At 38.0% G+C, this 122,682-nt stretch overlaps 2 protein-coding genes across 6 annotated transcripts; one reads left to right on the top strand and one right to left on the bottom strand.

The window, feature by feature from the left end:
* The first annotated feature begins 7,918 nt into the window (after positions 1 to 7,918).
* Positions 7,919 to 86,902, top strand: RICTOR (RPTOR independent companion of MTOR complex 2). Of its 2 annotated transcripts, XM_057433244.1 has the most exons (38): positions 7,919 to 8,068; positions 8,229 to 8,276; positions 27,563 to 27,660; positions 36,315 to 36,379; positions 42,010 to 42,141; positions 43,078 to 43,141; positions 47,054 to 47,180; positions 48,025 to 48,194; positions 48,461 to 48,528; positions 49,787 to 49,854; positions 52,284 to 52,366; positions 53,012 to 53,099; positions 54,044 to 54,134; positions 54,274 to 54,340; positions 54,444 to 54,524; positions 56,140 to 56,240; positions 57,372 to 57,534; positions 57,935 to 58,036; positions 60,016 to 60,062; positions 61,889 to 62,024; positions 62,717 to 62,916; positions 63,904 to 64,030; positions 65,822 to 65,986; positions 66,474 to 66,550; positions 66,660 to 66,738; positions 67,605 to 67,714; positions 70,333 to 70,420; positions 71,473 to 71,565; positions 72,427 to 72,533; positions 73,199 to 73,428; positions 74,166 to 75,195; positions 78,711 to 78,888; positions 80,102 to 80,186; positions 80,935 to 81,168; positions 82,628 to 82,780; positions 83,297 to 83,420; positions 84,429 to 84,567; positions 84,742 to 86,902. In XM_057433244.1, exons 1-38 carry the CDS (start codon positions 8,020 to 8,022, stop codon positions 84,814 to 84,816), a joined length of 5,142 nt encoding a protein of 1,713 aa, XP_057289227.1. In that variant the 5' UTR covers positions 7,919 to 8,019; the 3' UTR covers positions 84,817 to 86,902. The 2 variants fall into 2 exon arrangements, with proteins under 2 accessions (XP_057289227.1, XP_057289228.1); XM_057433245.1 differs by lacking the exons at positions 7,919 to 8,068; positions 8,229 to 8,276; positions 27,563 to 27,660; ... (2 more) ...; positions 43,078 to 43,141; positions 47,054 to 47,180 and having other exon boundaries at positions 48,142 to 48,194; positions 48,471 to 48,528.
* Positions 86,903 to 91,886: 4,984 nt separating this feature from the next.
* Positions 91,887 to 122,402, bottom strand: LOC130611989 (oncostatin-M-specific receptor subunit beta-like). 4 transcript variants are annotated; one of them, XM_057433253.1, is made up of 22 exons: positions 122,278 to 122,402; positions 121,916 to 121,981; positions 120,239 to 120,375; positions 119,471 to 119,602; positions 116,809 to 116,890; positions 116,015 to 116,111; positions 111,498 to 111,661; positions 108,833 to 108,992; positions 107,129 to 107,410; positions 106,412 to 106,499; positions 105,052 to 105,209; positions 102,860 to 102,996; positions 101,605 to 101,770; positions 101,018 to 101,094; positions 100,388 to 100,604; positions 99,618 to 99,800; positions 98,332 to 98,433; positions 97,746 to 97,925; positions 95,849 to 96,013; positions 94,281 to 94,359; positions 93,926 to 93,998; positions 91,887 to 92,924 (listed from the first exon to the last, which is right to left on the bottom strand). In XM_057433253.1, the coding sequence occupies exons 6-22, from the start codon at positions 116,085 to 116,087 to the stop codon at positions 92,523 to 92,525; spliced, it is 2,706 nt and encodes a 901-aa protein (XP_057289236.1). In that variant the 5' UTR covers positions 116,088 to 116,111; positions 116,809 to 116,890; positions 119,471 to 119,602; positions 120,239 to 120,375; positions 121,916 to 121,981; positions 122,278 to 122,402; the 3' UTR covers positions 91,887 to 92,522. The 4 variants fall into 4 exon arrangements, with proteins under 4 accessions (XP_057289236.1, XP_057289237.1, XP_057289235.1 ...); XM_057433254.1 differs by lacking the exon at positions 95,849 to 96,013 and having other exon boundaries at positions 106,412 to 106,541; XM_057433252.1 differs by lacking the exons at positions 121,916 to 121,981; positions 122,278 to 122,402 and having other exon boundaries at positions 106,412 to 106,541; positions 120,239 to 120,392.
* Between the last annotated feature and the right edge of the window lie 280 nt (positions 122,403 to 122,682).

Below are 122,682 nucleotides of genomic sequence, written 5' to 3'. Positions count from 1 at the left end.
TCAAGGCTTTTTATATTGTGGGCCTCATTGAAAATATGGGAAACTATGTTTATTTTCTTTCTTAACACACTGACACATAAATATTACTTAAAGCTTTCACTGTTAGGCAGAAAGTAAGTATGCAAAACATCAACAAAAATGTGAATGAAATGTGAATTAGATGGATAGCAAAGGTTTTAAGAAACATTATACGATTTGCATTACTTCATTAATATTGCCAAATCCTGCAGCTCAAGCATCATGAGACAGACAAAGAAAAGAAAAATCAGCACTGGCTTATTTTCCTGCCTTTTAATTCTTTTTTTGGCCCGATTCCTGATTTTCAAGGTCTTAGCAGGAAAAGCTGCCTGATCCCTCATTTGCGTGTGGGTGCGCATCAGGTGGAAACGTACACAAACCAGAGACACAGAAACCAGGACTCCAGTCCCCTTTTCTTGATGACAGAAGGGACACACGGCCAAGTTCCCTTGCCTTCTCCTGCATCTCAGCTTCTCCCAAGTTCTCCTGCCCTGGACAATGCTGTCAAGCAGTTTCCATCTCATGCTGGTAAGACCAGTTTCTTCTTCTGTATTGATACAAAGACACCCTTATTTTTGCATTTTCATTGCCTCCTTTCACCACCTGAGAAGTTCTCTGTACGCTTTGACTTGCTTTCTCAATTACTTCCTGTTCCCTATAATTATTCCTCTTTTCCTTCATTCTCTGACCATACTGTTCTGCCCTTTGTCTTTCTGCTTCCTTGTTCCTTTCTGTTTTCATCCTTTTAAACTGTTCCCCTACTTTTTCATTCCTGCCCCTGGCTCTTTCATTTTTATCCCGGTTTTAAAAGCTGTTCTGTTTAAATGCTCTTTTTTGTGTGTGTGCAAGATTCCTAACTCTGTGGGTGACACCAGCAGAGGTTTTATGAGTCACCAACCACTGAGAAGACTTAGAATTCTTGTATTTTGTGCTCTACAGTGTTTATCCCATTGCATTTTAAATCAGGCCAAACATACCTTACTTCTGCCCTCAGTATTTTGGGGAGGTTTTTTCAGTACCTAAGTTTGTATGCTATATGTAAATAAATTTAGTTTACTTAAATTTATTGACAGTTTAAATTAATAAAAAATAAATTAAAAAAGAAAAAGAAAAAAGAATGCATTTTCTAGCCCAACCCTTTTCTTTTTCTGCTCCTGTATTCATAGACATTTACTTGTTACCAGCCATCTAAGGGACTGAAGGCTGTTCTAATGATATCCACTGACTGCTGAGCATCTCAGCTATCCAAATATTTCAGTATGGTTACCATGATGTGTAACAGCATTGCTATTAAAATGTTAGCCAGCCCTTGTCAGCCCATGGCCAGGGAAAATATTAAAATTAAATTAAAAAAAAAAAAAAAAAGACCATGAAGACCTATAAAAAAGCAGCTTCTGCTGCCACACAGATTTTGAATTCAATGGTGATATATTATCCTTACATGCAGCTCAAGCACTATTGCTGGAGCTTATTTGGACTGAAACACTTAACATCTGTGGTTTTTAAAGATTTTTTTTCCTCAGGTCTAATTAATATGCCAACCATACCCAAACTCAACACCTGTTGCTTTTCACAGCTTCAGTGGAATTATGCAGCACAGAATGCTGTGAACGATCTTACATGAGCGGGAGCCTGTGTGTAAGGTTGCACTAATTAACAATCTAGTTAGCAATCTGCCTAGTTAATCAGGAGGACTTGCTGCATCACTTGACATTCTCTTATTTTGCAGCTGGTTGTTGTTGCTTTAGTTTGACACTTACTGCTACTCTTCATACTTTTCTGCCATGTGCTGTATGGTCATTTTTCTAATTTCTTCCTTTTCTGGACACTGAAGGAGTATTAACATTCCACCTAGTTGCAATCAATTAATTTTTTTTTTTTTACTAGTTTATAGTTCTAGCTGGATTTAAGTGTATATATTAATGAATTAACTTAGATTATGCTGTTTTATAAAATCAGAGCAATTCCAGAAAAAAAACAAAAACAAAAAAAACCACCTGAGATTAACATTTTATTAGGAATTGTTTTTTTCTTTAGCCAAATCACATTGCTTTTGCAAGTTGTATTACTGATACTTACAAAATTATCTACAGAACTCCTTTTCCATAACAATATATGTACAAATACACATATTGAAAAGGCTGGCACAGGAAAATATTAGGAATATTCCACATCAGCCAGGAGCACAATCACATCCCAGAAAGCAGACCCAGTGGAAGCAACCTCTCTGGGGAGCAAACTGCAAATTACCCCTTACAGAAAAAGCTGATTGGTGAGCATGAGACCAAAAGCAACAAATTAAAAAATCAACACATGGCTCAAAAGTTCAACAAAAATATTCAGCATCCACCTAGACCTCGTGGTTATGCACTAGGGTCCTCTTTGCTTCGTTTATTCTCTGCAATGCAACCCCCCCCCCCCCCCCCATCCCCTTGCTTATACCCAGACACAGCTGAGGCACAATAGCTGCACCCATATTAATCACTTAAAGCAGTGCCAGGAAACAAACATCCCTGGGCATTGAAGACTGATGGTCATTTCTGTCACTCTGGCCAAACCAAATAGTTTTGGCTCAGGACCAGTGTGAGGCTGTACAGAGATGGCCCAGCACATATTTACAGGATCTCCATGCCACCATGTCCTTTCCAAGCAACCCCATGGGCCAGCTGGATTCCCAAGGGAGCAGATGTGTGTAAAATGAGATATCCATGCTTTCACATTGCCCTTGTGTTTCAGAATCACTGTCCTTCCTGATATTCCAAGGTCTGCTAGGCTTTCAATCAAGGTCTGGAAATGTTCATATTTTCTTGGATCCTCTAGCAGGGTCCAGGGCAAAGATACACTGTTCCCAGGAGGCAGTTGATTTTATACACAGGAAGAAGGACCTTTCCTATTTCTGCTCATTGCTGTATTATAAAGACATACAAAATAAACCTCAAGAATGTCTCAGTAAAGGACATCAATTTATGTAGATCAAGCTAGCCAGTAGGGTCACCTTTTCCCCCTAGTTTCCTTTCCTGCATCCTCTGAAGACTTTTTAATCTTTCAGCACAACCCTCTCCCCAGTTGATCCTAGCACTTCCCTTTGCACAATAAAAGCAGACAAAAACTGAGCTGCAGCTGCACCCTCCCACAGACTGCCCTGTATCACTGGCTGGAGATGCAGTGTGCAGGCTCATACTGTTATACACACACCATGCAGCACACGGTGGTCTGAAAATGTGTGTGTTGGGCAGGTCTGCTCTAGTGCCTCTGTTACTTAAGAGTGACCACTGGAAGTACAGAACTCCAAGCAACTTAACTTGATATACTGCACTTTTGTCTAGCTGCTAAAAAATGTGTGATGATCTGTATTTGATTGTCTCAGAATGTAGAACTTCTAAACTAAAAGCCCACTAGCACCTTTCTTGACCTGACCCTGAGCTTCTGCTGAGCCAGACACTTTTACAGCCTGAGATTACTTAACATAAGAAAAACCAGGCCAAGTGATTCTTGCACCATCAAATGGACAAACTAGCATATGGTCATCTTTGATGCAAAAGCCCCCATCCACCCTTGAGCATATAGAAACATTTTAATATGGTTTGGAGATTGTGCCTTTGCAAAACTGTGGATGACACTGGAGATCTGTTGTTACTTGCTCGTACATTGTGCTTTGCAGGTGGGAACAGAAGCATGCCAGCAGCTCATAGAAGCATAGAATCATAGAATAGCTGGGGTTGGAACAGACCTTAAGATCATCTAGTTCCTAACTCCCTGCCCATGGGAGGGAGTCATGTCATCCAAGACTCTGCCAGACTGGCTTTGAACACCACCAGGGATGGAGCATTCACAACTTCCTTGGGCAACCCATTCCAGTGCCTCACCACCCCTACAGTAAAGAACTTCTTCCTTACATCCAATCTAAACTTCCCCTGTTTAAGTTTTAACCCGTTACCCCTTGTCCTGTCACTACAGTCCCTAATGAAGAGGCCCTCACCAGCATTCTTATAAGCCCCCTTCAGATACTGGAAGGCTGCTATGAGGTCTCCACACAGCCTTCTCTTCTCCAGGCTGAACAGCCCCAACTTTCTCAGCCTCTCTTCATACGGGAGGTGCTCCAGTCCCCTGATCATCCTTGTGGCCCTCCTCTGGACTTGTTCCAACAGTTCCATGTCCTTTTTATGTTGAGGACACCAGAACTGCACACAATACTCCAGGTGAGGTCATGCTCCTTTTGATGCAGCCCAGGATACGCTTGGCTTTCTGGGCTGCAAGTGCACAGTCCTGGCTCATGTCAGGTTTCTCATCGACCAACACCCTGAAGTCATTCTCTGCAGGGCTGCTCTGAATTTCTTCTCTACCCAACCTGTAGCTGTGCCTGGCATTGCTCTGACCCAGGTGGAGGACCTTGAACTTGGCATGGTTAAACTTCATAAGGTTGGCATCAGCCCACCTCACAAGCATGTCCAGGTCCCTCTGGATGGCATTCCTGCCCTCCAGCGTATCAATCGAACCACACAGCCTGGTGTCATCAGCAAACTTGCTGAGGGCGACTCAATCCCACTGTCCATGTCACTGACAAAGATGTTGAACAAGACCAGTCCCAACACCGATCCCTGAGGGACACCACTCATTACTGGTCTCCAGCAGGACATTGAGTCACTCACCACAACTCTTTGTGTGCGGCCATGCAGCCAGTTCTTTGTCCACTGAGTGGCCCATCTATCAAGTTGATGTCTCTCCAATTTAAAGACAAGAATATCATGCGGGACAGTGTCAAACCCTTTGCACAGGTCCAGGTAGATGACGTCAACTGTTCTACCCCTGTCCATCAGTTCCATAGCCCCATCAGAAAAGGCCACCAAATTGGTCAGGCAGGATTTCCCCTTAGTGAAGCCATGCTGGCTGTCACCAAACACCTTGTGGTTTTTCATGTGCCTTAGCATGCCTTCCAGGAGAATCTGCTCCAAGATTTTGAGAGGCACAGAGGTGAGACTGACTGGTCTGTAATTCCCTGGGTCATCCATTTTCCCCTTCTTGAAAACTGGGGTTATATTTCCCTTCTTCCAGTTGTCGGGAGCTTCACCTGGCTGCCATGAATTTTCAAATATGATGGACAGTGGCTTAGCAACTTCATTTGCCAGCTCCTTCAGCACCTGCAGATGGAGGAGCTGGGGAATGAAGTTGCTAAGCCGCTACCCATCGTATTTGAAAAAAAATGATGAAAATCATATAAATTCTGCTTTCATACCATATCCCTGGCTTCAGGAGACCTACTTATCTATATAAAGAAGTTATATTCACTTCTTTATAATTATAAACTAAGAAGTAAAATTTTACTAGTCTGATTCCCCATTTGGCCATTAAAACATGTTCTTTAATGTTATTTATTGTAAGTTTATTTATCGCAAGTTTACTTATTGCAATTTAGACACTGAAAACCAAAAATGATGAATCAGAGGCCACCTTATGCTTGATCAATTGCAATTTGTGACACAGATAAGCCATCAGACTAGTGAACAAGTTAGTTTTCTCTTTGGTATTAATTTTCTCCTCTAAAATGACAAAATAGCTCCCCTCCCCCCCAACCTTTTTCTCCTCCTTCATACTCAGGAGCAGCAGTGGCTGATGAAAATGTGTAGAAAATTTGATACCTACGGAATCTTTATAATTTTTTATTTAATCTTTTGTGATTCTTTCCCCACATTCTTGGGGAAACAAAACATGGAAAAAGTTAAAAATAGATCCTGAAATGTCCTCTGCTCTCACAGGGTGAGGACTCCTCATACCAGCAATGACTATGACATTTTCAAGGCTGGATTTTCAAGGCTGGACTCACTTTTCAGCATGATTTCTTTTTTTTTTCTTCCCAGGAGCTCCCTTGTATCTAAGTGGTAGTTATGAGTGGTGTATACTTTGAATTTTTCATTTCATCATAACAAAAACTTAAAATTCTGGAGCCCAGAGAATTAGGGTTAGTAAGGGAAATATTTCTATTATTAAAAGGTGTCTTCAGGAAGAAAGCTGCAAAAGAGTACTCTGGAGCTTAAACCTTACTCCTTTCTTGCTCTCCCTCATTGCAAGATCCTCTGTTTCTTTTAAAGACCATGATGCCTCTTTGCATCTGTAAGGGAAGAATTAAGTGCTGAATGGCATTAGCCCTTAGCATGAGGGCCCAAAGCATTTTATATGCACATTACAAGTTCAGATCCAATGCAGAAATTTAGCAGCGGGGTAACACTTCAGTGGTGCTTCAGAATTTATGTGAAATTAACAAATTCCGGCAGAATTTGTAACAAACAGGATACAATGTTACTACCATAAGCAACAGTTCATCCGACATTTTTCAGGAAGTCAAGGGCTCCCCCGACACAAAATTTTAAAGGACAGCCCTGACGCATATTGATGAAGTTATTCTAGGAAGTTTCATTCACTTTCATCCTGTGTTATGGATAGATGAGATTTTATTGTTTAGACTTCTTAATTTTGGGTAAACCTGGGGTTCCTCAGGATCACTACCTTTATATATAAAATAAAATCAAGAAAGCTGTTGAAAATTGCATTTTAAATATACTTGACATGTTCCTATTAAAACAGGATTCTTGTATTTGCCACAAACTGATACTCCAGAGTTTTTATACTCTGGCTTTGTAAACTATTATTTTAACCTCCTAAATGAGTATTAATGTTTTGGAAGTGCACCAATCCACATAAAAACATTTAGAATTTTTGAGATGAAATTTAAATGTTCATGTCTACCTAATAAACCCAGATCTTCATGAGTAATACGGGACCTGAATTGAAGGATCACGAGAGAGAAGGGAAAACTTAGTGTGGAAAATGACAAGTAGGAAAACAATTACCTGAGCTTGTGAAGCTATTTTTATACAGCTGGCTACTCCTACATTTCAATTTGATTACTGCTTGCTGCTTTTATCCCTGAGAATCTGGAAGTCTGTCTGAAGAACTTGCCTTGTCTACGGCTGTCTGAAGTGTCAGGACATAATGTAGGGTGCTACCTCTTCGTTTAAACTTTTGCCTAAAAAGGACAAGAGCAAGTATATGTAAGCATACCGTTTCCTTTATTGAGACTTCTTTTCGAGTTCTGAGAGTTGTTGTTTTTTTTTTCTTTTGTATATATACACGTTTTATTAGGTAAGTTTAACAAATATCAAGGTAAGAAATAGATCAATGCTTCAGACTGCAGAGAGACCTACTCTGCCGTGAGAAGACATTTCCCTAATTTTAATTACTTCACACGTTAAAAAGCAGAGTGCAAGAAAAAGCCGGTGTACAAAGCTAATGGTCACGCAGCATTCACGTGAATTACCATATCATCACAAGGCAAGTGCAGCTTCGAAAGGGAAAACAAAGCGAGCAAACCTCATATAAACAAAACCAAAGGGCAAAAAGTAATTTCACTTGACAGACCAAACCCTTCTGATGTGGTGACAGCAGTTTCTGTAGGAAGCCGGCTCCCAGCACGGCAAGATCTACAGGACAAGAAGGAGTTCGCCACGTCCTGTGGCGCAGCGGGGAAACCCCCTCAAGACCTCCCTGAGCTCCAGCCTTTCGGGGCCGAGCTGCCAGAGAAACCACGCAGCGAACCGCGGCCGCGGCCCTCGACAGCGCGCGGCTCTGAGGCGGGTGCCCACGGCGCCATCCGGAGCCGCGGGAACCCTAGCACAAACAGGCGGAGCCGCCTGCGACCGCCTCGGTGAGGCGGCGGGGCGGGAGCTCTCACCGGCCCTCCGGTGCTTGAACTCCCACATCGGCGTCAAGAGTGCCGCTATACCCCGGCAGAGGCCGCGGCTCAACCAGCACCGCCGGGCCCAGCCCAGCCCGCTCCGGCCCTGCCTCGCCTCGCCTCAGCGGGCCTTGCGTCGCGGCGGAAGGGAAGGAGGGAGGGCAGGGGAGGGGAGGAGCGGCGAGGGGCTGCCGGCCGTGGCGGCGGCTCCGTGGGTTGCTCCTCGCGAGAGCGGGCGAGGTTTCCGGTGTTGTGACTGCGGGGCCGTAAACATGGCGGTGAGTCTTCGCGCCCGGTCCTTGAGGCACCTCCGCATCCGAGGTAAGGGACCAGAGCAGGCCGCGGCCGCACGCTGTGCCCTGGCCGGCTCTAGCACCGCACTGCTGCCCAGCCGCACCCTTCCTTCTTTTCCTCCCCTTCTCCTGCTCTGGCTCCCTCCTCTCCGTCAGCATAACGCGCTTCTCTCTCCCCGTCCCTGCAGGTCGGAACGACAGCGGCGAGGAGAACGTCTCCCTCGATCTCAGCCGAGGTACGGGCCGGGGGCTGGCGGGGCGCGGAGGTGCCGCCTGCCCCTCCCTGCGCGCCCGCGGCAGAGGGCGGGGGGAGCCGCCGGCGGCGAGCGGCCTGGTGCTGCGGAGCGGCCGCGGAGGCCCGGAGAGCGATGGGGGAAGTGGAGCAGTAGCGGGGTGCCTGTGCCCACCGCCGGTGGGCTGCCCGGCGACCTGTAGTGAGCGGCGCTGCCCGTAGGTGGAAGCCTCTGCTCAGCCCCTGCCGGGCACTGTGGGGCCGTAGCGCTGTCCGTCCCTGGCCGCAGGCGAGCGGAACTCCTGCGTGGGGGCACGGTTCCCCGGCCGCTCCGGGGGTTATTTCTAGAGGGGGCTGTGCTTTGTAGACGGAGCTGTATGTTTACAGCTGCCGTCCCGCAGCCGTCGGCCTCGCTGCCCGGACTCCCTCTGGCCGTGGCACCGCTCGGGTTGGGCGCTGCGGCCCGGGGAAGCACTTCTGCGGTGGGGCTGGACCTGCCCCATACTTTGTCGTAGACCCCTGCCTGTTCTATGCCGGCTGGCCACCGTCTTTGCTGTGAGCCGCTTGCGGTTAGACCAGAGGGCACTTATCTCCCGTTTACTTGTTAAATTGTTCCAAACATCCTCCACTAATCTCAGATGTATGGGGAGGAACAAGGACACAGATAAGAGGAAGGAAGAAACAATAACATCTGCTACACACCAGCTGATTTCGTCTCAGGCAAATAGGAACTCGTTCCCTACCCAAATATGTAGTTCGTCTTGCCGTGCTCAGGGCCAGGATAAGGGTTAGACCGTCTCAAGGAGCTGAATAAAATGCAGAAAACGAACTGGCCCACTGGAATCAATGACCGTACTTAGGGAAGAAGATCTTAGTCTGGGGGAGGGAATAAATTTCATGGTTGTAGTATAACTGTTCTGCTTCAGGAGATCAGGGCTGGAGCTATCCTGAATAGGTCCATTTTATGGGGAAGTAGGCAGGGAAGTGATAGAATCAATGAGACGACTGTGAAATGTAAAGGAAGTACAAATATTAGCAGCATCAGTCAAGTTTTCAGTTTAGTAAGAGGCTGTATCAGCAATTCCACCTCTGCTTCTCTTTTCCCTCAGTATGATTGATCAGTGTTTAGAATTTTTTTTTATTAAACAGTTTTGCCATGGGCTGAAAGCTATCTCTCTGAGTACATATGTTTGCAAGTGTATTTTTGTTCCTGGGAAAAAGTGCTGAGGTTTTTTAAGTTTAAAGAAATGGGCTCTTACGTCTCCTCCCACCCTGTATCCAAATGGAGATGACTGTGTTAGTGAGACAGTGTCTTTAAAATTAAAAGAAGTGAAACTTTAGTCAACAAAATGTGTGACAAAGGCCTTAACAGTCCGATCGCATGACACAGTTATTAGTGTAAGCAGTGTTACCTGTTCATGAAATTTAAAGTATTGGGATTTTAATGAACGGTTTAGTAACTTTTTGATGTTGTGTAGCATGCTGGATTATTTTGGTGTGGAAGAGCAATACACAGAATTTAAATTCTGGAGTGGTAATTTTTACATGTGATCTGTTTGAAAACTTTTACTTGGAATTTGATAGGTGACTATTATGGTATTGATTTTTGCCATGAGGTGTTTTCAGCCACCTACTGATTCCATGAGACAGTAGTAGTAGCAGTGCAGCTACTTCATATGTATCATAGTGTAAAATAGGCTCTCAGGTAAGATGCAAAATAATTTTTTAGTACAATGAAAAAAAAGATGTTTTGCACTGTCACTCTATATAGCCCCTATTTAAAAATGTTGTGGTAGTTGCAAGTGATTAAGAAACTGCTTTATATTTAGTTGTGAACCAGTTATCAAAAAAGTAGGAGGTTTGGATTTTTGTCAGAGAAACCACAGTTGCCTGATCAGTAGTCATATAGCTATCCATGGTAGGTATTAACCTCATTTTAAAGAGAAAGCAAAAGTAAAAGGTTAAAAAGTCTCAGCAGGACATTGACTAACCTAGATCATAACTTGATTTCCACACTGAGCACAATGTTTTTTTTTTTTCCAGCTGTTGCAGTAGTTACATAAGTGATTAGTTTAAATATTTTAAATTGCTAGCCTCATTCTGTACTGATAATACACTGATTTGATTCACTGTGTTGAGTGGATCACATAGTTTTCCACAAGGCTCATGTGTTCTGTAACTTTAAAGAATATTCTAGTGGTTTTTGTTTCCTCAGTCAGCTGAACTTTGTTTTGATTAACATGAAATATCTGATTTGGGCAAAGAAGAAAATCACCATAAACAGTGCCTCAAACATATGGTTCTAGTTATAGTGTCCTCTATTACAAACATGTGAAATTATGTTGGTATTGCCTTGTTTTAAACAGATTGCTATTAGTGATGGCTTGGCAAACATGACTTAGCATTCAAGTTAGACCTTTGCTAGTCCATACCTGTGGACTGTGTACTAACTACACTCTCTCCATGCAAGAGGCCAGTGCTGTTATTAAGTATTTCAGAACTAATAATAGATGTGGGGAGGATGTTAGCCCTGTTTGTGCTGCTTTGGGTCCTACTTCTTCCTGGCTTTTTGTGCAGTAAGGCTGGGGGAATGCTTTGCTTCTTTCTGCTTATCTGCCTTTCTTTGTGTGCTTTTTGTTTGCTCTTTCCTTTGCTGCTGTAGTTTGAGGGTTGCCCCTGTTTTCCCAGGACTCACCATGTTTACCATAGCTTGTATAGTATGGTTTCACTCTTTAGAGCCTTCTTGGTGCCCTACCATTTTAAAAATGGTGCATAATAATGCTTATGAAGTGCATTTTATATGATGGTGCATTGCATGTATATGTGTGTGTGAACTCCTGTGTATAAGACTACACTGGTTAAAGATTATAATGTAAAGTCTATGGTTTGCTGTTCCTCTTAGTTTTGGGGATTTTTTTCTCCTTAGTGTTTTTGGTTGTTGCTGGAGTTTTTTGTTTTGGTGTTTCAGTTTTTGTTGTTGTTGCTGTTTGTTTTGCTTTGTGTTTGTGTTTCGGGTTTGTTTTATGCGTATGTGTGTTTGTTTTTTCCTTTTAACTTTTGGGCCACTCAGTCCAGGCTGTCCTCCATCTTTTAAGAGGATTCTGGTAAATCTGTAATTTTTTCAAAAGAAAATTCTTTTGGGACAGTAATTTTCTAAAGAAAATCTGTTTGCTGAAAGAATGATCGATTGTGGAAAAATTGTCCCCAGCACATGTTCTTCTGTTGGTTACAAATTCCAGTTAATAACTGGGGTTCGAAGTGCTCAGGTTTTGGCCTTGTGTCATATTACCTGCTCAGAATAGAACAGAAAAGGAAAAGGAGGACAGACTCGCCACCCTTGCAACTCCCATTACAGTCATCTGGAAGGAATTAGCAGTGGGATGAGGCAGATTGGTTTAATTAGACTACTGAAATCAACCTCATAACTTCTTAAGGCCAGAAGGGACAATTGGAGTTATTGACTAGGTTAGTGCATTCAGTAGGAATTTTTGCAGTGAGTCTGGTCGTGGTTGTGTATGTAATCACAGTGCAAGTATTACGTGATTTTAGCATAATTCATCTTGGTTCCTGACTGTTCTACAGATATTCCAAACCAAATTACAGAAATGTATATACCTTCCAAAGCTTTAGGCTGTGTAAAAGGCTGTGTAATCCATACATCATTTGCTGCTAAGTTCTTTTCTTGCCTTGGTGCCTGAATCTCCCTATTCTCTTGGGTGAGCATCATCTCTCACTTTGTTCTGATTTTCAGCACTTGTCCTTGGGTGAAGGCCCAAGTAGTTTAGAACTTGCATAGTTGAAGAACCATGTCTCACAGTGCTTTATCTGTAGTTGGGCTCCTTTAAATGTCCTACCTTCAAGAGATTCCAGTTTTCTTGGATTCCTGTAGCTCTGAGCCTGCAGTGGCTGTTAAGAACTTTTCAGAAGCTTTAGAGATGCAAGAGTGCCAAGTGCTGATGGTCAGGTACTGTTCATGTCTTTGTCTTCATTTCCTCCTTTTTGGGGTTAACAATCTTCACTTTCTGGTACTGTACTTTTTAATTAACTGAAATGTACCTGTATCCAACATCAGAATATTATTCATAAACATGCATTATGAGGTAGAGCTTAGATGTAGCAGCTCTTTTCGTACAGCCAGTTCTTTCTACTTCGTAAATGTTGAGTCTTCTAGCTACACCATGAGCCAGATATGAACAAAGTATTTGAGGAAAGTGACTTTTTCTGCCTATGTTCCGCAAGATTGGCTATTGTTCTCTGCAGAGTTACCGTTTTCCTTCTTTACCTCTACTGTCCGTCATTTCCTCCTATCATGTGGGTAAAAGATACAGAAGTTCCATATAATTTGAGATCTGAAATGTTATTATTTTTTGTACTGTGCTTTCATCACTTTAAACCATGTTGTATTTGATTCCATGTGCCCACATGGCAAAATGTAATGCATTGCATGCAGGGCAAACATCTCGGGATGCTATTTGCAGTTTACAGCCCACAAAAATGTCGGGCATTTTTAAGGGTTATTTGCGGGATAGTCAGAGAAGGCTAGATGAATTTAGTTTCCAAATCGAGCTTGAGATTTGACCGTGCTGTTCACAGCTTCCTGCCTCAATATGGAAGAAGCAGGGAGGGACACTGCGCACCTGTCTGGTACTGAGAGCCCAAGAAGTGGGGGAGGGAAAAATCCCCACCCATTTTGGAGTGGACTGCTTGTAGCAAGGCCGTGGGGAACGGGGGCGTAATGGTAACTTCCTTGGTGGCTCAAAGGCAGGTGTTTCATACTAATGGCAAGACTGTTACAGGGAGCCTCTTGTTTTTTTTTATACTCTTGAAGTATATGTTCTGGCTTGAAAAGGAGAAGGAGCGGGGCTCCAGCGCACTGTCAAAACATTACCTTAAAAATACCCAAATAAACAAAATGTGTGGGTACCTTTCACCCTGGCTTTGCAGTATGCCATCACTGTGATAAGTAACCGTAGCAGGATACTTGTGTTAGATCCACACAGAAAAATAGCTAGTTTTTTGCTCCCTCATTTGTGAATCTGTAACAAAAGCTGTAATAGGAGCAAGAAGGTAATAGCTTTTTTTTTTTTTTTTTTTTTTTTTTTGAGATATAGAAGAGCAGCTTGAAAAACAGCTGGAGAGAGATATTACTTGTCTTGCTGTCTGAGAAGTGTTCTTCTGCATTATTCTTGTATATTGTTTTGTTCATATGTGGACGCTAAAAAGGAACTGATCGGTAATGTTGGCCTGCCAACTTTTTGGGTAATGTGTTACCTTTTGGTAGGTTAGAGAGGTACAGGTGCAGAGTTTATATACTCTGCAAAATGAGGCGTGCACTTAGCTTTCCTGTTTGTACTTGCCCTTTAGTTGACTATTGTTTTGGTGACTAGAGTGCACTGACCTGGTTAGATTAATGATTCTTGTGTACCTTTGGCTTTGCTTCCTAAAGCATTACAGTTTTAAGACTTCAGAGCTAGTAAGAAGGTGTGTGCTTAGAATATTTTCACTTTTTATTTCTTGATAATAGGAACAATGTTTTTAATGAAGAGCAAACTTAACAAAAGGCAACTTGAAAAAACTTCTAACTTGCTTACCTAGTGTTAAGGTATCTCTAGGATCTGGGCACTGCCATGTCTTTCAAGATCTGCATTCGTATCAATCTGTAAAGTTTTCATGTGCAGCATATCTAGATTTGTTTTTGTGGGTGGCTTCTTTATTTTTTTTTTTTTTGCTTCTGTGGTTCAGAGAGCTCAACAAATGTCAGCCCTCATTCTGGAGGACAGGGAATAAAATGACTGTCCTAATATCTTGTGGTTCCTATTTATGTTTGACAAAATTGTTCTGCCATTGGGATCGGTATAAATATCTTCCTAGGTGTTTAAACTATGCTGTGGTTCCACAGCATTATAGTATTCTGCTTCCTACCCTCTCCCCCACGCCCCACAGAGTCATTTGAGTCTTACTAATTTTAGAAACTGTTGAAGTACCAATATCTCTAGTTCCTGCCTTCTTGATATGAGTGTTTTAGTCTTTGTCATAAATGTTCCTAATTTTTCTTTCTTCCTTCCCTCCCTTCCCTTCCCTTCCACCCCCCCACCCCCCTTCCTTTTTGAGATTAACGCTATGCTTAGTTTCAGGATTTTTTTTTTTTTTGTCAGAGCCTATCCAGTGTAGATGCTGTGTAAAGAAACACACCCCTCATCATAATCACAGTAAATAAGGAAGCTATGTCAACGATGGCCTTCCCAGAAAGAAATACATCACTTATTTGCTCAATCTCATGAGTTTCATGCACACTTTACCGATTACCTGTCAATCTCATAAGTTTGCCCCTAATAACAGAGAAGAGATGCACAACATCAGGTGGAGTTTTCCAACTGAGGAAGAAAGTGAAATAGTTATAATGAAAAACTGCTGTTTTGCAACTGTTTATATCCATCCAGACCCAAATACTGCAGAAAAGAAAAATGCCACAGGGTGGCTTGAGGATTGGTGATGAAATGATGACTGACTAGTTTGGTGGAATGTACTGAAAAATGAGGTAAATTTTTTAATCTTAAATGCTAATTGAGATTCCTGCTTGAGACCTTCTTATTTTGAAATAATAAATGACACGAGTCATCTACTTTAAAACCAGCTAGCTTCTTACAACTAAGACATAAGCATGTGACTTGAGGCTGTGATAGCTACACAAAAGGTTAGATAAAATAAAGAGGTTTGCTTTTCATTGGAGCTGTTTTTAACTGCAGGCAGGTAGGCAGATGCTTATACCATAGTGCAGATGAATTTGCGCACTGAGCAGTACTCTTGTGATTACTTCTGATGCAGAAGGGAAGGTGCCATAACACTGCTACACAAGTGCTGGCTGATATTTGACAAATTGTTTTATTGGTTATATTTTATTCTAGTTTTTAAATCTGCAGCTTCAATGTATTTGTGCATAGTGGAGATTTTTTTTTTTTTTTCATTTGCTAACCACCTGTTACTGTGATGGAGAATTTGGATAGAATGAATCAAGAAAAGAGCAGGAGTTAGTAAAACCTCAGAGCCTGATCAGTGAAGATCACCAAATCTTTACATCTTGTGAAGAGAAGGAATGCTGGCAAAGGTAAATAAGAGAGAAAATGGATTTTTCTTTTTTTTTAAAGGCAAATAAAAAGCAACCAAACAACAAAACCAGACAGCCCCCCTCCAAAAATCCAACAAAACCAAAAACCACCGAAACAATAAAACCAACCTCAAAGAACAAAAAGCCCTACTTAAGAGTTGTATTTTCTTAGTTGTGAGACTGAATTTTACTGTTAGCACATACCTCAAAGCTCTGTAGGACTCATATTCTTCTTTATATTCATCAATGTAGCAAGCTCAACAGTGGCATGAATAGGTTTGGGTAACTAAATTTTATGAGGAAATCTCTTCTCCCAAATTCTACCTGAACAGCGATATCCTTGGAATGAACATTGTTCATTAATTAATTAGTCTGAGCGATAGATTCTGTTCCTAAATTCACTGGTTTTGTTCCTCACTATCTAGACTTGACTAAGCTCATTTTAGTCCAGGTGCTACTTACGCTTTGGTTTTGGTGACATCTGACCTTTTATTCAGGTAGCTGCTCCTGTAGTAGTTCATAAAGCTGCTTTTACTGCATTTATTTTAGTTACTATGTAGAAGTTAAATACATTCCATTGTTTGTAATGTAAAATGAAAAGCACAAAAGTTTTTAATTCCCTTTTAATTGGAGAGATGGATAGTTAAATTCATGCTGTTTATCAGTGGTACTTTGAATAACCTTGTGAGTCTCAGACAAAAAGGATGGCAAAACAGTAAAAATGAGCTAGGATAGCTACTCACCCGTATTTGAAATGGCTGCTGTTGTTTAGTGTGGTTAAAATGAGAGGTACATTTCTATACACCATCTACATAAATTTCACAACAAATAAACTACAGCTGTTGATTTAAGACTACAAGAATGATTAGTCAGAGATCCTTATACATAGAAGTAAGGTATTTAAAGCAAAACAATATGGGCTTGATTTGTGGAAAAAATATAAAAGTAACAGAATAATTTCATTCGTTGCTTCATGTAAAATATGTAGTAAACAATACAGGGATTTTGCCTGTTTTTTTTTCAGCTGTAAAAGATGGATTTTCAGCTGGGGTTTTTTCAGTGTAAAAGATGGATTTTCTGCTTGAAGTGTACACAGGCTACACAAAAATACATATATTAAAGAACTACTTCATACAGATAGATTACTGTCAAGAACAGCTGTTGCCTGAAAGTTACTTTTTTGAAAAAAAAAAGATCTATAATATTTTTCCTTTATTACCTTCTGAGCATCAGTGAAGTCAGAATTCAGCTTTAGTAACCTCATATCTAGAGAATTTAGGATGTTCTCATGTCCTCTGTGCAAACCGTGTGTGATTCTCATGGGTAGACTTACTGAGTTTTTTTTGGTTTTGTTTTTTTTTTAATGACATATAAAGAAATGGAAAAAAGTTACTGTTTCCATAAATGGGGTGTTTCCGTCTCAGTTTTTTAGTTTAGCTTGCTACTGCAGTAGGATAGATTTTTCCAAGTTGAAATTGACTAACAAATTGTCATATGTGTGTAAAGAACTGCACTTGTATGTTGTTGTGAAATTCATGAATATGGTGCTTCCTGTCCCTTCTCTGAAAATTACTTTTCCAGGAGAAAAAGTCGAGCAGTCACAGCAATGAGGAGGTGAGACCTGTCCTATCTCTGGTACAAAGGGCTGGAGTTCCCAAACATCATCAGTCTGTGCACTATTCTAAAATATTCTGGTTATAGCATTTTAAGGAGGGTAGTTGTCATATCACACATTTGTCACAGTTTAAAGTTTTCCTGCTGCAGTTAGTGCTGTTTGTGAATTACGTGCAATTTCTAGTTGCATACCTTTATTAATGTTTGAGCATGTTACTATTTTGCTCCTTCCATGTCTTGCTAGATTTGCCCTCATGTCTTCATTGGCAAACCGAGTGATCGTACAGCCACTGGTGTTGCTAGGCTTTTCTTTTTTTTCCTTAAATGACACCCTGTGTAACAGGGTATTTCTGGGGACAGTGGCTGCCTCCTGACAGCTTGGAGTTTATCTGTAAGGGCCATTTAACTGGACAACATTATGGGTTTGGATTCTTGAACAAATTAAAATGATGCAGAGAAGAATCTGAATGTTAATTACGAATATTCTAGAAGGAACAGCTGTACTGCTTCAGCCTTGTGTTCTGTCTCTGAAGTAGTTGATAATTGATGCAGAGGAGAGAGTACAACAGCAGGGCAAGGAAACACGTAGTCACACTGCTATGGAGTGTTCCCTGGCCTCCAGCATTTTGTGCCTCTGTTTGTGTTCATTTTGTTGTCTCATTTCCTTCTCGTTCCTTTTGAACCTCGAAACTTTTGAAAGTTTTAGAGAAAGTTCTAGAGTTTGTAACTGCATATTCTGGAATAATTTGTGTTTCTGTTTAATGCAAAGTGATAATGAGAGAAATTTTATTAGGAGAGTATAATCCCCACTTGGTTTTAGTCATCATGTATATAAAGACTGTATGTACCAAGAATGATTGGTAAGATTCTTGGCATTAACATCATGTCTTCCTGAGAGTTGAGTACCTAGTGTAAATGTTAAGGGAGGACTAAATCAAACATTTGTTCTCTATGAATAGGCAAGTTACTTAAAGAACAGGGCTTTTTAAACCTGCCTTGGTACCTGACTTTAATACTGTTTTTATTACTGGTCTTTGGGGAAATTCATGCAGGTCAGTAGTTTGTGTACTGCTATAAAGCAGTGAAAGAATAGTTTATCAAAACATACATGTAATTATTTTTTAAATCGGCATTGTAGCTATTCTTTGGAATGGTCCTTCAGTTTTCTCTGTGTTCAAAATCTAAAGTTATTTTAGGTTTAGCAATGCCAAATAATTTGTGGTCAATCTTCAGCTTTGTTCTCTGCTTCTGTTGAAGTAAATACTGTAGCTTTAGATGCTAGAAAAACTGTTAACATTTCAACTATAAAATCTGTTTTTCAGAAGTTTTAGCAGTAAAGCAATATTGTCTACAAATTTGGCATATAGGATCACACTCTGGGAGTTACAAGCATAATTCCAAGTGTGGGGATGTTGGGATGGCTCTTCTACACATGTAATCTCAGGCTCTTGGTTAGAAATAACCCTGTAATTTGGAAAGTGGTCCATATTTGAATTGCTGTCTTTGCTTCAGGATGACTGCAACACCGGAATGAGCATTTGCTGTCATCTTTATCCATACTTAAGAACATGAACAAAATTATCTTTTAATTTATAATACTCTATGTACATCTGCAAAAGAGAAATATATACAGTTACAATAGGCATTCAAACTTTCCTGTTTACTGAGAGAAGGTTATATACATGCATGTCTACATGTACAGAGCTAAGTAGGAAGCACTAGACTCCTAAATGTAATTGTAGTAGAAGACTTTCTTCTTACCTGAGGTTCTAGTGATTGCTGATCCTACTTTGGATATGCTGTCTTTTGCACTGCTTATCAGTCATTAGACATTTTTTCTTTTTTTTTTAATAATGTGAAGGTCAATTTCCACCTGACTGATAGAGGAAGAACAGTTCTTTGCTTTCTTTGCTGACTGCCATGAAAAAGACAGTGTGCTTTTTTCTGCATTACTGAGCCACTTTAATCTAGCCACAGCTTTTTTAAGTAGCAAGAATGAAAATAATCCGAGTTCTTAAGCTTTTGTTTTCTTTCTGTTTTCATGAACCTGAACAACTTCTTTGTTATTGTATTCAAAATAAAGTGCTTTTTGTATCATTTACCCATGGAAGCTATAGGAATCAAATAGATCTCTAGGTGCATTCTGCAGAAATCACTGGGTTTGGTCACCTGTACTTTTCAAGGGGATGCTCTCAGTTTTTAAGATTCGTTATACATTGTGAGGTTTTCTTAAATCTAAAATTTATGAGAATTATTTCACAAAACATAAGCATCACACTATACCAATGCACAGTATTTTTCACCTTACTGATTTAGGTGTGATAAAAGCATTTTAACCGTGATCGTAGGGGATGTCTGGCTTAGTATTCAGTACATATTTCAATATAATAGTAACTATCTAAACTTGATACAGACAACTGTTTGTTGTATGTTTTTACCTTATATGTCTAGACTGAAGGTGTATCTCCATTTATATTACTGGGGTTTTGAAAATCAGGTTGAATGTAAATTGTTCACTAATTTTTTTTCGATCTAGCACAGTGGAGCTGGTGCATCAATATAAATAATTCAGGAGTCATGTCTGTTGTGCAGTTTGCTTTTTGTTGCTTTCTCTTCTCCCATTGTTCTCAGAACTTGGTTGTTTCTCTGTGCAGTTTCCACGTTTTGAATTAGTTGTAAATTAAGAATACTTCATGTTATATTAAATAATTGTCCTGATTATTTTTTTAAGCAAGTTGATGATGGCAGGATGTGCCTCCTCATTGGTATTTGATTTCATTATTAAAGGTAAAAAGTGTCTTAGCAGATTGATTACCTGTCATCTAGGCTTAGATAGACACCTTTAACTAACTGATACCTAATATTTCATTACTTTTATTAACTGATAACTCATTGCTGTTTCAGTAGGAATGGAGGAAAGTGAATTCATGTTTCTAGTTGGTGTGTATTTCACTCAATTTGATTAATTTTGGCAGCATGTAGTTTAATGAGCCACTAAGAGCAGCTTTGCAGCATATGGTTGCCTATCACTTAGACTTTAAAAATCTCTAATGTAGAGGTGTACAGTAAGTTCACCAGGATCATCCATTTATTTTCTTCAGTCAGAGAAAGATATCTCTTGTATTCTTAACGATGAAATGCTGAACTGTATAACTTCCTTCTTTAAAGGGAGTCTTTAGGCACATTTAGTCTATTATTTCACTTTTGGCACTATGATTCCAGTAGGTGTGATAGTTGCTAGTGCAGCCTCTCACTTGAGAGTTTACCTACTTTATGTAGATACTGTCCTACCATCTACCAGATGATGCATATAAATTATACATAACTCAGTTTAACTTATTATGCCTGACTTCAGAGTTCCTAAATTATTTGTTTGCTAGAGCCTACCATTCTTTTTGTTTGGTTTTGTTATTTTGGGTTGTGGGTTTTTTATGCATAACGAAATAGTTAACTGGCATGCTGCTAGTATACTGAATGTTGTCAAAAAATCCTGCTAAATCTGTCAGGGGAAAAAAGTTGTCATTTGTGCTAATACAGCTATTGCTGGTCCTGGTTCATCCCTGCAATAGATGCAGTGCTGGCTGTTTTGTGTAGCTGGAGCTCTGTGGTATTCTTTCTCTTGGGAGAATAGGATCTGTCAGAACGCATCATGATTCTCACTGGGAAGAGCAGTGTCACAGTCCTGTGGGGTGAAAAAAGGATTCAAGCCCTAAAAGGTTATGAGAGTTCAAAACCAAATCAACAGCACAACTTTGAAGACTTTTAATGTACATACATCTGTGAATTACTTTGAGTCATAGAGAATAATGGAATTCTTGAGGATAGGATTTTAAAAGCACCAGTGTTGCTCTGTTGAAGATTTTCATTATATGCACTGGATGTTAATTGGCACAAACAGTTGGGGGTTAGAAGCTGGTGCATCAGAAATACACAGAATAGATATCTGCTACTTGAAAGTGCTTGCTGTCCAAAAAAGAAAGCAGTATGCAGTAAATGAGACAGTAATGATCAGCAAGCTAAGCTGTTGTTGCAGAATACAGGTATGCTGGCTTGAAATGCTTGTACATATCAAGTTTTCAGATGAGATTTGAGGCAAAGTGGCTTTGTGTACAGCGGTGGGGACAATATGCCAAGTATAAAGTGTGGGTTAAAAGGGAAAAAAAAAGTCTGACTTTTTTTCTAATAAGTGCCTTCTGGAAGGGGTATGTCCCACTTCCACCCCTCTGCCTGTGAATGGCTTGTTAGCACAGCCACTTCTGCATGGATTTTTGTAAGACCTTAGTTTGACTCGTATCACAGCAGAAAACATAGCAAAAGAATTAAAAGTATGCTGCTGAGTTAGTATTATTTTAATGTGAAGTTGATAGGTGCTGGAGTAGTTTAAAGGATAGGGTGTATAATATAGTCGGACAGAATAGAGAGAAGGAAAGTGCATCTTTTGGCAGAAGTAACATCAGCTCAGTCATTTTGCACAGCTCCACCCTTAAAGAAGTACCATGCCAAAGAATGGGAAGATACTTACCTTTCGCTATGGGCCAGCTCGAGATCTTAGAATCATTTATGTTGGAAAAGACCTTTAAGATCATAGAGTTCAGCCATAAACATTACACTGCCAAGTCTACCACTAAACCATGTGCCTGAGTGCCACGTCTACATGTCTTTAAATTACCTCCAAGGATGATGACTCAGCCACTTCCCTGGGCAGCCTGTTCCAGTGTTTGACAGCCTTTTTGGTGAAGAAAATTTTCTTTATGAGTCAGCATATCAGTAATAAATGAGGTAAGTCAGGAAAGAACAGACTTGAGGGGTCTTAAAATTATAACAAGTAGCTTGTCTTTTTTTTTGGATAGAAAAGTAAAAACTTTTGAAGAGCTGAAGAGTGAGGGTTAACCAGAGCTAAGAATTCTCAGCAGTGGTGGTCTGAAGTGGGGTCCTAGAAAAAAAAAAAAAAAAAACAAACGAAAACCCATCATGCAAAAAAAAAACCAAAAAAAGACCACAACAACCAAATAAAATCAAAAAGGCTTTGTCAACACCAGCATAAGCTGTTGGGAATTAAGTGTTTGGGCCATGATGTTTCTTATTTTGGGAGATGACTTTCATTGTGTGCCAAGTTTTTTCCATTTTTGCATTAGAATCATAGAATCATAGAATGGTTAGGGTTAGAAAGGACCTTTAGATCATTTAGTTCCAACCCCCCTGCCATGGGCAGGGACACCACACTAAACCATCTCACCCAAGGCTTCGTCCAACCTGGTCTTGAGCACCGCCAGGGATGGAGCATTCACAGCCACCCTTGGCAGCCTATTCCAGTGCCTCACCACCCTAACAGGAAAGAATTTCCTCCTTGTATCCAATCCAAACTTCCCCTGTTTAAGTTTTAACCCATTACCCCTTGTCCTGTCATGACAGTCCCTAATAAAGAGTCCCTCTCCAGCATCCCTATAGGCCCCCTTCAGATACTGGAAGGCTGCTCTGGGGTCTCCATGCAGCCTTCTCTTCTCCAGGCTGAGCAGCCACAAGTTTCTCAGCCTGTCTTCATACGGGAGGTGCTCCAGTCCCCTGATCATCCTCGTGGCCCTTCTCTGGACTTGTTCCACCAGTTCCATGTCCTTTTTATGTTGAGGACACCAGAACTGCACACAATACTCTAGCTGAGGTCTCATGAGAGCAGAGTAGAGGGGCAGGATCACCTCCTTTGACCTGCTGGTCACGTTCCTTTTGAGGCAGCCCAGGATAAGGTTGGCTTTCTGGGCTGCTAGCACACACTGCCGGCCCATGTTCATTTTCTCATTGACCAGCACCCCCAAGTCCTCCTCAGGGCTGCTCTGAATCTCTTCTCTGCCCAACCTGTAGCTGTGCCTGGGATTGCTCTGACCCAGGTGGAAGACCTTGCACTTGGCATGGTTAAACTTCATGAGGTTGGCATCAGCCCACCTCACAAGCATGTCAAGGTCCCTCTGGATGGCATTCCTTCCCTCCAGCGTATCAACCGAACCACACAGCTTGGTGTCATCGGCAAACTTGCTGAGGGCGCACTCAATCCCACTGTCCATGTCAGCGACAAAGGGTTGAACAAGACCGGTCACAGCACCGATCCCTGAGGGACACCACTTGTTACTGGTCTCTAGCAGGACATTGATCCATTGACAGCAACTCTTTGCGTGTGGCCATCCAGCCAGTTCTTTATCCACCGAGTGGTCCATCCATCAAATTGATGTCTCTCCAATTTAGAGACAAGGATGTCGTGTGGGACAGTGTCGAACGCTTTACACAGTTCCAGGTAGATGGCATCAGCTGCTCTACCCCTGTCCATCAGTTCTGTACCCCCATCATAGAAGGCCACCAAATTGGTCAGGCAGGATTTTCCCTTAGTGAAGCCATGCTGGCTGTCACCAAGCACCTTGTTGTATTTCATGTGCCTTAGCATGCCTTCCAGTAGAATCTGCTCCAAGATTTCACCAGGCACAGAGGTGAGACTGACTGGTCTGTAGTTCCCTGGGTCATCCATTTTCTCCTTCTTGAAAATGGGGGTTATATTTCCATTTTCCCGTCATCAGGAACTTCACCTGACTGCCATGATTTTTCAAATATGATGGACAGTGGCTTAGCAACTTCATTCACCAGCTCCTTCAGGACCCATGGATGGATTTCATCAGTACCCATGGACTTGTGCGCATTCAGATTTTTAAGATGGTCTCGAACCAGATCTTCTCCTACAGTGGGCCCAAGGTCTTCATTCTCACAGTCGCTGCGTCTGCCTTCCAAGACTTGGGTGGTGTGGTCAGAGCATTTGCCAGTGAAGACTGAGCAAAGAAGGCATTCAGAACCTCAGCCTTCTCCAAATCCTGTGTAGCTAGTTCTCCCCAGAGCTTCCTGAGGGGGCCTACGTTCTCCCTAGTCTGTTTTTTATTTGCTGCGCGCCTGTAGAATCCTTTAGTTGAAGAACATTAGTCAAAGTTCTTCAATGCTGTTGCATGAGATTTTTTGACAGGAAGATATGCAGTGCAGGATCTAAACTTTGATTACGGGAAAGCCACGTGGCTTAGTTGGTAGTATCCAGAATGTATTTAGTCTGTTTTCAAGCCTATTTTAGTGAAAGGACAGACTAGCAAGAGACTATATCTGAATTTGTGAAGTTGTGTTATTTTGTGAAAATTTTTTTACATCTGCCACATGTGGAGCTCTGTTAAGCCTGCCTGCCTTCCCTGTTGGCTTTATTTTCAATAAAGATGAGTCATGCTTCAGTAACTAATTAAATTTTCTACTTCTTTCTAATATATGATGAATTGCCAGAAGAGGAAAAACAGGATAGCCAGTCTTTCCTTGGAGTTAATATGTCACAATTTTTTTGTTAACTTTTCTTGAAAGGTGTTTTTTGCAAGAAGTTGGGTCTGAAGTTTAAAACAAGACTTGAACTGGCAAGACTTGACTAAAAAATTTCTGCAGTCTTAGTTCTTTCTGAAGTAGTATGCTGTTAGAGGGTATTTATTTCCTTACTGTCGTGTTTTTTCTGCAGCAGTAGTGCTGTTGATATAATCAAAGTCTGAGCCAGCCAACGTGTTGTATTCATATTATCAATTTGCCAGTGGAAACATCTGTTGTGTTCTCGGTTTTCCCGAGTGTTGTAGATTGTACACTGTAGTCCCCACTTTGCTTCAAATTACTTGTCTGCTAGTGAAGCTTCTGGGAAATACCTGGCTGCTCTGCTAAACACTACAAAGATTGCTTTCCTCAAACTTTTCTGTCCCTCTCGAAATGAGAAGCTTTTTCAGCACAGAGGACTGTGTGAAGAGATATTGCTGTAACTGCAGTTTTTCACACACATGTAGAGTAAAGTGATTTTTAGTGCACATTTTAATTAGGCAGCCTCATTATAAAGGTCTGTCATTGCTACAGATTTGTCAGCATAGGAAGTGGTAGTATTGTCATGTCCTGGTTTCTTCGTATCCCAATGGGCTGCCTTTCTGCACAGCACATCTTGCTTCCTTCTGCATTAGTACTCACTTTATCAGGTAGCTGAATGTAAGAGCTCATTGCCAGTGACGTGTAAGAGATTTTGTGGTCTGTCTTGTCTGTATAGTGAGCTGTATTTCGGTAGAGGTTTACCTGAAATATGTAGCCATCTGCACTTATAAAATTAAAACTTCTAAGCATATTTCTAGTAATTTTAGTATGTTATTATTGCTACTTGTTGTCCAGGGAATTGAGGTAGAATGTTCTGTAGGGTGTTCCCCCACCCCCTGCCATTACGTAAGGCCGGCCAAAGTATAGAAATCAGCCAAACTCTATTATAAAGAAACCAAATTATGACAAATTTTCCTCTCCTGTTATGTTCCCTTGAAATCGGGGGCTGTGGTGTAGACTATTTGTAGTGCTGTAGCTGTCACAACTTGCTTTTTTTTAGTGTTTCTCTTGTTCTCGTTTTTATGGCTTATGCTATTGCAAACCTTTCAAACTGAGTTAAGCCCTGGAAAAGTAAACTCTGCAGAGGAATCCTGAACTTGGGATGGATCTAGTAAGATTGTCACTGTCTCTAATTTCTGTGATAGTATCATATTTCTTGTTTTCAGTGGCTGGCCTGTGGGGATTCAAAGAGGTGCATGCACGTGTTCCAATTTAAGTTCAGAGTTACTGGATGTCAGTTTCACTATGCATATTGTTCTGCAGTGCAAGGTAGCTCTCAGCCTGCATTTGTGGCTGAGTATCCAACAACTGACGACTTATGGCAGTGACTTAGATTTGTGGAAGCTGGTGAAGGCTGAGATTGATGCCTCCTCAAAATCTCACTGATCCTTTGCAAAAAGTCAAGATTATGTGTTGTGGCAATAGCATGTCTGTACATGTGCTAATGTTTTGTTATAAGCAGTGTAGTCAATGTAACTGATTCACCTTAGCTTCAGTAGGCATCTTGCAGCTAAGCAGGTTAACTGCTTTCAACTTCATTGACTGATAGACAAGATCTCCATTGACTACAATGCATTTACAGGTTTGCACATCTTAATCCAGGTTTCTTTTTCTTTAAATACTGTCTTGTACTCTTGATGGTAGTACATATAAAGGGTCTTGTCTTTGCAAATATGATCTGGATGTATCCTGAAATGATGGCTAGTTATGTCTGCTTTTTCAGATTTGTTGGTTTTTAAAGTTTTTGAACTGCAGAAAGTGATTAAAAGCCTCATTTATAGAGAGATGATGAAGGAGGTGCTTTCTTTACATCTCTGACACTTCTGATTTCTTTTGTGTTATGAAAAATACACGAATGTCCTTTCAGGATAAACAGGGAAGTAAAAAACTCTATGTGGTTTCTGCAAATTCAGCTGTATTACATGGGGTTTTAAATTCAGCTGTAGCTGTTCGTACTGCAGTAGGAAGCAAGTTTCTTTTACTGAAGTTAGTGTGGGGCATCGCACACAAAAACCTTCTCTTTGCTGCTTTCCAGATGTCTGGTGTTTGGACTCTTCCGGCTTTTTCTAAAGACTTCATTTTATGTAATGAGGGTTTTTTTTTTTTTCTTTTTTGGTAATGCGATACTTTCTAAGAGCTCACATCTGCAGCATAGCCTTGATATGTCATTTATTTCAAACTACAGCACTGTTGATAGTATTGTTGTTGTGCCTGTCATACAATGTCTATTTGATCCAAGACTGCATGAGAATCCTGCAGTCAAATATCTCCCTTTGAAGACTGTCCTGCTGCAATACCACTGTGTACAGAGCTTACTGCAGCTTGTGTTACAGTAGTTCTGTGTGCAGCTCTCTGTGACCAGCCGCACTCTGTGCTGCTTGTCCCACTCTGCCGCAAGTTCCCCCAACCTTATTCCCAAAGGTGGAGCAATATTGTCTTTTCTCACCATGTGTGGTAACCCTTTTCCATTTCCCAGACCAGAATGCAAGGTCATCAGTTGGTGTTTGAATCCCTGTTTGTGGTTTTGGTTGAGTTTTTTTTTTGCAGTTGGGATAGTGGACCCTGAGGAAGAAAGGGCATGATGTTTCTAGTCCCCATGTATCTTGTAGTTCACTTCCCATGTCACTCAAAAGTTCTAGCCCTCTAGTTACAGTTTAGGGTGATTGTAGAGGTAGGTGAATATGGAAAGCAGAAAAGAGCCTTGTTTTCCCCAAATCCCACCAACCCTTTGTCAGGAGAGAAAAAAAAGTCAAGTGATGTGGCAGTAACATGCCATCTTTTTACTGCTATCTTCATATTTACTTCTTGTCTTTAAATTACAACAGGGTTAACGATAAAGCTGTTCAGTTACGAGACGTTAGGATTGGAGTTTCATACACTAAATGAATATCTTTGTTAATTGTAAATGGAAGATATTGATTAAAATCTGCTTTAAAAAAAGAAGTATCTCTTTTCTATGGGCTTTAGCATTCATTCTAGAGAACTTGGTATGCCTGATTTTGGTTCTAAACATAAACCAAATTGATCCTTCTTGAGGTGAAAATGAACAGCATCCTTTATTAAGAGCTGGAGAGAGCTGTTACATTTAGAAAACTGCATGTTGAGTGCATGTGTAGATTTTTTACTTTAACTGTATTTGCTAATAACCTGTTTTTTTTTTGCAGAGCCTTCTGATAATATGAGAGAGATTCTCCAAAATGTAGCCAAATTGCAAGGCGTTTCAAATATGAGAAAACTAGGTCACTTGAACAATTTTACTAAGGTAAGCGCTTAAATGGTGTCATAAAACAAATGGTGGGTTAAGTTGTACAAAAAGCTAAAGATTGCATCCTGCTTCACAGAATTGAATCAAAAATGTGAAATGCAGACTCCATTAATGTAAACTGACAGTGTGGAAAGGTTGAGGACTCTGTCAATGAGTATGGTATGGTGGTTAGGTTGCTAATAGAATAGTAACAGCAACTTTCACTGAGTTTTCCAGTGGAAAAAAAGACTTAAAGGGCGATTTCTAGTCTGTATTGTTGATTTTTGAGGTGCTTTTTCCAAATACATGCTTCCAAATCATAGGAATGTGACAAGTACTTGCGTGAAAGTACGATGGATATGTTGGAAGCTGTCATTGCGAATTGGCAGGAGGCAAGAATTAAAAACCTACTGCAGCATGAGGGTGTAGGCTGAAGAAAGAGGCCAGGAAAGGCCTTCAGAAGGAGAGCAAGTACCATTTTTTTTTTAATTTTTTTTTTGTCAATAAGGAACCTGTAGGGAGGAGCAGAGGGAGCTGATGGGAGATAGGTAGTGGGTTAGGAAAATGGTACTTGTTGTAGCATACTGAATGGTTGTGGTTGGACCAGCGTTCCATTTATCAAAACGGGAAAAATGCTCCTAGTCCATGAGCTAGGAGACATTTTTGAGCTTCAGTGTGTGTATTGCCTTAATGGATGGACTGATACTCGAAAAGAATTGTACACATTTCTGACAGAGCACTACAGATGCAGCAGTGTGTGTGAAATGATACTGCAATCAGTGGTAGCCAAGCAACAAGGTAGTTGAGGAGAATTTTGTGGAGAAATCAAGGTTAAAAGCTAGTAATAAATCATTAAGTAAGATAACCAGGAGGATACTTGACATTTTTGAGGCAATCTCAGGTGAAAGAACAAATGCTCAGGGGTGGGTTTGAGGGACCAATCGGTATGAGAAAGACAAAATGCATGATAAGTGTCGAAGTAGACATGCTTGTTGGCTGTTAAAAGTACTCCTTGTAAGATTGAACAGCTCTTCAGTGGTATTACTTGCAATTCAGTTAGCAGGAGGTACTGAGGACAAAATCAGTAGTAAATATATCTATCTTCTACTGCATTATAACAAATCTGTAAATGCTCCATTTCCTGAGTTGGTCCAGGGCACATGTAAGTGCACAGCATTCACTGAGGGACAGAAATTAGTTACAGTGAAATCTCTTTTTTGGGTCATTGCGTCATTCTGTCTGTCAGACCCACAATTGACAAAATGTTGCTGTTTTTACTGAGATTCCAAACTGTGTTGCAAGAAAGCTCCTTATTCTGATAGAAAAGGCTGATGCATAACTAACTGTTTCCTTTTTGTGCTAATCTGAAAACTTTTGAATGTGAGTGCTTCCAAATTCTGTAGTTGCCTTAAAATTTAAGAGCTTTATTGGATTTGCAGATTCATGATTCCCAGTGAAAAGGCAATATTCAAAGCTATGGATGTTAAAATAGTGTTGATTTTACTACTGAAAATCAGATGTTAAGCCCCCTTAGATGTGGTAAAGTTGTAAAGATGCATATTGTAATTAGAGGATGAACCAAAAACTCTTTTAAAAAGATAGTTTTGAAAAATTGAATTATTTCGTAATTGAATATTTGAAGAATATGCTCTCTATACTTAACCTAGTGTTAAAAATGGAAAATACTTACAAAAACACAAGAAAGATTTTCATAAATTGGAGTTAAGACTGGCAAGGAAGTATGAATTTGTGGAAAAACAACTTGCTAAAGTGAAGTATTACTTTTGAAGACAGATTGTAGTTCCTAACCTGGTTTTGATTGTGAATCAGAGTGACCCTATATGTGAGAATCATCGTACTCTACTTAATGTTGAACACATGTTCTTACAGTCATCTCCCTGGAATAACTGCTTTATAAATGTTTGCCTTGTACATTTGGTTTTGAAAACTCTTTATGTTTTTGTGTGAGCTGAAAATGCAGTTTAATGTAAATGAAAGTAGATTAAGGTTGCAAATTGTACTGTGTTGTCTGCCTTGTGGTTGGAGCGATTCTGTGTTTTTCATTCCAGTGGTTAAGAGTGAAAGCCTGGAGCTTGGGGGAGACAGTTTTATTTCCTTTTTGCACTCTGGCCTTCTACCATGAATTAAAATAGTCTCGGTTCCCCCTTTGTGAGATAGGAGTGTGGAGAAGATAAATGTGCTGAGACCTGAGATGCTTGTATCATGTCATGGAATAATGTTAAAGATGAACTTGATTTGTTTGTAAATTCTTGCATTTTGTGATCCGTTTTTGAAAGGCTACTAGTGGTCTAGGATATTTGTCCTGTAGACAGGAAAGGACCTTTCAGAAATTTTAAATAGCATATTTTTGATAAAGTAATACAGAAAATATATAAAATTTAATCCTCCTACTGGAAATACTATTCTTGTTAAAAGAAAATCAGCACCAGTCTAAGTAGTTGCTGCTCACTGCCCCAGATTTTTCCTTCAAGGTCTGGGCAGATCTCACATTTGGAAGAAATACTGTTCTACTTTTTTGGTCAGGGGAAGCAAAATGTGTGTATTAATGTAAAAACAAATAATGTAAGTTAATATGGGCTTTCCTGACAGAGACTTTGATAGATATCTTGAAATTAATGTAAAACTTGATGTCTCAGGTATGTTAGGTTCAGGTTTCTTTCCTTGAAAGAGGACAAGATTTTTGAGGTGGGGTTTGTTTCCTCTACCCCATTTTTTTTTTTAAGGAGAAAGAAACAAATCACACAGTGGTTTGGCTTGGAAGGGACCTTAAAGCTCATGTGGTTGCAACCCCCCTGACACAGGCAGCAACATCTTCCACTAGACCAGGTTGCTCCAAGCCCTGTCCAACCTGGCCTTGAACACTGCCAGGGATGGGGCAGCCACAGCTTCTTCTGGGCAAATCACCCTTCAGAAATTACTGAGCTAGACTCCAGATCTTATGCGAAGTTAAATATATAAAATTTATTAAAATAATAATGATCAGCAGTCAACAGGATTTGTTACTTTGTCTGCAAAGATGATACCGTAAGGCGGATAGTTTTTTTGAAGCTTGCATTCCTAATTGGTGTAACTCCCTTTCATTTGTCTTTCCATTCAAGAAAAGCGTTAACAAGTAATAATCAAGTCCCCACAGCCCTCATACTTACTGTGCAAAGTAAGCTTAACATGATGTTTTAGAAAAACTTGCATTTCATTTATCAAGTTTTACTTAATAAAAACCTTACTGCTCACATTCTTGACACTTTGGCTGCAGAACATAGGTTGTTCTTACCCATCAGGCACTGTAAAGTTTCTGCTCCAAGAAATTAGCATCCCCAGTCTGGTGATACTCAGGCTGTGGAAAGGTGTGTTTAATGTTGAGCAGTGGAAAACTTAGGAATTTTTTTCCTCATCTGGTGCTCATCACCTAAATAAGTGAAGCTGCAGTTTGTGGGCAAAATTACAGCCTAACCTGTGTTAGACAAAAATAATTATGTTTCTTTCAAACCAGCTGTATGACTTTTTAAGCTAACCTGAATTCTGACATGAAAACTGTTTGAGGATTTGACCTCCAGTAAATGGTCGGTGATACCTTCAGTTGTCGCAGCAGTTCACAAGCTTGGTATGCGCCTTTGGCTTCAGTAAGCTGAGTAGGATTACCCATGTTTCATTTATATGGCCAGCTACATAGGGTGAGCACCTTGAAGTTTCCCAGCTTCTGCTGATTAATACCAAAACATCATGGTTACTTCTTTGGGGTTTTCCCCACCCCCATGAGAAGTAGTAAGTGATAAATTACTGAAAACCAGAAGGAACTGTACGATTCTGTTTACCTAGTGGAAAATATATTTTGAAATATTTATTTAGAATCCTTTATTATAGAAGGTTTATCCCACTGTTAGCTTCTGAGAGTTCCTCTGTATCTTTTTTAAAACTGAAAGTGTATTTAGATAATGAACAGGAAAAAAAAAAGATCCACAGGTGGTGTTTATAGGGATTTCTATCTTTCATTCAAAAAGAAAGGTATTCTTTACAGACAAAATGAACCTTAATTCATTTTAGCTTTAGCATAGCAATTGACTAGGCAATGGGATACGGCAAATAATATTCTAAATCTTCTAAAAACTAATTCATCATTATTTAATGTGTCTCTGCTTTTCTGCTATATATATCTGTTAGGTTTTGACTATGCTGCTGAATTTCACTAAATAGATATAGACGGAGTTTGGGGCTATAGAGGCTTTTACGGATTCTGTCTCAGTCCGATTCATAGTCCGTCATTCTAGTCTCATTTGTCCTCTGCAAAAACCCAGGTATCTTAGAATCTGAATGTAGTATTGACTGACTGTAATATTCATCCATGTAGCCAAACCACAGTGGGCAAAACTTGAAATCTCAAGGTAAATCTTGTAGCAGATATAAACACAACAACTGCTTAGGGGCGTTGAGATGTGGAACAAACCTGGAGAATTAACGGGTATAAATCCAGAGTCCACAGTTTCAGTAGAGGCTTCTCTTCAGACTAGAATCTACTGAGTAGTCTTCTCATAAATATTATCAGTGATGGTTGAAACTGTATCTTCAAAATTACAATGTAATAATTACATTTGGATGCACAGACTAATATTCTACTTTTACCTAGTAATTGCTGTGACTATGCTGTTGAATATAAATTTGAATGGTCTTGGTGTGCGCTTAGCTTGTGTATGCTGTTGACCTCCTGTGGTTTTGTTGTTTTGAGCTACTGTTTCCAAGACATGTTGATGTGTTACTCATATTGCTATGACTCATCCAAGTAGCATGAAAAGCTTGTAGCTGACAGTAAACATGAAAAAAACCTCTTCACTGTGAGTTAGTCACTGTCTGGCCTAGTGTAAGTACCATTTTGTCCCAATATTAAATCATACTTCCAAAAAGTCTGTGCTATTGCCATACATTTACTATTGTATCAAACATTTTCAATTTTAGAGTTGACTTACTGGAAGTTTTAACAAGTAAAGTATTTTCTGTGTGTTTATGTGTGTATATATAGAAATAAGTAACATTTATTGTGTATATATAAAAATACATACCTTCTGCAAGATATATTTATATGGAAATATAAACATATTTGCATAATTCCAGGCATTTACATGATATGGTAATCCACAGCCATTTTCATGAAATACAGCAATGTATAGCCAAATGCAGATTTTAATATTAATTATTAATATTAATATTGCCTACAAACTTAGACTACAGTGACAAGCACATTAATTGTTTAATGTTACAGTTAAGCATATGACAGTTACTTGGATTTGTCAGGAATTCAGCCATCAAAAAAAATTACTGCATTTTGGGCCAGAATCACTGACCTGCTTAATGTTGTTTGGATGTTAAATGAGACGAAAGTGGCAGAGTTTTCCTTATGATGTGTTTAAGACCAGACATTTATAACTGAAAAAATACCCAAAGCATTGAGGGTACCCAAAGCTGAACAGTATCTTCTTTATAGCAGCTTCATGACCTTTTTTTTCCTCTCCTTTAAACATATATCAACCCAACCTTACTTTTTTTTTTCACCTGGACTAAATGAACCCAATGTCTGAGCCTTCATGGGTGTATTGGGTACATTTTCTAGCCGCCTTGTGCATTTTTCTGCTCTACTTTTCCCAGATTGTCTGCTCTTAAAATGTCGCACCCAAAATTTTACAGTTTTGAGAGCAGCTTGGGAAATGATGAAAAAATTAATCTCGAACATAATGCAGTCCTGTAAGTATTTCTAAGGGTAAAAATGACTTTTTTTTTTGTATTTGTTTTGTTTGGGTGTTTTTGTGTTTGGTTTTTTTGTTTTTTTTTTTTTTTTTTTTTTTTTTGTCAAATGGCATCACATTTAATTTATAGTTCGCAGGAACTTAGAAATCTTGTTCTCTTTTTGAATTTTGTTTTTGTATTTAACATTCTGAATGCTTTCAGGACATCTTTCTGTGTTGGACTTGCTTCAGTTTTTGTGTCTTATTCATGTGTGATACCCTAAAGGATCCGTTCCTTTTATTTAATTGAATTTTCTTACTGAGTTTAGGCACTCCTTTCAAATTAGTTTTGAATTCTGATCTTGCTGTTTGTCTTTGAAAGCCATTTCTAGCTGGAAGTCCTGTAACTGCACTACTGTGTGTGAATTTCAGAGAAAGCTAATACATAAGTAATGGTGGTCCATTGGAATGAGAACAAACTAATAGCAAAAAAAGAAGGTGTTTGTTTTTTTTTTTAGGCCATTTTATCTGTTCATTCCCTGAAATGTTTCATATGTGTTCATAGGCATCATCTCAAACACTTTGATAATAATTATCAATACATTTAGATATCTGCATCCACAAAGCAGTTAAGCTTAGTGAAACTTGTAACTGTCATCAGGTTACATGACCATGTTTGAGTTTCAAGATAAGATTAAGTTGTTGAGTTTCTTTCTATGTCAGTGGGGATGTATGCGGTGGGACATATATAGAAGAAAACGGTTGGTATTGAGGAGCTAATAACCTCACTATGTATATTTAGTAAGAGTGGTTACTGAGAACTAGACTAGAGATGGTCCAGTGCACTGAATGCTCATTAACAGCAAGTTAGGTGGGTTCTTGGAACACAGCTGCTTTAGTTTCATCTCAGGACTACTCAAGATGAAAACCAATGGTGAGTGCAGTGATGGGAGACTTGCTTCAGGAATGCAGTAGTGCACAAACCAGCAGCTTTCTCAAGAATGTTTTTTCCTACATCAAAATTACAATTCTGTAGGAGTTTTTAAAGTAGGAAAGAAACACTGTTGAGGATAATGTGGGGTGTTAAATGAGGATTTCTCCTTTGTGCTGGTATGGAATGATGGGCAGATGTTCAGATGTATGAATGATTAGCCTAAACAACTATTGATGTACTTGTCTGAAACTGAACAATGAACTGTTTTTACTCGCTATCTTCTCACACTGTTTTGCTTACACTCTGCCAGCCAATTTTTACAGTTCATAAGATGCCAATAGAAATGCTAAAGCAGCACTGGTGGCCTTAGGCAGCCCAACAACATGGCATAAAAATAGATTGATGCTAGGAAGTGACATACTGTCATAACCAGTTAATACACTAATTGTCTTTTATAATCAATTAAATTTGAATGGTGGTGGAAAAAAATATATATAACTTGCCTCTGTTTTATAATCATCTTTGTTTATAGCCACTGTTAAGAAAAACACAAAATCCAAAATATTTCAATCAACCAAGATTATGTGAACCCAGATGTGGAGCTGATCCAGGCCAATTTATTAATCTGTCTCATTAGCAATGTTGGATTTCAGCATTATCACTACGCATTTTTCTCACAGTGCAGAAAGTTGTACCTTAAAATGTGATGTGATCTTTAGAATTTGTACTTGTTGAACATAAACCAAAGTATTGTTTGAATTTAAACCATCAAGCTAATAAAATAGGTTTAATTAGAAGCAGAGTTTCTGCAATATACTGTTTTTTCAGAAGAACGTAAAGAGTAGAATGGGAGCATGGAACATGTTTAATATTTGAACTTACAGTAGCCTTACTTTAACTGTTTAGGTTTTTTTTTTATTATTATTATTGTTAGCAGTAAATACATACAAAGAATACGGCACAGGTTTTGATATATTCTAATATATTCTAATATTTTCACTAGTTAGCACAAACACTTCCTGAGTTCCTCACTGAGGAGAAGCTGTTAATATTGTGCTGGCTTAGAACTGAACACGTGCCTGTTTTGAAAAGAGAGGACAAAGTGCAAAGCTATTGCAATCAGTATTAGTCACTTGAGTTTTTGCAAGTGCTTTGAAAAGTGCTTTGGGATTTGGATGTGATAAGTATTTTAGCTAGGGGTAGTAAGTGAGATTTCTTTGCTGCTCTTGCAAAGGAGAACAGCATCAGCTCTTCTTGCAGAATGGACTGTTTTCTTTCCTTAGGAGGCTAAAGCATTGGCATGCACTACGTTCCTCCTTTTGAAATTTGTTTTAAACATAAAAGCTACACTTGTAAATTTTCAGTCTTGTGTTCAGAATGGATAGATACAGTTGAAATGTTCAGAATTTGCGACAGTCTGTAGGTGCCGTTTTGTGTGCATTAATTCAGCCTTTGTACTGATGTTTTTCAGAGGTACAAGTTCTATGGAATCAATGGCAGGCTAGGCCAGATGTCAGTTACAGAACACTTACCACTGGCAATGCCCTCTGATTTTAATTTTTTTTTTCCTGACACCTCTGCTGCTGTAGCCAAGCATAGTAGTAGACCAGCAGTGTCAATCTTTGCTTCATAACTCTCACCTGAGAGTTCACTCTTCTTGAATGCGGATGTGAGTTCAGTCTCTCTCATGTCTTTTCAGGTTACCAATTGCCAAACTAGCTACTTGGAGTTGAAAAACTGACCAGTAGACACGTTACAGGATTGTGCAAGCTTTCTGCTAGTATATGAGGCCACAAATTTGTGTGTGAATGATGTATATAGGAACAGAAAAGTGACAGCAGAAATTCTCAAGAAAGTCTGAAGCTGGTACGCTTCTCCTTGCCATGAATGAAATTCCTCAGGTTTCTTTGAATGCATTGCCAGATATCTACAGTTTTACATAATTATTTTGAAAGAGTTACAAATAATACATGTTTTGTTTTTTTTTTGTTCTTTTTTATTTTCAGCTGCTTTGTAATATTGGCCATGCTGAAGAAAAGCTAGGTTTTACGTATGACAGCATCATAATATGGTAAGTAGTAAGGAACACTAGAGTAATACTAGGGTACTTTAATTTTTCTAAGTGCATTTAACTAAACTTTATTTCTGAGCTAGTATTTTGTTTCCCTAATGAGTTTAAATTTCTGAATTTAAACATATACCTTACAAATATTCTGGCTTAAATCAGAAATAGATTGTTCTCTTTGAAGCATTTCTTACTTACATTCCCCATAGAGTAAAAATACTTCCGGACTTGCAGAAAGCACTTTCAGTGAAAATGAGCACCTACAGAATTTAGAGCATGCCTTTGATATAGCATCAGGATTTAAGGATAAACATTTATGTTAATTGTGTTTGTGTATATGTGTCTGTAACATTGCTTTTTCTGCTACTAAAATGCCCTGTGTTTGTACTTCCAAGTGGAATTTTCCTGTATTTTATGGCCGTTTCTAACAATCAATAGTAACTACATGCTTATTTCCAGAACTTCTGTGGTTTTATGCAAACATTAGTAAATATGTCCTGAGACTCAACATAGGTGGCAGAAACAACTAAGATCTGGTATTTAATATGATTCTTGTCTTCTTCCAATTTAGTTATCAAACTTAGAAAAGCTAGTCACTCTTCAAGTAAAATGTTGGAAATGCTTGTGTAACGTCTTGTGGAAATATTGTAAGTTCTTTTGTAAAAAGAATTGGTTTTTCTTGCTAGAACTAAAAAAATTAAAAAAAATGTTAGTGTATTTTTGTGAATGCATATTTTGCTGTAAGCTTTAGTAAGTTCTCTTCTGATCTTATGTAATCTATTATGGTGCTTTATGGTGGTACTAAACATCATTTAAGAGTATAACTTCAAAATTCAGAGTTCTTTGGTAAATATTTTTAAATACAAGCCTTAAAAGGTTATGCACATAGAAGTGTTTGTTTTTATAGGCATAAGTTTGCAGAAAGATCTGCTAATCCAAACACAATTACAGATATTGATGTTCTCAGCAGACACATGAAGAAAAATAGCCTTCTGCTTAGAAAAATGCCAAAAATGGCTTCTCAAAAAAAAAAACAGCAAACCCCCCACAAATTCCAAAAACCACCAACCCCCAAAAAAACAAAAGACAGCCAAACACAACCCAAAACAAACAAACAAACTCTAAAAACACGTATCAAGAAAGTTACCTTGGTTAGTGTTATTTTGGTCAGTCTGGTGGGTCCATTGTGTATGTACACTAGAAGTAAATTTTTAATGTGTGTATGTTGGTTATTGTGCTGTGGTGTTAATTTTCAAATTCAACGATTCCACTCAGATGCTAACATTTTAACAACCATAATCATGCTGATTTGTGGTTCTTCAGAAATATTTATAGGGTGGGTTGTTTTAATGAGATACTGACTTTTCAGGCAAACTTCAAAATGCTGCTGGAGTTACAGGTGTTCTGTGGTAGTATTCTGTTTGCACATTGTTATGTAGCAAAACATGCAGATATTCTGAGTAACTTGCAAATATCTGAAGTTTTTAATAGATTTTGGAAGTGACCTTCAGGTAGGCTAAGTTTATATATTCCTTTGGACTTAACATGCAAGTGCTGTAATTTGCTCTGCTGTTGTTCCCAACATTATCTTGGATTTCCCTAGGGAAACCTTTTTGTTCTACAGAGCAAACTTGGTTTTCTTTGAAAAATGTGAGAAGTTATTTGGATGCAAGAAGTACCTTGTGAGTTTTCTGTTTTTGTGAGGTATAAATGGCTAGTCTGAGTGCATTAAACTGGAAGGGAATTATGATTTCAAGAATAATTTTAGATTTCCTAATAATTTTAGGAATAAGATTTCAAGAATAATTTTAGATTTCCTAGTCCTAGGGTTTGGGATCAGTAACCGTGGTAGACTGTTTACCCAAACTGAAGACAGTCACAGTCTGCAATAATTGCGATTGCCCTCAAGTTAGAAATCTGTTTCTTAGAGCTCATTTTCCTTTTAGCATTTTGTTAGGTGCCTAATTTTAGTTTCTTCCTACCAGCAGATGGAGATAATAGTGACACCTTGTGTTGTCATTCCCAGTGTAGATGGGTCTTCCCGGTTCCCAGAGCACCATACCATTGACAGATGAGAGGAAGCCTTGAGCCATGAAGAAAATGGAATGTTGGTAGGCCTCAGAAACTTTTGAGGTCTTTTAGAAATGTGCCAGGAGGCTTTGGTCATGAAAGCAAAATTCAGAATATTCACTACTACCTGACTGGATCAAACAGGGATTTGTCAAAACCATGGCTATCTTTGCGTAGTGAGTAAATGAGGTGCTTTAAAAGAAGGTGCAGGAGTGATACTGTAATAGGGATTGAGTATCTTTTCTTACTCCATTCTTTATTAGCTCTTCCAGACTTTCTGTCACTCTCAATGTTTATCACCCTTAATTCTGTCTTAAATTATTTTCATTTCTGCAGTGACATTTAAAATACTAGGGTAAGTGGTATTGTGCTTAGTTTTTTCTCTTACAGAATCGTGATGTCTTTTTGGCACTTTCAGCCAAGTAGGTGCATGTGGAATGTGCATATCAATTTTCTTGATCTGATGGCTCTTTTAGAGCCGTATAGTATGAGTTTGTAACACAGTTTTTGTATTGATGTATGGGAAGTCAGATCTAACAATCTTGAATTTGCTTCACCATCTTGTTAACTGTGCTTACAGATAATTTTTAAGTTCCCTTGGTGTTTTTTATCACCCCATCCTATTCTTATAAATAATGTTGTCATGTGTATTTCTGCACAGCCACCCACCCTGCTTCCTCCAAATCAGTTACTGTACACTAAATACTGCCTACAAAAAGAGACACTGAACTTGGTTAAAAATGGGGACAAAGACTTGCCAGGGCAAAGATCTTCCACTCACCTTTGCTCTTCCATTATTTTTTCATATTTTGATTTGTGAAACTACTTTTCATCATTCTATAATCTTGTTATATCTCTTAATACAGTCTTCAGCAACATCTTATGCCTTTTTATATGTTGTTGTAATAACTCCTTTCAAGTCTTTAAAAAGAGTAGTATAATATAGTTTGTGTAAACTGTACTGGGTGCTTCACATGGCTAACCAGTTTTATTTTGAGGTAATTTTATTTTGAGGTCATTAACTGGCCTCTGGGTGCCTTTTAGAATCCTTTTTGTATAGACCTGATTATTGCCATTTCTCCATTGTGGCCACAACCATTTATAATACGGTGCTATCAAATATATGCAGATAGTTCGTGTGAAGCTTGGTGCGCTGCTGACAATACTTACTGACAGATTTCCTCCAGTTCTTCCATCATTTTCACTTCTTGGTCTCAAATGTTGTATAATAAAAAAAGCTTTAGGATAGGAGAAGAAAATGCTTGTATCAGTCATGCCTCTGTCGGTCTCTCACGTGCTCCCTTCCTTCTTTTTCTTTTGGGTTATCCAGGGGATCTGATTTAATTTTTCAGGTTTTCTCCTTGTGGCACAGCTGAGAAATCAGAACATGTAGATGCATCCAGCCAAATACACATAGGTTTTCTTACATACATGTCTCCTGTAGCATGTGTTTGTTGTCTTTATAAGGTCAGGTTTCTTTCAGGTTTTTACAGTTCAGTCAGTAACTGGTGATGGGTTTTGTGTGTTTTTTTGTTGTTGTTTTTTTTTTACTGGAGATATTTTTGTTCACCCTTGTATACTTCTATATGTCACTGCTTTCACTGGACCCTTATGGATTTTATGGCCTTTATTTTAGGTCTGTTATCTTTCTGGCTAGCTGTATGTATGTTTTCATTGCATTCTCACTGTTTGAAGATAGTGGCACATCCTTTTTTGGTACCTTCTGCTTTTAGATTTTGGATCTCATGATAGCATTGTCCTGTGTAGTGGTTTCACTGTTGCAAATTCTTAAATTTACTTCTGCCCACAAATTAAGAGCATCCTTGTGAGATTTAGAATGAGTTTTGAAAGTATTGATTGCATTTGAGAAACTATTTGTCTAAAGATTGGTTTGGTCTGCCATTCAAAAGATGTTTCCTCTCAAATATAAAAGTACTTGGGGGAGGAGAAGGGGAGGGGAATGGGGGTGTGATGGGAAATGGAAAAATATCACTGAGTAGAACTGGGTCTTATGTACTCATTCCTCAGACTTCCATCTCTGGAAAGCTTCAAAGCTAGAAACAATTTTTTATCTGTGATGTAAAGAATACCAGTTATCCAGTCAGCACAATTGAAGAGTTGATGTAAAGAATACCAGTTATCCAGTCAGCACAATTGAAGAGTTGCTTGTCTGTTTTTCTTGAATAACTTTGGAAGTAAATCTTTTCTCTAGTACAGCTTTTTCTAAAGAAAGAATTTTTCTTAACCTCACTGTATAGAGAATCTTTCTAATTTGCATCTAGCTCAGCTTAAGTAAACAGAGTCAATTAGTGGCACTGTTTTTATGTAAGAATCATACTTGATACAATAGCACCAGGGTTTTTCCTGAAGTAATTTCCTACGTCATGCTGAAAGTAATAATTGTTTAATCTTTATTTGTGTCTAGTGTTGCAGCCTTTCTACTCTGTCTAGATACCAACTGAAAGTAGGTTCCTGTTACAGTAACTTTTCAACAGGCCAGTTCTTCTCCAGAACTACTCGTAAGAGTTTCAGCATTGGAGTAGCTGATTACCATGGATGACGATCCTAGAATAAGAAAGGAAAAAAAATTAAGCCATTTGTTTATCACATGCTGAAGTATTTACATTCTTAGATGTCCACTGAAAGAATCCTACTAAAATATGTTATAATAATATTATAATAATATAATTATATAATATTGGGGTATTTCCCCTGCCCTGTGTAGTCAAGGAAAAAAGGGTGAATTTTTTTAGGTCCTTCAAAAGGACAGTGTGTCGTTTAATACTTTCTTATCTCAAGAGGCCTTCTTGTTTCCTTTTACGTAGATAGTGAATTTAGGAATTACATTGTGATGGCAGTTTTGATGACAGTTCTGTTTAGGAAAGCTCACTTCAGAGCAAGCAAAATGCTTTTAAAATCTATATAAAGAGAAATAATGTTTTGGTTACGTGTTAAAATGAAGTATGTAGCAATCTGTGCAGTGTGGGACTGCTTAAATTATGACTGTCATATTTCATGCAAAAATAATGTGGTGCCATAACGTCTTTAGTGAGTGGTGCATATAATTACTTAGGGTGCAAATTTGTCTCTCTTTGTCAGATTTGTCTCTCTTTTGTCAGATTTGTCTCAAAACATTGTTTTGAGGACCCGTGCTTATGGGTTGGCAGTTTAGCAGAGGAGGAAATGTGCTCTACCTGTTAATTTTCTTTGACTAATATTGTGCTCAGTTGTTTTGTTAAATAACAAATTGTATACAGGTCTTGGTCATGTATTATTTCTGTTCTCTGGGGAATGAGGGGGCTGGAAATTGGTTTGTGGCTTGTTCAGATTGTTATATCTGTATCTGCTGACAGGGGAAAGATTTGGCTTTCAGTCTGTACATGTAAGTATCTCAAAGTTGGAAAGTTAATAAAGAACACTTTCTTCTTTTTTTTTAAATTTTTCTTTTTCTTTTTTTTTTTTTTGAAAAAGCAGACTTTATTTTAAATGAGTAGATAGTAGCTGCAGCTGGTGAAGTCAACTTGCTGCTAAGCAGTTGTTTGTCCCCCTTGTTTTCTGCACTGTAGCCTGAGGTTAGCTTTACTGAATGAAGCAAAAGAGGTGCGAGCAGCAGGATTGCGAGCTCTCCGCTATCTAATTCGAGACTCCAGTATTCTGCAGAAGGTCCTGAAGTTGAAAGTGGATTACTTGATAGCCAGGTAATTTTTCTCTTCTTTCTTTTGTAAATAGTACAATTGTAAATCACTTGTTTTTTTACGGTTGAGGCAGGTTTTTTAATATCCTCTTACATTCTTGATTGGTAGTTTTAATAAAAGCCATTTTTCTTCAGTGTGAATAACATCCTTTAGAAATAGAAGGAAAACATATTACACAAGCTAATACAAATAATGATACTATGAGTAATACAAATTTCTGTTTTCAATCATAAATGCCATTAATTATAAATTAATCGTGGTGTTCTTAGAAGGTTGAAGTATCAATAATTTTAATGTCTTAAGGTTTATGCAATATGTGATTCTTATTATCATCAGGCTTTGGAGCCTCTAGTGTGAAAGTAGCTAATGCTCAAGAATTTGTATTTTAAGTATAAGCCATGATTCAAGAGAAGAGTAGCAGCAGGCACACTAGCAATGAGATGATAAGCATGATAAGTAGATGTAAATGTTAGCATTTCTAGTGCTTCCTTAATTAAAATCTTCTTAGTTTTTAATATATTGATACAGATTTGTGTTTCTGCTTATAAATATATATACATAGTCAGTTTTAATGTACTATTTCATCTTGTTGGAGTAAAAAAGACTTCTGATCCCAGAACACACACAAAACATGTTTATGTGAATCATTACTAATACTTTGTTTAGTCTCATTTGAAATGACAAATGTCATTATGCCTTGCCGTAGTATATTTGAGAACTTTCTAGTGATTTAATTTTTATGAAGATACCTGAAAGAATATAAACCAATGCTAATTGACCAATCATAATAAGTATGCTTGCTGAAAGGCAGAATTCTTAAACAGTCATAATACTCCTTTTATTCTGTTTATTCAATTTCATAATTATCAACACAAATTGTTAACAGTTAAGGTGAAAGTTGATGTTATAAACAAAATGTGTTTTTTTAACTTGTTTTAGGTGCATTGACATACAGCAGAGTAATGAAGTTGAAAGAACACAAGCACTTCGATTAGTCAGAAAGGTAAAACCTAATATATGGTCTTATCAGCTATGCCTGTCAGTCATACTGACTCCTGGTTTTCTTCATCAGCAGTTTTTTTTACACAGTCTCTAATACCATACTTTGATTTGAGAAGAAATTATAGCTGATATTTCAAAAGAGAGAAGGAAGGATAGCACTGACACTTGCTTTGAATTTAATCTCTCACCACTGAGGATCTTGAGTGGGCTAGAAGAATCCTGCTAATTTCCCTTTGATAGACATAAAACTGGACAAGATTTGGGAAAAACTTCTCAAATAATGAATGCAAGGGTATAAGAACCATATATTAAGTTTCATCTAATGACTTATATTTGTTGTAAAGTGTGTTTTAAGGATCTGTGAATCAAGGATGGGAGATTTTCTGCCATTTGAGAAATGAGACAAATTGCTAATGCTGGAATAATCAGTTGAAGGAATGTTTCTAGCCTTATTGCTTTAGCCATACAGGTTCATGCTATTTGTACTTCTTAGATACACAATGTGACGTAGGTAGTCTGGTTGCTGCACGGTGTACCCATGGATTTGAGATGTTTGAAGCTGGTAGCTGCATTTGCAAGTTCATTTTAGAGAAATTGGCATATACAGCTATGTAAGGTATTCTGCCTTTGTACTGGACTTACTTATTGTTTATTGTGCTTATATTCTTCTACTGAGCATCTTAGCAAAAACAACCTGAAGTAAAGTTATAAGTAGTTGGAAGAGTGGTTCCCCAGGAGCATTGTGTGTTTAATCTGTTTTGTGAGTATATATATATATTTTTCAGCAATATATATATTTAAGTTCTAAATATGGAAGTGTGATGTGCAATTTCTTCTTGTATAATAAGCTCACTTGGCTTCTGTCTTGTAGAAGAGATAATACATTTGATTAACTGTTGCACCAAAAAGTTTTAAAGCTGCAGCACCACCCCATGCGTCCCCCAAACTCAAATAAACAAAAAACATTACCATAAAGGAATGGATCCTTGTGGAAGTCACAATTTATAAAAGTTCTTTGCTAATCTGCTTTAAAAAGAGAGCTTCAATGTGAAGCCAGAATAACTTAAATGGGAAGAGGAATGGAAACAGATTCATAATTGGTTTTATTTGGGTCAGAGCAATGTTCTTATGCTTCCTGGACTTTTTTGGACTTTTCTTAGTCTTGCTTGAAATATACGAGATGCAGCAAGAGAGGTAACTCCATTAGTTTGATTTGAAGAAATGATCCTGAAAGATAAGCATTTAAAAAATCGTAGAGCTGACCACCAGTTCTGCTTTTTCCTCCATCGTTGTAGAAGGATGCCGTGCATTCTTCTTTGATGCTGAGAACTATGTTGATGAAAGATGTTTCCCAACACCTTTTGCTACTTAGAGCATTCTTTTTTTTTCTTAAAAGACATTGTCAGACAACAAAAAGCCAACCCACCTGCCTGACAGTAAAATTAACAACTTTCACATGTCATATCTGAATTAAGCATGCGTTGGCATAGGGCAGTCAGTAGTTGAGAAAGCCCACTCTCACAGGGAATACTGTGGCACACATCCCAAATGGCACATTCCATATTTTCACACTTTCTTTTTGTTACTGTCTCTTGCCCTTTTCCCATCTCTCCATCACCCTCAGTATCTTGGGCTCGGTGTCTTGATGTCAGGATTTCTAAAAGTTTATATAAAGGTCTAGAAGAGGACAGCGCATGGCAGATAAAACAGAGTTAATTCATTTGTGCAGCAGATGATTTACTGTGAGCCGTGGGAGAGCTGCACTGGGTTCCACCAGCATCACAGAACTATTTTCAGTTTCAAATTCTCGATGCAATTCTTTAACCTTATCTTTGATAGAAAAAATGCTTACATTAGGATAGATACAAAACTTCAGAATTAAAATATTCTCACACTTTTCATAGAGTAGAAAAATACAAAACATCCTGTTTAATGAATTTATAAAATGTATGTAATAAATTTCTTTTAAAAATATATGCAGGAAGAGAAAGATAATTTTAATTTTTTTAAATTTAATCTCTGATTTTTTTTTTTTTGAGTGCTCACTATCTCTTGACTGTAGTCACATCTGTATTTCCTAGTAGGAGCTTTACAGTTTAGCGGTGTCTTCAGCCATGAAAAGAAGGGCATAAAGTTGCTTCAGAAATTATTTCTCCATCTAATAGAAGTCAGTAAGACCATTTTTAAAAATAATTTAATAGGCAGAAGGATTTTTTTATTTTCAAAGCAGAAGTCAGGGTTAGGTACAGTATGAGCCACCTTCTTTCTTCCTCTTCTTTAGAGGAATCTTTATAAACACGAAAGAGATAATCTTTTTTACTTATTTCATCATAGATGCTTATAAGTAGCCTTGCATCACCTGTCCTTGGTCTTTAGAACTTCGTTTCAATACCTAGAGCTAAACGAAAGCAAATGTGAAAGCTTATATTTATTCTACTAATGTAGAAGTAGATAGGTATGCTCATTCTACTGCTAATTCTTTTTACTTCATGGCATTGTAAAAGTGAATGCCCACTGTGTGGGTGGGGAAAAGTTTGTTTTTTCTTTAGAGTCCTATCTTAAAGTTTCCTGTTTTGTGGGTGACAGTATTGTATACAACAAGAAGTTTCTCAAAAACACATTTTAAAAATGAACTTGTTAAAGTGTTACAGTATATTTGTCAAAATGGTTGATCTCTTCTTATTTTGAAATACTTTGCAAAGAAGGCAAAACAGTTAATCCCTTTTATCTGAACAGATATCTATGAGACACTGAAGGGAGCTGTAAAGTGAATATAGGGCAAAACAATTTTGGAAAAATAAGATAAGCTTGCTTTTGTTGGCAGTGAAAGGGATATTAAACAAAACCTTTGGAAACTAGCTTTAAGTATTTAGATGTTTGGATTTTTTTTTTTTATTTATCTTTTTCTTTTACCTTTTTTTTTTTTTTTTTTTGCATCTCACTTTCATTTATTAGTAGAAAAAAAAGGAAGTTACATGGTTTAGTGGGCTGTAACACATGACGTTGTTCCCTTTTTAAGCAGTCAGATAACCTACTTCCTCCTTTGTAGTACATCTTGCTGGTGATGTTCATGTTCGAGAGTTAAAAGGTTATGTATATTTAATTTTCACAAACTGTGAAAAAATGTAGAGTTACTCAGACTTTGCAGTCAAAGCCTCATTTGAGGGAGGACAAGGAGTTGGTGGCATTGGTTGGTTGTTCTGGTGCAGGGCTTTTTTTCCTTTAATGTGTTCACCGAGGTTTGCTCCTGAATCTGGTGTAAATTCTGATCATCCTAAACTAGCAGCTGAGGATTTCCATAATGCAGGGCTTCAGTAGTGTAAAGGAGCAATACATTGTTCTATTTTGTATCAAATTTATTGCCTTTTTTTTTTTTTAATTGAAGGATTGGTTTCTGTAATTGGACACGGGTCTTTTTTTCGTCTTTGCTTTCAGTTTAATGTGTTTGAAATGTGTGCAGCGATCTAAGGATCTCTATGAAACAGCAGATTTTAGTCTTGGCTAATGAAACAGTTGGATAGGTATTGAAGAATCTGCTGTGGTATGAATTAGTCTAGGAGAGTTTGTAATCTACTGTGTCATTGTATAGTATTCATTGTCAATAAATTACTGGAAAAAAAAATAAAAAAGGTATCCATAGTTCTCACTGCAGCAGACATATTTTTAACCATTTCCTATTATGAAAATATAATACAAAAATAAAAAAGTGAAGCAGGAAGAGAATGGTAAAGTAAATTGACAAAGAATTTCAAGAGCAAAAGAAATAGTTCTGAGGATTAGCCAGGTATAACCAAGTAATAAATGGAGTAGTCTGTCTGGTTGTATCTAGGAAACAGGTTGCTGGTGAATCTCTGAGTACATTTAGAGAAATCCTGTGAAGAAACCAGAGGGCTTTTTCTTTCATTTTTGGCAGATGATCACTGTGAATGCATCATTGTTCCCCAGTTCTATTACTAATTCTTTGATAGCAGTTGGAAATGATGGTCTTCAAGAAAGAGACAGAATGGTTCGAGCATGTATAGCCATTATCTGTGAACTAGGTAAGATAACTGAAAGCTAATTAAGAAAAATTTTTATATGGTTGTCATCAGTTTTTTAAGAGACTCTTTTCGGTGGGTTTGTGTTGAATAGATGATATTCAAATAATTGAGGGTGTAATCATATGTTAAATACTCTTAATGTCAGTTTCATGGATTTTAGTCATTAGTTTGATATAAACTGAAACCACTTTAACTTAAAATCAAAATCTTCTAAGTAGCTGAATATTTCAGGTGCTGTTCTTTCCGTTGAGACTTGCCAATTTTTAGTTTACATTAAAAACATTTCCCTGCTGCAGCTGATGTTTCTAAATCTAATGGACTGAAAGTAGGGAGAATTCCATCCATGAAATGCTGACAAATGTACAGGATTTTGCAGAACTACAAAACATCTTCCTTTAATTTTTTTTTACAGTGAGTACTGGCTTTTCGAAGTCAATGTATGTGTCCACCATGTAAAGGCTATCTGGATGGTGGCTTATCCCAGCTCCTTATACTTGTCTGTTGGTGCCGATTATCAAAGTTGTTTCAAAATAAATCAGTATGAAATAATTTCAGCAGTTTTTTGAAGACAAACTTCTGTTTTAAAGAAATAAATAATCTGTTACTCTTTGGGTTAGTATAAAATACTTATATTAGAATATAAAAAATACTATAGTAATATATACCTTTCACAATCTCAGTTCATTGCTAAAGTCAGTCAGTTCCATTAAAAGCTTTACATGTGCCTCAGCTGTGTTCAGGAAGAAAAATCTAAATGTACTAAACAGACAAGTTTGTCGTATTTAAGCCATGAAATGTGTTTTTTCCTACCACTGGTCAAAGTGATGTGTTTTTCTTTATTTAGCACTTCAGAATCCAGAGGTGGTCGCTCTTCGGGGTGGTTTAAGTACCATCTTGAAAAATGTGATTGATTGTCAGCTGAGCAGAATAAATGAGGCTCTCATAACTACAGTTTTGCACCTCATTAATCATCCAAAGACCCGACAGTATGTGCGAGCAGATGTAGAATTAGAGGTGGGTTCAGTTTTACTTATTTAGTGAAAGAAATTAAACATTGTATTACTAATGAAAATGTTTAAGATTTAGTCTCAGATTTCACCTTCTGTGTTAGTGCAAAATCTTTAAAATACAGTATTTTAGGCTAAGACCGTAGTGATTTATAAAGCAGGAATAACATGACAGATTGGAGTGAGACTGAGGAAAGGGCAAGACCCGTTTGACTGTATCCTCGTGTGAAAGTAATGTATGTCTTTTTTTTGTCTTTTTTTTTTTCTGTTTAGCGAATTTTAGCTCCTTACACGGATTTTCACTACAGGCATAATCCAGATACAGCAGAAGGACAAGTCAAGTAAGTGCTAGTGCTGCTACTTGTGCTATCAGTTGCGTTCACGGTACTGGAATTGAACTGTTTTTCCTTTCCAAAGTGAAAATAAAAGCATTGACCTAATACTAAACTAACATTTAAAAGGGCTTGCATGGCCCAGAGAGGAGAAGGTCCTGGGACATGCTTCCTTAAATAGCAGCCTTTCTGGTACCTAAGAAGATGCTGTAGCCTGGGCCCTTCATGGTGGTGAATGGTGGGAGGACAGGAAGCAACAGGGCGAAGTTGAAATAAGAGAGGTTCCAACTTGACATAAGGAGCGAGAAGGGGGGTGTGTGGAATTTTCTGTGGGGCCAGTTAAGTGTTAGAATAGGCTGTGCAGCGAGGTCCTGTAGCCTTGATGCTTTAGAGTTACTAAAACCCAAGTCTGGAGTGTAGCCTGGTCTGGTGTCATGGTTTAAGCCCAGACAGCAACACAGAACCTTACAGCTTCTTGCTCACTCCCCCACTTCTTCACCTGCCTCACTCCTGGAGGGATGGGGAGGAGGATTGAAAGAATGTAAACCCTATGGGTTTAGATAAGAACAGTCCAGTAACTAAGGTACAGTACAAAACCAGAATTACTACCATCAATAATAATAATAATATAAAACTAAAAGAGGAAAAGAGATCAATAAATCCGAGTGCTTCACCAGTTGCTCACCACCCACCAACCGATACCCAGCCCGACCCAAGGAGCAATCTGGGCCTTCTGGGTAACTCCCCTCAGTTCATATACTGGGCATGAAATGCTGAAACCAGGACATCTGGTCTGATTGCTGTTAAGTTCTTTGTCCAGCTTTTTGTATTAGAGACCTCCTGAGATTGCTTCCAACTTGAATTATTCATTTTTTTTTAATTACCAAATGTCATAAGATGCTTAGGTCCGGATAACCAAGTAAGATCCAGATCTTTAGATCCCTGATGTAGACTTGCTGTCAGGGGAGGTGCAGAGTGATACATCTGACCACATACGGGTGTTTACTTTGTAATGTTATCCTCCTACCATGGAAACTTCCCTGAAAAAGGGGAAGTAACAGAAATTCTAATCTTTCTCTGTGTGTGTGTTTGTGTAGACATTGCGTAAATGCATATACACACGTATATGCATATGTAAACAATCTCTTTCACTCTGGATTTTGTAACCCATCTAAGATCTGTTAACTACTTTTTACTTCCTACATTAGTAACACTGGTTGGTTTTTAGTAATTAACTGTACTTTGACATTTGCTGTTTTAATGACAGAGAGGACAGAGAAGCACGTTTCCTAGCTAGTAAAATGGGAATAGTGGCAGCATTTCGATCATGGGCAGGTAAGATTTTTTGTTTGTTTGAAGCTGGATGATTGGAAGGGGAATTTTATTTTCTAGTATACAAGAGTGTTTTGAGAGACAGTCTAATTTGATATGTCTAATTTCTATGAATAACTTGCTACAGTGCTACTGATGTGGCTTGGTATTGTGAAGTTTGAGGACACATACATAGTTTACGTTGACAAGACACAACTTCCCCACCTCCCATATAGAATGCCTTATAAGTTGTATCTTGATGGTAGTTCTTGACATCTGCTGAGAGGATGTTGAAAGTAAGATCATACGGTAAGAATTTGCCCTTGAGATCATTCTGCAAGTGTAAATAAGAAATCTTTTTCTGTGTGAAGAGATACTACCAGTTCCATTACTGCGTGCTTCTACACAGTGCTGAAGGAAAATTGCAGATGGACATAGTTTGGGATTTTTTGTGTAGAAGACACTTCTGAACTGAAGAAACATTTTCTTTTTATTTTTTCCTCCTAAATCCTCTCTTTGCAATATTACAATACCTAACATGAAGATACTGCCTTAGGGACTGCTCACTCTTTTAGACAAGGCGGTGTCTTGGAACTAAACTTTATTAGTTTATATGATAATTTACCAAAACTTTGAGTAGGATTTTTACAGGCTATACTTCCTAACGATTCAAACTGTATAGAGAGCCTTCTTCATTGTAAGACTATTTGCTATGTCTTAATGTTCTGAAAATGATCACTAAGCTTCTTTTAATATCCAGGTATCCTTCAAAAATTTTTTACATGTGTTCTCACTTGTTTGAGGAGGAAGCTTCAGAAGTTTGTGACAACTTTAAAATTTTAGGAAGCAGTTTCTGATAGTAAGGAAGATGCAGCGACTCTCCTCAGAGACTTAGAACTAATTATATATGCCTGAAACTTCAAGTGGCTGAAGAAACAATTTTCTTGGAGTACATTAGTTGCCTTATTACTTATGTTGGAGCCTAATATCTTAAATATTTTTAACACAAAGATGTCCTTATGCTGTTAGTCTTTCCAAAGGACATGTAGCTGAACCAGACTGCAGGGCTTTGATTCTCATTTTGGCTTTTTGGGTGGTTTTTTTCCTGTCTATGCTATCTGCTTGTGTTACACTGTTTGGCTCTCCTGGTTTCCCAGGCTGGATTATTCTTCAGAGCTGATGGTTCTTATGTCCTTTATCCTCATAGGCAGTCATGTTCTTAAGAGATAAAATGGGCGTGCAACAATGACTGCATGCACCCAAACCTATTTCTGCATTGCACTTGGGATGTGGCCACTACATCCTCTCGGAAAAGACCTTTGAGGTGCATTTTGGAGCACACTTAAATGCTCTTATTATGTACATGGCCGTATGTACATGTCTTAAGTTTTTGTGACATGAAGTTTTGAAATTCAGGACTTTAGTAAAGTTCATATAAAACACTTCATTAAAGTTAAAGTTATATTAATGAAAATAAATAGGTAGATGATATTTTTCATTTTTTTAGTAATATTTAACAAATAATGATTTGAGGTTTGTGATCTGTAAGACAAAGTGAATTATTTTTGTTCTTTTAAAGTTGCATTTTGGAGAAGCTTTTTTATTTTCTGAATAGCATCTCTCTGTACATTTTAATTCTGTGAAGTATGAAGAGAAGTGGCCAAGGAAATGAGCATGATTACTGTCTTTGCAGCCACATTTTTGATGAAGAGACATATATAAGTTGAGGCTAAAGATCAGTGTAAACTGTAGGTGTAACATTTAGAAACAGTTTGAAGGTTTTCTCTATTAATATTGAAATATTAAACTGAGCAAAGATACAGTATAAAAGGACCAAATTATAAGAGAGGCTTTGAGCGTTTATGCAAAGTTAAATCTACCATGCTAAAACTGGAGATGAGCATTAGTCATTTAGGAAAAGATGGTTTAGAACTGTGCACAGAGAATGGTATTCCAAGGATGTTTAAACTTGCTGCTTAGAATTCATGTAGGTTAAAAGGAACTGAATAATATGGTAGGCTAAGATACAGCTTTTGATGGAGAAACTTCTCATAGTTCTGCCAAGATGATTCAAATCTTCCATGTTTAAGATTCATTCTTTACCAACAATTTCATCTTTTCTTTCTGCCATTTATTTAATGAATCCTGCTTTTGCAGATAAATTAAAAATACTGTGCACAGCAGAAAGGGTAAAATATCTATAGTTTTTAATGAAGAAACAATTCTTTTTATTTGAAGTTTTCTTAAGTAGTATTTGTTGGAAAGGAGATGGCATGATAAAGGTGAAAATATTTGTGATTGGAAAGTTCTATTATCTGTGCTTGTACCCCAAGTGGAAGTAAAATTCAGTGTGTTTAATGGATTTGGTTTGTGATTTTGTTGTTTTGGGGTTTGGTTTTTTTGTTTGGGGTTTTTTGGTGTAGGAATATTATTAAGTATTTAATGTTTTCTAGGTATTATCAGTCTGTGCAAACCTGGAAATTCAGGGATTCAGTCTCTTATTGGGGTACTCTGTATACCAAATATGGAAATACGGGTAGGTGATAAACATTTAGTACTGATGTATGTGTAATATTGGGTGTTCTACTTGAAATATTCTTAAAAATTTAACAATTTAGTGGTTTAGACACAGACTCCACTGAGACCACTATCCTCGTGTTTATTTGATCCCTGACTTTATAATTCCATTATAAAAATCCTATGAGAAGCACACCCTGTATATCTGAGAGCAGGGAATGGAGGAGAGAAAAATACATAAATTAATTTTAAGTCTGGTCCCAAGTCAAAGCGTTTCCACAGTAGCTGCAGTTACAAGTTTAAAGCATAATAATCAGATTTGAATCCAAGATAAATAAAAATGTTTCTTCTAAATTACAAACCAAGAATTTGATGGTTGCAGCAGTAACTATTCTAAAAAGTCTGTAATCCAAGTAGCTTCAATGTCTGTAGATTTCAGTGTGATAATAAGGAACAATTCTAAAGTAAACAAGCCTCTTCCCTTATTCTTCAGATTATTTCAGTTTATCAATATAATCATGTTACCAAAAAAAAAAATAATCCTGAAACAGGTTATACCAGTTTTAGCACACTCTAGAAATATCAACGTGAATATTAATAGTGAACAAAAGGACAGCTTTTGTAAATCTATTAAATTCTGGGTTTGTTTGTTTTTTTTTGGTAGCGAGGTCTGCTTGAAGTTCTCTATGATATATTTCGCCTTCCTCTCCCTGTTAATGCAGAAGAATTTATTGAGGCCCTTCTCAGTGTAGGTGAGTATTTAGAAACAGTTTACGAAGAATTCTGTCTACTAAGCCCTTCTACAGATTTGAGCCCTTCACAGTCTCCTCTGTACTGTAAATTATGTCACTATTACCTGTTTCATCAACTAATTCATTGGGTGCTTTGAAGTACTATTTAAAATTCTTTATCAGCTGTTAAGTGGTGTAAGTTTGATAAAGATCACCAGTGGTGCATAATGGAGCATTTACACAAACGACTGTGTAAACACATTACTACAAATTGGACTTACTTGTGCAAAAGAGTTAGCAAATGTTACAAAAAAGTTACTGAGCAGTCTTTTCTATGCATTGTGTATGTGCTAGCTATTTCCACTGCACTTAAGCAGACTTTTCCTGAGGCAGGTGTGTGCTTTTCCATGTCTTTATATTGAGCAGAGTTAGTCTTTTATCTTTAAAATTACTCCATTCTAAACCCAAGAGCGTCCTCTGCTTTCTTTCACAGTGCAAAAGTATGAGCCCAAAAGGAGCAAGTTTCAGGCTGTAGCTTTCCAGCAATTCTCCAAACTAGTTGATTATAGAAGTTTAATCCTTATTCCACATTTATAAGTAAATATATCGGTCTGTGTTGCAGACTTGCTACTTTGCATTATATGGATGTACATTTTCAGTTTTTTGGTGTAGCAGTGTTTTGTGTTAAACAAGTTTAATGTATTTATGACTTGGAAATGTCATTATTGTGATTGACACTTGTATACAGTCTTTGTTGTAGCTTTGAAGTTAGCTTTACTTTGTTCAGGAGTATATTAGACAACTTCCTAGCTATCCCTTCTGACAAAATTTTCTATAATTTGGAACCTCAATTTTTTTATTTTTAATTTTTATTTTTTGCAAGAACTGTTATTTGTGTACTGATAACCATTAAAATAACACTATGAAATCCTGTGTTATAATTACAATTGTCCATATTGTCCTAGATCCAAGCCGGTTTCAGGACTGTTGGAGACTTTCTGATGGCTTTGTAGCTGCTGAAGCTAAAACTGTATTACCCCATCGAGCCAGGTCAAGGTGAGCGTTTAATGAGCTTACTGTAAACCCTTGTTTCTGTTTTGTGGTGGTGGTAACAAATTTTTTTTTTTTTTTTTTTCTTGCAGACACAATAAGAAACTAACTTGCTAAACTGTTTCCATACTTTTTTTCTCCTTAGGCCTGATCTAATGGATAATTATTTGGCTTTAGTGCTTTCAGCTTTTATTACCAATGGACTTCTAGAGGTAACTGATGACTTTTGAATAGATGCTTCCTGCTTTTCACCTATAAATATTTAAATAAAGTGTTGTACATTAAGTGTTGTAATAATTCTTTAACTTTTTGAAGGGTCTGGTTGAAGTGATCACAAGTAGTGATGACCATGTGTCCGTTAGAGCAACTATCCTTTTAGGAGAACTTTTGCACATGGTAAGTAAAATTTGTGCTGAGAATAACTAGAGCAGTAGCTAGTTGCAAATAGCGTATTTCCACCTATAGCTTTTGAATTTGTGTTATGAATGTAGAACATCTACTTTTCATCAGAATAATGGATTAATCTGTACTACATCTTTTGGCACTTCATACATCGAAACCAGGCAGACCGGTTGGAAAGTATTGAAAGTGCTACAGGCTCTGCTCCAAGAATAATCCTCAGCTCCCAAACTCTCACCAGTATACTTCCTTGCCTCATTAGCCAGTTGTATTTTAAGGTGGAGTCCTGCAAACTCACCCATCAGTTACTGTTTCTGGGAAGAGGACTTTCTGATTTTTGCTTTTCCTCAGAATGATGGCAAATGAAAAGTTTTCTTTACATTCAGCTTGGTGTGTCCAGGACACTTGATATTACTCATTCAGGCAACCACAATTTGGCAGAGTGCTCTGTTAGCACTGCTGTGGGTAACCCATGCTGTAGAGAAGCCAAGCAGACCTTACTTTGCTCTCCTTCCCTCAACCTAATGTACCTTTTACAGTAGCTTACTCTCTTAACTATTCTAGTATAGAGATGATACTATACTGTTTTCATATATGCTCCAGTGCTATCTGTCAGCTTCACAAGGAGCTGTTAGTCATATTCTTGCAAAATAGTTCTTTTATGTCATCCTCTCTTGATGGCAAGAATCGCATATGCAGCAGAGCACTTCTTGATGATTTTTCTTGCAGTTATTTGAAAAACAAAAAAAGTTGAAAAAACCCTGCTTTTTAAGAGATGGTAAAATTGCAAAATACAACTTTTGCAAAAATTTGAATGTAAGTTACCAGATGTAGTCTGCAAATCTAGACTATCAACTCATTTCAGTGGTAGTTAATGGTCAAAAAAAAAAAGGGTTATTACCACAGTGATTTACAACATCTCAGCTCAGCAGCATGGGTCACAATTACGACAGATCTGTTCTTTAGCCTCTTCAGTAATTTTTCTTTATACAATTGGTGAAAATTTCTTAAGTATTTAGTCAGCCATGTAGTTTAAAAAGAGGACTTTGTAGTAACTGTATGCCATATTTCTGTTACTGACATTTGAGTATGCTGCAAAGCACAGGTATTTTTTGGCTTTCTGAAGAGACAGTTCATTAGTCAGAGAGAGCTGTTCATCAGAATACTGAACAAATGCGTGTGCTTCTATTTAGTGTAGGAGATTGAAGTAATTTCTTATTTTCATTATTTTGTTTCCAAAAATATTTGCCTGTTTTCCAAAACAAAGGCAATTAAATGTCTAGTAACTCAGGATGTTAATTTAGTTAATGAGTTGGGGGTTTTTGTTTTTTTTTTTGTGCAGAAAGTTTTTAATGGAAATCATCAGCTTAAATTGTGTTTCTGGTTTTAGGTATCTTTGTACTTTAATACACATGACATCAGGATATGTGATGCTTTGCATGTTTTTGCATGTTAACACTTAAATAAATTAGAAGGCTCTGAAATCAAAAATTGTTTTAAGCCATTAGTGAAAGTATTGTGAAAAGTGGTAGATTCTTCAAATGTTGATCCTATACAGATGGCTTGAAAATGTTGCAATAGGTTACTCTAACTGGTCTTTTGTTGTTTTTAGGCAAACACAATTCTTCCTCATTCTCACAGCCATCACCTGCACTGCTTACCAACACTAATGAACATGGCAGCATCTTTTGACATCATGAAAGAGAAAAGACTGTAAGAATTCTAAGTTTGACTTAAATAAAAATATTTACATCTTCTTTTCCTTCTACAGATGAGTGAAAACCTACAAGTTTTCTGGTAGCTGAAACCTTTACAAGCAAACAAATGCATGTGTATATAATTGCTGCCTGATGTACTTGCATTTTTTGTAAAGACAGTTTAAATTAAATGGTTATTTTTTGGGGGGAGGGTTTCTAACATTAAATTATAGGAAATATCTTTGCTAGTTACTCATGCCATTCCAGGTCTCCCTTATCACATCACTGTGGTGATAAATGTATCATAATTTTCTATTTTATTGTTCATTGTATTGTCAGCAATAAATTACAAACACTTGCTGAAATACTACTGTGAAATAAATGCTGTTTGTAGATTGATTCAAAGAAACTTGGTGCTTTTCTGCTTTTTAGTTTTGAAAGTTTCTTATAGATCAGTAGAAGATTTTGGTAGGTGATAACAGTTATTTTTCAAAAAAGGCATAGCTGAAACTCCACAGGAGATTTCACTTGAGCAAAGTTGTGGGATCAGAGGAAGGATGAAGAGCAGATGGGACACATTTCTGGATTATCTGCCTTTTTTTTTTTTTTTTTTTTTTTTATTTTTTTTTTTTTTTTTTTTTTTTTTTTTTTTTTTTTTTTTTTTTTTTTTTTTTTTTTTTTGAGATATAAAGAACGGAAATACTGCTTACACTCTTGCCACCCTCCAAGGAAAAAAAGTAAAAAAAAAAAACACAAGCGGGGTAGGCAAAACTCATAAACAACAGAATTTACAAGAATTACATTGTTAGTTGAAGTTGAAGCTAGCTCACTCAACTCTTAACTTTACTGCAGACTGTTGTTCTACTGTGCATCTCGCAGTATTTTAAGCTTTACGATATCTTCTGTGAAGTGTGATAGATTCCTCAGTACTAGAAATTCTAAAAGATAATTTTCTGTATCATTTCACTACAAGATTGATGCCTAGGGATGTATGAAAACTTGTATTAAGAAAATTCCGTTGTTCTTATTTGCTTCAAATTGTTGGTTGGTTCTTTCATGAGCTATGTTTATTTATTCAAGGTACAGCAGTGGTGTGCTGTTGGATAACAGTTGCCAAATACTGATCATAGGGTATTTTTCCTATTAGACGAGCAAGTGCCGCACTCAACTGCTTGAAACGTTTTCATGAGATGAAGAAAAGAGGACCTAAACCTTACAGCCTCCATTTAGATCACATTATTCAGAAAGCCATCTCAACACACCAAAAAAGGGATCAGTACCGTGTGCAGAAAGACATCTTTATTCTAAAGGTAATACCAATACCAATTTTTTCCAAACTGAATTTTACTTCATATTTTGGACACTTAGATCCTGCCCCCCCCAAGCTTCACTCTGGTTTAATTCAGAGTCATTTGCATGATTTCTTTGTAGCATTTTCTTTATTTAATTTATCATGTTACGTACTTGTGGATACTATGTTGTATTTCTAGAAATTGAGGAGTGAAATTAAGCTGAGGTTTGATGCCTTTTGGGACGAATTGTGATCTCTTGCTATTAAATTATAGCCATGCAGTTTACTTTCAAAAGTAAACTACTGTGGAGCATACCCCTTTTAATGATTGTTGCATGATTAGTAAGTATATCATGTGACAACAATGAAAAAAATGATGCAGGGAAACTTGCTGGAGTTTTTTCATGTCTGTATTCCAGGATACAGAAGAAGCGCTTGTAATGAATCTTCGAGACAGCCAAGTTCTCAATCATAAAGAGAATCTTGACTGGAACTGGAATTTAATAGGGACCATACTGAAGGTAAGCTTAAAAAGGGTGTGATATTAGTTGTATGAAATTGATTGAAAGAAATCTGCATTTCACCTATGAGCTTTGACTTTCTAACATTAATTCCATATGCAGTCTCCTAAGTTTTGAACTAATACAAATATTCTTATATAATAGAGTTTATTATAAAATTAACTTGTTTCTACAAAATAAGTATCTCAGGGCATTATCTTGAATATATTTAATGCACAGCTTTTAAACAAAATACTTTCTGAATGAGTACTCAGTGCAGTTTTCAAATCAAAATAGCTCCTGTCATTCTGTGGATCAAAGCCGTACTTCTGTTGTTACCTCAAGTAACATTTTCTTATTGTCTTCTTTATTATTACAAATATGGTCAAAGGACAGTCAAGGGTTAATGGTGACAATCATAATATTATATTAAAACAATAAAAGAAACTATTTGTGTTAATTATTTATCATTCCTATTTTTCCCCAACCCGTGAGACTTGAGAGAGCAAGAGTCTGTCTTGTATAAAGACCTGAATATGTATAGTAAAGAAGCTTTGTTCCACCAAATTTCACTTTTCAGAGGCTTTTAACCAGTTTACTGGATTACTACATATGTGATGATTAATCAGATCTTTTTTTTTTTTCTTTTTAACTTTTGATTCAGTATTAAAGGTATCAAGAAACTTTTTCAGAATCTTGATCCTAATTAATCAGAGTAGTACTTGGACTATGGAAGCTTTATGTAGTTGACCACTAAGGTGTTAGGATTTTTTTACCTGAAATTTAAGTCAAGCTGCCAGTTTCCATGCTATCTCAGACCGCTCCAGTAGTAGATTTTCTAGTGTCCTGTCAAACTGTTGCTAATGTCTCAAAATCAGGAGCTTCTGTCAAAAATTTATGTGTTTCCTGGTTTAATTCTTACCACTTCTGTTTCTGTTAAAATGCACACCAGCATAAACTAAGATAATGTTATCAGAGTGGTCCATATTTAGTCCTCGAATGAGAAGGATCCAGATTCCAGTGTTTGGACTTGGCTGTCTCATGTGGATCTTCTTGTCTCTGTCACAGACTGTGGACAACTGTGGAGCATCAGCTTTCTAACAACCCCACTACTTGCATCTCATGTGGTCCTTTACTGCTTATTTTACTTGCTCAGCTTGTTGTCTAAGCTGCTAAAAGAGCAGCAAAAGTGGCAGTGGTCAGTATGGAGGAATTGTAACTTTGTCATTGACAGTAGAGCTTCATACTTTATCTGGCACTGTTACTAGTGTAATCAGTTCTATGAATCATTAAGTAATGTGTTTTATGTCTTTAATGAAGTGTATGACTTAGGCAGGAAAGAAGATGTTTTGTGCAGGTTTTCTCCATCTATTCTATGAAGATACTTACTGGTAGCAACAAAAATAGATCTGAAACCACACAGACAGCAGATGCCTGTAAAACCAGAGGAAAATATAATAGAAAGAATAGGTCCAGGAAAGAGTATTATGGCTTCATGTGATCCTTCTTAAAACATTCATGAACGATCAGCAGAAGAGTTTAAATACCATTTTAATAAGCAGTATTTAAGTGAACTGTTACAGAATAGTGATTATTTTAAATAATAGTGAAACTACTACAAAAAACATTTCTCTATTATGCAGATCAGTTTTTTTGTATTTGCAGAGAAGAAACTGAAAAAACCTGTTCATTTTTCATTAGCTGTTCATAGTTTCCAGGTTTCATTAGAATTGGGGCCATATACACATTGCATGTGATTGACATTCCCTGTCCTTCTCTAGAAAAAAAAACCCATAGTTTTTTTAGGGTTTTTTTTTTTAGGGCAAGAAATGTGGGTTTGCGAATAAAATAAGGGGATTTTATAGGTAACATTAGGTGCAAGAAAGCTTACGCTTCTATTTATTAGTAAATATAACTTTAATAGTAATGAGAAAATTTGAGTGACTAATCAAGGACTAATGTACAAGTTTCATATAATGCTTTATTTGCTATTTTTCTAGTGGCCAAATGTAAATCTAAGGAACTATAAAGATGAACAATTACACAGGTATGTAAAAATTAGCCTTCCTTTGCAGAGAGAAATTTGGAAAAACTGGGTTTTAATATTGCAGTAAACTATTCTTGCATATCACATTTCTAAAACGTAATCTCTAGATAAGAAGCAAACTAGAAAATTAGCATAGTAAGGTTGCAGTATTTGCTTTAAATAGGACTTTAAGCTTCAGTAGTTTCTTCTCTGTGCACAGGTACTTTATATGTTTATTCTCTTAACAAGAATCATACCAGCTTTGCAAACACCTGTTTTCATTTTAAACCCTGAAGTATTACCTCTTTGATATTTAATACATTACTGTTTAATGTCAACACGTGACAAATTTTGACACAATAGGTCTACAGTTGTACATTCATATATTTCAGCTTTCGTCAAAAACTAAAAGGGAGTTATTTCTAGTTGCTCTTAATGGCAAGGAAAGCATCTGTGATTTGGAGAAAATAAAGTACAGCTCTGGTTCCTTTCATATCTGTTGGCATTTAGGCATTTTTATTAATTTTGTGCATGTATGGTAATAGTGTTACTATAATTAGTGCTTGAATGTACCTTTTAACGTGAATTTCAGAAATGTATTTGATGAAATTACTTTGGAGAGTAATTCTGTTCTGTAAGCATGGAAAGCTATTTCTGCTACTTTTGTGAAATTCCAGATATTTTTGTAGAGATGCGTTCATTTTATAGCAGTATAGTTAATGCAGTGTGTGTCTACAGATGTACATGCATATATATACATTTGAGTATGCGCATATAGGCACAAATACAAATGTGTTAGTTAATATGTATAACATATTTATTGCTAGTAGCCCAGAATAAAATAGACTTCATTTGACAAAATTTGAAGAAGCCCTCAAATTGCCTTTGTGATTTGTCCTGTGTTTGGAGTTGGGATAGTGGCTTACTCTCACTTTTTTACAGAAGTCTCAGTGCTCTATTTAAGTTTTCTTAATGTTCAACATACCCACCTTCAGACAGAACATTCTGTGTTATTTTTAAGCACAAGTGTGTGTTTATTTTTTGACAAAGAATTGGCATGGGGAAGCTCTCTGCTGAAGATTTATTTCTGAAATGCAAAACTCAAGTTACATATACCATGATCTCAGAAAGTCTGAGTGAGTCTGCATTTGCAATTACTGTGTTATTTTACAGAAATGCTAAAGTGAGCTCAATGAAAATACTCTTGCAGAACAAATATGGCCTTTTCATGGCAGAACACAAAAATGTATTTTTCACAGTAGCATTAACTAAAGTAGATGAAGAAAATTCATTTCACAAATTCTTGTTTTGCTCTTTTTAAGTGAAGATAGTATAATCTTTGAAACTCACCACAGGCTGAACTGCAGCAAAGTAAATTACAAGCATGGGAAGAAGGAAGCTGTGGGTTCTAAGAACACAGAGATTTTGTGGTGAGGCACTGGAATAGGTTACCCAGGGAGGTTGTGAGTGCTCCATCCCTGGCAGTGTTCCAGACCAGGTTGGACGAGGCCTTGGGTGATATGGTTTAGCGTGAGGTGTCCCTGCCCATGGCAGGGGGGTTGGAACTAGATGATCTTAGGGTCCTTTCCAACCCTAACTATTCTATGATTCTATGATTTGAAATCATGGCATGGAAAACCCTTCATAATGTGTAGTACAGTTGAATCTCTGAAGCTGTATCTGGATAGTCTCATTACTGCTACCTGCTACTCTTTTTAATAACATTTGAAAATTTATTTCCAATAAACTAATTTAGTGATAATGTAACTTTTCTACCGTCATCATTTTGTACTGGGAGCCTATCCTTGTCATACTGCAAAACAGCTAATTTTTTTTACTTTCTGTAGGTTTGTAAGGAGATTGCTATATTTTTACAAGCCTAGCAGTAAATTGTATGCCAACCTGGATCTGGAGTATGCCAAGGCTAAGCAGCTCACTGTGGTGGGTTGTCAGTTTACTGAATTTCTTCTTGAATCAGAAGAGGTAAGAAATTTTCAGCTCTTTAGAATGAGTAGTGCTGCTTTATGCCACTTTTTAGTAAAGACTTCTGTAGACTTTGGATGTTAAAAATAAAATGGGCAATGTAATTAAGAAGTGTAACTGAAGATCCATCCCTGGTGGTGGGTGTTCAAGGCCAGGTTGGACAGAGCCTTGGGTGGCATGGTTTAGTGAAAGGTGTCCCTGCCTATGGCAGGAGGGTTAGAACTAGATGATCTTAAGGCCTTTTCCAACCCTAACTCTTCTATGATTCTATGATTCTTAAATTATCCGTATGAGACACTGAGGAAGATGATTGTGTATAAGTAGAAGTTTTATTAAATACAGCTATATTAAATGCAACTTAGGCTTTGGAGTTCTTTCAGTTTTTACTACATATATCCTTCCTTTCTCTACCTCCTTTCTTCTTGTGTGCTAAAAAATTTTTATGCCTCAGGTCACAGCAATATGTCGTTGAACAGTCATTTCCCTGGAAAGAATAGAATTGGTCCTGAAATGTCTCCAAGCTTAAGCCCTTTTATTTGCCTTGAACCTTTTTCTTTAGTCTGAATTGTGTTTTCCAGTCAGCCTTTCTGGTTTGTATCTATTGTGTTTGTGTGTTTTAAGAAAATGGAAATAATCGATTTCAGTAACGAGACACTGAGTTTTAGTAAACAGCTTTTTCTTTGTTTTATTAGGATGGACAAGGTTACCTGGAGGACTTGGTTAAAGATATTGTACATTGGCTTAACTCTTCATCTGGAATGAAACCTGAGCGTAGTCTTCAGAATAACGGGTTACTGAATACCCTTAGCCAGCACTACTTCCTGTTTTTTGGTACTCTTTCTTGTCATCCTCATGGAGTGAAAATGCTTGAAAAATGCAATGTATTTCAGTGGTGAGTGTTTTTATTCTGTTTAAACTGTGCTTGTGGGTATAATGAAAATTATAACCTGCATGAGCACCATCATCTGTAAAGCTGAAAAATAATCCCCAGCTGGGGGGGGGAGGGATTCATTTGTTTGGGGTTTTTTTGTGCTTTTGTTTGTTTTTTGGGGTGTTAGGGGTTTTGTTTTTGTGTGGATTTTATTTTGGGAGGGAGGGGAGAGTGTTTGTTCGTTTGTTTGGGTTTTGTTAAGGAGGAGTCTTTTAGGCTGCCGTTACTGACAGATTTTTTGAATCTGTCACAAAATTCCACATCTATCTGACAGAAATCAGTATCAAGAAGGATGATACTGTACTGAAAAGATGGGGGGAGGAGGGGAAACAAAACCAAACAAACCAGAAAAACCCACACACCACTAAAAACTGGCAGGTATCATATTCTTTGTGAAATGCCATGATGCATGTTGTACCTCAAATTCAGACTAATATCTTTGAGTGAAGCTGTGAAGTTAAAATTTTGTTCAGGTCCAAATAAACTATGTACTCTGTTTGTTTTTTTTACTAGTGTAAGAAAACCTAGTTTACAGTAAAATGTAGACAGTTAATAGCACTAACCTTTTGACAAGCTAGAACAGTTGAGAATGTTTTACAATGAGGAATTGCTCACAGACCTTCATGAATACTATTTTTCGTGCTCAGAGTCACTAATTAAAGAATGCTAACAAAATTATTACTGAGAAGTTATAAAAAATGTTCATTTGGGGGTTTTCCCATTTGCAGTTCAGTGCATTATCTGGTCCCCATTTGACTCTCACAGATGTAACAGGTTAGAGTTAACTTAATTTCACTGAGAACTTACTTTGTATTATGCATAGAAATTAAAGTTTAATTCAAAGTACTTAAGTTCAAATTCATGATTGAAATAAATCAGTTTGAGTGGGTTCAAATACTAATTTATTTTTTTTTTCTCTCTCTCCATTTCCGCCTCCTCTCCCCCCAGTCTTCTTAATCTTTGTTCTTTGAAGAACCAGGATCACTTGTTAAAACTGACTGTTTCTAGTTTGGATTACAGCAGAGATGGGTTAGCAAGAGTCATCCTTTCTAAAATCCTGACAGCAGCTACTGATGTGAGTCTGATTCTACTTATGTGCCAGTGTTATTTGCCACTAGATGTGTATTCTGTTATTCAAGGTGTATGACTTTATTTTAAAGCTGTTATATATCAAGAAAAAATTTTATTTTTTTGTGTTCAGAGAAATGAAACTCCTGCTCATGCAGCTTTTCAGTTTGCTGTGAACTTCACACCATACATTGTATTTGTGCTTAAGGAATTCAGCCATTCAAACAGGGACTCAGAGCCCATTGTATGTATAAAGCTGGGATTATTTTTTCACCTTAGCTCATTGTTTCAAATATATTTGCAGTAAATTTTACTTGCCATTTTATTGTCACATCAGAGTCATGAGTTTCTCTTTTCTTCCTCCAAACAGAAAATAATAATTATTTTAATTCTGTGCTAGCTATTTTGATTAATTCCTGTTCAGGAATTATGTTAAAAGAAGTGAATATTGTGATCTTTTGTTCTCTGTATCATACTTGTATAGTTGCAGCAGTAACAAAGATTCATTCTAGACAGATGTTAACACTTAAACTATGTAACACTGAATTCTGCTTTTGTATTACTGTGCTATTCTGTAGGCTTAACTTACCAAGTGATCAGCATAATAGCTGTTGTTCTTTTAATAATTACGCTGCTAGTTGTCTATTCCAAGTACAAGGTGTACCCCTAATGGAATGCAAGCCATTTCAACATGGTTGTGCAGCCTAGGTCAGAGTTGCAAATGACTGTTCCATGGTCTTTCTTGATACATGTGGTATGTTATTCCTGTCTCCCAAAAAATAAGCCTCTGTATATTGAATATGTGGAAATGTGCACGTGATATTTGAGTTGAAATAATGAGACAAAATTTTGGAAATTAACTATGCACATTCACATTTTCCACTCTCATTTTCTTTCAAGTGTCCAACCTGGACCAGTTCACCTGTCTCTTGCAGTACAGGTACTCACATGCATCCCAGCATAGATCAATTATATTTTAACATCTAAGAAATTTACTTGGTTATCTGCCATAGCCGTAAAGGTGTAGGAACTGAAGATAAGATTTGGACATCTGATGTTGTTTTCTACCAGCTATGTTTGCCTCAGCATAGGTGGCACCTTTCTTAGGAAACATACATTGTGATACTTGTTCTGTGCTTATGCAAGAACACTGCAAATTCTTGTCAGTTAAGCCTATTTGTGTCTATTTTATTTGTATTTTTTTTCTAACAGAAAATGGTGTTGATTAGTTCATGCTGTTTATTCAGTAAGTTTTGAACAGCAATACAGGAACTGTTCTGCTGTCACTTGGAGAAATTCATACTAGTAAACCAAGTGCTGTGGAACTGTCTTACTACAGAAGGCAACACCTTCTATTTAGAAGGCTTTTGAAGCATTTTGAAGATCAAATACTTTTAGGAAAAGAATTAAAACATCCCCAGAGTTTTTTGTATTTGCTTATTAGCATTTTTGCAAATCATTGTGTAAATGAAAGAGTATACAATTGAACTGACCATTTATGGGGTATTTTTCCTGCTAATTCTGATTACTTCATATGTTGCTGTCACAGTGAATGACTAATTGATACGGAATTTCCGAGGAGACTTGCAGCGAACAGATTACTTGTGATCTCAGACTCAAATTTCACATTTGTTAAGACAGAAACAGCTCTCTGAGAGACTCTAGTTTCACTACAGGTGTGCATCACAGCTACTTGCTGTAAAGTGCAGTCATTGAAATGTATTTTAAAACCTGATAAATCATTAATTACATTAGCTGTTTTTCTTCTGTTAAAGGAAGCTTTTCCCTACTTTTGCAGAGCTGCAGGTTGTATGCCACAAAACACTTACGAGTGTTACTGAGAGCGAATGTAGAGTTCTTCAGCAACTGGGGGATTGAGTTACTGGTGACCCAGTTACATGATAAAAATAAAACTATTTCTTCTGAGGCGCTTGATATTCTAGATGAGGCATGTGAAGACAAGGTGAGCATCTTTTCTCTTTTCAACCTCTTTTTGGTACAGTACCCCATAAGCTGTTCCCCACCCCTTTCCTCAGTAGCAAAAGTATGCAAGAAGCTACTGATGGTTTCCTTTCTTGATTGTCATTGATGGACTTCATGATAGTTTGTAGAACTATTGCTGAAAATGCTTGAACTATGTATACTTGAAAATGTAGAACTATTGCTGAAAACCCTTGCTGAAAATGCTGCAGTATTAATGACAAGAAAATACAGATTTCTGGATTATGCCTAATTTAAAATATTAATTCAGACTAATTCAGCTGGTTTGATACATATTTAATGACAAAAGGTGCAGTACCTGAAGCAGATAGTATAAGGAGGAGGTTGGAGCTATTTGATACTTCCTTTTGTAAAAAACATCTTGCTGCTTTGCTGGCAGATCATTGTAATTGTAGTTTTCAGAATTATGTAATGCTCTGATACTCCTTATGCATTTTTAATTATTTTAGGCCAATCTTCATGCCCTTATCCAAATGAAACCAGCTCTTTCTCATCTTGGAGACAAGGGTTTGCTTCTACTTCTAAGGTAAATGTTGAGTATGCTCTTTGACTTTACATTGTGGAAACAAGTAAGTGTTTTTTATTAAAATTATGTGATTTTACTGAAGTATTAACTGTCTGATGTTACTTTGCAGATTTCTGTCCATCCCAAAGGGGTTTTCATACCTAAACGAAAGAGGTTATGTAACAAAACAAATGGAAAAGTGGCAAAAGGTAATGCTAAGGATAAAAAGTGTGCTTGATAATAGGAGGAATAGTGTGAATATGCAGGTTAAGGTCAGAGATTCTTTAAAATACTGTATTGCTAATGCCCATGTATTTATTGCTTCAGTGACTTAATGATTTTGCTGAAGAAGTTTGACAGGGACTTACAGTTCCAAAGCTCCTTTGGACATGCGTGCTTTTAATTTATCCAGGCTTTTTATATAATTTGGATATTTCAGCAAAAATTTTCAGGAAGAAATATTTCAGGAGTTTAGCGACTTTCTAAATGATTGTTGTGTTAAGGTCGTACCTAGAGAAGTATGTAAAGAAATACTACTCTTCAAGATACCTGTTATCTCTGGTTATTGCTAAAGTTAAATTAAGAGCTCATGGAGACAGAATTAGCTTATGCTGTTAGGAAGTAAATAAGAACACAAGACCATTAAGAAAAATGTATCATTGCCATTAATAGAATAAAACTCTCCATGCATTATTTTGTTTTCACAGTTGACTATAAGTGCTTGGTCTCATTCCTGCTGGCAATTTTTTTACTAGTTTGTAAGCTAGCACTTTTGTAGGAATACTGAAGTGCATGATGGTCTGCTGGGATTCTTCAGCTTAAAGTCAGATGTGAAGTATTTCCTTCTTTACCTCGTTTTTTAACAAATTGACGAAAATAGTCATGGTATGAATTGTCAACTCTGCAAACTCATTGTATGTATGAAGAGCAGTAATTTGGATGAGCCCCACCTTCAGATCATAAAAAAATTCAGCCTTCCTTAAGGAGGACTTCAATTATTCCTTCCTTATAAGTTACCATACTATAAAAAAGATAAGCCACTAAGTGTATCGTGTCAACCTGTGTCTTCTTTTAGGAATATAACTTAAAGTATGTTGAATTGATCGAAGAGCAGCTAAATGAAGCACTTACAACATACCGCAAACCTGTTGATGGTGATAACTATGTTCGTCGGAGCAACCAAAGGTAAATTTTGGAAAATGTGTCTTCGGGCATAAGCTGGTGGGACTGATTGAGAGAGCTTTAAACTGGGTGGATAGGGTACAGCAAGAGGGTTGCAGTAGGTAAGCCAAGGGTTGATATAACATCACTTGAGGATGGGAAAGCCTAATGGGAGCATTTACACTGCTCCTGGGAGCACGGATAGCTCAGGCGCATATCTGAAATGCTTGTACACTAGTGCATGCTGTATAAGAAACAAATAGGATAAACTGGAAGTGTTGGTCAGTTTGCGGAGCTATGATACCATTGGCGAAACTTGGTGGAATGAGTCCCATAGTTGGAGTACTGGGGTGGAGGGCTACAGGCTGTTCAGGAAGGACTGGCAGGGCAGGCAAGGTGGAGGTGGAGGTGTTGCCCTGTGTGTAAGGGAAAGGTTTGACTGTACAGTGCTTAGAGTTATGTGATGTGTTTGAGAGCATCTAGGTGAGGATTAGGGGATGGAAAACAAAGGAGGTATTGGGTGTCTACTACTGATTGTTCAGCCAGGATGTTAGCACTGTTGAATTACTCCATAGGCATTTAGGAGAAATTTCTGATAGTGATCTGTGGAGCTTCAGAGGGAAAAGAAATTGTGTTATCTCTGTAAGTGAGGTCAGGCTTCACAGGAAAATTATAGGGTTGTGGTTCATGTATTCAGGGAGAAGACATGAAGGGCCAAAGCTCAGTTGGAATTAAAATTTGGCCAGTATTGTGTCAGATAAGAAGGGGTTTAAATATGTTAATAGAAAGAGGAGGTCTGAATAAAACATTGTATCAATACTTGTTAAAGATGGTCGCCTGATAAATAGGGATGAAATAAAAGCGGAGGCAGTCAATGCTTTTTTGCCTCAGTCTTTAATAACATTGATCGATCTTGGGCTGCCCGGTCCTCTGACTCAGAGGATCACAAGTATGGGAACAGCCACTTTCCGTTTGTGCACACTGAAATTGTAAGGGACCAGCTGCATACATATCAATAGGATCTAGCAGATATTATGGCAAGACCCTTCTTGATCATCTGTCAAAGGTCTTGGAAGTTGGGGGAGATCCCTGCTGCCTGGAGGCTAGCCAGTGTTACTCCAATTTACAAGAAGGGCATAAGGGAAGAACCAGGAAACTACAGACCTGTTACTCTAACCTCAGTTGCTGGAAGAATTATGAAGATCACGCTAGGTAATTTTGAAAGGCATTTAAAGAGCAAGGCAATCATCAAGCGCATTCAGCACAGGTTCACAAAGGGAGATTAATTTGATATTCTTGTATAATAAGGTCATCCACCTTGTGGATGAAGGGAAAGCCAGTAGATGTAGGTTTTCTGTATTTTAGTAAGGGTTTTATATTGTCCCTCACAGCATTCTGCTGGGCAAATTGTCTGACTATGGGAGGAGTGGGTTCACAGTGTACTGGACAAAGAACTGGCTGAAAGCCAGAGCTTAAATGGTTATAGTAAATAGGGCTACATCAGACTTGTGGCCGGTCACCAGCTGTGCTTCTCAGGGCTCAACTGTAGGGGCAGTTATGTTTAATATATTTATCAGTGATGTGGATGCAGGAGTCAGATGCAATCCATTATCAAGTTTGCTGAAGATACCAGATGTGGAAGTGCTGTTCACCTTCTTGAAGGACAGGAGGCCTTGCAGGGGGGATCTAGATAGATTGAAGCATTGGACAGCCATTAATACGGTGAAATTTAGCAAATCCATAAGATTCTGCACCTAGGACTGAGTAATGCAAGGCACAAGAATAGACTGAAAGAGGACTGACTGAAGAGCAGCCCTGAAGGAAGGGTTCTGCTCAGCAGCAGGCTCTGTGTGAGTCAGCAACGTTCCCCAAGAGGACAGACTGTCCTGGGGTGCATCAGACACAGCATCAACAGCTGGTCAGCAGAGATGATTCTGCTGCTCTATTCAGCATTGGTGCAGCCTTACTTGGAGCACTGTGGGCAGTGCTGGGACCCACCATTTAAGAAGGATGTGAAGGTCCTTGAATGTGTCCAGAGGTGGCAACAGTGCTGGTGGCAGGGCTGGAAGGAAATGTCCTGTGAGTAGTCGCAGAGGCCTCTGGTCATGCCTGGTTTGGAGGGAAGGAGACTGAGGGGTGACCTCCTTGATCTCTTACAGCTTCTTGAGGAGGGGAAGTGGAGAGGGAGGTGCTGAGCCCTGCTCCCTGGTACCCAGTGACAGAACACATGGGAGTGGTTCAAAGCTGCACCAGGAGAGGTTTAAACTGCACATCAGGAGACGTTTCTTTATCAAGAGGGTGGTCAAACTCCAGAAACGGGCTTCCTAAAGAGGTGGTCGATGCCCCAATCCTGTTGGTGTTTAAGAGGCATTTGGACAATGCCTTTAAGAACAGGCTTTAACTTTTGGTCAGCCCTGAAGCAGGGCTGAAGTTGAAGTTGTTCTTGTGCTGAAGTTAAACAAATGATCATTGTAGATAGCTTCCAACTGAAATACTCTGTTTTATTCTTTTCTGAATTCTCCAAAAGAATCCTCTTGGTCTCAAAAAGCTCAAGAGTGACTTATTGCATTACACTGCACTGTAATTTATTTTAAAATAAAATGTCAGAATTCCTGGAAAAGCATCTGATTTCTTTCTTCCAGATTACAGCGACCGCACGTCTACCTGCCAGTTCACCTTTATGGCCAACTGGTGCACCATAAAACAGGCTGCCATTTATTGGAGTCTCAGGTGAGGATAATAACTATTTATAACATTAATGACTTTAAAGAGTACTGTAACCTATTTATACTGTTTTAAAAAAGATGTCATTTAGACAGTCATTGTAAAATAATTTAAGAATGTCTTAAATTATGTGGGGCCAAAAAGTTGCGAAGACAGTCTTTGACATCTAGTCTCATGTAGAATTTCTCCCTGAAACTGAAATACCAGAGAAATACCTTGCAACATTTTCCTTAAAATGGCTAGCAAAATCTTAGAATAAATATATTTTCAGCCAGTGTGTGGGTGAATTGTATTCTAACAAGTAAAACTGTGCCTATCCTTTTATGCATACATAAATGAAAATGAGAATCAAAAGAATGTAACTCTGACGGGTTGATATAAGAACAGTCCAGTAACAAAGGTATAACACAAACCACTACTGCTGCCACCAATAATGATAATGATAAGGAAAATAACAAGGGGAGAGAATACAACCACTCACCACCCACTGACCGATACCCAGCCCGACCCAAGCAGAGATCTAGCCCTTCCGGGTAACTGCCCCCAGCTTATACACCCGGCATGACGTGCTGTAGTATGGAATACCCCTTTAGATAGTTTGGGTCAGGTGTTCGTCTCTGCTTCCTCTAAGCTTCCCCTCCTCCCTGGCAGAGCATGAGACTCAGAAAGTCCTTGGTCAGAGTAAACATTACTGAGCAACAACTAGAAGCATCGGTTTTATCAGTGTTGTTCCCAGGCTGAAAGTCAAAAACACAGCACTGCACCAGCTACTAAGAAGGAGAAAAATCACTGATACTGCTGAACCCAGGGCATCTGCATTAAGTTAATTTAGTCTTTATAAAGATAACAGATTAAGCAATCAGTGGTGACATTAAAATTTTCTACTTGCATTACCCTTACTGTCAATTTATGCTTATTGTTCCAGAACTGTACATTTTAGGGTGCACACTTTAAATTAGTGCTTTACCTTTTATTAAAAATGCAAGAGAACCTGTTTGACTGAGGTCTTGCTTTCGTTTTCAACTGATGTTTTTTTTCTTCTGTTTTTTCTCCTTCAGAGTATTGTTACAGATCTGAGTTACACTGTTCGTTCCCCAATGCTGGACAAGTGGGAAGGAATTAAGCAGCTGAAAGCAGCCCTTTGGGCTTTGGTTAGTAACAGATTTACAAACTTCTTGCAATTGTTTGAGTTTTGTCATGACTCTTGATTCTGAAATAACTAGCAAAATCTCATAAAATCATTAATTAGGGCTTTTGTCATAAAATGTGTGATTTTTTTTATTTTTTTCCAAGTTGGTGCTCTCTATACCCTGACTGAACTTTTAGTTGAAAATGGTTTACTGCACCTTTTGTTCCGGTTTTCAGTATTCACGTTTTTTGGTTGGTTGGTTGGGTTTTTTTTTACTTTTTTAACAAGTAAAAAAGATGTAGCAACAATATTAGTATGGAACCAGTAGTTCCAAATTTGCTGTTGTCTGATTTTAATGTATGTACTGTGGTGGTCCAAAATTCAGTGTTTCTGAAAGAGTTGTCTGCCACTGATGCATGTGAATATATACAGCCGTTACACTTGGTGCTCAGGACAGGCAAAAACCTATTGTCTGTGTCTATCCAAGCTACACTTCTAAATTTGCTTTGCAATGTCAACTGTTCATCTGCGTCTTTCCTGCCTTCCCCAAAGTTTATTTTGGCACATTTGCCAACGTGGCTGTTGTAGGTATGTAATAAAATGTCAGTGTAAGTGGGATGTAAAATGAGTAAACCAAGATCATACTGCTATTTATAGTAGAATTGGTAAAATGAGGAATACATAGTAGTTAATAGTGCGATGAGCCCTTTTTTTGGATTTGAAGGACTAGGAAATGCCAAAAATGTTGCTCAGATCTCTAATTGCTTTAAGAAGATAGAGCTTGAAACTATACTATCAACAAAGAAAAATGCCAAAAGCTTTATACTGGTAGTACTGCAGATCATGTCAAAATCAAACCTTACTTGGCAAACTTTTATTCCAGGGCAATATTGGATCATCAAATTGGGGTCTTAACTTGCTTCAAGAGGAGAATGTAATTCCTGATATAATGGCACTTGCCCAACATTGTGAAGTTCTCTCTGTTAGAGGGTATGTGTATCTGATTTATACATAAAATTTTCAGATGGCAATTGCCATAGGTTTTCAAATAGTCCTACCTAATTTATATCAATACAGTTTTGCACTTGCTTTGAAATAAGATATTGAACATTGATAACAGAGTATCAGTTGTGAAGTTCTATAGGAGGTCTGAAAGAACATGCAGTAAACAAATGAAACTCGTGAAAAAATATATTGCTTTTTAAAAAAATTAAGTATCCCTTATATCTCTGTAGGAATCAATTTATTATTCCAGCATTTTTATTCAATAACTTTTTTTAATCTTTAAAAGGATGAATAGATGGTATTTTGCCTAATATTGCATTAGTGTTTGTCCTTTTGCCTAATATTGCATTAGTGTTTGTCCTTTATTTAAAAAATAAAAATAGGTACTTCTACTTCATGTAATCAGGCTCTTGTAATAATGAATTTTTATTTTTGAATAGTGCATTGTTCTCAGATATTTGATATGAAGATACTCAGCTTCAATTGAATTACAAACAAAAATGAACAAAAAGCTACTTGCCACTTTTGTGAAGTTTCTGCGGAATTGTTTTGAAACTGTTTCAAAGAGAACAAGTTTAGTTAAATTAGATACTATTATTGTTGCTTTCCCCCCCCCCCCCCCCCCCCTCCTGTGTATACATTAAATACAGAACCTGTGTCTACGTGCTTGGTCTAATAGCCAAAACTAAACAAGGATGTGACATTTTGAAGCATCACAACTGGGATGCAGTGAGACACAGTCGTAGACAGCCTTGGCCAGTGGTCCCTGATGATATGGAGCAGCTCTGCAATGAACTTTCTTCTATACCCAGCACTCTTAGCTTGAACTCTGAGTCCACTAGTTCTAGGCACAACAGTGAAAGCGAATCTGCCCCTTCAAGTAAGTAACAACAAAACAAAGAGACAACAACAACAAAAAAAACCCACCACGAAACAGCATTTTGGTGTTCTACTAACACTTTGGCATGGTGAGATTCAGACAAATAGTACAAAGTTGTTATTGCAAGGAGAATGCAAGCAAGGGGAGGGAATTTTATGTCATTCAGAGAGATCTACGCAAGCGAGCAGGGAGTCTTAGGTTTACATTTGATACAGAAGTAAGAAATTCTAACATAGGCTAAGTTATGTCCAGTCATGACAGCTTACTGTAATACTCTGCAGAAATCTCCATGCTTTTGTAAAAAGTTTACTTGGTTGTCCTCAAAGGAATATTCTATAATATCAATGCATACATTCTCTGGGTGTATGCATACACACAGAATATTAGTGTATTTAAACTCTTGCGTATTTTGAGCATCTAATGCAATTTAATTTTGCTATGGATATTTGGAATTTAAACCATATTTAGATATCATGAAGGAAGCACATTGACTGTAATCCTAGTAGCTGGATATTTGCACTGAAATAAGGTACTGTGGCTTTTCTTTTGAAGCAGTGAGGTCTTCAGCTCAGGTACTCCTTAACATTTGTGCTTTACACTGAGTTAACAAAATGTTAAATTAAAATTGCAGTAAGTCGGTCTCCCACTGTTGGTTTTGTAGAATTATTGCTTACTTTTTTGCAGCGTAGTTGCAAAGACATGTCCACTTCTAGTGACAAAGTCTCATATAATTTCAGGTATGTTCATTATGGAGGATGACCGTTTTGGTAGTACTTCCACTAGCACATTCTTCCTAGATATTACTGAAGATGCAGAACAAATATTTTATGACAGACCTGGACCTTCAAAGGACAAAGACCGTAGTCCCTTTCCTTTTTTTTCTTCTAGTAGGCTTGTGAAAAACCGCATTCTAAACTCTCTTACTCTCCCTAATAAAAAACACAGAAGTAGCAGTGATCCAAAAGCAGGAAAGCTGGCATCATCTGACAGTAAATCAGTCCTGAGGCGAAATCGTACAGTAACAGAACCTTCTGGTAGCATAGAGTTTCCTGCTGGGGAAGAATTAAACCCTGTTTTCAGAGTTCCTAAAATCCAGACTTTACGATTAGAAACTTCTTTTGTTGGAAGTAAGCATATGGAAGATACTGATAGTACCCCAAGTATTGGAGAAAATGATCTGAAGCTGCCAAAAGGTCTTGGAAATGAAATTCACCGTGAAAACACAAGCAGAGAAAAGCTAATAGGAGATGGTACTACGCAAACACATTTCAAGAGTCGTAGCTTAAGTTTTAATACAGATACCACAACAAGTGGCATAAGTTCAATGAGCTCTAGCCCTTCAAGAGAGACTGTAGGTGTGGACACTACAAATGTAGATACTGACTGTGGAAGTTTGAGTACTGTGGTAAGCACAAAAACAGTTAAACCAAGTCTCTGTTCAACTCCACAGTCTAACCACCTGCCTCTCTCAAAGTCCAACTCTGTATCTCTGGTGCCACCAGGCTCTTCTCATACACTTCCTCGAAGAGCCCAGTCTCTTAAAGCTCCTTCTCTTGCTACAATAAAAAGTCTTGCTGACTATAATTTTAGCTACACAAGTTCTCGAGATGCCTTTGGCTATGCTACACTAAAACGCTTACAACAGCAGCGGATGCATCCTTCACTGTCTCACTCAGAAGCCCTGGCATCTCCAGCAAAGGATGTGCTGTTTACTGACACTATTACTATGAAGTCTGGCAGCCTGGATTCTCGGCTAACCCCAAGTCGGTAAGAGATTATAATGTGCTCCTTCCTTCAGAGGTGTAAGGGCAATTAAATGGGAAAAGTGTCTTTCTAGTACCTTGTTGGGTTTTTTTTTTCCAACTTCACCTAAAAGTGACAGTTGTTGCAGGATGATTCATTGGAAGCAGTATCAATACTAGGAGAATAATAGAATGAGAATTCTCAACTCTGTAAGTGCCGTCAGAGAAGCTCAGCTTTCACAGCTGTGCTCAGCCCTTTCAGTGCTGTTAATGGGACAGTGTTTCCTTCTGTTAGATTGGCTTCCTGTTTAATTTTTTAATATCTAAATGCACTCACACTGCTAACATTACTGAAGTTGCAGTCGCACAAAATAGCTTTGACTACACTGCATGAGCCATATTGCAGGAGAAAATTCTCTCAATGCCATTCAGTGAGGTTTTAGGACACGGCCTCCTGCCAGCATGCTATATGTGTGTTCACTGTGATGCTGAGGCAAGTGATGAGATACTGGTACCACTGACAGGAATGTCAGTTTGGCTTCTTAGCTATAACAAAGCAAAGGTTTTACTCATGGCGTTTATTTTTAGATGGCAGTGTCACCTCTTTATTTTTGAGTAATATTAGATGTTCTGAAGACTAATTGGAGAGTTACATAAGCTATCTAGCTCATGACATTGACACTGTTCCCAGCAGCTGCAGTCAGTGCTTAACAGCTTTCTCTTTAAAACTCTTCTACCAGATTTTTCCTTTCAGATTATCTTTTAGCTGGTGCATTGAATTTTCACATTGCTATTGAGAAGGAAAAGATACTTTATATCTCAGCTCTTAGCTAAACATCCTCTCAGGTGAGAGAAGGGGGAGAAGCTATCAGTACATAAGTCGTCTGCTTACTGCACAGAACAGCAAGTCCCTGAACTGCACTCCACATATCCAGCTGAGTGTATATGAGTGCCTGTTTATTGCTATGCATTTTTGTCCTGGTTAAGAGCAACATTCCTTTGCTGATGTTTTCACATGATTCTGCATAGATGTCATAAAAGGAAGTATTTTTCCCTTGGGTCAATTAGAACTAGACTGTGCTGATTAAATTAAGGATGATTCAGTAGTTAAGCTGCATTATCTGGAAATCAGAAGTGCATTTTCTTGCTTTTGTCACTGGCTTCCTGTGCTAATGCAGGAACAAATTGGTGTCATTTCAGTGGTAGTACAGGTTCTGTTGCGGTTGTAGTAATGTTGTACCATTCCTTGCAGTCATGCCTTTGATATGCAAAGCAGTCTTCCTGCAGTGGGCTTTCATCCTGAGACTGCATGCAATGTAATACTAACAGTATTCCTGGTGTTCAGCTGTTCATGGTCTCTTATCATTGGGTAGGCTCAGAGATTTGAGCTGACCAGTTTTAATATTGAACTGAAACAGCTGGTGTGCTCGTATCTCAGAGAAGAAAAAATTGCGGAGATGCATATTACAAGAGATTGTCCAGTTGTGTTGGTAATTTAGCTAATTGATTGGCAAGACTATGATATAGCTAGTACCTGTGTTGCATGTACTGGTTACAGCTGCATGTCTGCCCTGAATAATTGTGGTTCTTTTAATTTCAGAGTATATTACTACTTCCAGAGAAATGTTGTCCCTCTCTGTTGTTAAAGTAATAAATTGGAAGGAAATATTATGTCCTTTTTTCTCTGCCAAGCCTATTTTTGTGTCAGTCTTCAGAAAAATTTCTTTGATTCATACTTCATTGAGAAAATTATTTGTCATAGCAGGTAGCAGATGTAAATTGGGTTTTTTTATTATGTTTCTAGTTGTTCTTTGCATAATTTATTTTGTGAGGCTAAATTTCCCACCTTTGTCTTTAAAGGCCAACTAAAATTTTGATGTGTGTGTCATGAATCCTGACTGTGGCTGTCACCATCTGTTGACATGCTTTCATAAAAACTTACCAGTGTTTATCGCTACTAATGATATATCTGATAACTTTTCCAGGAAAAGCAGGGACAAATTTTAGGATTAATGGTTCTGTCTTTAATTTTATGCTGAGAGTAATTGTAGAATGTTTTATTATGAAATAACTAATGTAATTGGTAATTTTAGGGGTAATTTTAGTATCACAGACCCTTAAGATCCTCAAGTCCAACCATAAATCTAATACTGCCAAGTCTATTGCTAAACAATGTCCCTAAGTAAACATCTACATGACATTTAAATACCTCCAGGGGTGGTGACTCCACCACTTCCTTGGGCAGCCTGTTCCAATGCTTGACAACCCTTTCTATGGAGAAATTTTTCCTAATGCCTAATCTAAGCCTTCCCTGATCTAACTTGAAGCCATTTCCTCCTGTCCTTTTGAAGCATGGCTTGATTTTTATAGTAAAGTCCAGTTCTTCTGTCGTTAGCATTCGTCAGAATTGCTTAGTAGCGAGAAAACTATTGAGATACTCTATAACTTGTGTTCTGTGCATTCTTATTGCATAATCTCTTGAACATTACATGGTCAAACCTTGATAATGTAACTTTTATCTCAGTATGAATCAGTTAACCTCCTAGGGATAAGAATACATTTTAATTGCCCATCTAAACCAAAAGGTAATAGAAAATTATTTCTAAAGAAGATTATTTCTGAAGCGGAAAGTCAAGAAATTAAATGCTTATTGTACTTTAGCTCCCAGTGTATAATAATTTACTGTAAAATAATTAAAATCTGCTGTTCTTGAGGTGTGTCTCTTTACTAGGAAGCTTTAACCCAGTGTATATAGACCATCGACATAGGTTGATTGGAAGAAAACATTTACTGGTTTTATCTTTAACAAAAAGTGAAATGACAGATGGCCCAATGAGAAATTTCCATCATCAGGACTCTGATCAGCACTGAGGATTCCCACCTCCTCTCTCCCATCCTGTTTTCCTAACCTATTTCTTTTTTTGTTACTTGTCACAGTCAACTCTGCTCACTGTGCAGGTTCAGGTTTGTCCTCTGCACATTCACCTTGAGCCAATTCTTCCTCCATGCTTGGGTGACCTAATGCGTGGCAGCTTTGAGTACAGGAAAAAAGTTCCTTGCTTGCATTGCTAGTTCTGTAGCAAGCTCAAACTTTGCATTTGCAGGATGTGCCTGCTTAGCTTAGAGTTTCTGAGTATCCAGGGGAGATAGACTCAGTGTATAGGTACATTTCAGAATATGGCAGTTAGCAGTTTCAATATTTACTGACTCTGTCTGGGCTGTAAATCTTTGAAGCCTAGGAAGCTGGAGAAGATTTGTGGTTTCGCAGCCACAACATCGCAAAAGTTTCATTTTGCTATTTTGCAAGTCCTTCTAGGACTTTAGAAGAAAAAGTACTTGTCCGAGGAACTGGCAAACTATGCAATACAGTACAAGACAGAAAAAAGCAATGAGCCTGTAGTTGTAATTTCTCAAAGTAACAGGCTCTGGGTTCTGCAGCGGGAAGGTGAGAATAGTCATAGTGTCAGCAGTCCTTCTAACTTTTAATGTGCCAGAATGAGAAATGTACCTGGATTGTGAGTTGTTATTTCAATGTTGCAGGTTCATGAAAGCTTTAAGTTATGCTTCATTAGATAAAGAAGATCTGTTAAGTCCTATTAACCAAAACACACTTCAGCGTTCCTCTTCTGTTCGCTCGATGGTTTCTAATGCTACATACGGTAGCTCTGATGATTACATTGGCCTTGCTCTCCCAGTGGATATCAATGAAATATTTCAGGTATGTATGTGATAAGTTACTGGGGTTATTTGCACTTTCATACTGAAAGGTAGTCGACTGTTGCATTTTCATCAGAATAGATTAGATCTAGAGAAATGGGGAAAAATGGATGTGGTACTTCCAAGGAATGCATTTTGGAGAGCAAGAGTTTCTAACTCAGTTTATAGAAAATTGTTGGCTTTGTATTGGGCAGATAACACAGACAGGGTTGAAGAGTGTTAAACAATGGTAGCATAAATAATGTCAGAAGATCTTTAGTTGACATCGGCTTTTGTACTAAAATCTGCATAGTCTGTGGACATTTGTTAGCACCTCTTTAGCCAACTAATTGAAACACTTATTGGTCAATGGTGATATGCATTATCCCACAGTAAACTTCCTGCTACCGTTAGTTTGATGTGTACATATGTAGTCATAGCAGTAAATTATATTGTCTTTACTTAACCTCATATATATATATATGCATATATTTAGGTTAAACCAGATTATTTTAAATGTCTTACCAATTGCCACCTTTCTGCATGGTTAAAATGCATTCCCATCTCAAATTGATGCATCACAGGGTTTAATATACTGTTAATTATCAAAAGCAGAGCGTTGCCTATTGCAAAGGTAAATCAGTGGGCTTCCTTGTCTTTAGTTTACTTAGTCTTTGTCTTTCAAACCCAAGTAATTTCTTAGAAACCTCAAAATTTAGTAAAACTAGAGCAAAGTCAAGATTGTCCATCATACCTGCTTATATTCTCCTTTGATGAAATAACTACTTTTTCTTTCTCCTTTGCTGCCTTTTTGGCATATTTACATTCTCTCTCAAGTCTTTTTGCAGAGTTATGTCTTGACAATACTACATCTTATTGACAACATTTTAGATGTCCTGTGTGGTTTTGCACTGCTCTCCTGATACCTCCAGTGGTGTCGAGTGATCATGGACAGATCATTAGTATCCACTTCTGGGTCACAGGTTTCCTTGCAGCCTGTCACCACTGTTTTAAAATTTACTGACTATTTGTAAGCCTTGCTTAGTAAATGTTCATTCACGAATGTATGTTTTTCTCATTGGCTTTCCTTTAGTACTCATGAGCCCATTCTTAATTTCTCTAATCGGATCTTTTTTTCTGAAGTAAGAGATGTACAAGACTTTATTTTGTCATAAAATCTGTTCTTCCTTTATGTATGGCTATCATCTATGTTAATTTTCACTTGAATATTCCAGGTGAAGGAAACTCCATATTTCCAGAAGAAAACCACACCTCCATTTGATGATCATGGGACTAAGATCTTTGCACCTGATGCAGGAGGTACTGCTTTCTTTCCTTTGCTGTACCTTTCTGTTGTGTATTTGTATACGATAGCTGTTGTTTTACCTCCTAGTTAACTGGAACTGTACTACAAGCACTTTGAACACCCAAATAGACATACGTTACTGACATTTTTTTTTCATGGTTGTTGTTGATGCAATATATAAAGCTGATTTTCCAGAAAATGTGTTTCTGTAGCTTGCTAAATTTCAAAATTGTTCAAAATTATATTTGTTAATATTTCCATTTTGGGAAGAGCATGTTACTAAAGTGTCTTCATCTTGTTTCTGCAGTGTTGAGTAGTTTCTTCCTACTACAGGCACTAAGTTACAGGATTAATTGTGTTTCTGTGTTCATTGGTACATGTGTTGTTTAAACGTTAGTATATTGTTGTGCTAATCTTGTTTGACACTGTGAAAATCAGTAATGTATTAGTGTTACGTGGGTATTATTAATGCTGACATAATTCAGGACTTACGACACATCAGCTTACAGTAAGTATGTACAGTGTGTGTTTTTGCAGGTTGAATTATGTCCTTTGCCATGATTCCTTACATGTGATAAGCTGAGATTAAAATGTGGTACCTGTTTCCCAAATGCTAACAATCTTGGGAGCTTAACCACTGAAAAGTTTCTATTCTTGACACACATATACCCTCTCCAGGCTTAAAAGGGGAAATTTAATTGAAATAATGGTTGCTGGGTTTTGTTGTTTTTTTTTTTCTGATGTCTAATTGCTTATCTACAGGTCTTCCATCAGGTACAGGTGATGTTGTCAAAAGCCCTTTTCAGATGCTCCGACAGCAGATCAGTCTCACAGAAATAATGAATACCAGCCGTTCAGATGCCTCCCAGTTTTTAGAAGGTACAGAGGATACAGGGCTGCAGGAGCACACAGATGAGAACTGCCTTTACTGTGTCTGTGTTCAAATACTGGGTTATCAGCCTAGCAGTAAAGTGAACTCTTCATATGGTCGTACAGGTTAGTGTTCCTTGTGGGGAAATGTGGTAAAACTGAAGGAAAATAGTGAATTTTGTTCATGTTGAAAATGTATTAATCTGTGAGGGTTTCTTTTTCTTACTGACTATTGACCTTGAAATTAATACTCCATAGTAAGCTCATTGTGCAACCAGTGGTATTTCTATGGTCATTTTCAGCTTCTTGATTTCTAGTAGTGTTAGTATGACTGGGTGCCTGCATGATTTTTTTTTTCAATATTTCTAAGAGCTTATCAAAATATGAAATTTGAAATCTTATTTAGTATTTAAACTCTGTGTCCTGGAAACAGGTGCTTGCTGTCAAGCTTATGAAAAGTCTGACTTCAGAGAAAGTCTGTACCGTAAAACAAAAATAAAGGAAATCTAAAGAGTCTTTTGAAGTTGAGCTGTAATTTCTGGGATTTAGTCATCTTCCTTTATATTTTGAGATTAAGATCAGATTCAGTATATTTTTTCCTAACCTCCCTCTGCAGAGCTTGAAGTTACGTGACTGTTTGGAATCTCTAATAGAAACATAATCCAGTAATGGATACCTAGTAGGAATAATCATGGTTTTACAATAGTGTTGCAGATGAGCTAGTAGCACATAAAGAATACTGTCGACAAAGGGGACAATGTGAGGAATGGCCCAGAAAGCAGAGTTTGAGCTTAAGTTCAATGTCAAGAAAGGATGGCAAATAAAATCCCAGGTGTAGTCTTCAAGTAGTGAAGGGATTAGAGGTATGGCAGAGCCAGGCTCTTGTCAGGCATGCAGCCAAAGGACAGGAGGGCAGGAACATGTGCTGGAGGAGTAGAAATTCCAGTTGAACATAAGGGGAAGGAACCTCTTTGCAGTGTAAAATAACCTCATTTTGAGGTGAGCAAGACCTTCAACCGTCAGCCTTCTTTGAGCAAGAGGTTGAACTAGATGATCTGCAGGAGTCACTTCAGACCTATGTTTTTCTGTGGTTGCTAACTGTGCAACAATTAGAAGTTTGGATATTATATTTATCTCATTAAATCAAAAATACCAAAGGCTGTGGATAGTGAAAGCTCCCAGAAGAATCTTACTTCTCACATCTTTCTGTTGATGAAGTCAGCTTTCTGCAACACCTGCGTTAATTGTATGAACAGAAAAAATTACACATGTGCAAAAGCATCTTTATTATGTTATGTAAAATAGAGCAAAGATATATCAATAAGAGCTGTCTGTGTAATCACACTTTTTAGGCTTCTGTTAGTGTCTAAAAGAGCTTATTGGTTTTGACTATTTTGAGATTCAAAACCAGTGATTTATAGATACTTTGATTTGTCCAAAATCAGCATCTAGTTTCCAGATGGCTTATATGTACAATACTTCATGCATCAGTGTCTTGAATGCTTATCATTGTTGGAAAATTAGAAAAGCATTTGAAGTGAGGAAAACTGTGAATAACAAAGATACAACATCATGTTTATGTCAGATTTTTCAGACATTCCATATACTGACTGGTGTGGGCAGACCATACACAATCACTTAGATGTGCATTCCTCCAAATTTTCTGGAATTTCAGGCTGTAGTGATGCAGTATCCCATGGTTCAGCTAGCAGCACCAAGAGTACAGAACTTATGCTAGGTAAGTTTGGAAACTTTTTTGTTTATTAAAGACTAACTCTAAAAGTATTTTAGGTATTGCTTTTGCTATACAACATTTCTGCAGGTTATTAAAATAGCTCTGAATTTCTGTAAAGAGAAAGACATTCCTCTCAGGCTGATGTTTTATGTTTTGAATTGTTGTAATTTCTTAGGAAGTAGCTGCTTGCTAACTCTGCAGCATCTGATAGAAACAGAGCAGATAATCACTCACCCAGATTGCAGCATGGTTTAGTGGTAGGGACAGCACTGTAATTGAATCCTACAGGCTTTTCCATTTATGAAATGGTAGTATACCTTATTAAAATCTATATTAATTCCTGAAAGTAGAATTTTTTTTAAGTTTTATATTCAAATGAAGTATTTATTAAAAGTTCAGAATACATACATAAGTGCATATGTATGTGTTTATGGAATCCTAAAACAGACTTACTTGGCATAAGATCAGCACAAAGATTATTCTGTTTAAACTCCCATCTTGTTTAATTTGTTTTTCCAGGAGTAAAATCAATCCCAGATGATACACCAGTGTGCAGAATACTTCTGCGGAAGGAAGTCTTACGTTTAGTCATCAATTTGAGTAGTTCAGTAGGAACTAAGGGCCATGAAACTGGACTGCTGACGTAAGTTAAATAAATTTCAGATGTTTTAGCAGTTATGTATACGCTCAATGTTAATCACTACCTCAGAGATCTTATTTCTTACTCCTCAAAAAATTGTAAGCAGGTATGATTGAACATAACATAAAGGCTAAACAAAGAATTGTTCTTCTAGTGTTTTTGCTCTCTCTTTGATTTCTTACTCTTCCCCAGTCTTTCTAAAATCGGTAGTTCAACTATAGTGATATTCCTTTACATACACAGTGTATCATACATCTTAAAAAAAAAACAACAAACTAAAAAACCAAACCAAATAAACCAGTAATTCTTTTTTGTTATTTTGCCAAAAAAATATATATCAGATAAAGAGAATAACAAACTGAAAGTAACTTCTTGAGAAACACGAATTTGCTTCAAGCAAGAATGCAACTACTGGTATTAATTTATAGGGGGGAAAAAAAAAAGGTGTTAAAATACTGGAATATAAATCCAGGTACCAAATATCATAATAAAACCTGTAGGTTCCCGGCATAGTGACGTGGGAAATTTGCATATGACTGCTACAAGAAAATGAAGAAATGCTCATTTTAGTTTTAACAATGGTTACAGGCAATTAAGTTAGCTTTTTCAGATTTCTCTTATTACTGCTGTACATGTGGGTGCCAGTTCTTTAATATACTGTTCTATGTTTCTATGTCTGTTATTTTAAGGGTAGGTGATTCCCAGGTGTACAGCAATTCTCTGCAACTTTAAAAATTGTATATTCTGTTTAATCTCACTTGCAGTACAAAGTGCCCTTATGTTCTTGCTTTTGTCATACCTGGAATTTATAATGCCTAGTAATGAAGAGTTCTACTTTAATGATGACAATCAAAATCTAATTGAATGTTTTTTGGTGTTTTTTTTTCATTTAAATATGATGGAAACTTGTTTGAGATTTAACAAAGCTTTGTTTTTCTGTGTGTGGGCTTTTTTGTTTGTTTTTTTTTTGGGGGGGGGGGGGGTTGGTTTTGTTTTGTTTGTTTTTTCCAGAATTAAGGAGAAGTATCCCCAAGCATTTGATGACATATGCCTTTACTCTGAGGTGTCCTACTTGTTAGCACATTGTACATTTCGGCTTCCATCTAGAAGGTTCATTCAGGAACTATTTCAAGATGTACAGTTCTTACAAGTAAGTGGAGCATTCAGATGTGTTGAATGCACTAAATTGCACCAGCTGTGTGCAGGTTTCATATTGTGAATAATGGATGCTTTCAGATATATCTTAAAAGGAACCCATTTTATGATACCTATTTACCAAAAATCACTAATGACATGAATACTTCTTCTTGCCTTTTTCTCTTAGATGCATGAAGAAGCAGAGGCTATTTTAGCAACACCAACAAAGCCTCCAGTGATCGATACATCAACTGAATCCTGACCTCTGTCTCATGCAGTGCATTGCATATAGACTTTCTGAAATCCTCGGACAGCCTCTGACTGACTGGATAAAAGGCTTCAAGTATCATCTGCTACACCGTTCCAGAAGCTGCTGGTACCTGAAGACTGAACTGAAAACTTTCTTCCTCAACCAATTACTGTCCAAGTCTTTTGAGCCCTTTGGGGATTTATTAAACATTACCATAGTTTTAATAATAGTAATTATCAGTATATGCAAGAGCCAAGCACTGAACACCTCCACAATTTTTCATTTCATTGGAAAAAACAAACAAACAAATAGGACAACATGCAGAGACATCTTTTTTTGATTGACTTTCAATTCTGTTCCAGAGAAGTAGAATGATGCCTTGCTTTTTAAATGCTGGATACCAGGAATCAGAGAGAGATATGAGGGTGCGTTCCGTTGCCAGCAATGGGGATCTGTGCTGTAATCTTGGAGAATAGGGGATTAATGTTAGTGTTAGCCTTTCTCTGTTTGTTTTTGTACTGTTTATAACACTACTTGGAGGTTTGTAACTTCAGACAAAAAGAAAAGCCTCAGTGACACTGAGGTTTCCTTTAAGTTATTTTAATATTGCTATAGTTCTGAGTCATTTTATTAGCAGTCTCTCCAATTTCATGACATTTACATACATGTATCTTATCTGAACCAGTTAAGGACTTTCACTACAGTTTGATTTTTAAAAATAACAAATCATTTAAACTTAAAATGCTGAAATCAGATTGTTCTCCCTGAATGATATGCATGCATTTGCAGTTTCTACATTCATGCTCATATAGTACGAATGTTGGTCTTACTCTTAACCAAAATCCTTTAAAAAGCATGATTTGTATAAGATAAATGAATATTGCATAAAGTAAACTTGAAGACATTTAATCATTGCTGCTTTTGTGAGAAGACATAATATGAGTGTTTTCCAAGCTCTGTGGAAACAGCCTTTTTTAAAAACAAAGATTTATTTGGATTTTCAATGGATGAGTGATCAAGCATCAGACAGTACTAATAATTGTAGTGAAAAGCCTTACGTACCAAATTTTGGAGCAGCAGTACTTATAATTTTATACTGGTATTTAGGACTTGTTGCAAAAGTTAAATGAGACAGTGACTGTTGGTGACTGAAATAGTTGCCTCAGTCTTGTTGCTGGTGAGGTTTCTAAATTAATGAGTGCAAGTTGTAAAAAAAAAAAAAAAGTAAGAATCCCTGTCAATTTTACACTTTTATTATGGATCTAGAGATTCAGAAGCCTTTATACGAAGGTAATATAAATATATGCAAATGTGTATATACAGTAGCATGGCCACCTTTGTTAGAATGCCTGTAATAGAAGGGATTACCCTTTGATTTTGATATAGGAATAACTCAGCTGGACTGTACTAAGTAGAACGTATTTTTTCCATTCACTTTTACCATTTTTTATAATTGTCAGATTAATACTTAAGTGAAGATAAGTGGAATTTATCCTGACGCTCACAACTCTGTTCTTCCTAGCTATGCTACTGGAGATTTCAATAGATAGTCCTGTGAACAGTAAAACAAGACACATAAGCACTGCTTTGTAGCTATCACTTCACTGAGTTTTTGTGTGCACTGCATACCATCACATTCTGGTAAAGCAGATTGTAAACTGCTGCTCACCATTAAATTTAGTTCCTAAGATTATCTTCCCATGACTTCCCACTGAAAGAAGGAGCAAAAAGAAACTGGTTTAACTCTTCTGTGGTCAGTGACACAAATAACACATCTGTGTGTCAAGGCATGTTTGAAATGCTCTGAAAATATCCGGTAACTATTGGACTTCTGCTCATAAGAGATAAATGCTTCTGTTAAAACCAAAATGTCAATCACAGTAGACCAAATAGTGGTATAAACTCCAAAGGAAATAATGTAGTTTTCCCAAAAATGGGGCTAGCGTATCATATACCGTAGTTTCAAACACTACCTCAGTTAGGCTAGAGTATGAGAGATTTGTTTTAATAACTAGATGGGGTTACATTGAACAGCTCCATGTTATTTTTCTGCAGTTAAAGCAAAATAAACAAGTTTTATCACCTGCATTTAGAAAAAACCAAACACCTTTTTTCATTTGTTACCAGTTTAACCTGTAGCACTTAACACAGGAAGCACTATACAAAGGCCTCTGATTATAAAAAGGTAAGCAAAAGCGGTGTTAATACGTTTTTGAAAGACTCTCCATCCTGAAATGCTTACCTCTTCTGAAGTAACTCACTTGTGTGGGGATCCATGACAACAGATACCTGATGTAAAAATTACGGCTGCAGATTCAGATGTAAAACATGATTTATTTTTTCCCTGAAAATGTATGAGTGTCAGTAGATTTCAACAAGTACACATAGATGATGGGAAGTCTGTACTGTACATAATATACAACATTTCCAGAATGAATTTACTTATTTACAGTAAGCTCACATTAGTGTTTCATTTTAATTGGCAAATGAAGGGATGCTATAATTGAAGGAATCTGATATTGGCCTAGTTATAAACTGTGAATTTCCGATTCTATAGATTTTCGTTTTCAGATATCCCTTTCAGAGTTGTTATATTGGGGTTTTATTTGCTTCATGATAAAACTTAAGAAAATAGTAGTAAATAACAGTTGTGCTTATATTAACCCTGATTAATAGTCCTTCCACTTCTCTTGAAAAGGTTTGCAAGGGAAGCTGACAGGCCACCTGCTTTGTGATTTTTCCAAGCCAGACAGTTGCTGATGTAAATTCTTGAATAAAGGGTGAAGTATGTAACCTTCACTTGCACTATATAGTAATACAGTTTGGTTGCTGTGGCAAAGGAAACTCCCAAATGATTAATTATGCTAACAGAAAATGCTCAGCTCTGATGTGAAAGCCTTTGTGGGAAGGAGAAGCTGGCTCTACTATGTTAGGGGGCTAGTTTTCTTAAGTCTGCTTCTACAGTCAGTGCAAGGGGAGAGCCTTTTCAAAGGCCAGACAGCTAACTAAAGGTCTCCGAGTTACTTCCCCAAGGGCCTGTTTCTCTCCATGAGTGGGATTAGGGAGGAGGATGGAGCTAGGTGCTGCAAGTGCCCTTTTGGAGAGAGACTTTTTCAGCTGTCTGAAATTTAGAGATGTGTTCTTTGACCTGACATAGGTACCCTAAATGTGCTCTCCTTGGGTTTTGTTCTTACTTGTTCACAAGGCACAGTGAAGTGCTAAACTGTTCGGTACTTAAAGAGCATAGTGGATTGGCACACTGAGATGATCTGCCCTTATAAACATTTGGAGAGGAAGCAGTGAGAATCCTGATTGTCTTTTTGTCATTTTATTTGGAAATGTATGTAGTGGTCTTGAAGGAGAGTTGTGATGGCAATGAAACTGAAAAAAACTGTAGCACCTTTACTGTGTGCCTGAAGGGAGAGGTAGCTATTCAAGAAACAGGCAGTAATCAAAGCTCAGTGAGAGATGAAGCCAGCTGTTGCTCCTTCTTATCCTGTGTCCCGGAGTTGGTATTTGGCTTTTTGGACTGCAGGAAGCTGGTTTTACCTTTTAAGTGTGAGCTCAAGCTGAGCACTCCCAGTGGAAGAATTTTTGCCAGGCTTGGGAGCATCTCCGAGATCTGTGCTCGTCCCCTGGCAGGGTTACACACAAATCCTGTTACTCCAGGTTTCACTGGAGCCAGCTGAAAGCAGGCCCGGTAACTTCTTTTTTAAGCTGCACTTCTATTACCGTGTTCTTATTAAGGGTATACTAGGTGAGAGTAGAATCTGAGAACTATAAAAAGACCTTTGGGAACATGCTAGAAAACATGGTTGCATTTCACTAGAAGCCTCCCACATCTCCTTGGATTTTGCTTAACTCCCAGTTCTGGTTCCCTGGATAGTTTTGTTTTCAACAGATTTCTATGTTCAGTAAAGAATGTGGGTATTCTTTTGACTATTTTTGTAATATAAATGGACAACAATGCCACAGCATGCAGGAATTGCACATTTTGCTTGAGTTGCTTTGTAAAACACACTATTTTATTTGAGAAATGTAATTTATGCCAAAAAGTGTAAGATACCATTTTGTCACTGAATAGGGTGTTCCAGCACAAGATGCAGTGTCTAAGGGGGGAAAAGGCAGATGCTTTGTAGATTTAATTGAAAAATTGTTCCAGTATTGGGCTGTCAGCATCCCTAAAACTGCATTACAAGAGATTGTCTAAATTAATGCATCTGAGGAAAAAGGGGATCAAGGAATATCTCAAGACTTTATTCTCCCTACCCCGTGTGGTGTTTTCTTATTTAGTAATAAGCTGCTACATATTTGGGGTTCTAGTGTTTGTAGGTCACTGAACAGACATTGAAATCTGATTTATATTGTATACCTGTAACATAGAAAGAAAAAGTATTTATATATTTTCCGTAAGAATATTGCATTGAGCTGTGTATAATTTAAACAGAGGCTTGTCCCAAATGGTATTGCCCACCTTGATTTTTTTTTGTTTTTTTTTTCCTTTTTTTTCCTTTTTCTTTTTTTGTTTTTTTTTTTTTTTCTTTTATAGTGTGTACAGTTCATGTCAATGGGCATTAAAAGCCTTCTGAAGCGTAGTCTTATCAAAGGGATGCATTGTTAATAAAATGTACTTAAACTTCATACAACTGTTCTGGTCTCATGTGTACCTCTCAGCACTAGAAATGGATTGGAATTCTATTTAAATTTTTAAATTACTGGTTAACTAGAACAATCTGAAGCTTTGCAAATTTTTTTTTTTTTTTTTGGTTAAAAATACATTTTCACATTAATGCATTCTAGGATGTCTTACAAAAAACATAAGGGAACTAAATAGTTTATATACCATCTTTATTTTGAAAATGTAGCATATTGATACTGAGAATAATTTTCCACTATGTGATGGTTTAAGTGTTAGCATTTCAAAGGCAGCTGTGAAAGCTGAATTATAAACAAGAAGAGAAAAACAAGTTAACAGTTTTGAATTCTTTAACCATTAATACAAGACAGATGTCTTAAATCTAAAAGTTGTACATACCTCTCCACAAAGCCAAACCCACGTTTCTAATCTTTATTCCTCATTCTCATGGCCAAGCTGTGCCCCTGGAAAGGTCACTGTGTCCTCGCTGGAATCCTGTATGTGTGCTTTTGATCACAGGTGGTTTCACAATGTCAGCCCTCAGGGGCAGCCAGCAGAAAGGTTTCTCATGGCCTCACCACCCATCGGGTGGTACCTGGCAGCTTATCCCCTGGCTTCCTGACAAAGCAGTTTCATCACTGCCAGATCTCTGTGGGAAGGATCTGGGGATTTGAGGTGGGATGTCTCAACAGGCCTTGGTGTCTCACCACCAGTAATTAACAGCTTAGCTTGTTCCATTGGCCCCCTCTGCTTGCTCCCGGGATGGAATCGCCACAGACAGCGTGTGGTTTTTCTCACACACTTCAAAAGCAGCGATCTGCGCTCTGATAGAGCTGTCCTGGTGTGAGGAGCTGCAGCATGTTGAAATTTAAAGGCTTTGTCGGGTAGTTTGACTTTTTGGAACGACTTGTGTATCAGAGTTCCTCAGATGTGAGCTCTTGGTTTACGATACCTTTCAAACCTCTTTAAATAAACAAACCTTTTCTTGAAATGCACAGCTAGGCCGTTTTATTTCAGTAGTGCCTGAACAGCTCACTTCTGTTTATTGTCCTTTTCCCTAGCAGTAAAGCTCTTAAACTGGGCAAGTATATAGGATACGATGAAAAACTCTGGAGAAGAAAATGTGTTCTAAGCCACAAGGATACTGTGGTATCAAACTTTCAGATTCACTGTAACTCAAAGGAGAGTAATATAAATGGGGGCAAAACTCTGGGATGTCTCCACTGAACAGCATCATTCTTCCTTCTCTGTTCTCTGTGCTGTTTCCTTACCTCACTACCTGATGGCTGAAACGAAGGACCTTCCTCTCTTCTGAAGTAAATCTGCATGACCCACCTGTGGGCACAGCACAGTCTGCACTGACCAGATAGCAGCCACAGCTAGCCACTGGCCTGCCTACCTTTCTTTGCACTGCTACCTGCCAGACGACTTTTCCCTCTGCAGGCAACGCTTGTCTCACCCAACGTCTGTGTAAGATCTTGTGAGTTTTCCTGAGCAACACAGTTCAGGGGCAGTACAACACCATCTATAAGCAACACTTTAAATCCTAGACCTGGTTCAGTATTAACACTTGTTTCTCTCTGGTGCTGCTTTGTTTTTGTAAAGTTAAATATAGGAAAGATGAGTAAAACTGCATTTTAACAAATCAGCTGAAGATCACATCTAGAAAAACACTTCATGTTTTCCCTTCTAAGAACTACTTGTCCTGTGCTCTGAAAGAATTCAACTTATCTGAATCATGAAAGATTCTAGATAATACTGCAGTTAAGCAAAACCAATGAGTTCCATGTGTACTAGGGAGGTTAATCTGCTAAGACACTTGGATCAATTCCAACTCTTCCACTTCATTACAAAAGTACAGGTCTTTTTAACTCAAAATGGAAGATCAAATTCACTGTTGCCTACTGTAGAAATTCTGGTTAGAATAAAAATACTATTTTCAGTACATGCAGAAGTAGTGTGGGGAGATCCAGCTGAGAGTCTGAATATGACACTCTTCAAAAATGGAATTCATATACCTATGCATATGTGCCTGCTTATCTGGTTGGTTGGGGCTTGCTACGTAAGTGCAGGGGGTATTGATAAGTTCTTCTGCACAAGCAGAGAAGTAGTGCCATGGTAACACCTCTGCAAACAGCTGTCCTGTTGACAACAGCTCCTTCCCACTCACCTCCCCACATCTCTTTGTTCAGTTATGAGGATTTTGTTTAGGATTTCAAAGGGTCATTCTTCCTGCAGAGAAGGCAGTCACCAGAAACAGAGCAGCAGCCCACTAGCAGGGCCTGACCCTGTTAAAACCCTGGACCCTATAAAAACCTGTTTTCTGTGCTCTTTCACCCACCAAGTGTAGTTAGAAGACAAGGGGAGTAAAAGCAAGACAGCCACTGTATTTTGGTGCACAGGGTAATACTCCTAGAGAAGTCAAAGTTTCTTTTAATCTTTCAGCAATGTGCCACACAGTGCTGGTAACTCTTCCATGCTGATTCCTTACATCACCTAAGAGAGGGAAAATACAACCCACACCCCCAGTGTTACTGGGCTGGAGTACACCCCAAAGCTGAAGTAATGCTCCATCACAACTGCAACCCACACTTGCTGGGGTGGCCAAAGCACAAAGTAAGCACACTGTAATTTACTTTACAGAGTAAGTAAAATAAATACACTCTGTGAGCACTCTCGCTTCTTTAACTTGTTCCTCTACTTTCTGAATACATTTTTAATCTCTGCAAAATATAGTATTTCTCTGCATCAGACCATGATGAACTGCTATGATCTAACTTTCTACATAATATAGGCCACAAAGCTGCCTGTAAAGCTGCTATAATGCCTGTAACTTGTGATGAAACCATAGCACACATTGTTCCTGTGCACAAGACAGTATTTTTAAACTAGCCTTGAAGTAAGAGCTTTTCAGAATTAACTGAAGTAGTGCAGCTGGGCTTGTGAAAGCCTTCGTCCAAAGAATGTGGGGGTTTGTAAGTTCTTATTTACATTGTGTAACCAAAAACTGGATGGACTCAAAGGAGGAGAGTACATCAAAGCTTCTTCCCTAGGCAGTGCACATCTGTTTGTGAAACATATCTCAGGTTGGTCTTTCTGCCAGCTGTTTCTCTGGGTGTTGAGGCAGTATCTTCCTTACAATGTCAAAGTAGAGGTGTGGCTGGTACAGCATGACTGACAGTTCTGGCTTGCTTGCTTCTATTGTCTCTGGTAGTTGATAGAGATCAGATTCAACTGCAAGATGAGAAGAATAAGCAAAATTTTCAAACCAAGTATGAGTCTGAGGTGTAGGTGTAGGTGTAAAGTCTCTCTCTTCATTTTCATTAAGGTAAATGCGGGAAGAATTGTGATCATCAATCTTATCATCTGTTGTCATTGAAGACAACTGGCTCCAAGGATGTAACTTCTGGGCTTCGGCCTTACTGTCCACTGCTAGCATGTCAGGAATGCAGTCATTTATTTTCAGTACTTTCTCAGAACCAATCTACAAGAGATCATAAAACAAAATAATTACTCAAAGTAATAAACCCAAAGTAAAGGAAAGGGAACGATTACTTCAAGCACTTCTTCTACTGCCTTATAATGTTTTTGAGCTTGGGTTTTTCAAATAAACACACAGAATTTGAAGGAAAACACATGTACAGAATACCAACAGAAGCTGTATTTTATGTGACATTTATCAAGAGTATTTAGAGATATCTAAGCAAGTTCAGTATGACTACATTTCAAGAATGAACCATATCCCTCTGCTTTAAAGCCTTTGCCAGGTTTTTGATGTGTGCATTTTTTACCCTGAACCAGTAAGTGACAGGAAGGCAGCGGCAGCAGCAGCAGAGGTTAGGTGGTAGAGTGTCCACCCTCTGGTGCTACTGCTCAGTGAACACCAGCAGCCAAATCAGCAGCAGCCCCAGGCCTATCACGATGAAGAAGTGTCCTCAGTTTTTGACCCCCTGCATGGAAGGCGCAGACCCTGGTTCGAAGGGCCTGCAGAAGAAGCTGAATACCTTTTGCCACTCCTTTCCTCCTAGCCAGACCTGGCAGTGCCTGGCAGGTCTCCCTGCATCCTCACAGGGGCCCCAAGTACATCTCTGCAGTGCCCCCTACTGCGATGCAGGAGGCAGGAGGATGGGGTAGACGGTTGACAGGCTGCAGCAAAGTGCCATATCCTGCGGTCTTGTGTTCAGACAGTGCTGGGTTTTGAACTGTAATACTGGATGAGTCACCTACTGTATCAAAAGATTTAATTTATTCTCCGATTCCACTTTCACTTTTTGCAGTAATAGACTACAGAATACAGAATGATCAATGTGGAGTCAAATGAATATTGAAAGAAGAATTTTCCACTAAATGATGATATTATGTTGATTTCTGTATAATAAGCATCACTCATTTTTAAATGTAGCCAACACCAGGAGAGTATTTTTCTGAATCTTCACTAATCAAAGAATGGAAAAATGAAAAATACTAGATTTTCAATGGCCTTACCTTAAACTCTTTGAATGACAGCACTTTGCTCTTGTTAGGACTAGGTATTACAGGACAGCAGCACTCTTTCACCCTGAAATAAGAGAGTAAAACAAATGATAGGTTTTTTTTCTCTCATCAAAGCATATTCTACCAACACAAGCCACAGGTAGATGTGTACAGAAACAGCAGCAGACGATGCGTGTCACAAACGCCACAAGCCAAATACTTATATCGTCCATCCACAGAGTTGGACAGCCAAAGGAAAAATGAACGAGGCCTTACAACAGGCTGGAAACGACAAGCTGCAGCTGTGGTTTGGGAATTACGCTAGTTACATTCTCTGTCTACAACAGGAAAATGCATTAAAACTTACCACTTCATCCTCCAGCGGCATATAGCTGCTGCTAGCGCAGGAACTATCACCAGCAGGAATAGGAGGTACAGCACGTTGGCTATGGAAGAAAAATACTTCTAAATTTGTTTTCAACTTCTACTCTGTCAATACAGCCTGAGTTCCTAGGACAAAAATAACATTATGCCCACATGGGATACCTGCCACTAACTCAGCTGTAAAACTGTGTGTGGTCTCTGGTTGCAAGGTAGTTTGTCTGGAAGTTCTGGGATACAGCTCTAAGTCTTTAAACCTTGATTTCCTTTACCAAAATTGAATTAGTACTACATTGCTTTTAATTTGTTCTCATGTTGACACCTTAACTGTAAGGGTTAATTTCCAAAAGCTAAGACAACAATAACCTCACTTAACTTCACTTTAGGTTTCATTCCAACCCCCAAAGAAGACAGATTTTTACCATGAGACGCTGACAGAACATCCATACCTCTGGTATGGCTGGTTTATAGGAAGACAGACGCAACACAAGTGTTCATGCTCTCCTAGGACTTGCACTGACACAAGAAACCCAATGTATTTCCTTCTTGTTGGAAGACACAGCCTTGGGCTATGCTTTTCTCAGACAGCTGATGCTATAAGGAGCCAGAGGGGGAGCACTAGGTAGTGCTTGCTGTCCTGCCCCAGCCAATGTCCTCTTGCCCTGTGCCAGTGAGTCTGTGTGTCCTACCACACACCGCAGCAGGGAATGGGCATGTGCTGCATTCTCCTTTTGTTTTTTTCCTGGTTAGGTAAGGGCTTTGATTCCCTGTGCAGTTGTACATATGTCTGTGTCTGCACAAGAGAAGGCTGACTAATGGGAGCTAGACATAGGCAGACACTGTTCTGCTAGTTAGTCTAAAACATCAAGTCTCCTTCCTGAGCTTCACCCTTTCCTACCTCTCCCCTTTCACTTCCACCCCCAACTAATTTTTCCAAACCAGGCATCTCTGATTTGGATAGTAAATTTCCCAATCATGACTGCTGAGTGGTACTTTCAAGGGCAAGTGATATCCTGATCTTCTTTGATGACCAGATCTGCCCAGTTAGCAAACTACAATGCTTCAGCCAACAATCCCTTCTTACTGACTTATGCAGAAATTAACTTCACAATGGATTTAAAGACTGATGAGAATAATAATCACTATTAGAAGTTCAAGAGCCCATTAGGAAATTACCTGTTTGCACACAGGTCTGTAGTTTTATACTTTGTTATTATTCATTTATTTATTTATATTATATTATATATTATATAATATTATTTATATCAGAAAACTAGTTAAAATGCAATTCTTCAACACATTCTAGCAAACAGGACTCACTAGTCACGTAAGCATGCATAAATTCAGCTACTTCCCAGAAAGATATAAAACTTCAGTAAGGATGTAAATTATTTTCATTCTAAAATGGAAAAAACATAGCAACTTAGAAGTTTCACAATGCCATGTTGGTATGCACATTTTGGTTCTCAGCTGGATTTTTTCTCTATGTATGTCATATTGAATTAAATATTTTTCCTTCTGCTAGAAGACAAATTTTCCACAGCCAATACTCACAGTTAAGAGGTGTATCTATGTATATAAAGTTAACAATTGGAGTCTCTCCTCCACCTGTATATGCTTTAACTACGAGTTTGTATTTTGTGTTTGACAACAGGTGTTTCACGGTGTATCTCTTTTCTTCTGGATTTTCAACTGTGTATTTGCATAGCACCGAATCATCTAAAATAAAACAGATGAGACAGAATCATAGAATCTCAGAATCACAGAATCATTTGGGCTAGAAGGGACCTCAAAGATTATCTGGTTCGACATCCCTGCCACAGGTAGAGACACCTTCCTCTAGACCAGGTTGCTCAAAGCCCCATCCAACCTGGCCTTGAGCACTGCCAGGGATGGGGCAGCCACAGCTTCTCTGGGCAACCTCTGCCAGTGCCCTCACAGTAACGAATTTCTTCATAATATCTAGTCTAAATCTACCCTCTTTCAGCTTAAAGTCATTCCCCCTTGTCATATTGCTACAGGCCCTACAGGTAAAAAAATCTACAGGTGTTCTTACCTACAGGTAAAAAAACTCTACATCTTTCTTGTAAGTCCACTTCAAGTATTGAAAGTCTGCAGTTAAGTTCTCCCCTAAATGTGACAAATTATCTTAACTCAGATGATAGGCCACCAAAGCAACAAAACATTTGTAATTTGCACATTCTTCTGAGAAGGATGATGTGTCCTGACTCACTGACACTTGTCTGAACTCACATTCCTTCTAACTGGACTGTCCACAGCACTGCACATCCTTTGACAGACCACCTAATAACTTGCTGTCAAAAGCTGAAACTGATTAATTTCCTTTTGCTACAGCTCTTGAACAGAATGACTTGGGCTTTGCCTTTTCCTTTTTCACCAGAATCTTGTAGCCCTTAAGCTTTGGTCAAGTTCTTGGAAGATAATCAAAAGCAAGAATTTGCTGCCTGAAAAAAAACCCTCTTTTGCCTTTCTATTGTGCAACTTCTAGACCCCAGGGAGAAAAGAGTTATATTATTCCACTTCTTTTCAGTCACACCCTTTGTCTGAGCTCAGACAAAGCAGGAAATCTTTGATTTAAACATTTTAAAGTCTAACTGGGATGACTTGCAGAAACCTGATACTTCTATGGTTAGGTTAGTTCTGACAGGAACTTCTATATCAGCCTCCTTCAGTTCAACATAAGCTTTTCAACTTGGTACTAGTCTAATCACCAGAAGGATCTGACATAGGACATGACCCAACTGGAAGCAGAGGCAAAGGGGAAAAGAAATTATCCTGAAACATGGTGGAAACATCTGAAAATTATAATGGAGCCAAGTCATCTGGGGCAGTTTTAACTATGCAGCATGAAGATCAGATATAAAAGTTTAAACGTGGCTTTGTGCCACCCCACAGCTCAGTTCTACTGAACTCCATGGTAGGGCACAGCCACAAATACTTTCGCTATAAAAGAATTTAAATAGGGAATTCATACAGTGCTCCAATTCTGAAGGAAATAAATTGTATCCCATCTGTTTCAAAAATACCCCAAATCCTAGTAAAACTAGCATGCTTCCTATGACTCTCATCCATGTAGACCACAAACAGATGTTTTCAAAATCCATCCAGAATTCAGATCATAAGAGGCAGAAACTTGACTCCTCCTACAGTACAACAAGCTTTTCTGGAGCTCACACTGGAGTTAAAAGGAACTATGGACAACATGACAGAGGCTATAAATCTGTATAAAGCCAGGACCCACTTCCATCCATTAGCACCTCAAGCATTAGAGAGCATTTAAAGGCAGCAGGCGTTGAAACTTGTGTATTGCCTAATAAGCCAATGTGCCTCCCTAATGTCAACTTTCTAAGAGGCTGCAGCATCAGCAGCAGCCACACAGTTTTCCACCTGCGTTAATGACATTAATTCCTAAATCCCAGAGCCCAGTTACCTGGAAGAACATGTTTTTGGGATCCTTTCAAACTGCAGTCCTCTTGTAGAGGTGACACATAAACATGGTAGCCTCTTACAAAACCAGGCTGTGATTCATTTGTGGGATAAGAATCCCAACAGAGTGTTACTGCATTGAAAGTCAATTCAACTTTTTCCACAACAGGGTCAAGTATAGGAGCTGAAAGGAAATTCAGGTTAAACTTACCATTAGTCCTCAAGAACGTTCACTTAAAAAACATCTACAGTTGCAAATGGTGTTTCTATCTTACTCGTATTTAAAAGCTGAACAAAGCCAAAGCTCCCCACAGAGCCTTCATGCAGTCAACATTATGCCTGTCCAAATGACTGCTAATCACAGCTTTGTTCAGCTATTCTAATTAATGTGGACTCTATGTGGTCACTGCACTAGTCAAATATGCTTGACATAGGGCTGTGTACACTGTTGTACAACTTTTAAATGCTTATATAGAGACAACACAGCAAATACATTTTTAGCTACTTGTAGTAGGAAGGATGTGGAATTCTTCTGTTTATGACAGATGAATTCAGCAAACACACAAACCCTAAGTATGCTGCCAACTTACGTAGCTCCCTGAGAAAACCAGTCTTCTTCTCCAGTAAGGATGCTTTATTAGCAACAGATCCATAGATTTCGAAGTTGTATCTCACCCCTGGAATAAAAGCAGCTAGAAAACAGTGGAACTAGTTACAAAAATAGGTTATGGTTTGTCTTTTTGTTTTGCTTTTACTTAACTGCTTTTTACAGAGGTTTATACTCCATTAGAAATGGTCTTTGTGGGCTACTGTGCTCTTAAGGCAACTGAAGGAGACACAGGGTAAACCAATTCTTAGTGTGTCTAATGTGAATTAAACAAATTTGTTCTGTCTGAAAGAAGGTATTGAGGGGAATTATTACTATATTTTTGTTGCCCTAGTGTATTCAAGATGAGTGTACAACAGACTCAGAATGCATCAAAAGCAAGATAATTTCAGTTCCATTTCCGGCACAGGCAAGGGTCATGTTTTGGACTGTTTGCCGTAGACACGTACTCAGGCATCAGGATGCCATGTTATCCTCACTGACATCCACTCCCACTTGCGTTAACCAAGTGCATCCTACTGAAGAACTGAACATTTTTGCCACATTACCACACTCTCCCTTCAGTGAGGATGAAGGTTCCCATGTATTTGTATGCATTGAAGTGCTGTTCCTTCACTGTATACTGAAATATGTTCAATCAAATTTTGTTCAAACATGTTTCGTTCCAAAGTGAACTCTCAGCTTTAGAGAAACCAGGAAGCCTATATTCTTTCAGCTGTGGAAGTATATCAGAGCAACTTTCACACAGGTAGAATCTATTTTCGAAGCCACTACTAGGATGAAAAACCACACAACTGGTCCTAAGCAAGGACTGGTTCTGAGACACATCACTTGTGGTACACTGACAGCACTAAACCTCTCACTACACAGTGGGTGTTAAATTGCTGGAGTCTAAACTTCTGAGCCATGTTACAGGTAAGGCAAAGCTCAGTTTTGCATCTCTCCTGCTAACAGATTTTAACTCCTTCATCAACCTCACTATCCTCCCTCAAGACCCTACCGCAAGACACTCAGAAGACCTTTTTCTAAAATAATGTACTGACTTTTCTAAAATACTGCACTGATTTCCAAGGTTTACTACTGCTGGTATATTTGTGGTGTCTAATCCACTTGCTAGGCAATGCTTGATGCCACATGCCTTTAAAGAATTACACCTACACTGCACAGATTTCAACATTCCACAGGATTTGTTTCTGAAACTCAGTTAATGCCCACAGCACAAAAGATAGTTGCACAGGCATCAAGAAAGAAAAATGGTTCATCTTTCACCTGAGTTGATCAGAGCACTGGAAGCGTTGGGCCCAAATCTCTTCCACTGCAAATCGCAAGGCTGTAACATTGGAAAGTTACACCAATCAACAATGTAATTGTCATACATATGTCTGGGCTCCCAGGTAATAAAAATGCCATCATCTGTACCATTAACCTGTTCTTCTTTAAGCTCTTCGGTGTCTAGGAATGAACAAAACATAGTCACTATTATTTTCCTGCATAAGACCCTTGATTCATAAACGAAGATCAATATAGCTTCTATGCTAAACTGTTAATAATAATAAAAGAGTCACATTCCTTCACTATCAGACATATTGGATCTTTCACAGGCTGAAAGTTGATTTCTTTGTATGCTGAAAGCTGACAGCTAAAACAAAATCCACTAATTATTACTACATATTCATAAAACTTCAGAAACCTGGAGACATAATAACAAGAGGCTAATCACACACAAGAGCTCTCTGCAAGGCACTGGCTGCACCTTCACAGCACCAGCCTCAGGTCTGAGGTCCTAATTTAAGGCTAAATGCGTTTTGTTCTGCAGAGCCTCTCTGTGAAAAACAGACTGTCTGTTATAAGAGATGGATCAAGGCACTTAAGCTAAATATTCATGCAGTTACCATCCTGTAGGCAATAACACATTAATAATTTTCAGATAGCAGTGATGTGAGTTAACAGGCCAGGTTAGTTTGCTCCCCCAAGATGATAAATTCTCATACTGGAAAGCTTCAAAACTCTCATAATGGAAACTAACTGCAAATTGTTACCTGTAGTGCTAGGGATTATCAATACTGAAGGAAGTGAGTAATTAACATTGTTCTTTGCTGTGATACTAATTCTGTAAGAATGGTTATCAATGGAAATCCTTGTGCTATTGTAGACTGATGAAAAGGAGAAGCTTTCAGACTTAGAACCATCTTCTACTTTTCCCCAGGTTACTTCATATGAAATATTTTCTCCATTTGCTTGAAAACTTGGTGCTTGCTGGGGAAAAAGTTAAAGGGGTAGACACCAATTACTTACTAAATTTTGGAAAAAAAGAAGAAAGGAGCATTTAGAACTTTAAATAACTAATTGCATATATTACTTCTGTAAGAATATAAATACTTGTTTCCGTACATGCATACACATACTGGTGGAAACAGAAACGCAGAAATCTCAGTAATGGGTTTTGTCTTGCTATAACAGTTAGAAAAACAGAACTATATGTCTGAAATGCCAGGACAGCACATAGCTACATATGTTCTACCATATGTTATATCTGATTCTCCAATTCTTAAAAAGCCATTTTCATACTGAAGTGATATTAAGTGCACACAAACTTGTTAAAGTTCACGGGAGAAATTTCCAACCTCTTCATGAAAGGCTTTGCTTCTGTTTCTGTACCAATGCCTTACCTTCCAGAGCAAGGTCACATTCCGCCCCCCCCGAACTGGTGTAATTTCTCTCCAGATGTCCAGTTTCCCCGACGGAACTGCAATTAATACAGCAAATCAAAGGTGTTCTAGGTGCAGAAAGAATAAACCATTTAATTGTTTCCTCCTATTTGAAGAAATTCCAACCCCAAACCCTCTTTTTCCATTTTCCCCATCACTGCCAGGAATTGCCAAACCATTATCCTTTAACTTCTTTCTCTGTTCATTATTCTTTCTGAATGAATGTCTCGTTCATCTCCCTAGAAAATCTTTCTTTGCTTGCAGTTCCCAGTTCTCTGCACCATTCCTCCAGCCCTCACAGAACACTGTAACTCAAGTCTGTCCATCCTCCAGTCATCTGCCTGCACTAGATGAAATGGCAGACTGGCAGCTAGGATAAGAGTTGCTTAATAAGAGACATCTTAAATTTTGTTTAGTGTGCCTCTACTTTTATGCATGTGACAGGCCTCTGCTTTAGCTACACAGCAAGATCATAGCAACAAATGTCAAACAGAGGTGGCAAGTAAAGAATATCCTTCAAGCTTTCCTTCTCAATAGGTTGGACATACTTGCTTCATTCGTTCTGATGGTTCGGGCTTCACTCCATTCACTCCACTTCCAGAAATGCTTAGCTGCCCCACAGTGCACTCTAGTTGTGTATTCAGTGTATGGCTGCAGTCCATCCAGCATTATGCTCTGTGAGGCATAATGGAGGTGTGTGTCTGAACTATTATGCTGTAAGACAGGAAAAGAGAACAGTTAAGGCTCAGTTCATCTTCATTAGCAAGAGGTTTTTGTCTAAAAAATATAAAATATTTCTTCCTCTAGATACTATAGTAGCCAGTTAAGTTTGAGTTGGAAAAGATAATCATGCAACAACAGTCAAAAAAAAAAAAAAAACCTAAAAAAGATGTTCACAAGATCAAAAGACTGGGAGATCCAAAAAGAAGTCTGCAGGCTGTCTCAGTGTAACTGAGTATGAGTCACAACCTATCAAATGACTACTTTTCACATCAAGCAGGGAACCTACCGAGATCTTAACCTCACAGGGTCTGGGCCTCTTACTTAGTTCATGTAAGTAGTATGCTGTTTCAGATCTATACATAGCATCTATTCTTTCCATTTTTCCCCCACCCTTTTCCTCCACTCCCTCCCAAGAAACAGAGAGAGTTCTAGCAAAAGTCAGAAAGTGAGCATGCTTTCAAGCCTCTCATCTAAACTGTTTTCTGCAATGATCAATTGCAGCAGCCATTTGACCTAACAGTTCCTGAACAATAACTAAGACAGGACGCAACTTGATCCTGATCTTCATAATGCCTTTGTAATACGTTAGAGGCAAGCTGCCTTCATAAGATAAGGGCTACAGAGGAATGACAGTACACATACAAATGGTGAGACTGGCTAACTCTTTGCGAAACAGGTGGAACAAGACAAGGAGGCCACTCAGATAATCTTCAGGGAGATGGAAGAACATGATAAGAAAAACTGCTTGGGGTTCCCTCATTAGAAACCAGGCACACTACCATCAAGTACAGTAAACAGTACACAGAAAGCTCCTGAATTAATATGAAAAAAAAACTTCAACCTGCCTTTCAACATTTGTGTGCGAGATGAGTAATAAAAACATGATAAATCAAGATGAGCAATAGCTAACAGTTATCCTATCCAGCTATCCTGAGTGTAGATCAAACAAATCCAGAAAACAGACACATCAACATGGTCATGAGATTTAGACTGTATTCAAATTACTGGGAAATTATTTTTTAATCTCACATAAAAAAAGATACTAGCTATATTTTTGTGTATGAAATTCAGGTTTCATACCAATTCTACTTTCCCATCAGGTAGGAGCACTTCAGTCTGACAAAAGAGCTCAATTCCTTTGTTTTGATGTTTCCAATATAATGTGATTTTGGTATCTGTGCATTCTTCCCACAGCTGCGAAGGTGCAGCGGGATAAACTGTCAACAGAAGATCTGAGTTAGCTCTCATAAAACATAAGGAATTTTAAGGTATTTTAGCTGAGTAGTAAAAGCAAATAAATACAAAATACAGATTTCTTTGCCAGTCTAAGAGAAGCATATCTAAATTAGTAAAAAAATAATTTCAGACTATAAATGCAAGTAGATATTATTAAAAAAAAACCAACAACCAAACAAAAAAACAACCCTTGCGCTGACTTGGAAATATTTTAGAAAATTGTGAACAAAAGACAGACTCAGAGACTTTTATTGCACACACTGGAAAATTCTCTAATCCAGGAGCTGGTGGAGGCTCCCGATGTAGCACAGTAACATTTCCCACATTTCTATACCCCAGAATCCAGCCTGTTCACCAGAAATTTTATTCATATCTCTTACATTGACTCCTGACAGAATTTACCCCTTGGTAAACAATGCCAATGATACTTCTTCCAGAAGACTTCTGAGATCCTTTCCTGCTATGTAAGCAGTATTCAGTGAGTATTCAGCAGATCTCAAACTCTCCCATATTATCAATACAATTGTAAGGAATAAGACATGGCCATGTGAGTAAGCAGTATGTTTACAGCTTTGGCCTTTATTCTAAATGGACAATGAATTACAACTTGAGGACTTCCAGACTAAAAGGAGCTTTGATACAGAGGGTTCCAGCTACCACCTGCAGAATTAGAAATGATGGACATCAGTTTTTCCTTTACTCACTGACAACCTTTAAGTAAGGAAAATTCTACTGTAAATATGTCCAGGATCAGAAAAAAAACATAAGGGACTTTACAGCAACCACTATTTAAAAGGTTAAATCATAAATATATCACTTTTAACTTTTAACAGTCACCAGAACTGGAAAACTAGTAAAACTTTAATGTACTTAGCACATTGAATGTAATCTATTTTAACCTGAATTCCCATGAAAACTTACTTTATAAAATTGTGTGGTATCACTACAACCTCTTAGTTTGCTCTTTCACTTTCTTCCTGCTCTATTTCTTCCACCCCCAAACAATCAAATACTCAACTTCTAGAGCTCTCATGCCTTTCTGAGACAAATTTATCAAAGGCAGGTGCTTAACATCAGTTCCTACAATTCATATGAAAAAGCATGTCTAGCAAAACTGTAATCAATGCCTCTGAGGAAGGAAGCACTGCCAGAATGCAGCAGTTACACCAGACTCCCTGTCCATCAGATGTCAGCTTCAGAACTAAGCAAAGTACTTGTTGCCTCCTTCAAATAGCTAATGCGGCCACAAGATCTTCAGAACCCTGAGGTGGTGCGGTAGGGCTAGAAGGCACAAGGAGAACTGGAAATACTGCTGGATACCCAGGAAATACCCAGGTGTTTTGAGGCACAAGCAGGTAAGAACTTATGGGACCTGGGGTACACTGTGATGAAGGGTAAAACTCACAGGGAAGAAGAAACCAGAGCCATCAGCTATTGCTCACAGAATAACCAGTTTTATTTCACTGATAATGAACTACTCTTTTGCCCTTACAGTAGTACCGCTGATGTTACTGTTTAGTATTAGCACCAAGAAAGTTTAGCACTACGGCCTCTTTCCTGGCAATGGCTGCTTATACCTGCATCACAACTCATTTGGAGAGGTATTAGTAATTTTATTTACCTACTTTTCAAAATGTGCATCTCCATTTTATATTGGCAAGACAGTAACATCAGCAATAATGCTTTAGAGAAAGGACTGCATTCCCAAGTAACTGACACAGACATTTTTCTTGAACTTCCCATTTTATATCCTTGTACCATGTTGCTCCCTATACTAAGAACCAGCTTTAACAAAGCAGCAGATTTTGAAGCATTTAGGGGTCATTTCAGTAACCAAATCTGACCTTTGTAGTGAAGCTGTTTTTTACCATTAACACAACTTATCAAAGCTGAAACTGAAAAGAAAGCAGGTCAGAAAACTAATGAAAACTGTGAAGATAAAAATCAAGGACTTCTATACCTTAAACTGGGATACTCAAGTATTAGGATCAGAAGGAGGACAAGAAACCTCAACAACGAAATAGAAAACATCTTACTTCTGTGAGTTACATCAAAAACATCTGTGGCAGTTTTCTTTCCCAGTGGGTTTTCCACAGTCACTGTGATATTCAGGATCCTCTGCTGGCCTATATCCCAAGAACACGAGCACTGCTCAGAACAACTTACTGTGCATGGAACCTTTTCGTGGGAAAACCTATCAAAGAAAGTGGGGGTGGAGGGGAGATGAAGAGAGAAAGACGTTTTTCCACAATGTACAATAGACATAGATGTTGAAAATGCCCAACTAGAACACAACATTATAAAAAATAAGGGGGAGGGGCACTAAAAGAGGCTACCCAGTTCTTTCCCCTAGCCTGCCATCGGATGTTTATAGTTATTCTTACAATTAGAATAAAATTTTCTTCAAAGACTGAGTTTACTTTATCTTTTTAAGATACAGCTAAATTGCCATACTTTTAAGGTACAATCAAGCTTACTTTACCCTTTTATGACACAGCTAAATTGCTTTTAGTTATTTCCTTGTGGAAATTCTAAACTAGGGACTCATTTGCCAAGAATTAAGTGATTCACATAGCTACCATTATGCTTTTATATGAAGCAGTGATTTCAAGTGCATCTTCTAACCTTCCATTTTGAAATCAGCATCCTAATATCTAAATGGAAGTGAATGATGAAGAGACCACAAAGGTATAATGCAGTGATGACCTGCCTTCTGCTGAGATCTTTTGATGCAAGTTTGTTGTTGCCCTTTCTCTGTAGGTTCTTTCCTCTCCATTTGGGTGCCTCTATAGCAAGGAGCCAAGGGCCAGGTCTGATATGCCTCAGCTGTGTAGCAGCTGAAATTATAGAAACTATAGGCAGAAGTAGGATCATCAGTAGCTCAAGAAGGAAAACACTAGAATGTAGTTATAAAATCCTAAAGAAAAAGTACTAGGGAGGCTAATCAGGCTAGCCGAGGATTAGCTGGGAATTATCAGTTTGCATCAGCATTAGTGCAAATTGCTTGTGAACACACTAATACCAACTGATTTAATCCTAGTTACCTGTTGTGTGTTTTACCCAGTAATTACGATACACTTTTCAGTTATCTATATTATGACTGCAGGGTGTTTTCATACATACTGAAGGATATCCAAACAAATTAACCCAAAAGAACGGTTAGAATAAGTTTTATCAAGCAGAATCTGGTCTGATGAACCTGCAATTTTGTTGTAAGTAGTCTAATTGAGAGCAGTTTTGCACAGCTCAGACTTTGTTAAATAAAGGACCAGTGAGCTGAAAAGAGGCAGCAGCGTACTGCAACAAGGATAAAACATTTCCACAGATTTTAAACGAAAGAACATAACTGTTTTGTACAGCAAAGCCCAGAGTTAATATAACAATAAGCACACTTACTCTTCATACAAGGTGTATTTTGGTGAATGACATCCATAAAGATACGTGTCTCCTCCTTGGCTCCAAGTACATGTCACTGTTCTCATGTCTTGAGTTTGGCAGGAAAAATTAGCAGGTGCATCAGGTGATTCTTGTCAGAAGGAATAAACAAAGAAAACACCAACAGCATGGCAGTCAAGGCAGAATTCATCAACCTTTTTACTATATTAACAAACTACAAATAGTGGATATTTACAAAGTTTAGGTTACTACAGATGTTATTATTTCAGTTTTGCTTATTCAATGACTACTCCACAGAGAAATCAGGATAACACCATAAACTAATTTCAATCTGAACACTGCTGTATGTTACTATTTTTTGTTATATACATATACTCATTAATTTAATCTGCACTGTCTTCTATCTGTAAAAATTGCTACTAGCTTTCAAAAGGGCTTTTACCTCATGCACACAGACAATGAAGCTGAACTCCTAAGTGGGTAGGTATATTTAAAAAAAAAAAAAAAAAATCAGTCACCTGTCCTAGGGTCAATTAATGAGATTAATCTGAACATAGTTAATGCTATTCTTTAATGCTTTCTATATGCAAGTGTACAGATATGAAGTCAGACATTAAACAGAGTTCAGCTGCACATGACAGGACAACAACAATTCCCCACAGCCATTCTTGATTAATAACAACAGGAAAATAGAATTGTAATAAAGCATTCACTTACTACCCACAAAGAAAACTGCATGATCATAGCATTGCTCCTTATCGCAAGACTCTTGACAGTAGACAGTGATGTGAGGCACTCCTTGATGTGACACATTTTTCACAGTGAGAAGCCTGACTTGACTGTCTGTGTGACTGAAAACATGAACAGCTGGAGCTAGAAAGAATTCCTTAAGGATTTGACCTTTCCTTCCAATGCAACAAAGAGTGATGTCAGAGCCCTCCTCTACAATTTTTTCATTTGGAAAGATCTGTGGTCCACTGCTATTTGAAGTGTCCAAGCCTGCAAATTAATATATAATAGACCATTTCAAAATCTGCTCACAGCAGCAACCTTCAACCAGAACACATAACTGAGCATTTACACAAGAATCTGTTAATATTATATTATCCATTCACAGACTTCCATTTAATTAACTCCACATGTAGTTATACCTATATTTCTCTCAAACCCAGAAACATATAATGTAGTCCAACAAACTACCTAAGAGACTAAATTCATCTCCCTTCCTGTCTTTCACTTAGGAGAAATACAGTGTGCATTTAAGAACTGCCTTTACAGAAGAACACTACCTCCTGCACCAATAAAGACCCTGACGCTCAGCCAAAATGCCTGCTCTTGAAGATCATAAGCAGGGGACTTGAAAAACATAACCTTCTGAAGCTCATGCAGCACTCAGCTAAGAGGAAACAACATCGAATGCATTAGATCAGTAAGGGGATACTCAACTTGGAATGTCCAATTTCAACTGAAAAAAATAAAATCTCCATGACTGAGCTTACTGAGAAATCAAGGGAGACTTGCCTCCTATTTCCCATTATATAAGGTGGGGGGAGATCAGCAATTTATGTGCCACATTCCAAGTATAGAGATCTGCGATTCTTCTACTACCCATGATGTCTCCCATAACTAAAAGCCCTTGCTGCCCCAAATAAGACTAGTGTTTCTTCATAAAGCCACTGTAGTCATTTTTTATAAAGCAGTTACGTATTTTGTTTTAAACAAATTATCTGGAAACCAAACTATTCTAGTAAGACATTGTAATATATAAAAAAAAAAAAAGGGTTTTTTGATATCATGAATTACATTATTGATTCATTCCCTCTTTACACTCATAATTCACAGAAGTTCATTCTAAGTGGCATAAAGATCTGACATGCTCCTCTCTCTCTGCTTCTTTAATACAAATGAAAGCTATGAACTCCAGACAAAAGATCATCAAAAGATGCATCAGATGATGTACTCATACCTATGCTCTTCTTACCATTTGCCTCAGAATAGGCCAGAGCTGCATCTCACCCAGTGACAGGCTATTCCAGCGCCTATTCAGGATCCCATGCCACTCTCTGTACTGTATTGTTTTAATGTATTAACAAGAAAAGACCTAACACTTTTGATCTGAGAGCTTTGGAAGGCAGTCTCCAACTTAAAACAACGGCTAAACCACTGCTATTACTTATATATGTAAGTATATATTATTATATATATGTATTACTTATATAATAGTATATATTACTAGAAAAAAGAACAAACACAACAATAATAGTTGATTAGTGCTTAAAGACGAAAGAGTTCAAAATGGATTCTTGATTTGACACCATCTCTCCTGAACTACATTTTAGCATTACAGTCACCAGTGAATTACAATCTAGCTTTGTACTGGGAAAAAATAAAACCAATATTGCAAAGTCACGTTTTGCTTACCTAGCACAGTCTCCCAAAGACTCCACTGACTCCAGATTTTTGATGCTTCTGCTTTGCTCCTGATTCTCACTGAGTGTGCCATACATTCCAAAGGTATGTCTGAATCCCATATCCAATGAAGAGGCTTTCCTGATTTATCAAGTGTGGTGTTATGAAACTCCTACAAAGAGCAGTAAGGCAAAGTATTGAAAACACGGCCATGTGCAGATACTTTGAAAGTAAAACACAAGCAGTGAAAGAAAGCTGAAAAGAGAAAAATGCTTTTGAAAAAAATAGTTTCTGAAATCCCACTTGCTTCACATGATCTCACACGGAGTAACTAGTAACTGAGTAACTGCTTACAAATCTGTACTAGCAGCAGCGGTGTGACTGACGTGCTGGCAAGACTATTTGATTTCAACAACACAATTGTGAGTCAAGCCTTGCTTCTCAAGAAACAGATTCACTCTCAGAGACTTTCTGTATGTTATTTGTGCAGGCTATTACATAAATAACAGCATGCACAGATGTAGCTGCCTGCAGGTGCACCTTCTGTAATGATCTAGGTTACGTAGTCCTGACTTCGAATTACAGCCAATTAGGACTTATGCAGATAGTATCTCATTGTAGATCTGAGGCACAACATCTAAGGACAGTGCTACCATCAGTGACAGGCAGAGTAGGAAAGTATCTGCTGATTTCATAGAATCATAGAATGGCTTGGGTTAGAAAGGACCTTAGCTTTGAACACCCCTGCCATGGGCAGGGACACCTTCCACTAGATCAGGTTGCTCAAAGCTCCATCCAGCCTGGCCTTGAACACTTCCAGGGACAGGGAATCCACAACTTCTCTGGGCAACGTGTCCCAGTGTCTCACCACCCTCAAAGAATTTCTTCCTAATACCTAATCTAAACCTCCTCACTGACAATTAAAAGTAATTCCCCCCACCCTTGTCCTATCCCTACATGCCCTTGTAAAACGTCCATCTACAGATTTCTTGTAGAACCCTTTAGGCACTGGAAGCTGTTGTAAGGTCTCCCAGAGACTTCTCTTCTCCAGGCCGAACAACCCCAACCTTCTCAGCCTGTCTTCATAGGAGAGGTGCTCCAGCCCCCTTATTATCTTCATGGCCCTCCTCTGGATTCGCTCCAACAAGTCCACGTCCTTCTTGGAGGGCAAAAATCACCTCCCTCAACCTGCTGGTCATGCTCCTTTTGATGCAGCCCAGCATACAGCTTGCTCTGTGGGCTGTGAGCGCACACCGACAGGTTTTATTGAGCTTCTCGTCAACCAACACCCACAAGTCCTTCTCCTCAGGGCTGGTCTCAATCCTTGCTCAGCCCAGCCTGTATGTGTGTTTGGGATTGCCCTGATCCAGGTGCAGGACCTTGCACTTGCCCTTGTTGAACTTCATAAGGTCCACCTCTCAAGCATGTCCAGGTCCCTCTGTATGGCATCTCTTCCCTCCAGCACCACACTCCAAACCCCCACTTAGTTGTAGTTATAGGGCCCCAGTTTCTCACTTCAGGGCTAGATCTACTCATGAAGCACTGGAAATCCTATCCCATGTATCAGTGGTCAAAATTATCTGAACTGCATAGAACTCACCTGCAGTGAAGATGTGGTTCTTCAAACACAGAGACAAAATAATACCAGATTGGCTGACCAGGGTTAAGTTGTGATTCTTAACAGTGCTATCTTATTTTATTGACTTCTGGTTACAGAAAAAAGAAGCCCTTCTCTGCTTTCTGTGCTTTCTCACAAATAGCAGCTTTAAATAAGCTAGACCAGTTTTCTGCTTTTACTAAGTTTTAACATGTGCATATCCTTTCACAGTTCAGTCAGCAGATGACCCACAGTAAGCTATAATGTACCTAAAATATGCATTTAGTTCCCAAAAGATTTTTGTCAGAGGTAATTTTTTTTGGAGAGGAAATTTTCTTTGGATACAAAAGTTCTCACACTGAAGTCACAAAGTGGGGAAACCATCAGGAGCAGGCCTATGATTTGAGTGATTTCCACCTCTTCAGAAAATTTGGCTGGTTTAGGTATTAAGGAAAACCAGCAGTACAGGGACTTTGCAAACAAGTCATCATTATTTATTCCTTAACTGGAAGAGTATAACGTAACTGGGTATAACATAACTGCTAACAGGGCCAAGCACAGAGTTCAGAAGGCTTCACTCACACTGATACTACGTTTGGTTTGTAAGGTGAGAGAAGTTGTGGCAACATGACTCGCTCAGTCCCCAGGGGACAGTAATCATGCTACAAAAAAGACTGCTTCGGAGAGCAGTAGAAGGTATGTTTCTGGGAAGCTGCTCAAGGGACCTGCACCTTGAAAGGGAAGGATTGGCCTTCAAAATCAGATCTCCTAAGTCTGCCCACCCCAATCCCTCAATGAAGGTATGCAAGGCATATCTACATTCTGCGCAGCTGGAAATTACTTCATCTGAGCCAGTTTTCTTTGTTTTTTTTTGTACAAAAACTGGGCATAACCTTAGACCAAGTCTGGCACCTAGGTAGAAATACAGAGGTATTTCTAGTACAGTTCTGTAATTAGTATGTTGTAAGCTGTAAACTGATATGGAAAGCTATCTCCATATGCATGTGAACATTTGATTTTCCTTTAGCTTCCTTTATACTGTAAAAACTAATATACCTTTTTTTAAAAAAATACACTTACTGTCCACATAGTACTAGCTTCATCTGTTCGACGGACTTGTATTTCAAAAGACATTGCCAGCTCAGCATCATGTGCTGACTTGCCAACATCCCATTCCATCAGCAGCCGCTGAAGAGCCAAATCCTTGGAAATGTTAAGGTAAGTAACTGGAAACACAATGGATTCTAGGAGCACAAAAAGGAGATGATAATATTAAAGTTTAGCTAAGTTACAAAGCAAATCTGAAACAACAGTGGCTAGTGGATATGTTCCAAATTAGACAGTTCTGATTTGGGGAAGGAAGAGGGGGAGGAAGTAATCAAGACCCATGCTATTGATATCAAAGATAATTTTATATGTTAAGCATGAGCAGCTAAAATGAGGTTCCTGAATCTAGTCAATAGTCCCCCTACCACTAGATTGGCTGTGCTATTTGATTTCTTTATGCTCTCAATTTACTAGCTTATTTATGGGAATACCAACCCATCCCCTCTATAGTCTTATGAAAAGGAATAACACTGTGCATTAGCAGAGACTGAATGCCAAGAAATCCCAACCCCCAGCAAGCCTTCTCATCATTAGGCAGAAAATCCAGGCTCAGTTTTGCTCTCTGACCTAACTAGAGAGGTTGAGAGTTTCCCTCCACTAACCAGCTCAGATGATATTCTAGTATTAGGCACATTCAAGGGTGCTCTACACAGAGCTTAGGTACTTTAGTCAGGCCTGTGGATTCTCCTCTGGAATTAGACACCTACTTATAAATGCATCTCCATTCTTTTTGAGGGTCTGGAGTTAATTTCCAGAACAAAATAAAGTTTAAAAGTCAGACTGAAGTGCCATTTGGTGTCAGGAAAGGAAAGGCCCTTAAGAAGACTAGCCTGCTGAAACCTATAGATCAGCTTATAAGTGATCTCTCTTCTTAGAGGTTTGTCACCTCTCCCCCGAAAACCTAACTCTTGGGGGAGATGAAATATGGCACTCATTTATCTGTATCTTCTCTTCTTCCTGAAAAACAAGCAAGCAAACAAAACCTTACTGATCTGGTTATTAATGAAGCCAGGGAGCTAAAATAGGCAGGTTACCAGGCTTTTTCTTTTGACATAGTTGCTTTCCAATATGCTTCTACCTGTTACAAATGACAGTGTCAGAATGCTTACACTGACTAGGACACAGAGATCACAGAAATAACTCTGTATTTTAATAAAACAGAACTCATTCTGGGCATTCCTGTCCCACTACAGCCACATTCTTACAGACAACATGGACTGAGAGATCTCAGCAGCTCCTTTTTCCAGAATGGACTGACTCCTCTAGTCATTTCTCCCAGTTGTGCTTCACCCACTGACCCAATGATTACTTGAGCACTTTTATAGAATATTACTGGCACAAATGCAAGCATTAAGGAAATTTAGTTTGAGAACCTCCATTTTGATAGATGTTTCTGTCAGCAATCCAAACTGTTTTGTAAGTTATCCTGTACTGCCTAATTTCTGTGCAGCAGTTTTCATACATATAGATCTTTACATTAACTGCAGGAAATTAAAGGCTCATGAGAAGCAGCAGTTATAACAATCCCTGATCAATCAAAGGAAGCAAGAAACACTTTATGAGCATATTTATTAGTTACGAAAATATAGACACTGACACAGCTTAGTTGTTCATGCAAATTCAGCCTATAAAAGAACAAATAGAGGAAAGTATATATTGCTCCATTAGTTCCAAAACTGATAAAAAAAAATGTTGAAAGAAAGGTTTCTCTTTTAGCAAATCATCAACAAATTCCATTGGTATATTTTTAATCCACTCCAGTTTGAATGATACTGAAAGTAATTTAAAGCAAATTAAAGCCATATGCTTTTGATCTAGAGGAAACTACTGGCATGAGCTTTTAGATATGCTTGAAGGGAGAAATCAAGTCTTCAATGTTCAAACACTTGGTCTCAGAAACAGAACTGCGGTAACCTATAAAAGTTTTTGAGGAAGAAGTATACACACAAACATACGTACACATACTTCCTATCAATTCTCCCTATAGTCTTAATATATAATTACCAGAAAAGATGAACATGTGTAAATTACATGAAAGCAGAATTAGATGGCATCTGTGTCTTCCACAAGGCTGATGCAAAAATATTTCACGTGCAGAAGCAAAATTTCCTTTTTGGCTATGGTTATGACATGCTTCTTAAAAATAACATACCTGATGCTTGACATTCGCTTTTGAAAAATAATGGCCATCAGTTTTACACTAGCATAAGGAAACCCAGCACCTATGACTACTAGTAGGTGCCTTGAACTGTATAAGCAAAGTGGAAGGCCTAGGGATCAATTTCACTTCCCTGAATGAGGGAGCAGCAATTTTAGGTTTTACTGGCCAACAGAAACACTGTTATTTTCACTGCCAAGGACTGATCAGGTAAGGAGGCAGAACAACCAAGGCAACAAAATGAGCCACAAAAATAACTGTGGAAGCAGAGTATCTTAAATTATTTTGGGAAGGTAAGACAAGGCATATTTCATCTCCCCACATTCTACTGACCCTCACCATGAAAACAAGATAAGGCTGTTAAAATCCCACTTATGCTTGGGAATTGACTGTAATGTTGCTCCTCTCCAATATGTAATTTTAGCTGCTCATTTTCTAGTCAAACTTACCTGTACATTCATCATCCTTCTACCTGAAGCACTATATACAAAGCCTCTGAGGGAATCTCATTTCACATATGCAAGTAGGTGGGTGATTTAAAGCTCTGGCCCTCGCCATTCTTGTGTTTTCCTTTTGCAATGCCAAAGCAACTAAGAGAAACAGACGGGCCCAGCACAAACAAACAGACCTAAAGGAGGGGACTCAGGTAATCCCTCAATGAAACTTATGGGCACAAAGTAATACTCCCAGAGAAAGGAAACAAATATGCCTCAAGTTAAGCCACACAGTTGGCAGAAACCCCTTCCTTTTTCAGGGTGCACCATGAAAAGAAACTCCTGCATATCTTCTGAATTTCCCTACCATCTTTTCTGCTCCTCTAGAGAATTCTAGAGTGAGCTACAATGTCACTACTGTGCCTATTGGATTGACGATCCCTGGGAAGTGCTCAAGGCCAGGCTGGACAGGGCTTTACACAACCTGGTCTAGCGGGAGGTGTCCCTGCCTGTGGCAGAGGGGTTGGAAATACATGATCTTTAAGGTCCCTTCCAACCAAAACCATTCTATGATTCTGTGATACCACTTCAGACTTCACACAATTTTATTTCTAGCAGAGCCTGGCATATGACAAAACAGATCATCAGTCAGGGCTTACACACAGTACCAGCAAACAAAAGAAACAATATAGCTAAGGATATACCCAAGACCTTGAAGATCACTGAGTTACAGTGTAGGGCTTAAAGACTTTTAGTAGTAGGACTTAACGCATGCAGAAACATTTCTAGCATTCATAGTTACAATCTTCCCCTCCTAGCAAACTTCAAGGCATTTTAAGACTTGTTTTTACTTGAAAGCTACCTCAAGAGTATATGAATAGCTTTATGATTAACACAGAGACTAATTTTATGCCTGAACAGCTGCATGTGAAAACAAACGACCAAGCTGTTGTAATGCGGTAACTGTTTGGACTTGCCTGCATTACGAAGTTTTACCACTTTAGGGGCATTGATAAGAGTCTCAAAAGTGAGGAGCTGATACCTTAGGTGAACAGAGTGTGGATGCATGAGTTTCAAGGTTGAAGAGAGGCAACAGAGTCTGAAACAGACATATTACCCCTTCAGTATGAAAACAAAAAACCCACCCTCCTTCACCAATTTCACTAAGGCAACAGAACTTTCATAACACAGACTGCAGTCTGGTAAATTCTGTCTTCTTAATAGCAGTCACAGAAAAGTCAATGTAAAATATTTATTCCTTTTTTTTTTTTTAAAGGAGTCACACCGAATGCTACTGCCAGCAGGAAGTGTGCAATCAGTACTTTCACCTTAAAATACTCAGCATTCTGGTAAGTTATCTTTATACTCAACTTCGTTCCCTCCAAATATACATGCATATGGCTTTTCTCTTTATAATAGATACACAGAAGTGTAAGAAATAAAAAACTGGTCCCAGAATATTGTGGCACAATCAGAAAAGAGGCAGCAGAAGTGCTGAAGTTTTCACAGATGAGATTAAAAAAAAAACAAAAAAAACAACCCAAACAAACAAAAAACCACAAACACGAAGAAGCAGAAAAGCATAGTTGTCAAAAAGGATATAAATTCTTTGAAGATGACAGAATACAGATCAAGAAAAGTATGAGGCAGAGGAGAAGCACATGAATAAATACACTCTGGCTTCACATCATTGCAAGTAATTGATTCAAGACAAAATTTTGCATTATGGGGTTACAAAGGTAATTATACAAGTTGCTTAATCACCTTACCAAAGAGAATAATTTCATTAAACATGTAACATGTTGCTTAACCACTGAAGACTTACAAATGCGCAAGTCCAAAGCTTCAGTTGTTGTAGACTGCTTCCAAATAAAAAAAACAAATGTTTGGACTTTTACCTTCCTGTGAGTATGTAGTGTAGCAAGTCCTCAGAGGGAGCAGTACTGCCAGAACCATGAAGTGATTCATCATTTATCCACCTTTTCCTGCACAAGACTTATCAGGAAAGAAGACATTTCTTTTTATTTGTTTCTTTTAAGAGAAATGCATGTCAGGCAATAGTCCAGATAATTTTACTGTATTTAAGAATGAATAAAAACCCAACCACACAGACTCTAGGCAGTTTAAGAGAAATTCAGGAAGAACTGTTTTTAGGACCTGGGTGCATGATAGGAAAAATACACTACACTCAAAAAGTTCAATTTAAGCTAAACAAAACACAGTATCTTTAAATTTTCTAAGGAATATCAAAACAAAATTCTGTCCTGATATATTTTGGCTTTACTCCTGCACAAGTAACAAGATACCCAACACAGAAAAAAAAAAAAAAGTATTAGAGTTGAAAAAGGCCTTTTTCTGCTCCACCTACAATCTGGCTTATGAATCCAGCAGACTCTGGCAAGCATGGTCTTGCCCTTTGCCAGCACACTATATGGATGGCTTTAGTTAAGACTGCAGTTGAAATACACCTATTATAGAATCATAGAATAGTGAGGGTTGGAAAGGACCTTAAGATCATCAAGTTCCAACCCCCCTGCCATGGGCAGGGACACCTCATACTAAACCATATCACCCAAGGCCTCATCCAACCTGGTCTTGAAGATCAAAGTCTTAGCAGCTTCCATTCCTAGGACTGTCACCTCAAGCCCGACATAGCTCTATCTAGCATTCTTTTTACAGCTTTTACACTTACATTGTGATGAAATTCCTTTTGACTTGCACAGCTGAGTCCTGAAGGACTGATCGTGTATCAGGTCTTGTAAGACATGAATAACCTGCAAATTCCATGCAGAAGGGAGAGGAAAACATTCAGCACCAGAATGGTTAAAAGCACTCACGCACAGAGGGTACAGGAGTCCAGAAAACAGGAATAGGACTATGGGCACAGCTACCTTTAACTTCCACATTTTACATTTCTGGAGCTGTGTAGAATACTGATAAGAGTCTTCTACCACTGCTTCCATAACAGAATTTGAAACTGTTTTGCAAGACAGATAACCAGGATGACTTTCTGTCTCCACAAAGCCAAGGACAGAACATTTACTGATTTCAGAAGGGCCAGTAACTCACACTAGAATTTCTTCCTAGCAGAAAACCTCCAATTTAACACCTCAAAGCTACAGACACTTCAATTTATTGATCCTTAGGTTTTGAGAAGCTCTGAATTTCTCCAAAGGATAAAAAGAAAAGATTTCAAAATATTTTTGCAGGTTTCTAAAGGTCACATGGAAATTATAAAAGTCCTGCATGCATCACTGCAACCCAGGGCTCCAACAATGCTAACAACAAATGCTAAAATCAATATGAACAAAGAATCTAAATATGCAATCATGTGCAACTAGTAGACTCTTCCACTTAGGGAAATCTGCTTATTTACAGATTTTCTAAGTTTAGACTTACCACCTGATCAAATTTAATATCTAAAAGTGAAAAGAATTTGATACATTTTGCCTGGAATAAACACAACAGAATGGCTCTTTGTTATAGAGTGGCAAATACGTGACACAAAAAAGAAGTCTTTCCAAGGCAGATATCGTTAAAGCTCCTGGTAACTCTCCAATAGATTGTTATTCCTTTGAATTATACAAAATTAATATTGAGACACAAAGTCAAATCTTGCATGCCCTTTTTCAGAATAAAAAATGGAAAGAAAACTACCTTTAAAGTCAAGAGAGTTGACTCTCTGCTCTAAAACCAATTTAATACAAAGGTGGTCAGTTCGGTTCAGCGGTATAACTCCTGACTTAATTATATCAGCATGATGAAAACCTGGCCTCACAGGACTCCTGATTTTGTAAACATTGTTGGGGTTGAACACACAAAATCTGCCCTATTTGTCATGTATCACTTTAAGCTAATATAGCGGCAAATTACTGTGGAAGTCATGACATATTAGACTATTTATTTAAAATGCTTCCTATTTTGAAAACAAATCCAAACCCTTTTCTGCTCTTGAGAGGCATTCTCAACTACCCTATCAAAATAAATGTCTCATTTAACCATCTCTCTCCAGCCCTCTAAACTGTCAAATCACTAATGACACAGCCTAGATCACTTCTATTGATGCATAGTACAAACACTGTATGCTACTATAGGGCAGTGTAATATAATCAATAACCATCAGAATATAAACATATTTTGTACAGCTACAATGCTGTTCTCTATTCAGTATGTTAATAATCCAATTTAATATTGTATAATAAATTGTGATAATACATGCAATTGTAGGTATCAAACCATTTTTTCATTGGAAAAGTTCTGGAATTCTCTAACAAAAGAGAATACAAAGTAAATTTAAATAAATAAAATGGTATTCAAGAAAAAAATACATTCATTCATATACAAGTAATATTCTGACTTACACCATTCTTATGCAGAAACTATAACTAAAATTATTACATGCAATAATTACTACCAACTAATGTCAAGCACTTCTTCTGTATTATCAATAATTAAGGACCTTTACAAAATCACCTTTTAAAAATCAGTCTTGGTTACAAAGATTAAAAGAGAATCAAAACAGTTGTACGAAATACAACTGTATCAATTTAATTAAAAAAGAAACCAAAACAAAACACAATGCTAATCGATTACTGACATATTTGCCAAAAGTAAAAGTAATTGAACAACAAAGGAAATGAAGACAGGAAACCAGGGAAGGTTTTAAGGTATGTAATGCATCACCCTAAAAAAACAAAGGACTACCTCTGAGAAATAGTGAGCAGCTATCAAATACCACAAGAAAAGTGAGTCACAAGCACTGTTCTGACGAATAGCTTGGTTCAGATTTGCCAGTCTGAAAAGATATGAATGCAGTACTAGCATGCCACACAGTTCTTCATCTGAGAATTAATTATCACTGACCTGGGTTTTTTTAAGCCTAGAAGATGTTTTGTCATCACACTCCAACCTGTGTGCTTTGTTTCCATGAACTACAGGTAAGAACAAGAAGCTTTGTGCCAGTGTTTCTGAATACGGATGGCAGACATGCAATTTGAATTCTTTTTCCTTTCTACTTAATATTCATCATCAAGATAATTTTGCAATGGCATTTGTCTATCACAGAATCACAAAGCAGTTTGTCCAAATGAGTTGTGAAGAACTCCAAGGATGAATATTCCACAGCTTCCCTAAGCAATTTGTTCCAGGGCTTAACCACCCTCACTGTGAAGTTTTTTTTTCTCCTCATATTCATATATTCCTATGTTCATTTTCTCTTCATATTTTGTTTGCACTTGTTTGCACCTGTTCTCTCCTGCCCTTTTGCTGCATATGTCTGCAAAAAGCTTACCTCTGTCTTCTCAGTAACTTTTAATTAATTAAGCAAGAACTAATAATAATAGAACTGCCCTTACTCTTCTCTTCTCAAGACTGAGCAATCTCAGCTCCATCAGTGATTCCTAGATGTGCTTCAGCCTCCAAAGCCTTCTGGTGTCTCTCCGCTGCACTCAGTCCAGTCCAACAGTCTTTCTACTGTGAGCCCAAAACTGTACACAGTATTTTAGATATGGCCTCATAAGTATTAAATAAAAGGATATAATCACTCTCCTAATCTCTAATTCTTTGCTGTTATTAACAACAGTAGTTACAGTTCTAATCTCTGTGATGAATTTGGTTATTGGCTATCGTAATCACAGTGTGATTATTTCATATTGTGAAATGATCTATAATATGGACAATAATACTAAGCCATAATTTGAGGATGATTGGCGCAAAATGATCTGTCAGTGCTACTGAAGTTAGTTGAGCAAGAAATTTTTCATTTTATCCTATCTTCTTCCTCTTTCTAAAAATTCAACATCTGTGAGGGAAATGAAGCAGGCTTTTGCCTTGTCAGGCTGTAGCCTGAATCACTGATAGATTTTTAATTCATTAATATATTCTTTACTTGTCATTCTTCCCATTGGAAAAATGTAACCTGGGGGGTGACAAAACAGATACAGATGGATTCAGGACTCCCCAGCCTAATTTGAAATTAATCAGCAGTGATAGATACATCAATAGAACAGAACCATTTTGGAGACGTGGTGGCAGTTGCAATAATATTCAGCAGTAACACAAACTGTTCAGAGATCTGCGATTCAAGAGAAATTGCTCCAGAACTGGAGATAGGAGCAAATTACCTTGGGAAGAGATGAAATCTTCTTCAGTAGGTAGTTTGAAAATAGTCTAAATAAGTATCTCTGGGTAAACTATTTCTCCTTCAGTCAAAAGGCTGATCCCTGATGATCCCTGAAGTCCCATCCAGGCCAGTACTTTCCTGATGCCAGAGGAAAAAAAAATCCCATTACTCATCTGGTAAACATGCACAAGATAAACATTTTGCCAACCTCTCTTCAAAAGCATTAAAGCACCAACACTTAACTGAAACCTCTTTCAAGATCAGGCTCATAGTATTCAGTAGTCATTGTCTGGAAGCTGGAGCCATATGGTGCACATACTGCTGCAATACCTGGAATACTCATGTGTGCAAGAAAAGGAAGCCCCTGGTATGAACATCGAGTCATAGCTGACCACAGAGTCAATCTGGTTTGTATCAATCTTCCTCAAGCCACACATTTCAAATCATACTTCATACAACTTTCCTTTCTCAGTGCCCTTTGCTTTGCTTATTTGAAACAGTCACAACCCACACCCTCAAATGAATCAGGGCCTGTACGCAGGCTGGGAAAACAAAAGTTTTCAGCTGCTCGGATCCAGAAAATTTTATCAATTTACAGGATAGTATTAGGGACACCAAATAAACACTATTGATCAAACAAATTTTCCTAGAACAGACATGGAAGAGGACTGTCAGAGAGGCAAAAGCAGTAATAGTGCTACTTTGGATTTATATCACATTTTTCATCCCATATTCTAATTTCCTCTACTTCATAGACAGACAGACTGAGGATAAGAATCACAATTCAAAGTATATACCATGCAGTAGAAGGTTGGTAACATAACTGACATGTTTGGTGCCAAAATCTAATAAACTATTTCTATAGGCACAAAAGAGATACCCCTAGAAAACAAGTCAGACCTTAGATAGACTAACTTGTCTATCTAAGGAGGTGTTTTTTAACTCTTGAATAGACAAATAACTAGCTGAGTGCCAAAACGAGCAAGAATGCTCCACAGCCATGATTTGTACAGTGTTCCTCTGCTCTCCTGATTCCCACAATTCCCAATATGTCCCTTTGAAAACAAAAGTCCACAGCTAATTTGCAACAATTCTAAATTCTGAAAAAAAATGAATAGGTGAAGCACCAAATTCTAAGGCAGATGAACCCTTCCTTCAGGCCTTGTACTCAGGTTTTCTTCTCCCAGACAATTTTAAAGATGGTTTCAATTACACTTAGAACACAAAATACGTATAAGACACTGAAAGTTCCTGATAAGCCGCCATGATCTAATGGGTGAGCAACAGTTTTAAAAGCTATATAGGGAAGAAATGTATTTCTATCATTAAGGTCTAGTAAGCCTGTAATCATTTTACCACTTAGGAATAGCTTTACCTCCTGTGGTTTTGTTTGCTTTTTTAACAGAAAGTTCTTGGATGCATTCTGTTCATTTTCTAAAGAGCTTCACCAAAGCAGGAAAACATTATGTCCTTCATAGCTCCACAAAGGGTGCAACAAAACAAACAATCCAAACAAAAAAGCAAATTATTTTGGCAAAAAATGGGATCCAAAAACGTGAAGCCCTCAACAGGCTGTGTAAGACTACTCCTGCCCATCAGAAAGCAAATCCTAAGGCTTGTAAAGAAGGAATCATGTAACATGGTGGCATGACTCATAAAAAGAGCAGAATAAATTTACTATGATTTTCAGGCATGGTCTACTTGGAATGCTGTTAGGATCTGGTTTGCTCTGCTGGAGTATGGACTGGTCCAGGCATGCAAGAGTTAGATAAAAAGAAAGAAAAAAAGGTTATACCAAAAAATAGACTCCAAAGAATGCAAGAACTACTCTGGATTATATATATTTTTTTTTTCCTCATTAACTCTGATGAGTTTGAGATTAAATGACTGATTGCAGCTGTTTAAAAGAAAGCAGGAGCCACATTTGCGCAGTATGATGCTAGATTTAAAGGTCCGGGCTTGCACCTCGACGCAGTAGGAACAGGAAAGTTTAAACTCACCTGGGCAGGAGAGGCATCCGCATCCCACGATGTACCTCACCCAAGTAATTGCTGCTCAGGTCAAATCAGCAGCTTTTATGGTGTAGTTAAGCAGTGACATTCTGAAAGCAGAGAAGGTTAGCAGGTCACAGAACTCCTTAAATCCAACTAAGTACCAGTGCTGCGGGGATGGTGTGTCGGGAGGATGAGGAACTCCCTGCCGCAGCCCTTCCGCACCCGCCGTGCTGAGGGATGCCTGTAAGAACGGGAGTTAAGGGTCAGGCAAAGGGTGAAAAAAGCTCAAGGGGTACCAGAAAGCCTAAAAGTCAAAGTGAAAACTCCACGGAGCGTTTCAAAACAGGTGCCGCGGTGGGGAAGGCGGCTTCCTCAAGCGGAACAGGCTACGCTCCACTCAGCAAGAGCGCCGGGGTACTCCGCGGGAGGAGAGGCGAAGGAAGGCGGCGAT

This window comes from Pezoporus wallicus, unplaced genomic scaffold (assembly GCF_028554395.1).
Source record: "Pezoporus wallicus isolate ANWC-B61680 ecotype Strahan unplaced genomic scaffold, APGP_CSIRO_Pwel_v1 contig_5601, whole genome shotgun sequence".
Taxonomy (NCBI): Eukaryota; Metazoa; Chordata; class Aves; order Psittaciformes; family Psittacidae; genus Pezoporus; species Pezoporus wallicus.
Note: the sequence above shows the minus strand (reverse complement) of the source record. Positions and strands in the feature narration are given on the sequence as shown.

Excerpts from the sequence above, each read along its gene's own strand:
- RICTOR (XM_057433244.1), top strand. The coding sequence starts at position 8,020 with ATGGCGGTGAGTCTTCGCGCCCGGTCCTTGAGGCACCTCCGCATCCGA. Across the intron at positions 54,525-56,139 it reads TAGGAGAACTTTTGCACATG|GCAAACACAATTCTTCCTCA; the intron begins GTAAGTAAAATT and ends TGTTGTTTTTAG. Across the intron at positions 60,063-61,888 it reads AAAGATGAACAATTACACAG|GTTTGTAAGGAGATTGCTAT; the intron begins GTATGTAAAAAT and ends TACTTTCTGTAG.
- LOC130611989 (XM_057433252.1), bottom strand. The coding sequence starts at position 116,087 with ATGATGAATCACTTCATGGTTCTGGCAGTACTGCTCCCTCTGAGGACT. Across the intron at positions 97,926-98,331 it reads TGGTTTTCTCAGGGAGCTAC|CTCCTATACTTGACCCTGTT; the intron begins GTAAGTTGGCAG and ends ATTTCCTTTCAG. Across the intron at positions 93,999-94,280 it reads TGCCGCTGGAGGATGAAGTG|GGTGAAAGAGTGCTGCTGTC; the intron begins GTAAGTTTTAAT and ends CTCTTATTTCAG.